This window comes from Esox lucius, chromosome 7 (assembly GCF_011004845.1).
Source record: "Esox lucius isolate fEsoLuc1 chromosome 7, fEsoLuc1.pri, whole genome shotgun sequence".
NCBI classification, from domain to species: Eukaryota; Metazoa; Chordata; class Actinopteri; order Esociformes; family Esocidae; genus Esox; species Esox lucius.
In genome coordinates this window covers 8,772,551-8,904,574 of record NC_047575.1, presented here as the reverse complement: position 1 = coordinate 8,904,574, position 132,024 = coordinate 8,772,551, and the positions used below count along the sequence as shown (strand labels likewise).

General features: G+C 41.6%; 2 protein-coding genes across 2 annotated transcripts; both read right to left on the bottom strand.

Annotated features, from left to right (window-relative positions):
• Positions 1 to 16,025: 16,025 nt before the first annotated feature.
• Positions 16,026 to 79,721, bottom strand: adamts2 (ADAM metallopeptidase with thrombospondin type 1 motif, 2). Its single transcript, XM_010895194.5, has 22 exons — positions 79,530 to 79,721; positions 78,133 to 78,554; positions 60,589 to 60,754; positions 43,825 to 44,033; positions 30,288 to 30,371; positions 29,060 to 29,216; positions 28,773 to 28,878; positions 28,421 to 28,567; positions 27,966 to 28,098; positions 26,303 to 26,416; positions 26,048 to 26,193; positions 25,748 to 25,923; positions 23,804 to 23,937; positions 22,550 to 22,673; positions 21,930 to 22,010; positions 21,397 to 21,560; positions 20,955 to 21,114; positions 20,508 to 20,640; positions 20,139 to 20,346; positions 19,889 to 20,018; positions 19,714 to 19,788; positions 16,026 to 17,695 (listed from the first exon to the last, which is right to left on the bottom strand). The coding sequence occupies exons 1-22, from the start codon at positions 79,612 to 79,614 to the stop codon at positions 16,599 to 16,601; spliced, it is 4,251 nt and encodes a 1,416-aa protein (XP_010893496.4). The 5' UTR covers positions 79,615 to 79,721; the 3' UTR covers positions 16,026 to 16,598.
• Positions 79,722 to 99,543: 19,822 nt separating this feature from the next.
• On the bottom strand, positions 99,544 to 121,070 carry LOC105024905 (CCR4-NOT transcription complex subunit 6). The gene is made up of 12 exons (XM_010895193.4): positions 120,962 to 121,070; positions 112,954 to 113,075; positions 112,483 to 112,669; positions 110,373 to 110,458; positions 110,016 to 110,117; positions 104,099 to 104,167; positions 103,613 to 103,770; positions 101,880 to 102,034; positions 101,612 to 101,766; positions 101,263 to 101,496; positions 100,977 to 101,179; positions 99,544 to 100,680 (listed from the first exon to the last, which is right to left on the bottom strand). The coding sequence occupies exons 2-12, from the start codon at positions 113,063 to 113,065 to the stop codon at positions 100,468 to 100,470; spliced, it is 1,674 nt and encodes a 557-aa protein (XP_010893495.1). The 5' UTR covers positions 113,066 to 113,075; positions 120,962 to 121,070; the 3' UTR covers positions 99,544 to 100,467.
• Between the last annotated feature and the right edge of the window lie 10,954 nt (positions 121,071 to 132,024).

Here is a 132,024-nt window from a genome sequence, read left to right as displayed (position 1 = left end):
ACCCCTCGCCAGACACTGTGGGCTATGTTCTTCACCCGGTTTGTTTTCACTTACCTACAGGCCGGGGAGCAAGAACGTCAGGGCCGACGCGCTGTCCCGTCAACATGACACGGAGGAGAGGCCAGTGGATGATGCTCCCGTGCTGCCGACGTTGTGCATCGTGGCGCCGGTGGTGTGGGAATTGGACGCGGACATCACTCGAGTGCAGTGTGACGATCCCTCTCCGCCCGGTTGTCCTGAGGGCTGCGCGTATATGCCGGCGTCTGTCTGTGACCGACTCATCTACTGGGCGCATACATCTCCCTCCTCCGGTCATCCTGGTATCGGGCCGACGGTGCGCGCCCTGGCCAGTTAGTACTGGTGGCCCACTTTAGCCAAGGGTGTACGTCTCTTCCTGCTCGGTGTGCGCCCAGAGTAAGGCACCCCTTACACATTCCACAACGACCATGGTCCCACCTTCCATCGACTTCCTTACCGAACTCACCCCTTCAGAGGGCCATACCACCATCCTGGTCGTTGTGGACCGTCCTGCTGCCTCTTACCTCTGCCCGGCCTTCCCACTGCCCTACAGACAGCAGAGGCCCTGTTTTCACACGTCTTCCTGCACTATGGGACATAGGCGCCGATTTATGTTTTCCTCCGTGGGTGCTCATAGGCGCACGCCATTTATATATATATATATATATATACACACACCTATATATACCTATATATACACACCTATATATACCTATATATACACCTATATATACATATATAAACGCACTACGCAGACCTATTCATTTACTTATTAATAAAGCCGTAAAGTAGATCTTTCAAAATTTACCACTTATCACAAATACAGGATTGGAGATGAAAAGTTTAACTGACACGTAGGCCTAACCGCGTTCGTGGGAAAATTAATGTTTTGCGCTATTATCTAAATATCGATAAAAACAAACGACACATATAGTTTCTGGGAGTTTCTCCCTAATTTCTGCTACAAGTTTTTGATAGTGGCATTTTTTTTTTAGGTTAGAATCCATTATTCCTATAGGCTAATTATTGTTTATTTTATGAATTTAATAAAGAACTCGTATTAGCATATGTCCAAACGATCCAGCTACCTTTATGTCCATTTGTTTTTCCTTTTTTAAACCGTAATTGAAAAATGAAAAATGAACGGTTGTTGTAGGCTATAACGCAAAGTTGAACACCAAAATTTGCAAATTTGAAAATATTCACAATTTAATATGGAAAACATGTTGATTTTACTGGTTTTCTAAGGCCAAATTAGAACCTGGATTTGATATTTTTCCCGCAGTGTTGAAGAGGGCTATAGGCCTATAGCCTGTGTCTCTGGAACCACAGCCCACAAGGTGAGGTGAGGTATAGGCTAATGAAAATAAATGTGTCGAATTTGTTTGTTTTAAATGGGCATTTCAAGCTTTAGCCTACATTAGACTACTACAGGCTATTTTGTTTCTGTTCTCACGCTCCAGTTCACAGAGATAATGAAAGCGCGTCTGATTGTTTTATTTTATTTTACAAAATAGCCTACGTTTTCTTGTTATTGTGAGTTTACACAAATAAAAGTAGTTGCAAATAATGTATTATTATTTTCTGTATAAGGTTGTTTCAGCACTTCGCGAATGGACAGCAACTCTGTCACACAGTAAAAGTTAGATTTGTTGACTCACCATTGCAGTTAATTCTTCAGGAGGAACGTGTCTCTGCGTACAACAGTGCGCTTGATGAAATTATCAGCGATGATGTCCAGGTCCTGCTGTCGAGCCACTTCTTTGTGAGAGTTCATTATGACGATGTGATTTAGTCGGGCTTGCCCCATTGTTGACCGTAGATACGTTTTCAGTCAGTGCATCCCAGAAAATGACCTCTCTGAGCAGCAAGATGTTACAGGGACAGTTAGAGCCAGTTTCAAAAGCTTTGTTACTTCTGGTAGTAACGTTCTCAAGTGCTCGCCTCCATCTCCTTTCATGAAATCATATATATCTTGAAAAGTTTTAAGATGAATACCTTTCTGTTTTGCCAAGTCCAAACACATGTCTCTATGCAATGTCAGCCTGCTTCCATCCATATCATCTTCATAGAACTGAATAATGTCTTTACAGTTTGCTTTCCCGGTTACAAAATCTTCAACATCTTGCATGTGTTTGAATACAGAAGGATTAAATCTACAGTTCAAAGATGCTGATGCTGTATCCATGAGCTCAAAGTACTGCTGTCGGTACATTGCCTCTGGTGTTTCAAAACTGTGCGCTGCACCTCCACTGTCCAATCGTCGGGGGATTCTTCTTAGTCTGGGCACATTTGGGCTATCCAAGTCAAGGACATGCGCTTCTGCTGTAGTATTTTTCCAGAATTCTTGGAATCCTTCACGAAGACACTTTGTCTTCTCTTAGTGTGTCAATCAACTGCCTAGCTTTCTGTAGGTGCAGCTGGCTGTTTTGAAGTGCAACATTGACTGTTTCCATGCGAGAGAAGATTTTCAGCATGAGTTTCAAGGAGAAAAATGTGCTAAATTTTAGCAGGTGCATTAGAAGACCGTTTGCTTTCCCTCCTGCCTCTCCCCTTTCTTTTTCACACCGGTACTCCAGGAATTCCAGCAGCACACTGTAGTTGGATGCAATAGAAAGTAACAAGGCCGTTTTCAAGGTCCATCTGGTAGGGCACAGAGGTCTAAGAGATGAACCAGGCCAGTCGCTTTGGTGAATTTCTGATGAGCGTGACCAGGTCACGTATATTTGTCAAAAAGTTGCGACATGCGGGTATGTTTTCAGAGACATCATGCACAACCAAATTCACAACATGTGCGGTGCAATGGATGTACTGTGCTCCAGCGCCTGCATGCGAGCCTGCAGACCTGTTCGAATACCGGACACATTTGATGTGCCGTCATAGCACTGTCCTCTGCATTTATTGACTGGCAGGGCGAATCTCATCAGAACGTCTTTTAAAAGCTGAAAAAGTGTGTCTGCTGTTGTTTTTGATGTCTCATAAAATCCTAAGAAATGTTCTTCTGGCTCCAGATTTTCAGTCACATAACGTAAGCAAACAGACACTTGTTCTTTGACCGTAATATCGGTTGTCTCATCCATAATTACAGAGAAAACCCAGGCAGACTGTTCTTCTCCAATTAGCTTTCTCAAGACATCATGAGCCATCATTTCAATCATCTCGTTTAGGATGTCATGAGAGAGCCACTTGCTCTCCTGACGAGCCACCCATGACTTTAATTCTGGGATATCTTTAGCACGCACATATAGCATCTGCATTAAATTGGACTCTTGGTAAATTTTTCCTCTAATGGCCACTCCCTGACAGGAAAGAAATTGGAGAGTTGAAAGAATAGCCAGCAAAGCGATTCTGGCATCAGCCATCTGCTTTTGTTTACCAGCAGAGAGTGAAGCAGCAACATTAACACCTGCATTAGTAGCTGCCATAATGCTAGCGGCAGTGCGATGCAAATAGCATTTTTCATGTGATCGAAATCGTTCGAGTGCTTTAGCCCAGCTCGAAAAACCATCTTGAGTGAAAGCTTTTAAAGATTCTTGGTCGTGGGTTGATGATGGAAGAGGGACATTCATGTGTTTAGCTGTAGTACAGATGTTACAAAACACTTTGTTTTTAATGGAGTCATAAGTTATCCATGAGAATGTTTCTTTCCAACTAGCCTGATATGTCCTTCCCTTATGCCATCGTCCATCTTCACTGCAACTCCTAGCCTCGCAAGTTTAATTTTAAATGAATGTAGCCTACTGGCGGACTGGCGGTCTGGCACACGTGGGTGCTCGTGCTCGGTATTTTCGTGGGTGCTCGCTATTTTCCGTGGGTGGTCGAGCCCCGGAGCACCCACGGTATCGGCGCCTATGCTATGGGGTGCCCGAGGACATTGTGTCTGACCGGGGTCCCCAGTTAACGTCTAGGGTTTGGAAGGCGTTCATGCAGCACCTGGGGGTCTTGGTCAGTCTGACCTCAGGCTACCAGGACCTCGGGCTATCAGTCTGACCTCGGGCGCGTTAATCAAGAAGTTGGCAGGTTCCTTCGGTCGTACTGCCAGGACCGGCCGGGGGAGTGGGTGGAGTTCCTGCCCTGGGCGGAATACGCCCTGAACTCCCTTCACCACTCCTCCACGGGGATTTAGCCGTTCCAGTGCGTACTGGGATACCAGCCGGTCCTGGCACCCTGGACCCCAAGCCAGACCGGTACCCCTGCAGTGGACGACTGGTTCCGGTGGGCGGTGGGCACGTGGGAGGCCATTAAGGCTCGCCTCTGGCTCGCTGTCCGCTGCCAGAAGAGGGGCAGGGGGGGTACTGTGACGACTGCGCCCTCTGCTGCCTCTCCTCCCCCTGCAGCAGGCAGGCTCCAGCGGTCGACGTCACCGGTCTTCTAACACCACCGCCCATCTTATCTATTCATCTCACCTGTTGTCTTGTTTAGCGCACCTGGTCCTCATTCTCATCATTCCCCCCAGTATATATGTTCCCTCTGCTTCCCCTGTCTTTGTGTGTTATTGTCTCGCCATTCGTGGGCGTATGTTAGTGCTTCCTAGTATTAAAGAATACAAAATGTTTTCCAAACGACTCCACGTCTCCTGCTCCTCGTCATTACGAAGCCCTGACAGTCAGGGCTGTGACCTACTCCCTTGTCGGGCGTCTCTCATTGAACACAGTGCACACACAGTGAACAGGGAGTATGGGAGGAGGCAGAGAACACATTCTACGACGGGCCCTAGAGTGTCAGTGCAGAAGGAGTCAAAAGGTCAAGGATCCAGTTGGGCAGGGCTGAGTCCTCCCCAAGGTCTCCCAGCTTGACGAGCTCATGTGAGGAAGGCAGCAGTATACTGGCCATTGTGTGAAGTGGGTTTAAAGGGACATTTCACTGCTGCTCAGTTTCCCTATGTACATATGTTCATTAATATGGTATTAACATATCATGTCTCATCAAAATTGAAAATGTCCTCACACAATGGATTTTTTATTTATTTAACCTTTTTATAACCAGGTTAGCCACATTGAGATTAACAAGCTCTTTTTCAAGAGGGACCTGGCCAAAAATAGCAGCACATAGAAGTACTTCAGATACAAGTGTTTCTGCATTATGCTGGTAGAAATGAGCAATCTACATTTTCTGGTTATTAGCAAATCACAATATCCAGAATTTATAATGAATTCCTAGAGATGTTCAATCATCAGATGACAAAAAAGAAATTGCAATAAGCTACCTAGCCCTGAATCAATTCTAGTGGTGGATTTTCCTCACTTTAACATGTGTGCTGGTGATTAGAATTACACACTGTTTAAAAAATAAATCATAAACATTCACTGTAATGCACCCTGTGATCTGGGAAAAAAAAACTGTGATTCTGAATTGAATAATGCTCACATAAAATCCATCTTGATTAATTATACTGTTAAGCAGATCAATGGGTCTTCAAAAACACATCCTATGACCTTTCCTTTTCAAACAGCCTAACCAACAAGTATGCCCCGGTTTTCCCATAAATGGGTCTTGATAACAACCAGTTATCTATCACCCAGAAAAAGCCACTGCTGGAGATCTTTCTGTGGAAATGTCACACATCTTTCAACAACATCAAAGGCAGTCTCCTCGGATTCTCTCTCACTACAACAAAAGCCAATGCGATGCACGTCAATACGGCATGCACCACAGCTGACATTTATATATAATTCTAAACCTAGTGGTTCAAATCCTGAATGCTGCCAATATTGCCAATAAACCATGGTTAAAAGCTGTTTGTTAGGCACAACACAGCACAGGGTGCCTATACATTGGCAATATATCACAAACCCCAGAGACATAATTAGGGCAGTAAAAATAAATCGGCCAATCAGCATTCAGGATTCAAACCCCCTGGTTTATAAGAGACTGTATACCAATGGTATGATATCACATCACTATTTACTGCACTAATTGCGTTGGTAACTGGTTTATAATATAAATAATGCATCTTGGGAGTTAGTGGTATATTGGCCATATACCACACCCCCTTGTACCTCATTGTTGAATTGCCTAATTGTACCTCATTGTATTGTTGAATACTTGTTGCTGATTGGCTGGTAGTTAGTATTAGAATGCACATTCATTTCTGATATACAGGACAGCTGGAGGTCTTCAGGGCAGAAATACGTGACACCTAATCATCCCATTAAAAGGCTACAAAACCCTTATATATTTACAAAGCGATAAAAGATTAATCAAATGAAGGACTGTCTCATCTATAGCAACCAAAACATGAGAAAGGATTTAAATTACTTGCAGCTGGAGTTGAGGATGAAGATGAGGTTTCAAGGTTCACCCAGCACAAGCAACAGTGTGGAACTGTGACGGTGGGAGGCTGTAAAGGTGAGGCAAAAAAGAAAGGAAAACCAAAACGAGGAATAACAATCAATAGTTCTATTACTTGTTTTCTTTAATAGCAATCCAACAGCACCTAACGGTGTCCTGCCATACAAACAATAGTCCGTGGGGTGCAGTGGTGAAACAAACACATACAAACACAACTGATTGGTGATTGGAAACGGGTGTGTCCTCTGGGAGCTGCCATCAGTCTCTAGCCAGTGGTTAGTACACCGGCGAGGTGGAACGTCAGAGAGGTGGGAGAGCTGCTGTGCCACGCAGTGCCGACGTTACAGGAACGCAAGGCTTTATGCACAAACTTCATTGTTCATTATTCAGAACTTACCAGTTTATACCAATGCACACAGGGATCTCCTTCCTGGGTGTGTTAACCAGATCCATTCAAAACAAAAGTAATGTACAGGTGCTGGTCATAAAATTTGAATATCATCAAAAAGTTTATTTATTTCAGTAATTCCATTCAAAAAGTGAAACTTGCATGATGTATACATTCATTCCACACAGACTGATATATTTCAAGTGTTTATTTCATTTAATTTTGATGATTATAACCGACAACTAATGAAAATCCCAAATTCAGTATCTCAGAAAATTTGAATATTACTTAAGACCAATACCTAAAAAATATTTTTAGAAATGTTGGCCAACTGAAAAGTATGAACATGAAAAGTATGAGCATGTACAGCACTCAATAGTTAGTTGGGGCTCCTTTTGTTTGAATTGCTGCAGCAATGCAGCATGGCATGGAGTCGATCAGTCTGTGGCACTGCTCAGGTGTTATGAGAGCCCAGGTTGCTCTGATAGTGGCCTTCAGCTCTTCTGCATTGTTGGGTCTGGTGTATCGCATCTTCCTCTTCACAATACCCCATAGATTTTCTATAGGGTTAAGGTCAGGCGAGTTTGCTGGCCAATTAAAAACAGGGATACCATGGTCCTTAAACCAGGTACTGGTAGCTTTGGCACTGTGTGCAGGTGCCAAGTCCTGTTGGAAAATGAAATCTGCATCTCCATAAAGTTGGTCATCAGCAGGAAGCATGAAGTGCTCTAAAACTTCCTGGTAGACGGCTGCGTTGACCTTGGACCTCAGAAAACACAGTGGACCAACACCAGCAGATGGCATAGCACCCAAAAACCATCACTGACTGTGGAAACTTTACACTGGACTTCAAGCAACGTGGATTCTGTGCCTCTCCTCTCTTCTTCCAGACTCTGGGACCTTGATTTCCAAAGGAAATGCAAAATTTACTTTCATCAGAAAACATAACTTTGGATCAGACCAGTCCTTTTTGTCTTTAGCCCAGGCAAGACGCTTCTGACGCTGTGTCTTGTTCAAGAGTGGCTTGACACAAGGAATCTCACAGCTGAAACCCATGTCTTGCATACGTTTGTGCGTGGTGGTTCTTGAAGCACTGACTCCAGTTGCAGTCCACTCTTTGTGAATCTCCCCCACATTTTTGAATGGGTTTTGTTTCACAATCCTCTCTAGGGTGCGGTTATCCCTATTGCTTGTACACTTTTGTCTACCACATCTTTTCTTTCCCTGTGCCTCTCTATTAATGTGCTTGGACACAGCTCTGTGAACAGCCAGCCTCTTTAGCAATGACCTTTTATGTCTTGCACTTCTTATGCAAGGTGTCAATGGTCGTCTTTTGGACAGCTGTCAAGTCAGCAGTCTTCCCCATGATTGTGTAGCCTATAGAACTAGACTGAGAGACCATTTAAAGGCCTTTGCAGTTGTTTTGAGTTAATTAGCTGATTAGAGTGTGGCACAAGGTGTCTTCAATATTGAACCTTTTCACAATATTAAAATTTTATGAGATACTGAATTTGGGGTTTTCATTAGTTGCCAGTTATAATCATCAAAATTAAAAGAAATGAACACTTGAAATATATCAGTCTGTGTGGAATGAATGTATACATTATGCAAGTTTCACTTTTTGAATGGAATTACTGAAATAAATCAACTTTTTGATGATATTCAAATTTTATGACCAGCACCTGTAAGTCTATAATAGCTAAAAGGGGTTTCTAATTATCAACATACCACATTTTATCTTTTTTCTGTTTTATAAGCTCCTTCTAACAGCCCTCTGCTACAAGCCCTCTGTGGAGAGCTGAAAGGTGTTGCTACCATATATATTTCTCATAAGTGTCTCTGAGTGTATGCGCAGGGCCATTTAGGGACTCTACCATTTAAAATAGTAATCTAGGTTCCTGGACTTTCAGCTTCATTAGCTGATACACTACTGTAGGCTGGTTATCCGTTATGTGATCCTGGCTCCAACCCCCATCATCAGCAGGAATCTGTCACTGAAGAAGGCAGTGAAGGTGAGAGTCACACACAGTGGACTACATTTAATTAATGGAAGATCTTAAGGTCAATGTCCTAGCTAAAAGGAACTTTTTGCTAATAGAGGTTACCTACCTATGGTAACATTGATGTGGTATGTAATCATGATTTCTTTTTTCTTTTTATCTCCAGCCTGGGCACAAAAGGTAAACAAAAAAATATCAAATGTGAAAAACATTTGCTCTGATTGGATAAAAAGATCTGATTTGATTACTGATGACAAGGCTGCCTCTGTAACCTTTCTAGTTATATGAACACAATGTAATGTGCATGTAAACACAATGACAAACTGTTGTGTCACCAGATGTCCGAAACATTCAGGGCTTTTCCCTGAAACCGAGGGCTGCGTGACTCACCGTGTATTGAATCCCAACCACTCTGTAGTCAAGCTCTGAGACTGGCTGTCGGTTGAATAGGCATGTAAACGCCTACATAGGCCTCAGTATTAACCAAGCCTCAGAATTTGCCCTGCCTGCTGTGGTAATGACTGCTTACAAAACAACCACGATGTGCCTCAACTCCAGTTCTATAACCCATTCATTTTTGCGTTCAATCATTATTTTTGTCTTTCATCGGGGAGGGACTAGTGACTGATGTAATATTGGTGGGGGTGTTGAGATGACACCGGTTTTGTTTTGGACGGACAAAACATGTTACATAAACCAGACAGTATGGAACTAGGGATGTTCTTCACTACACCCTGTTTCCCTGAAGCATTTGGCTGCTATTTTGTTGGACATTCTGTTGTGGTATCACTAATTCACATACCATTTTTGCTTAATGAAATGTCCCTGAGCAATTGCGTTTGTATAAAATATTAGACTAAACAGGATTATTAAAATATTACTGCATAAAATATAACTTATTGCTTATTTATAATATTTATTTTGCTCGCCATTATCAAAGCATCCAATAATGTTGGACATTACTAATTTAAAAAAATATACCATCCAATTCATTGTTAAATTATTGATCAGTTAGCTCTTAAAAACAACTCAAAACCATCAGTCTGAGGAGGAAGTCAAATAAATCATTAAGTTGCAGTACAGCTTTCTGGGCAAACTGGGCACACGAACTGAATAATTTAATTTATGACATAGTAGTTACAGTATGAATAGGGGGAGGCAAGAGAGTCTGGACAACCATTAACATCTCGTCTGAAAGATCGCCCCCTACGGCACATTATGTAAAGGGCCCCTATGCTAACTTTTAATTACCAAACAAGGTTTAGCTCACTATAAGATCAAGTCATTATGGTGACAACAAATAGTACTCCAAACATCACCCATATTCAGGAGTTGGGATCCTGGGAAGTAGAACACATCCAAGCATTTCACTTTATCATGAATGCATGTAGGTGGCCAACTCATTGAAGCAAGCAAGAAGTATAGTTCATGTCAAAAACATTTTCTGGTGGAGTCGAACTGCTGTTTGTGAACACTCCCTTAACCCAGAGAGAGAAATAAATAATGTGGTAGCAAATACACAAATGATTATAAAAACATGGACGAAACAACCCATTAAGAATATCCACGTAATGGCAAATAAAAAAGCTAATGCAAATTCAGAATGTTATTTTCATAAAAGGAAAATAACAATGTTGTGACCCGGGGTTCATAGCGATCTGTTTCCCTGGGTAGCCTTCTGTTGTCCTTGCTATTAACTGCAGGAAAATGTTGAAATATCTGTCTAATCAAACAGACAGGCTTTTAGCGCCCCCCTGTGGATGGCATTGCTCAGCATCATTAAGACCCTACTGGGAGAGCAGAGTGATTGGCTGTTGGGTCTGACATTGAATATCAATGGTTGTATTATAATCTAAAAAGTACTGTGAAGGACCTCAGTATTGTCTTAGATAATGTTCTCGCTTTTTAATTAACATATGAAAATTTCAAGAGCCGCTTTTCTTCAATGGATGTAACATTGAAATAATCCCAACAGTTTTGTCCAGAAACTATCCACAAAAACGTATTCACGCTTTTGTCACTGCAACATTAGACTATTGCAATGCTCTTCCCTATTGATACCTGGATAAGACACTAAAATACAGTTAAAAGACTCAGTCTTACCTCTTCAACTGGGGGCTAGGTTTGAGTGTTTTCTGGCCTGACATTGTGAAACCAGCCTTGCTTTGTGAAACCAGCCTGACAGTCTCAGGATACCCTCTATCCTATGCCTTTATGAGGGCTAAGTAACAAGTGTATTTGCATCTCCCCATGCAGTCGCTAAGAGGGTGCATATCGTATCAAGTTTTCCCAATTCTCTGTGTGAGATGACAAGATATTTCTGTCCCAACGCATCCTCAGAGGCTCGTGTGACGGGAGAACTCAATGAGCCTGGGTTCTCACACAATACAAACTAACAAATGTTGGGAGATCCTAGTGAGCACAGATGGATCAGTAGCTCTACCAAATATGAATATATCAGAGTGGAATATTTCAACAGCAAAATATTGACTTAAAAAAAATATCGTACAAATATTTACCAATATAGAACCAATGTTCAATTACGTTTCAATGTTTAAAAATAATATTAAGCAGAACAAATCTTAATGTTGCATCAGTAATTCAGTATTATAAGAGAATTGGTCAGGGGCCTGAATACTCTGGTAAGTTACCGTATGTTGAACGATGCGGACATGAAAACGAATGGACTCTTATAACAGCCACCTGGGATAGTCACTGACCTCTCCCCAGTGCCGGTGCTGTATTTTCAAGTATTTGGCTGTTTTTCGCTGCGTAACATTTTGTGGGTGAAAGTGATTGGTAAAGCATGTCTTTCTTTCTCTTGAGACAGCTTTGGTAATGTAAATGGGAGAGAGCCAGAGAACAGACGCAGGACAAGTGTTCAGGGGCCTGGAAAAATCGGCAAACAAAGCACTTTCCAGGGGTGTACTCTTGGTGGCGGTTTGAGGGGAACTTGTGCTCTGGTTTGGGGGGAACTTGGGATCTGGTTTGGGGGGAACTTGTGCTCTGGTTTGGGGGGAACTTATGCTCTGGTTTGAACTTGTGCTCTGTCCCTGGCTCCTGCATTGTTGAGGCAGAGCAGCATCCAGGGCTGCATGGCACGGTGCATCTTCTTTTGCCTCTAAACTTTGTGTTTAACTTCTCCCCCAAACTGCTCTACTTGGGTCTTAATGTACCCCCTGATGAGGTACCAGTGGGAGGCAGCCGTTCAGGGGTGTGGCTGGACCATCCGCCTGCCTACAGAACCCTCCAGCTTTCTCCCTTGGGGGCGTGGTTCAACGCTGATGCAGAAAGTGGTGGCGGAGATCACACCAGAGTAAACCTTTTTGGTTTTCAGGCATTTTCATGCATTGTTTCAAAGGAAAGTTGGTAATGATGAAAAAGCAGTGGGTCAGATTCTAACAAATGCTGGAGTACATGAGCACCTGAGACATACTGTAGGCTGAGGCTGTAGTGTAATGGAAGATTTTTTGGTGAAAGTCGGAGAAGTTGCAATGTTGTGTAGCACCTATACTCAGTTAGATTTCCTAATCACACACCAATGAGCCATTCGCTTCCTCAGAAAGGTGTACATACAAGGTATAGGGTCAAAGAAGCCCCACCGCTCAGACAAAACAGGCGTGAAGACAGACAAACCAACAATTTAGTATAATGACATTTGTCTGATTTAATTACACTGTTGTTTGATCTTTTAATGTGTCCCATAAAGGGGCGAACCCTCCAATATGTTTCAGTTTTGTACATGTTATGTATCATTTGTTACTAGTAAATGTTTGCTGGATGAAGAATTCAGGGCAACCAAATATCTAGTTTTGGATGCTGCTAATTCAGGGGTGTCCAAACAGCTCCACAGAGGGCCTAGTGTCTGCTGGTTTTTGCTCTCACCTTGTACTTGATTGACTAATTAGGTTACTAATTGGTTAGTTTCTACCCTCACCTGGTTGTTTAGGTGTGAACTGGGAACCAATTTATAGGAAGAACCAAAAACCTGCAGACACTCGGCCCTCCGTGGAACTGTTTGGACACCCCTGCACTAATTCAATACATGTAAATGTGTGAATGCCCTGAATGCTTCTAGGTTTCATTGTTGTAGCTGAGGTGAGGTGGTCCTATTTTTGAAGCAACAGGGAAGTTTGGAATTGATACAACGGTATTCCTAATTCATCTTCAGTTACTCCAGTGTCCATACCCTTGTTCTTAGATCTACAGATAATCACATACACATACATACAAGGCCCGGGACGCTGTGTAAAATGGAAATAAAAATGCAATGCAATTATGTGCAAATCATTGAAACCCAATACTCAATAGAAAATGATACCAAGATAACATATCAAATATTGAAACTGAACATTTGAATTGTTCTTTGAAAAGTATATGCCCACTTTATATTTGATGACAGCAAAATGTTTCAAAAAAGCTGGGACAGAGGCAACAATAGACTGAAAAAGTTGTGTAATACAAAAGAAAAACCTGGTGGAACATCTCACAACTAATTAGGTTAATTGATCAGGTCAGTAACATGACTGGGTATAAAAAGAGCATCCCAGAAAGGATGAGTCTTTCAGGAGATAAGATGGAGACGGGTACACTACTCTGTCAAAGACTGCACGGGCAAATAAGGCAACAATTTAAGAATAGTGTTTCTCAACGTAACAGTTTTGGGTTCTCTTTGGGGATCTCAATCTATGCTACATAATATCATTAAAATATTCAGAGAATCTGGAGAAATCTGTGTACTCGAGGGACAAGGCCAAAAACCAATATTGTATGGCTGTGATCATTGGGCCTTCAGACGGCACTGCATTAAAAACAGACACGATTCTGTAGTGGAAATCACTGGATGGGCTCAGGAACACTTCTGAAAACCAAAACCTCTCTGTGAACACAGCACGTCACTGCATCCACAAACGCAAATTAAAACTACCATGCCAAGAAGAAACCATATAGAAACAAGATCCAGAAACGCAGCTGCCTTCTCTGGACCCGAGCTCATTTAAGATGACTGAGGCAAAGTGGAAAACTGTCCTGTGGTCTGACAAATCAAAATGTGAAATAATGCATGAGTGACTTGCACATTTGTGAAGGCACCATTAATGCTGAACAATATAATATATACAATTTTAGAGCAACATATGCTGCCATCCAGACTACGTCTTTTTCAGGGAAGACCTTGCTTATTTCAGCATGACAATGCCAAACCACATTCTGCCCATATCAGCTCCGTACTAAAAGAGTCCAGGTGCTAAACTGGCATGCCTGCAGTCCAGACCTGTCACCCATTGAAAACATTTGGTGCATTATGAAACAAAAAATACAACAAAGGAGACCCCAAACTGTTGAGCAGCTGAAATCCCATATCAAGCAAGAATGGAAAAACATTTCACTTTCAAAACTACAGCAATTGGTCTCCTCAGTTCCCAAACGCTTACAGAGTATTATTGAAAGAAGAGGTGATGCAACTCAGGGGTAAACATGCCCCTGTCCCAACTTTTTTGTAATGTGTTACTGGCATCAAATTCAAAATGGGAATTCATTTTTCTACGAACAATAACATTTCTCTGGTTCAACATTTTATGTGTTGTCTTTGTATTCTTTTCAATTAAAAATATAGGGATTAAATGATTTGCACATCATTGCATTCTGTTGGCATTTGCATTTTACAAAGCATCTCAACTTTTTTGGATGTCTTGTAAATCTAAGAGATGGGACATGTCATCCCTGAGTTCTGGACTGCTACACAATCACATGACTTCTGCACTTCACTGATGAGAAGCACAATTCTGAGGCATTGCAGGCTCCAGGAACATACAGTCATTATAATTTATGGTTTGTGACATGAAGGCTTACAACCTTTACTAGTACCATCCTGCATATTATGGTCGCTTAAGCGAAAAAATGATGATACCTTTTCACACGTAAATCAAAGAGACCAGACCTGCATTGTCCTGGATTGCTACAAAATTGACTTTTATGCTTAGATGATGAGAAGCCATCTGTGAAGCATTATTTTAGGCCCCAGGAACACACTGTCATTGTATTGTACAGGTTGTGACATAATAGCTGTAGATACTTCTCGCTTATGATAATGAATGTATTCACAAACAATATGGAGTCAGATTAGAGATGATAAATTATCACAATAGTTAACATTTTCCTTCAGTTATTTCGTACCTGTCTCCTTATTAATGTTAAGTAGTAAACTCTTAGCTAGAAGGCCCTTGCCCACAATCATCACTAAGTATAACTATCGAAAAAGTATAGTAACATAAATGGAATTTCTGGCTATGACCATAACATAAAAATTATTATTATTTCTATGATATATACAACTCTAACATCTTGACATTTTACCTTTAGGCTACTACAATATTCTTAATATGTATGAAATAACTTCATTCAAATTAAAGCAGGATTCAGCCCCATGACTTGAAGTGGCCGAACTGCATCCCAATGGTATTTGGATAATCATGAAAATGTCAGTTTTAGAACGGATCTCTGACATAAATCATGTGAGCCTGATTTCTTTAGGTTACTGATTATTATAAAAACAGTCACCAATCTTAATGGATGGAAAAACATTGTTGATTGTAGGCTATTATTTTATCAGGTAGAAGATGGGCCTGAAGCATTATTCTTGTCTGCAGCTAAAGGTTGCGCCATCTCTGGACCGTCTTAAATCAGTCACAACAGGTTTTGTTTATAATAGATACATAGACCTATCAAAGGTATCAATCAATATTCAACAAGAGGCATATTCTGTCAAATAATAGGCCTACTGTAGTTATTTTGTCACAAACTGGCAACTATGCGCCCACAAAACTTTATAGAAGAATAAGAGATGGATTTGATCCACAAAAAAAACAAAAGGCATTTGGTAAAATACGTATTGATGCATCCAAGTGACAATCTAACATAATTCACTTCATTTGAGGTGGCAACTAATGCTTAGATCTTCTTACTAGTAACCAAAAGGTTGCTAGAACAATCTGTTGTGCCGTCCCCGAGCAAGGCTTATTTGTTGTTTATGTTTACAGTATAACAATATACTCTCAGTGAGAGCTATTGAAAATAAAGTAAATATTATGTTTCATGTCAATAATATACTTTTTTATCAGAATATCTAAAATGTACTTGAAATAGAACATTAACCATAACAATGTCTACTGCATGGCTTTCCTTTTATTGCAACTTGGTCAAAATGTTTTGTAGTGACTAGTTAAAGTGGTAAGGCATTCAGGTAAATACTTTAAATATGCAATACAAACAAAGTGTGAGAGTAGTATGTATACCTGACTTATGTAGAAAGACATGCTAAAAGTTTGAAATGTTTTCTAACCCAAATTTACTTTACAAATGTAGTATCAACCGCATTTAGCAGACCCTTTTAACCAAAGCGACTCACAGTCATGTGTGCATACATTCTTTAAGTATGAATGGTCCTGTGATACAAACTCATTATCCTCAATTTGTTAGCACCATGCTCTACCAATGGAGCTGCATAGCACCAAATTAAAACAATACATTCTAAACAAAATCAAATTATGTATTGACATCAAAGCAAAAAATAAAATGTCTCTTCATTACTAAGCAGCGAGTAAAAATGTGCAATTATCGCTCAAGAAAGTGGATAAACAGAAAAGTAATTGCAGAGTTTGGATAATCATTTCCCAATATTGTGTCTGTTTTGGACGTTTTCATCCATTTTTATACCATTTCCTGATTGGATAAAACAAAAAGCATGCCACATTCCAAAAGCCAAGCCTCACATAGCACATTTTCATTTTTACACAGATAAGTGGAAGGAGTGGTTTCTCCTAATCTCCTACAGAGCACAAACATCGGTTTAGAATGTGTTGAGGATGGATTATTGGAAACAGATATGAGATGAGTGACTGACATCAAGGTCCTGGTTTTCTTTTTGCCCGTTTGAGCAGTAATTCTTGCCTCCTTTTCTCTGCTAGGAGCTCTTGTATCCTTTTATTTCGTGTTGTTTCTCGGAACGGAGTACGTCTTCTGGGTACAAAGTGATTTTGAGAGACCTCATTATCTACACCGACGATCCTGTATGGCACGTCAACCAAATTGTTTTCGCTCCTTTCCTCTGTCCAGTGGGGGGCGATGGTGGGGGGTGACTGCGTGACACTGGGACGCCGCTGTGTCGTGACGTTTTTCCGGCGTTTCTCTCCTTTAGGTCTGGGGGTGGGAGGGTCCAAGGTTGTCCAGGACTTACGCATTTTAACATCAACCCAAGCTGTGGTGGGCGTGGTGAACTCGGGGACAGCTGTACCAGCAGTAGGTTCGGTGGTGGTGACGGCAGTTCTGGAAACTGTAGTTTCCCCGGTGGTGGTGGGTGGAGATGTGGGACTCCCTGATGTAAACGTGGGGTGTCTGGTGGTTAATACTGCAGTGGTGATGTACTTCCTGCTAGGACTAATCGTTGCCATGGTGCTGTGGACATCGGCCTTGGTTGTTTCCTCCTCATAATCGTCATAGTCAACATACGCAAAGTCAGTGGTATAGATCCCGGTGGTGGGTTCGGGTGCTACTGTTGCGATGATCACTGAGTCGGTGGTGTTGGCGGGGGTGGGAGTAGGTCCGGAGAGCGCAGTGGACCTCCATGGCCCTGTGGTGATGGTCTGCTGCGTAGTGGTGAAGTTCCTATCATGGCAAGACTTGCAGCACAACTGCCTGAAGCCAAAGTGAGAACAGTACCTCCTCAACACCTCAGTGCGACAGAGAGCCGACTTGTCTCCTTTACACTGCCCTGTAACCTGCTCCACATATGCACGATTGGTGGTAGAGCTCCCGGGGTTGGGTTTGTCGGTGAGGGCTGTTGGGGGGGGTCTGGTGTAGGTGGGGATGGTGGGGGTGGAATGGGCGGTGACGTTGCCATCACCGCAGGACATGCAGCATATCTGTCTGAAGGCTGGGTGAGAACAGTAGCTTCTCAACACCTCAGTTCGACAGAGGGCCGACCTGTCTCCTTTACACTGCCCTGAAACACAGAGCAACAGACATCTATGAAACAGAACCTCCTCAGGCTCACATGCAATGCCAGACATAATAAACTAGGAAACGTCCCTTGAAGAAAGGAAAAGGCGTAGGAAAGGCTACTGCCTACTGATTGGGCAAGGAGAAATAGAAAATGCTTTGTCATGCTGAATCAGATCTACGCAATTGATATTTGTTCAGCCGCTTTACGTCCATCCCACGAGGTGGATAATCCGTGAGACAAAAACTAGGATAGTTGTTTATTTTGTTTTATTTTGTTGGGTTTGGGCTGCACTGCTGAAATGTCTAAAAAACAAATCATTCTACACTCTCCCAGTCAAATATGTGGGTGTCTTGATTGAGTACATCAAACCAGAGGGTAGACAGTGAACAGATTGGTAAACACTTTGGTTAAGGACTGCATACACTGGTAAGACAAAACAAATTAACAATCACTGATATACCCACTGGTTGTTAGCGGAAACCATTCATAAATTGTTAAATATGTCTTGTGATAAGCATAAAACTCTCAATCGAGTATCTCTCATAAAAATATTTGTGTGTGTGTATGTGTGTGTGTGTATATATATATATATATATATATATATATATATATATATATATATATATATATATATATATATAATATAAATTAATATTATATTTATTTATATATATAATATTTAGGAACAACCACATACTTTCAGGCCTTACATGTTGGCTGTTGTAAGCACACAATTCATTTTTGTCACCAAGTTGAGAAATGTACAGTCATAAATGCTACTTAATACAGGCATCACGTTGACAAGTTGATATAGATACTCCCAGTAAATCACAGTTCAAGTCTTGTTGGCACAGGGTTTTCCACACGGCTGCCAGAGACAGCTTGCTACATTGCCACAATAATTACACAATGAAGTTAAATGACAACCTCCGTGTTTTCCACAAAGGTGCAGTGAGTAGAATTCATTTGGTAGTAAACATCAAGTACAGGTCCCTTTTCCTTCATCGGGAATTTGGCTAATCCTTGTAACAACAAGAAAAAGCCATCATTTCTGAAGATTTCTTAATAGCCTATTATAAGGCAAAGGTATTTTTCAGATGACAAAATTACTGACTAGATGAGGTATCAGACATTTTTGGAATAATGTTTCACAATGACACACAAACACACTAGCTTATTTTTGAGAAATGAGGTCTGTTTACAGAAATGCACACGTTTGGAGAGTAAAATGCCCATTATGTTTTGTGCAAGTAAGAATAAATCCCCCTCTCCACATTCTGGCTTCCTCACTCCATTGTCATAGTTCTTAATACTCATTAACCATTTTACTTCAATATTTAGGTAGAACATATACAAAAATGCACACACAGTAACAGTCAGATGGACAGGCAAAGTAACCCACAACTTATTTTTGTGGACTTATTTATGTTGATTGTTATGTACTGGTATAACTATATTGAGCATGAGTCTGCACCACCTATAGTATTAACAGTCAAGAAATGTCTCTCCCCCCAAAAAACTGTCCAGCTTATCAAATCCACTGCATAACTCCATATTCAACTGGAGTCCCAGGTTCAAACCTTATAAGAGGCAACCCGTGATTGACTCCAAATATAGCACGGAGGCTAAGCCGCTAGCATCCAGGCCTTAGTAAAGCCTAATCAAGGTGGGAGCTTCCATTTCTCTCTTCAGTGAGAGTTTGTGGCCGACTCTGTGGCCGATATTACAGCAAGATCCCTGAAGGAAAGTGTGTGCGTGTGAGAGAAAGAGCTGAAGAGCCAGAGACCACTGCCCAGGAGGCCAGCCTCCCTCAGCCAGACAAAGAAGCCGCAGGCAGGCAGGCAGGAGCCTTGAGAGCCGTCCTCCAGTGTAGAGGAGAGAGGGAGAACAGGAGAGAGCAGAGAACCTCTATCAGGGCAGCCTGCCACGCAGAGAAAGGCAGAGCGAGAAGGGCAGAGCCCAGGTGAGCAGAGGCATGCAGCGGACGCCGCGCTCCGCGCTATAGAGGGGACGTTTACTTGAGGAGATCTTTGGAGCGGGAAACTCCGGGTTGGCCCGTGACAACCACTGGATCAAGAAGTTCCTTCCGTCACCTGAGAAGAAAAAAAAACAATCAAGGATTGTTTGAAGATCCAATAATACTGTTTGATGTAAATGATGTAACAGCGTTCAACAGGTTCATTCTGGTGTCACCCGAGCAAGGGAACAGTTGGCAGCTCCGGAGCGTGGCAGGTTTAGCCTCCATGCAGAGTCCCACAGAGTTTTCGGACGAGCTACACAAAACCTGGCGTTCCTGGGTCCCGTTGCCACATGTCACCGAACACTAACACCAACACACACACACACACACCCGTCAATTCAACATTTCACGGAAACAGACGTTTTATTTACCGTCGTTAACCGGCGGACAACTATTTCTGTTTGGCGTTCGAGTGCCCCATACCTGGGACCAGGGCCCTGCCCTCCACTGGGTGGGACACTGCTGCCGGTTGCACGGGCGTTTTCCCTCCGGCCTGTCTTCGTTACAGAACTTGCTGTGGATGGAGCGCTGGCCGCCGCCGGAGAGGGGCTGGAGGCAGCGGACGGAGCGGATCTGGTAGCCAGTCTTCCCGCAGCTGGAACTGCATTCATCCCAATCTCCAGTGACCCAGCTGGAGAGTAATGGACACCCACGTCGGCACGGGTCGAGTGAGAACACACAACGTGCTGTTATCGTACCCGGAATATTCCTAGCTTTATTTCCGGAGACAGTATTACAGCGGTTGAATAGAAGGTTCACGTGTATTAAACACACAACCCTGGGTTCACTTACACTGGCTGGGAGCACTCTTTGTGGTTGCAGTCCTTGCTGATTGTTCTGGGCTTGTCGATATTCATGCAGAAGGTGCGATGGACCATTTTCCCATCAGACTTTCTCTTGCAGCCAAATCTTGTGTACTGTTTACCTACAAAGGGTACCGAGCAGATAAAATACCAGAGCTGCTTCATTTCTACTTCACCACAATTTCAAAATTTAAACTTGAAATTACAATTGGATAATAGAAGAAAATGACAGTAGTTTTCAATGATTTCTCAATAAACTAAAAATAGGTCTTTTTTTTTTCTCTAAACGTTGACACCTTTCCCATTCAAATCACTTCCTGAATTGACCTCCTTTAGTTAGAAATGACCCCCAGCCCTGCTCAGATGGCCTGTTTTCAACAACGCTGGTCCCCACCCGAGGCCATTTGGCTGTAAAAGATAGGCATTTGGCAGTTACCTCCTCCGCAGGGTTTCGAGCAGTGTGACCACTTCTTCAGAGCCCACTCAAAGTAGTTATTGTCCTCCTGCACCAGGTTACTCTCTATGGATGACTGCAGCTCCTCGTGAAGAATGTATTTGTAGGAAAGGGTCACTTTGGAGTCGCCATGGGAACGGATCTGTGGTAGGTGGAGGCAAGGCATGTGTCGTAATTGACAAATAGTATGTTACGGTTTTGGTGGAACCCAACAGTGGCAATTATGTGGTATGTGTTCTGTAACTGGTGCGCATTCTCTTCAACCAACTGTCTTTGAGAGGAACAAACGCTCCAAGGTTTTAGCCAGCAACATGGCTATCACACCCGATAAAGCATCAATTTAAAACATTCTGTGGCACAGATGATCCACTTACACAAGGTGGATCTCAGTTATTTCTACTTGTCAAGATGTATATGGACTCACCATGACCAGAGTGGCGTATCTGAGAGGTCCTACTGTCTGAACTGTCTCTGTGTCGTCATCGTTGTGGTATTCCCATTCCACCCCCTTCTCTATCACCGTGCGGGATTCTGGGAACTCATCCTCATCGTTCAGAAACAGATGATCCGTGGCCTGATTCTTCATCGCTGATACAGTGAGAACAGGAAATGCTTGTGTTTGGTTTCTTTTCCCCTTCAGAATAACATCTTGGGCTATACTATAATATTATTTTCATGAAATGTGGGTTCCTGATGGCAGAAACAACCCTGAGACATTTGGAAGGATTATGACGATCCGTGGTGGAGCTCTTCCGAGCGTTCCAGATGCACTCAGGGCTGCCAGCTAGAGTTTTCTGTACTCTCCAAACTCAATGCAGCCAAAACCTGACTGAAGCAGCAATTAATAAAAACCCTCCTTACCCAAGCTAGCCACAGAATACTGATTTACAGAGTCCTACATCCAGGAAATTAAAGTCCCACTCTAATATTTACAAAAAGCTTCCATGAAAAACATACCAAGGATATGCGGGGTACCCTTCAACTCCTGGATTAACAGATGCCTGGCCCCTTTAGGTATTTCAAGTATCTTGAGGAAACCTGAAACAAACCGCAAAGAGAATAAATGTGTGAATGACAAAGATTCTCATCTTGACATAAATCAAGATTCAGATACCAAGAGGAGCATATGTACACTCCCATTAAAAACAGAAAGTTAGCCAAAACAGTGTGGATGTTTACACTATGAATCCTGCCTGAGATGGTAAATATGTACAGTATGTATCTATAGTATGGATGTACAATATTTAGCCCTGCATGTATGCATTGTTCAGTGTATTCCAAGAGTGAAATTATCATCTAAACTGTTATTTATGTTTTTTTAATCAATTTATTCTCTCCAATTACATCTCTGCAACTCGGGACAGTCGATGTAGAGATATGTGTCTAACAAAGCTCATTTGAGGTTGTGTACTGGACAGGCTACTCAAGTAAACTGAACCCACTGACATGTGTGAGGAACCACTGTCAGACAATACGTGCTTTATCATAGAAGTGTCCATGCGTAAACAGTAGCCATGAATGGATTGCCTGCTCAGCAATAACGCCCAGTGATGCTGCAGAGTTCAAACTTCGCTCACCTTCTTTTTTAGCGCTTCTAGTGAAGTTCCCCTTGATGATCTTACAGCTAGAGTTGTCTCCCCCACAGATCCCACATTTGTCTTCCTCCATATCGGAGGCAATCTGGTTATCACAACCCACGTGCTGTAAGGCAGGCAAACTGAATCAGTGTTTGGGAGTATGGTGGGGGGTGGGGGTGGATGTTGATGGCTCATGCAAATGCATTTTTTCAGACAGAATGAATATCCTCATAGACAATCTCTTCAACATTCAAGAGTTGTACAGCAGTTTCCAGCTTCCATACATGCTTCTGTAACCAGGTGGACAAATCAGATTTTGTACATTATAAGTTCCAGAATATTCCTTGGAAGGGTAAAACATTTTCCATAGACTGGAAAAGACGCATGGTAGACTGAGAGAATGACAGAGTGCACCAGTAAATGTGGATGTGGCTGAAGAAGCTTCTCGTCTGTATGGATAAACAGTGAGTTTGGCAAACGTACGTGGATAAAGTGCCATAACTTTAAATCCGCCAGAACATAGGAAATACCCAGTGGCAGGATGGGAATTATGGGATTGAATAAGCCGTCCTAATGTTGTTGGTCATATTTCATGAGGCCATTTGTGCCTGCTATACGGCGATACTATACGGGGATACTATACAGCGATGCTATACAGCGATACTATACGGCGATGCTATACAGCGATACTATACGGCGATGCTATACAGCGATACTATACGGCGATGCTATACAGGCGATACTATACGGCGATGCTATACAGCGATACTATACGGCGATACTATACGGCGATACTATACGGCGGTGCTATACGGCGATGCTATACAGCGATACTATACAGCGATACTATACGGCGGTGCTATACGGCGATGCTATACAGCGATACTATACAGCGATACTATACGGCGATGCTATACGGCGATGCTATACGGCGATACTATACGGCGATACTATACACCGATGCTATACGGCGATGCTATGCGGCGATACTATACGGCGATACTATACGGCGATGCTATACAGCGATGCTATACGGCGATGCTATACGGCGATACTATACGGCGATACCAAAGGGCGATGCTATACGGCGATGCTATACGGCGATACTTTACGGCGATGCTATACGGCGATGCTATACGGCGATACTATACGGCGATGCTATACGGCAATGCTATACGGCGATGCTATACGGCGATGCTATACGGCGATATTATACGGCGATGCTATACGGTGATGCTATACAGCGATGCCTACCTCACAGTCTCCACGCACACAGACACTGTAGGGGTCTTTGTAGGAGCATCGCGTACCGTCCTGGACCATCCGGTTCATGGCCACCACATCTCCTGTCTCCTTGGACTGACAGTACAGCTGGCAACGCTCATCCGCTACAGTTCACAAAGGAGAACAGGATACAGGGGTTAATGAGGGGGGCTATAGTACTACATTACACGTCGTCAGCTGTCTTCAACCGTGGTGTAATTAATAATAATTAGCTAGACCATTAAGAACAGTGTTTCGTAAGACTCGCTTCTGGGAAACCAAGATGTTTGGCAATTATGTAGACTCTCCGACTGGCTCACCTGATTGACCAAGTCAAAAGGATCGATCATTGTTTGACAAGTTGAATCAGCTGTGCCATCTCTGGAATACACTGAGATATATTGAACGGATCTGGGTCCCCCAGGACAGTTTTGACAACCAATGATTTAGCTTATTCAAAGTCACTAACAGTCACACACGCATATCCTTTAACAGCGGGTGGTCTGTAACTTATTATGCGCAAAACCAATTGATTATTACTGACTTTATTACTGATTTTGGAATCATCGTCATCTGCCACGTAACCAAGGAGATAACTGTGCCTGTATTCTTCTGTTGTGGTCATGAGATGCATGAATGGCCATCACAACAGGATAATGAAAAATGGCACTGTCAGGTTGTGTAATGAAACCCGTTACTTATAAAGCTAATCTAATAACCCAATAACAAACTTCTACCGCAAAGGAAAGCAGTAGGAAGATTCCTGGGTAATGTAATTTCCTTGTGTGCTTATTCAAACACTCCACAAAATATGGAGAGGCGTGGCCAGTCTCTGAGGTCTGAGAGCCTCTCCAGTAAACCAAACCCCACTACAAACAATCGTTATGGTCCGCTGGTAACTTGACCCTCTGGGCAGTGAAGAAGTGTGAATATCAGAGCAACTAGACATCTGTCCCGTTTGTCCTGCTCCTCTCCCTTCTCCCCCCATTCTTACCGTCCACTAAGCGCTCAGATGTCCGTTTGTGTCATGAGCCAAAGGTATGTAATTCAAGAGTTGCATGACAGTTTGCCTGGAAATTCATTCTGGCCCCCCGATGGAAAAATGAGAGCACGTTTTTTCCTCTCTTTGCCTCAGTAGAACCGCAGAGCCAACTTTAAACTAAAAAAGCCATCTGGCCCTTGTGGTAACAGCTGCTGTGAGGGTATAATACAGTACACTTTCCATCCTTTCTGGCCCAATCTCCTGACAGTTCAGAAGTGGACATGCACAAGTACTAATCTATAAAGAAAGCTGTTAGCATAAAGAAACACTTTTTATATCAGCTTTTAGTGTTTCTTTGTGCAAAATATGGCAAATAGTTGTGGTTTTTGACACAGTGTCTATTTTCTGATGCCACATTTTATTCATAGTGTATGCGTAAATAACAACTGTCAAGACGGTGGTAGTAAAAAAAAAAATGTTGATCATATTCCTCCAATTATTTTTCTTTTCTCTTATGCACTTTGAGATTATTCTTCTATAATAAAAAGTGCTTTACAAATGCAATAAATTATTATTATTACCTGATCATCAATCTGAAATCCCCCACCTTGCATACAAATAACTGGTTAAGAAGACAAAATCGAGTGACATCTGATTCTATCCAATTAAAACCGAGCCAGCAATGCGTCCCCCTCCCCCGACAACCTGCTGCAAACACTGAACCTCATTTTAAAATGTAACTGTGATTTGTGGATACATGTCTAAGGAAGGGTGAGGTCACTTAAAGGGAACAAAATGAGATCCCCTTAAAAACTGTTTTTAGAAGAGCTTGGCAGTTGGAAAGGGCCCTTTAAGAATAGTGCTAAACCAAAACCAACATCAGAATGAACCCTACTGAGACCTCTCCCTTTTTCCAAAGCATTTCAACTCCCAGGCTTGATGGTTTGACTTACGGTCAGGATGCTCATAGGGCAGCCAGTGGTGCTTGGCGTTGTCATACTCAAAGTAGGGGTCCCACAACTTGCATTGCTCCTCCCTGAAGTCGGTCAAGGCCTTGGGACACTCGTCTAGGTTGCACAGCTGGAACTCGTAGCTGTTGCCGTAACACGTGCGTCCTCCGTTGGCAGGTCTGAGTTACGGCAAGGGAGGGAGACAGGTGGGGGTTCCTCACACTCAAAAGGCGTCAGATGTTTCCCTATTTTTGACGTGACTTGTGGGGCTGAGTACTCGTTGCCTTGTGGGGTTCTACTCACATTGGGTTGTCGCACTGACGCGTCCGGAATCGCACGCCGCCCCCACAGGTACGAGAGCAGGAACCGAAGGTGCTCCACGTTCCCCAGGCTCCGTCTTGCCTCAGAATATCTAGGGTCAGTTTGATACAGTAACCCTGAAAGCAGTGCTGAAAGAGTAGGAGAGAGAAAGAGAGAGAGTTTGAGAGGTAAGAGAGTTTGCGTTCCAACAAACTTTGCAGCAAAGCGTTTTAACGGGCAAAGAAGAACCTTTCTCACCTTCCCTGATGCACACTTAGTGCCGTCGATGGGCGGACCCTTCTTGGTTTTGCAGAAGAACGGGTTGTCTGGGTGACTGCACCAAAGCTGCTTACAGGGATCGTAGGTGCTGTACTAAAAGAAACAGATTCACGCTCTTTCACACATGAAGCTAATGAAAACATCCCATGGCCTTGACATGTCAACCAAGAAACAGTGACTGTAGTGTACATAAATGTCCATCACTGTCCATGATGGGAATTCGACTGCATCCTTTATATTGTGAATATATACGCTCACACACGATAAGGTTTACTTAGGGCAATAACCAAGGCCATATAACCAAGGCCATTAAACAGACATGGAACGTATGGTGAAATCATAGACAACACACGTGAAAAGACAGAGCCACACACGTCTTTCAACATGGCAGGCAATACAGTTGGATACTGTAGCAGGTGCGCCTTAGAGGTGTGACGTCTGAACTCCAAGGGGTCAGACAAAATCAGCCCATCTTTGCTCCGTTCTCCACCACCATCAAGAAAATGAACAACCTATGTGCAAACATACAGTACATGGAATTATCATGAAGGTGTGTGTGTGTGTGTGTGTGTGTGTACGCATGGGTGGGTTAGTCCTACTTTGTTGTGTGCGAACAGTGCAATAGTTGTATTTTTGGTGATTCTTTGTGCTGTACAGATCAAACCACTTGGGTGAACTGTTGAGAAAAAAAACTCACATTACTTCTACTTCTCAAAATATTGCACACTGTGTCGATATGATTGGCAATATTGCGATATTTATTTATGTGAATTAGGCTATTTTGCACCCCAACTGTGTAGGCGTGTGTGCACAAGGACAGCCCTGTCAAATTCCTGACCCCACATCGGAGAATCTGTCAGATTAAGGAAATGCTAGCCCTGACCAACACAATGCACATGGATGTCACGAAGGATGGACAGTGTCATGGTCGACCCACTTACAGACACCTGGTTGGTAGACAACATGAAACGAAGAAGTAACCACACATTCTTCTCTGACCTAGGCTGACTTACCTGCTTTGCTGAACGGGCCACCCTTTGCAGCTAAGGAAATAGTTTGACAAGAAAGTGAAGCAAAGCGTCCAATAGGCACTTTCTCTAACTTACTCCATGTGATCCAAAACCCTGCTGTTACAGCTGTTTTTGTTCTCTTCTTTTTATATCAAACATAAAGCCAGTACTCCAAATAGTTTAGCCTTCTTGAAACGAAACAATGAATAACATGTTTAGCATTGCTGACGATGAAATGTGGTTTTCCTCTATAAAGAGGGGCATTTATGTGCACTTGTTAGTCATTAAAATGTTTCACCCAAAGGCACCGAAACATATTGAGGTGACGTCAAAGTGGACCAGTACATCAAGTCAGCCTGCTTTGAACTCATTAGCAAATAAACAGTGTATTTTCTCCCCATGATGCTTTAACAGCTAAGATGGCGTCACCGTTTTATGATGGCCCCGCTGACCTTCCAGAGACCGTGATGTGGAACCAAATTTCCAGCGCGAAAGACCAGTAATGCCGTAGATGTGAATCTTTATACAGGATGCCTATTCAATTGAATTGGCTGTATCACTTGATGAAGGCACTGATATGGTGAATGGGCAGCTTGTTGGGCATATGGGTGAGGGGTTGATGAAGGACTCACCGCCGTACACATGGTGTAGCCGGCGCCAAAGTCGAAGCGACACTGTTCATCCATGGAGTAGTGGAGCCCTGGTAACTGTGGCAACGCCGGCCAGTCATGGTCAAAGGGATCGTCACGGAGACATTCATACGAGCTGTGGGAGGACAAGAAAGCATACAGAGTGAAGTTGAAGGTTTTCAATCTGTCAGTTGAATTCATTACTATGATCCAATACAAGACGAGTCACATGGCTACGAAACACACAGAAACCTCCCAAACGAACTTCATATCCGAAGCAACTAACAGTAGCAATTAGGGTCGACTGCCTTGTTCAAGGGCACAGGACCAGTTTTCACCGTGTAAGCTCAAGGATGTGAACCGTCAAACTTTCGGTTACCGGACCGGCTCTTTAACTGTTAGGGAATCCTTCACGCAGGTCATATGGACAGACTGCTGTTGGGGTGAGCTGGACTCACTTCAAGTACTTGCTGAGCTCCTCCTGACTGCATCGGGACCAGTGAAAACGGTGGAAGGCAGCCTGCACCAGAGGAGCCATGATGCTCCCCATCGGCACCTCGTCACCACATTCATTGCCAGGCGGTCCATCGTGCTCCATACCCAGCCTGCCAGGGAAAGATGCGACAGAGTCTAATAAAAACGAGTCACAATCCCATCACGTCCGCGAGCATACATTGCGTGTGCTGTGCATTTTGGTTTTTGACAAGATTTGACTGCTATCCTATTACTTCTAAAGGGTTGATTAGCAATGGGAGTGATTATTAGAGTGTGTACACTGCGTTTTGAACAGCATGACTAAGATTGCCTCACACGTGTCCTGTCTCATGAGCCACGACAAAGGCTGAGGAGAAGCCGTCCTCGTGGTTGAGAGTGCAGCTCCGCACTGGGTGGCACATGCCTGTCACTGGGGCGTAGCCTAAGCCAAGAGAGGGATGGAGAAGGAATGACAAAGAGAAAGGGAAAGAAAAAAAGGAAGACAAAGAAATAATGAGAGAAGGGAGATGGAGGAATGTATGTGTACTGTATTCAGGTGATGTGTATATTGTATAAGGGAGGACATGTCCAGCCTCGTACATAATACATGCTATGTCCAGCACCTTGCATGCCAGAGGGCCCAAATTCCTGCCGGGTGAGGAAGATGGCGTGGTCATGGTACTCCGCATCGTTCTTGTCCTCCTTCTGCTGCAGGAAGGCCCAGCGGCAGACGTTCTCCAGACTCTGAGATGGGTTGCCCAGCTCTATCAGACTCATAGACTGATGACAACAGAGGAAAATAAATACTGTCATACACCACAGTCCACTCACACAACAAGGCTCTGCTAGAAGGCTATCAGTTACTGATGGGGGCGACTATTCAGTATCTTGACAAACTATTTTATTTCACATGTCCTTTTATCTTTCCCAGTATGACTGCAGTAATTTGTTTGTCTGATTGGACTTCGTCTGAACAATTACAAATTAAGTCATAGCAAGTATCCAGTAAAATGTTTTTCCAAAAGTATTCCTGACATCATGTTGGCCAGCAGGTGGCAGTCTTGCAGTGACAAATTCAGAAGCGGACTTCCAATGCCATCTGGGCAAAATTAGGAATGAACATAAACTGACAGTCACAGACAATCAAAAAATACAAAGTATGTAAGTCCTCACAAATCAAATGCTGTTTGCGCAGAACTAGTCAAGAAACTCAAAAAGGCCCTATTGTTAAAGTCTGTGTACAAGTAAAATCTAGTACACCATTTTTCATGTTAAACTATAGTGACATTGGAGGAAAGATTCAGGTCAGCCTGTAGTGCCTCCTAAAGGTCAATGGTAGAAATGCTTTTTCCCAGTTGTAACGTTTTGGGTCATAGCATCCTTTGTGTTGGTTGTTCAAATGGCCCTAGATTATCTTCAAATATTTGTGTTGGTTTGAGTAACAGCCAATTCCTGTTTTATTGGGCAAAAAAATTTAAAGAAAAAAAAAGGATTCCCACAGTCTGTTCTGACAGAAATCAGACAAATTAGTCAATTTATTAGGCTTAAGCAAGCAGTATCCAGATTTGTTTTGGTTGCTAATGTGATTTTGAACATGCGAATACTGTTTGCTCTCATACTTCCTCAAATGGTGTTCACAAAAAAAACAATATCACTCTTGGACAGTGGAGGTCCTTAAGGATGTAGACCTCTGTTTGCCAGACTTCAACTTGCCTCGAGGAAAAACGGTGTGTGCAGCAATACTTGAAAAAAAGACGAAAACAAACCCACAGGCCAAAAAATGTCATCATAATACAGGAACACACTGTTGCGATTGGGAATACGAAGACTGCTTACTTAACTCTTTCTTACCTTGGCAGGACACAACATAATGATCCGAACCAGAACCACATTGATGTTGGCACCGAGCGTACGGTCCTGGTAAATCTCATTCACCTGCAGACAACCGCCAAATAGACAGACAGTCAAACAGAGAGAAAACCAAACAAACAGACTGTCAAACAGACAAGACAGTTGAACAGACAGATGCATGTGGCCTTAATAAACATGACAGGGTCATAATGCCGATCACTTGGCTGTGACTGATTGGGTTGTTGGATATTATATATACAGTATATAATGACTGGGAGGTTGGATATTATATATACAGTATATAATGACTGGGAAGTTTGATATTATATATACAGTATATAATGACTGGGAGGTTGGATATTATATATACAGTATATAATGACTGGGAAGTTTGATATTATAAATATATATATACAGTATATAATGACTGGGAGGTTGGATATTATATATACAGTATATAATGACTGGGAGGTTGGATATTATATATACAGTATATAATGACTGGGAGGTTTGATATTATAAATACAGTATATAATGACTGGGAAGTTTGATATTATATATATATATATATATATATATATATATATATATATATATATATATATACAGTATATAATGACTGTGAGGTTTGATATTATATATACAGTATATAATGACTGGGAGGTTGGATATTATAAATACAGTATATAATGACTGGGAAGTTTGATATTATAAATATATATACAGTATATAATGACTGGGAGGTTGGATATTATATATACAGTATATAATGACTGGGAGGTTGGATATTATAAATACAGTATATAATGACTGGGAAGTTTGATATTATAAATACAGTATATAATGACTGGGAGGTTGGATATTATAAATACAGTATATAATGACTGGGAAGTTTGATATTATAAATACAGTATATAATGACTGGGAAGTTTGATATTATATATATATATATATATATATATATATATATATATATATATATATATATATATATAGTATATAATGACTGGGAGGTTGGATATTATATATACAGTATATAATGACTGGGAAGTTTGATATTATAAATACAGTATATAATGACTGGGAAGTTTGATATTATAAATACAGTATATAATGACTGGGAAGTTTGATATTATATATATATATATATATATATATATATATATACAGTATATAATGACTGTGAGGTTGGATATTATATATACAGTATATAATGACTGGGAGGTTTGATATTATAAATACAGTATATAATGACTGGGAAGTTTGATATTATATATATATATATATATATATATATATATATATATATATATATATATATATATATATATATATATATATATATATATATATACAGTATATAATGACTGTGAGGTTTGATATTATATATACAGTATATAATGACTGGGAGGTTGAATATTATATATATACAGTATATAATGATTGGGAGGTTGGATATTATATATATAATGCAATATACAGCATTATACAGTATATAATGCTGTTGACAGCACCTATCATCATCTCACATTGGAATCTTCTTCATGTGCCACGAGCCCCTCTTTCCCAGAAAGGCGTCTCTTTCTAGGAACGCTCTTCCTGTAATACGGTGAAGATGTCTCTTTCTCTGGGAGGAGGTCCTATTAAAATGATGTCTCTTTCTCTGGGAGGAGGTCCTATTAAAATGTATACACCCATATTGTGTCTTGTCACAGTTCCACTTCCAGCTGTCAAAGATCAGTGAGTGAGGCAGGCCTTTTACAGCGCGTTAAAGTGATCCTCTGCCAGAGTGTGCTTGTCCCAGGGAGGAACGGTTTCCTCTTGTCCAGTCTGACCACGTTGTTCTGCCTGTCCGCCCTCCCACCTGCCAACATGCCATACCTGTCTGTCTGTCTTGTCTGTCTGCACACCCAAGGGTCCATTTCCCTGCATGCCTGTCAAACCCCAGTCAGCCACAGGCTTCATTCCTCATTTAGGTCACTCTGTTTAGGTGGTACATGTGTAGATGCTCCACAGATGGTCATAATAGAATTTTTTTTGGGGTATCTACCAATACTGAGTAACGATCCAACACTGCCAGTTGCATTTTGTTGATATCTGGTATGATTGTCATGATTCTAGTACACTTCTGAATTGTATGTCAAACACATTTTTCTTAACAACTTTCGCAATATATGAGATTTAAAATCACTGCAGTGAAAAAGGGGGATTTGAAAAACGGACAACTCTTCTTAAAGTTATACAGGCATTTTCTTATCGTATTTGGTTAAAATGATAAAATTCCATGTGAATTTGCATGTTTAGATTGTTGTCATCCAATTACAACTTGATCAAAGCAGCTCAAGATTAACTTTAGGCACTTTAGGAGTCTCAATTAATCAATTGAAGATGGAACTATAAGGAGAGGCTGTACAGCACCAGACATATAGGCTTGGTATTTAGTTCTATATCGTGAAGCTTTGCCCATAGGGGATTCACTCCTATTGGTTTACCCCTCTGCCAATAGGCAGGCACTGAAAATTTAAATATGCAAATCGCACCTCTCATGGCCATCTGCCACCATGGCTATAAAAGAGGTCGTCACACCCCAATCTGCCTCCCTTCTTTCTTCACGAGAAAGTGTAGTTTATGCATTTCGGTGATTTTCTACTAGCTAAGGATGGCTTCACCTACTTCAGCCGCTGGAGTGGCTTCTTCTGTGGCAGCACCCCGGCTTCTGACTTCCTTGTCAGCCTGCCGGTGTAGCGAGTTGGACCCAGCGGTGGACGCGCACACATTGTGCTGTGCATGTCTAGGACCGCTGCACGCCTGTGACGGTGCCACCAAGGAGCCCGTATGCACCGCCTGCGCCGTCCTCCCTTTACCGGTGAGGATGGAGTGGCTTGCGTACTTCGCCGAGGAGGACCCCCTCGCCGATGTCCTCTCTCTCCTCTCTGAGGAGGACTCCTTTCAGAAGTCAGGGTCGAAGGCTGAGGACACCAGCCCAGTTTTGGCTCCGCCCGCCTCGGGAACTGTTCTCCCCCGCTCGATTGAGCAGGTGCGGAGTCGTTCCAGCTCTTCCTCTTCGGGTTAGGAGGAGGCTGACGCAACCCCCAAGGACAGGGGTGTCGACCCCCCGGCAGTAAAGGAGGACTTCTTTGCTGCCATCACTGCCGCTGCCTGCAGGGAGCACTGGCGTCCTCCCTGGTTCCGGGCCTGAGTACCTGGTCCGACAAGCGCCCCGCCCTGCCATCGGTGAGGGACCGTGTCTCCGCCAGCCTGGCAGAGATGCAATACGCCCACTCTGTGCAGTCTCTCGCGGCCTACAACAATGTGGGCCTTCTGGCTGCAGTTGTGGCCGGCATGATGGAGGGTCGCACCTCTTTGTCCCCAGCTCAGGTGAGTGAGCACATGCTTCGGCGGCCATTTTGAAGCTCACCCAAACCAATTTCCTCTCGGCCGGTCGGGTGACGACGACGTCGGTAGTGCAGGTTCAGCACCTCTGGTTGGCGCTGACCTCCCTGGAGGAGCTGGAGAAGGTCCCCTTCTTGAACGCTCCACTTCAGGAGGACACACTATTCGGCGCTGCGGTCACCGAGGCCCTGGTGCGCCAAAAAGGGAGGAGCGTCTCCGTTTGGGTCGCCTATTGCTCCGTTTGCTCCGCAACATCACCACATCAAGGCGGCGGGTGCAGCTGAATCGGACGCAGTGCGCCCGACACAGCGTGAGGTGCGGGAACCTCGCCCCCAGAGGTCATCCCCTCCTTCTCCTCCCCGCCGACAGAACGATGGGGGTCGTAAGGCCCCACCGTTTAAGAAGCTGCGTACCTGACTCCTTGGGGGGGAGTCGCTTACGTGAACAGGCAGGGCGGGGTCAGGTCTCTGCCCCTCCACCTGTTGGTGTTGCAGATTTGGGAATGGGGCACATGCACCACAGGTCTCTGAGGGCCCTTCACATTCCTGGAGAACTCAATGTGGGCATGGACTTGGGTCCCGGGGAGGGCCCCGGGACGACGAGTGGCGTCTTCATCCCGACATTGTGGCCGAGAGCTGGAGACGCTTCGAGAAAGCGCAGGTGGATCTGTTCGTGTCCCGGGAGGACGTGCACTGCCCCCTGTGGTATTCTCTTAGAGCGCAAGACAGACCCTCGTTGGGCATGGACGCGTTGGCTTACCGGCCGTGGCCGAGAGTACTGTTGTACGAGTTTCCCCCTCTACAGTGCATTCTCCCTGTCATGTCTCGGGTGCGGTCAGAGGGGTTGTCGCTCATACTGATCGCCCCCTTTCACCCGGGTGCCCTGTGGTTTGCAGAGGCAGCCCAGATGGCAGTGGGGACGCCGTGGCCGATCCCTTACCGCCACAGGGCATTGTCACAGGCGAACGGCTCGATCGGGGCGTTCCCTGTGCTGGGTCAGCCACTGTGGGCCTGGCTCCTGAGAGGGCCAGGCTGCTGCGCCGGGGACTGACTGCGGAGGTGGTCGCGACCATTTCGGGTGCGAGGGCAGCCTCGACGTCTGCTAGCTATACTAGCCGTTGGGGTATCTTTGCCCGCTGGTGTGAGGACGCGGGGGTTGACCCCCTCTGTTGTGACGTAGGCAGTGTCCTGTCAAGTCTTTTTGAACAGCAAAGGTCCCCTGGCACGCTCAAGGTGTACACATGTGCAATCTCAGCGTGTCATGAGGGGTTCAATGGAGTGTCTGTGTTTAGTCACCCCTTGGTGAAACGGTTTCTGGCCGGGTCCTGCGTTCTCCGGCCGGTGGCCCGGCGGACGTTGTCTCAGTGGGATTTGGCTTTGGTTCTGGAGGCTCTGTGTGAACCGATTGATCAGATACCATTGAGGATGCTGTCCCTTAAAACTGCGCTTTTGTTGGCTCTGACCTCTGCTAAGAGGGTCAGTGACCTTTGTGCGATATCGACGCAGCCTGGCTGTCTCGTCATCAGCGGCGATGGCAGCAGAGCCGTGTTGCTCCCTAACCCGGCTTTTCTGCCCAAGGTGATCAAGGCGTTGTTTCGTTCCATGAAGATGGTATTGTAGGCGTTTTCTCCTCCTCCCCATGCGGGTGTGAGGGAGGAGAGGTTGCATCGTTTGTATCCGGTCCGCGCTTTGGCACAGTACGGGCACCCGGGCGAAAGGGGGCGATCAGTATGAGCGACAACCCCTCTGAAACATGACAGGGAGAATGCCCTGTAGAGGGGAAAACGCGTACAACAGTAATCTCGGCCAGCTCTTTGTGTGTCTCGGTGGCCCCAAGGTGGGCCAGCCGTTGTCGAAACAGCGTCTGTTTAACTGGTTGTGTGAGGCGATTGATCTTGTGGTTTCCAAGCCTGGGCCGTCCTGTTTGGCACTTATCTCTTTGGTGAGGTGGGTGACAGGCAGGGAGTATATCTTGGGCTTGCTCGCTTTGCCCACAACCAATAGGAGCGAAGCCCCTATGGGCAAAGCTTCACGATATAGAACGATGGTAACTTTCGTAACTCCAGTTCTATGAGTGGAGCGTCGCCCATAGGATTCATGCCCTGACCTGTCACTGACTGCTTTTCTCGTGAAGAAAGGTATGCCGGGAGGCAGATTGGGGTGTGACGACCACTTTTATAGCCATGGGGGCAGATGGGCATGAGAGGTGCGATTTGCATATTAACATTTTCAGTGCCTGCCTATTGGCAGAGGGATAAACCAATAGGAGCGAAGCCCCTATGGGCGACGCTCCACACATAGAACTGGGGTTACGAAAGTAACCATCGTTATGAATCTGAATGTATTTTGAGATTAGAAATCGCAGGCATTAGTAAACTTGGATTAGCTAGATAGCTATCTTAAGCATCTCTATGATAGCTAGCTTAAGCAACACATACGGAAATATGTGTTTGATGATTGTGTAGCTAAAATTAATTAATGAGTCAATGTAAAAGCAAAAAAGGATAATAAAACAATTCAAAAATATCAATATCAAGTAGAGCATGCTAGGAACATTTTCATTTTAAACTAAAAATTTCGTCAGAATTACATAGGTTTTAAGTGTTTAGGAACATTTCTTTAACTTTAAGTTACACATAGTAGAAATATTTGAGTAAAGAAATACATTAGGGTTTACAGTGTAGTAGCTGTTTAAAGTGTAAAGTAATTCCAGACTGCTTAGTCTGCCCGTCATCAACAACCTACATGTTTACAGGGATAGTTTGTCCAAAAGCATATTTCGGTGACAGTTGGTCCTTCAGGCACAACGCTAATTACTGCTTGTAATGCAGCTTTGCAATAGCAGTATGAAACGTTTCCATTCATGAATTTGAATGATGCTAATAACTCTAATTACAGACTGGGTCTGAACTGAATAATGGATTGTTTGAAAAAATTACTTTATGGGCCATCTGGATCATCTCTTTGTAAGTAAAATTTCACAAACATATGAATTTTGGATGAACTATCCCTTTAAGGCACATTGTTAGGAAAATCTGTCTTGTGGTACCTGATCCTGTACCTTTAGCCAATGCCGGACAAATTGCCCATGCTAGTATCGAATCGGTATCGAATCACCCCCAAAGAAGTTCATAAGCAACTGCTTACTAAGATTACAGTTAGGATTAGAATACAGGTTAGGATTAAGTTTAGGTTTCATAGACAGCTAAAATATTCCTGAGTCTTGACAAATATGTTTAAACTTAACTACTTGTACAGGTAGTCTATTTTTGTCTCTTTGTATTAATTTGTCCTGTTATTGACATAATGCGCGTCATTGACATAATGCGCATCATTGACAAAATGCGCATCATTGACAAAATGCGCATGCGCAACCAGACGTTCGAATAGAGGGGAGGGAATAGTCATTTTTGAGGAATTTTGACAGCCCTAATGTGCATCAGAAGACACACATCTCAACGGCAACTGTCTTGCTTTTATCACACAATTTGGAGAAAAAAGACAAAAATATAATATTTTTGGCTTAGGTTAAACATTGCTATTGGGGTTTGTGTTACAATTGGGGTTAATGGTTTTTAATTACTGTTTTGGGAGTTTAAGGTTAGAGTTAGGTTCAGAGGTTATGGAAAAAAATTTTTGTGGGAGGGTAAAGTGTTTGGGTTCCCCAAAAGGATACTAAAAATTTAAAAGTGTGTATGTGTTTGTGGAGGCAAGTATAGAAGGAGGACAGTGCCCTGTCACATATTCCAAGCTAATGAGGCCAGGGTAAAATAACAGAGAGTAGACTGAGAGCAGAGCACACACACAGACAGGACACACACAAACACACACACGTACATACTGACAAGACACACACAATGGAAATGGAAACAGTGGCAGCCTGAAAAACTGTGTAAATTTGAGTTGCATGAACAGCTTGGGAGCAAGAGACAGAGGTGCAGAGAAAACAGGGAGAGAGAGGGCGGGGTAATGTAAAAGGCCACTCCCATGGAAAATCTTTAACCGTATCAGGTCAAATTTCATCTATTACACATATGATAGCAATTTCATGATTTTACAATGGGCCATTAAAGGGTTTCAGGGAAAAGCCTAAAAGGACTATGTTACTGCATGTCTGCTGGAGTCCAGACAACTAATCCTTTCTGTATTATGGAATTGATTGCAGTTTAAATGGCACCAATACACAATACTTCTAACAAGCCTATGAGAGGATGACAGAGCCGTTAAGGACCAGTCCCCAGTAGGAAAACACTGCATGTCTCGCTCATGCTCTCTATCTCTCACTCCTCTTCTTCTTCTGCATAAGAGTTGCTAAGCAACCTTCAGAAGATGTCCTTGGTAGAATGGTAGTAACTTCCCTGGGGCCTGACTGGGCTCCTCCCCTCTGATGGGCGGGGCCTGTTGCACCTGAGCCCAGCTGGCCATGTCTGTCTGTCTGTCATCTTGATCTGTCTGCCAGGTCGGCCTGTCATCTTCATCGGTTTGTCTGTCATCTTACTCTGTCATGTCTGTCCTTCTGCCATCTTCATCTGTCTGTCTATCCATCTGCTATCTGTATTTCTGTCTGCTATCTGTCTTTCTGTCTGCTATCTGTCTTTCTGTCTGCCTATCTGTCTATCCATCTGCTATCTGTCTTTCTGTCTGCCTATCTGTCTTTCTGTCTGCTATCTGTCTTTCTGTTTGCTATCTGTCTGTCTGTCTTTCTGTCTGCCTATCTGTCTTTCTGTCTGCCTATCTGTCTTTCTGTCTGCCAATCTGTCTTTCTGACTGCCTATCTGTCTGCCTATCTGTCTGTCTGTCTGTCTGATCGTCTGTCTTTCTGACTGCCTATCTGTCTTTCTGTCTGCTATCTGTCTTTCTGTCTGCCTATCTGTCTTTCTGTCTGCCTATCTGTCTGCCTATCTGTCTTTCTGTCTGCTATCTGTCTTTCTGTCTGCCTATCTGTCTTTCTGTCTGCCTATCTGTCTTTCTGTCTGCCTATCTGTCTGTCTGTCTGATCATCTGTCTTTCTGTCTGCCTATCTGTCTTTCTGTCTGCTATCTGTCTTTCTATCTGTCTTTCTGTCTGCCTATCTGTCTTTCTGTCTGCTATCTGTCTGTCTGTCTTTCTGTCTGCCTATCTGTCTTTCTGACTGCCTATCTGTCTTTCTGTCTGCCAATCTGTCTTTCTGACTGCCTATCTGTCTGTCTGTCTGTCTGTCTGTCTGATCGTCTGTCTTTCTGTCTGCCTATCTGTCTTTCTGTTTGCTATCTGTCTGTCTGTCTTTCTGTCTGCCTATCTGTCTTTCTGTCTGCTATCTGTCTTTCTGTCTGCCTATCTGTCTTTCTGTCTGCCTATCTGTCTGTCTGTCTGATCGTCTGTCTTTCTGTCTGCCTATCTGTCTTTCTGTCTGCTATCTGTCTTTCTATCTGTCTTTCTGTCTGCCTATCTGTCTTTCTGTCTGCTATCTGTCTTTCTGTCTGCCTATCTGTCTTTCTGTCTGCCTATCTGTCTTTCTGTCTGCCTATCTGTCTTTCTGTCTGCTATCTGGCTTTCTGTCTGCTATCTGGCTTTCTGTCTGCCTGTCTGATCGTCTGTCTTTCTGTCTGCCTATCTGTCTTTCTGTCTGCTATCTGTCTTTCTGTCTGCTTTCTGTCTGCTATCTGGCTTTCTGTCTGCCTATCTGTCTGCCTGTCTGATCGTCTGTCTTTCTGTCTGCCTATCTGTCTTTTTGTCTGCCTATCTGTCTTTCTGTTTGCTATCTGTCTTTCTGTCTGCCTATCTGTCTTTTTGTCTGCCTATCTGTCTGTCTGTCTGATCGTCTGTCTTTATGTCTGCCTATCTGTCTTTCTGTCTGCTATCTGTCTTTCTGTCTGCTATGTGTCTTTCTGTCTACCTATTTGTCTTTCTGTCTGCTATCTGTCTTTCTGTCTGCTATCTGTCTTTCTGTCTGCTATCTGGCTTTCTGTCTGATATTTGGCTTTCTGTCTGCCTATCTGTCTTTCTGTCTGCCTATCTGTCTTTCTGTCTGCTTTCTGTCTGCCTATCTGTCTTTCTGTCTGCTATCTGGCTTTCTGTCTGCTATCTGGCTTTCTGTCTGCCTATCTGTCTGCTGTCTGATCATCTGTCTTTCTGTTTGCCTATCTGTCTTTCTGTCTGCTATCTGTCTTTCTGTCTGCTATCTGGCTTTCTGTCTGCTATCTGTCTTTCTGTCTGCCTATCTGTCTTTCTGTCTGCTTTCTGTCTGTCTGATCATCTGTCTATCTGATTGTCTACTGTGTAGATGTCACATGTCATGTCAAAAGAATTTTACTGCTCAGAACGAGACTGTTATTTTGTGCATTTGACAATAAAAATACTTTGATCTTTCTGCCTACCTGCTTATCAGTCTGTCTGTCTAAATGCTTGGCCTTTCTGTCTCCGCCTCTATTTGCCTGACTGTCTGCTTGCCTCATCATTTTTCAGTGGAACTGATTGGGGCCAGTGAATGGGTAAACTGACCCTCTTCACTAAACACGCAGTCAGGCAGAGTAACAAGAGTTCTGGGAGAATTGATTTTGTCAGATTAATCTTCTTCCTCTGCTTCAATGGATCAAATGTAATGGCTAAATGCCTCTTCTTTCTGAGGAATAACACAACTGTACCACTGTGTTTCCGGGATTGCGTATTTGATCTTGTTTTTCTTCTAAAATGTCACACAAAATATATCCAGAAAATAAGCTGTCATAAAGGCTTCCTACTCATGAATAGTATACTACTGAATAATTACCTTATCCTCTCTTGGCAAAGAAATAAAGAATATGATCAATATTTACTCCCATCACTCCCATCCCAAACGGATCCTCACTCTCACCCTCTCTCTTCAGCTCTCTCTTCAGGTTTATTCCTCCTCTCTGTCTCTCTTCCTGTTTCCACATCCTGCGCCCCACCTCATCCATAAGCCTGTGTCAATACCCCTGGCAGCAGGGCCCTCATTAGCAGTGGCCTCTGTCTTAACCCACCAGAGGGTACAGGCCTGAATTCTGTTAGCTCATATTCACTGGTCAGGTGTCTGGCTAATTGAAGTCAGAGGGGCCAGAGTGCCAGAAAAAATATTGGAATCACATGCTGCAAGGTTTCATTCAGGTGCTACTGTATTGGGTGGTGGAAAGAACAGGAATGAAAAATGGGAAAACAGCTGACAATGTGAAAGGAAAGCACATTAAACAGGTTAGAGTTCAGGTCTGAGAATTATTTTGTGGTAGAAAATCATCCTGGAGAGTGGTAACGGCTGCGTGATTGAAGGTTTAGTGAAGTGTACAGCTATGTAGTTTAGACTTTTGATTACATAGATATTTGCACGGCCCTGTTGAGGAAGCTTGCAAGTAATCATTTCTTTGCACCCTTTATAGCTGCTGTAACCTGGAAGTGATTGATGGACTTTGTGAAGCACACCATGGCGTAGTGTTGTGAAATGTAGTTTAGCTAGCTTTGTATAGTCTAGTGCAGCGGTTTCCAAACCTCTCCTGGGGCCCACCCAGCCATCTCACAGTTTAGTTTTTGCCCTGAATTAGCTCACCTGATTCAACAGGTAAGGGTTTGTTAATTAGTTAATAAGTTGATTCGGGTGTGCGAGCTCTGGAATGGATGTACCATACCAGTTTATTGTATTGTAGTTTAGCATGGAGTATGTGCGGGGGAGTGGTGTGTACCATTTTGAAGCAAAATGTTGGGAAGAATACAGTGATTAACTTAACAGTACACATTGTTTTGCAGCCCAAGCTGAGCACTACTGATTAAACTGGTTAGTTATTATGCCCTTACTGCATTGAATTGGGTATGCATGTATGGGTCTACAACAAAAATGGGCTGTTGAGGTTATTGGAGGGCCATCATTGGGAAATACTGGCATAGGGTAAAGCAATGTAATACAGGGTCATGTCATGTAGCTTTGTACGTTTTGTAGTGTGTTTTGTAGTGCTTTGTAAGTGGGAAAAATCGGCAGTGTATCAAAGACTTGTTCTCCCCACTGTATCTTACAGAATTTTGACATTCTTAGGGATCACCTCTTGGCTAAACAACTAGAGAACGCTTTGTAGTGTGTTTTGTAGTGTTGAGTTGCATTTTCAGTTGTGTAGTGTTAAAATGATTGGCAAAAACCCAATACAACTTTCGACCCAAAGAACAGCATGCCTAAGGGAAAGCACAATGGTGGCATTATCCTGATTTGGGGGTGTTTCTCTTCAGCAGGGACAGGAGTACAGGATAGAAGGGAAAATGGACACAGCAAAATAGCAACTTTTTCTTTAAGAGAACATACGGCCAGGGCCGGCCCTAGCCTTTTAGGGGCCCTAAGACGAATTTGATTTGGGGACCCCCTCTTCCCTATTGGTCCGGGGCTCACTAGTGGACTGAGGATCCCTAGAGGTCGGGGCCCCTAAGCGGCTGCCTATGTCGCTTATGCCTTGGGCTGGCCCTGTCTACAGCCCTCTGCCATGATGGGAAGATGGTTCATGTTTCAACATGACAATGACCCAAAGCACACCACTAAAACAAATACAGTGGCTGAAGGACAAGAAGGTAAATGTTCTTGACTTGCCAAGTCAGAGCCCTGACATCAAGAATCTGCGGAATTACTTGAAGAGTGTAGTCCCTAATTGTTCACTATGCAATTTCACTGAGCTTAAAAAAATTTGCAAGGAAGAATGGTCAAATATTGCACAGGATTGATGTATTCAAATAGACTCATAGCTGTAATTCAAGCAAAAGGGGGTTTCACCAAGTATTACCTCAGGGGGGTGTTCAGTTATCCAAATAGGGTATTTTACTCTTTTAATTAGAATTTTTTTTTTTATCACTTTGTATTTTTGTTACTGTGTGGTTTTGTGTTTTTATTTCAGGCAACTGAAGATGAACATTTATATACCCACTGTATATTTTCTTGATCATTTTTACAAAATGCTGTACTGCACGTCATTCTCAAACAGACTATGAACGTTTTTAAACGTGAAAATGACCACATCAGTTTAATCGTTTCTAAAAAAAAATTGAAAAGGACATTTGGACTATTCCTTGTAGTTCATTTCATTGTATTTTAATAATATTTCATGATGTTAAGAAATGCTGTCAGTATCACTTCAAGATAACAAGTTTGCACATTTCTCACTACCTCAGGCATTTAATTAACAAAAGACGGGCCCAAATGGGTCCAGTCTATAAATACATTTTAGTTGCACTTACGACACTTCCTAATTAAGTCAGACCCAAGCCAGATCAGGGAAAATATAAAATTTTGGACCAAGATCCACCAGAGTCCCCAGTTGGAGCTCAGAATTCTGGTCAGGTATGGTGAAGACTGGAATTGTGGAGTGAGCTTGCAGTAGCGTACATTTCTAACGCTGTTTCAGTCATATTTTGACCAGTGAAAATCACAGCACAAGGATGCTGTCTAATGATCTTCATTCAGCTTGGTAATATTGCAGTGTACATAAAAGTTGTAGCTACCTTTTAGACTGTGGAAAACATTCTTAAAAGTGTGGTGATTTTATTTATTTATTTATTTGGGGGGGGGGGGGCAGTTCAGCAGCACAACATTGCACATTTTAGAAAAGAGCCTGATTCCTATTATACTTTTGGGAAAGGCATGTTAGCACTATGTAGCATATTTCTACCTGAATGTTCACAAAAATCCTATTGAATGCAACTCACATTCATCCAACATTACTCCAACATAAGTACCATAAAACAAGGGAAGGATGGAATAAATGTAGCCAACAAAACCTCTTTTAAGCCCTTCTAAACAAATCCCACTGCCATCCATTCCTATACCTGATGCCCACACCCCAAATAAACACTGACCTGTGCCTCATGTTCTGGTGGGTATTACTATGTTATGTTAAGTTGGATATTGTTGTGTGATGTTCAGTTGTTCAGCATCGTGTTAGTAAGTTCAGTTGTGTAGTGTTGCGTTGTGTTAAGATGTGTAGCATAGAGTTATGTGCAGTAGTTTAGCATTGTGTTAGTTCATTTCAATTGGTTACTATTGTGCTATGTTTATTTGTATGGTGAAGTGTAATGTTCAGTTGTGGGTATAATGCAGTACAGATGTTGACCTGTGAAGGTCTTGTGAAAATGTGTCTCAGGAGGTAAAAGATGGGGAACACCTCATGTAAGGACAGGGTACTCACTATGTTCATCAGGGTCAGCAGGTACTTTTGGATGTGCTCTCTGCCATGGAAGTTGACCACAGAGGAGTCCACACCCAGCAAGACCTCAATGTTTAACAGCTCGTGTTCCTCCTGCGCCTGGCGTCGGGTTCGTTTGGTGCTGTTCTGATGCTGGTTTTGGAGTCTACTGGACAAGGCCTCCAGGTCCATCAGACCACCTAAAACTGATCCTGAACGACAGAAATATATATTGGGGAGTCGGCCATACTGATGAATCCCTCTATATCACTGTGCAGGAATGTTATTTATTAGATGCTTGCTCAAAATGGATTCTCCTCCCAAAACAGTTTGGATTTGTTTGTCTTTTTAGAAGTCCAGCATGTTGCAATTAAATTGCTTTTATGTGTTACTGTACTGAAAGTGTATAAACATCTATACTTAGTCACCAATAGCCATTTTAGGAACCTCTTCCTCTAGAATAATGAATAAACAATAAAACAATTTCTCCAATTTCAGGGTTCACAAAAACAAGTCACATGAGACGGGCTGAGAGGAGTGGCACTAATAAAACCTTTAATTTACGTAATAAATGAGATAAATGAGACAGGTGGGCTGGCGGAGGCCATTTCGCCATGTTTATAAGGATGCCTGATAAGTGTTGATCTGGCCGTAACACACAGTCATAAAGACTTATTAAAGGAAGGTGGATGGACGGATGAAAGCAGACCCCCTTTTTGGTCACGTGACATCTCTTCTGTCCAGGTATATAGCCTAACAACAACCAAAAACTATTTGAAGTTATGTGAGGTTGCTGTACACAGCATATCCTCTGAATTGATTTTAAGAAGCAATCATTCTTACCCCTGCCACAAAGCTAATTTCTTAATCTGAGATACAATCAACGACGTCTAAGCCAAAATTTGCTTTAATTAAGTATAGGCCAATGAAGAGTAACAGATTCTCCAATAAAGCCTTGGAGTAGCTTTTTACTGCTGTTACCAAATAACGGACACCTTCCACATACAGTTGTACTCAAAAGTTTGCATACCCTTGGAGAATTGGAAATATATGTATAATTTGTAAAGAAAACATGAGTGAGCAGTCAAAACACATCTTTTATTTCTTATAGGATTTACATTCAACTGTAGGTCATAACAGAATGGCACAATCATAAAACAAAATATGGCAACAAAGATTTTTTTTTACTGATAACTATTCAAAACTCTGCATACCCTTAGTTCTTAATACCGTGTATTGCCCCCTTTAAAGCTCTGTTTTGGTCTTGTCACTCCAAATTACATTGTGCCAGAAGCCATGAGGCGTGTCAAGGTGTTGTCAGGCATATTGTAACCAGGCTTTTTTGTGATATTGGCACAGTAAAGGCTACTTTCTGGCAACTTGAAGCATCGTCGTATTTTGTTCCTTGAAACAACCACACTGTCTTTTTCCAGAGCAGCCTGTATTTCTCCTGAGGTTACCTGTGGGTTTTTCTTTGTATCCCAAACAATTATTCTGGATTTTTTGTTGAAATCTTTCATGATCTACCTGACCTTGGCTTGGTATCAAGAGATCCCTGAATTTTCTACTTCTTAATAAGTGATTGAACAGTACTGACTGACATTTGCAAGGCTTTTGATATCTTTTTATATCCTTATCTTTATAAAGTTCCATTACCTTGTTACGCCGGTCTTTTGACAGTTATTTTCTGCTCCCCATGGCTCAGTATCTAGCCTGCTCAGTGCATCCAAGTGAGAGCTAACAAACCCATTGACAATTCATACACAGACAAAAATTGCAATTTAAAAAGCCACAGATTCACCTTTAATTGCAATTTTCATCTGTCTGTCACCTTGTGTGTATGTAACAAGGCCAAACATTCAAGGGTATGTAAACCTTTGATCTGGGCCATTTGGGTGATTTCTGTTATTATTATGATTTAAAAAGGAGCCAAACAACTCTGTGATAATAAATGGCTTTATATGATCACTATCCTTAAATAAAAGACATGATCAGTCATATTTTCAAAATCAATGCCAAGATTTCACAATTTCTGCCAGGGTATGCAAACTTATAAGCACAACTGTACATTCCAGCAACAAGCTACGACTCCAGATGGATCCCCAATGGACTTCAACTACAGACATTACAATTCACTTGTCAAATAATGCATTTGTGTTCCTAAATGACAGCATGATGGTTTCAAGTTTCCCAGAGTTATTGAGACAAGGCCCAGCCTACTAGCTTAACAAGTCAGGACATAGGCCCTGTTGAGTCAATGCTAACCCATCACACCTTTGGTATAGATGTAAACGTTGATGTGAACAATCTTGTTTAGAGTATTTCTTATGAAGTCAGCCTTTGTAACTGACCATCTCTACAAACCTCTCTGTTGATATTGCGTCTGGGATAATTCTCCACGTACATTCACAGATAGTAAATAAACCATTTTCATATTTAACATCTGTATCCTGAATGTTTCTTATGAATAGATTGAAACAATTTGGACATTCAGTTAAGGCAATTTACTTTATTGATTATTAGTTTTCAAGTATGTAAGTCAGTTGCATGTTTGGAGTTAAGAACAGAGGGTCTCATTAAACACAATTCTGGTGGTGCTCTGGAATTAACGTGTTAAGAACATGAATTAAATCAGTAAATAATATTAAATCACAATCATGATAAATGCAACCAAACTCTCCAACAATGTCTAATTAAAACCTTTTCAACAGTACCATGCTTTATATTTTTGTGGTAAAATAGGTTAATCTGACATCTTGTTAATAGTATAATCCTCTTGACTGTTTAAACGCACACACACACATACACACACACATCTTTGTCCTGTCAAAAAACGATTAGAAAATTATTCCAGGAGTCTATGAAACATTTTCAGCTTAGTTGAGGACAGCTTTTCTCCAGCCGTGTTTGATAAGAGATTCATTAGGACAATTGCAAAATCTCTGAGTTTGTGCCCTTGAGAATATCCTCTCTCTATCAGTTGAAGTGAAAAGTATTAAGACACCCTTCACTGCACATCTGCCTGAGACATATGTCTCTCTTGGTCTTAGTCAGATTCCCGTACAGGTATGCAACAAAAGAAACATGCCACTGAACTTTTCACATGGGCAAAATGTCAACAGGAACATCTCAATCTCTTACTCCTCGAGTTCTCTCCCATCTCCATAAATCCCATAGGATGAAGGAGCCAGAGGTCCCTCCCACCTCTCCAATGGCTGAAGAAAAACACACAGAAGCTGAGATTCATAGATGGAGTGGATCCAACAGCATTATGCTGGCTGCTGTTGGGATGATTCCAGCTGTGATAAATGACCTAAATTGTGCAGTGAATACTATGCTACACATAGCAAGAGGGTCTATTGTAGTTTGGCATCTAAGATGTTGTCTTTCAATGGATCAAACACCAAGTCGAAAATTTTATTTTCTTAGGCATAAATGTAAATAAATATATCTACAGTGGGGAGAACAAGTGTTTGATACACTGCCGATTTTGCAGATTTTGCAAACATTTAGCTTTTTGGTCTAAACTCCACTCGTTGTGTTTGGAGGAAGAAGAAGAATGAGTACAACCCCAAGAACGCCATCCCAACCGTGAAGCATGGAGGTGGAAACATCATTTTTGGGATGCTTTTCTGCAAAGGGGACAGGACGACTGCACCGTATTGAGGGGAGGATGGATGGGGCCATGTATCGCGAGATCTTGGCCAACAACCTCCTTCCCTCAGTAAGATCATTGAAGATGGGTCGTAGCTGGGTCTTCCAGCATGAAAACGACCCAAACCAGGGCAACTAAGGAGTGGCTCCGTAAGAAGCATCTCAAGGTCCTGGAGTGGCCCAGCCAGTCTCCAGACCTGAACCCAATAGAAAATCTTTGGAGGAAGCTGGATGTCCGTATTGCCCAGCGACAGCCCCGAAACCTGAAGGATCTGGAGAAAGTCTGTATGGAGGAGTGGACCAAAATCTCTGCTGCAGTGTGTTTGCAAACCTGGTCAAGAACTAGAGGAAACGTATGATCTCTGTAATTGCAGACAAAGATTTCTGTACCAAACATTGAGTTCTGCTTTTCTGATGTATCAAATACTTGTCATGCAATAAAATGCAAATTAATTACTTAAAAATCATACAATGTGATTTTTTTTTGTTTTAGATTCCTTCACTCACAATTGAAGAGTACCTATGATAAAAATTACAGACCTCTACATGCTTTGTAAGTGGGAAAACCTGCATAATCGGCAGTGTATCAAATACTTGTTCTCCCCACTGTATGTGTGGGGGAGTGGTGTGTCCCACTTTGAAGCAAAATGTTGGGAAGAATACAGTGATTACCTTAACAGTGTTTTGCAGCCCAAGCCGAGCACTACTGATTAAACTGGTTAGTTATTACTGCATTGAATTGGGTATGCATGTATGGGTCTACAACAAAAATGGGCTGTTGAGGTTATTGGAGGGCCATCATTGGGAAACACTGGCATAGGGTAAAGCAATGTAATACAGGGTCATGTCATGTAGCGTTGTACGTTTTGTAGTGCTTTGTAAGTGGGAAAACCTGCAAAATCGGCAGTGTATCAAATACTTTTTCTCCCCACTGTATCTTACAGAATTTGACATTCTTAGGGATCACCTCTTGGCTAAACAACTAGAGAACTAAGCCTTGAAATATGTAGGGTGTGTCTGGGATTAATATAGTCCTGCCCTGGGGAAAAGAGAGAGGAAAATATATGCCTGGCTTGTGTCTCAGCAAAATGCAACATTACTAGAACACCCAGACAAAGACACTCCAAATCCAATAGCAGACTTACACAATAGCAGACTTACACAATAGCAGACTTACACAATAGCAGACACATGCTACAGGTGACAATCTTCAGGCCTTGGCGTAGTGAAACTGCCAATACCAAAAGCATTTTCAACCTTGTCTGGGAAGAGTTTTGTTTTAGGTTTAACATGTTGTTTTGGTCATTAACCCTCTGTCCTGCTTAATAAACCCTCTCATTACAGGAATTTCGGCTGACTCACAGACCAACAGTTGTTTGGTTAGAGAACACAGAGAAGGTACATTGTTGATGTCTGGCCACAGAACATGACCATTAATAAATTGGTCTTCAACATTAGACACATTAGTACATTACTTCAAATTTACTAATCAAAATAGTTTCCCCCTCTGGCTAAATATTGATAATGTATCTAGAGTGTCTAAAAGATGATATCATGGACGGGTGAGGATAAAGAATAAGGGTCATCAATACCAGAAAAAATGTATTTCACAAATTGTCTTGGGAAGTGAGGCGTGGGGACAGGGGACAGAACACTCATAGCTCAGGTTACCTTGAGCTCACACCCGGGGCCCTGACTCTGTTCCAGCCTGTCAAAGGGATAACTCGGCATAGGCACCCTGTGCAAAAGTAGACCCAAGAGGTATCACAATGTCAGCTAACATGGACTTAAATAAATGTCATCATATTCCAAGGGTAAAGCCTTGGGAGCACAGCAGTGCCAATACATATAAATAGATTGATACAGAGCCGGGCAGGTTCCTGTGCCCTAGGTTTCTATACTGCTGAGGCTTCTCTGGACATTATTGTGTGTCACTGGGGATGGGCATTATGCTTATATTACAGACAGGTAAGAAGTGGGAATTGATTAAGGATGGTGACCAAATTACGTTTTTAACCGTGAAACGTATTAAACCACAGGCTTTTTTGTCTTATATTGCAGTGTCTGGGCTTCTTCGAGAGCCTCTACTTCAAGTATAAATAGCTTGGTGCCTAGTGCAGACCTAACACTGTTAGATCTAACCCCAGGTGGGACTATGGAGGTTGTGCCCTTGAGGCAGGTACTTTGCCTTAGGGGCTTCTGGAAACATTTCAGCTACAATGCAAAAGCTAAATCATAATAGACAAACCCCTAAAGTCAACTGGGACGAGGGTGATCTCTGGAGATCGGCGGGCTCAGCTGCTTTCAGTCTGAATGGAAACCGAAGGGAATCAGGTCCAAGGGGAAATCTTACTAAGATCACATGTGTCGACACAAAACAAAGTGATTGTTAATGTTGTTTTTCGCTGTGAGCAGATCTTAAAGCATGGCATCAGTCTGAGGTCACACTTTCCTCCCCGTTTCCCTTGGTGCCGGCAGCCAAACCCCGTCCAGATGTGCTTAGAATCCTAAACCTCGTCTGGGGTTACCTGAGGTCTCTTCTCTGTCACTCAACTGGCTTTCCATATCAGACCAGGAATAGCCGTCGCTCAGAAATGATAAGAATGTTTATACGGCTGCCAAATGAACACTATTAATCCTGTAGTAAAATAACATTTTACAGACAGGATGCGATACAAAAACCCTAATCCGGAAACAAGTTGTTGTCAGAACACGAAGACAGCACAGCACTTTGTACAGACAGGATCAGGGAGGACTGGAGTGTCTACAGTAGAGCATGTCAAAAACACATTCACTGTCCAACAGCCGTTAGTCAAAAAATGAATGTTGTTTTTTCAGGCAATGACTTTTAATGAAAAACATACGGCGGTAAGACGCAGATACAGAGACATACACAGGCAAGCATGCATATACACACAAACAAGTAACACAAGGTCTCTGCCACCTCCAGGTGAGTGTGAGGCATGACTATGTGTTTAGAGGGTCACAGGGTGTTAATGGTGACAAGGATATACAGCAGTAATTCTTCTGACCCATTTAAAAATCCCTGTAGCGTGGCTATTACAGGATTACATTACCAAACCCTTTAGCGTTTGTCCCCTGTGCTCTTGTCATGAATGACCTTGAGCAAGTCACTGTCTTACAGTTCCACATCCACTCGGTTGATGGACAGGCATCAAGGTGAAGTGAAACCGTATGAGGTCAGAAGGTTGAATCCTCTTAGCTGTCGACAGAGCAATGGTATGCAATTATAAAATCGATACAATTCAAGTATCAATTTTAAACATTTCCCCTGAACTCTGACATTACAGCTTGGATAGATGCGATAAGATGGTCAACGAAGTGAAGACCATGGGGATTAGGGGGCTGTCATTGGCATGCTGAAAACATCTGACCTGACAAACTGATTACTTCAAGTTCAATATTGATGTATTTAATTTTTCTAGCTGCTTTATATGTAAAAATTGTCCTATTAAGTCTCATAGTACAGCTGCTTCATTGTGGCCTGGTATTTAAATCCTGGTCGCGGCATACGGACAGTACCTGGTTGTTCGGGGGGGGGGGGGGGCAGAATAGTCTCAGCTCCGCCCAGGCTGGAGAGGTGGATTTTGGAAAGGGCTGCCCTGTCTTATCGGAGGCAAGATATTCCTGGGAGGACACAGGTTTCTTTCTCTCAGCTTTTTATTTGCAACGAGGCAAGGCCATGATCAACAAATTGGTTGGGGAGAAATATGTTTTGTAAAATCTTGAAAAGAAAGAAAAAAATAATTTGGCCTTTTCAGGTTTTGAATAAGTGACTGCTAAATGCTGTCCCCTGTTCCTTTAAGCTAGTAGCATAGCTAGCATAAACAAATTAGCGGTGGTAGTCAATCAGGTCTAATTCAGTTGATTGGTAGGAAGACATACAGTAAAACTATAGCATATTGGAGTCATCCACGTAAGCAACATACATCTATTATATCCCCCACAGAATGTTTCACTTAAGTGAACAGTCCATCAAGCAACTTTATTCTAGGTCACATTTTGCTTATTTTGATCATCGGAAAAAGTCATACTAGTTCATGGTGAATTCAGCACAAACCTCAAATGCTAGAGAGGATATCCTGTCAGCGGGTGATGGTGCGTTTTGTTGTGGTGTTTTGTGTAATGAAGCATTATGTTTAGTTAGCCATTGTGTTGCTAGCTGGCTATATGTCTTTGTCCCTTTTTTAAACTTGAACAATGTCCTCTTATTTTTGAAATTGCTCACTATTAAAGGTGCCTAATGTAGCATTTTCCATTTAAAATATCCAATAATAATCCTTACATACCTTACATCAGTTAACGTTACAAAACAGTCTCTGGCAGTGTGTCAGGACCGGCACTATCCCCACTGCCTTGGTTGTAACTAAAATGTAGAAGGTCGGGACATTCGTAGGTGTGTACTTCCTTGAAGGTGTGTGAGGTGAGGGCCAATGACAGGCTTTATTTGGGTTAATGTACACCAAACGCTGCAGGAACAAAAATATACAGAAGCAACGCAAGCATCGGACAAAGCATGGAGTAAAACAAGCTTAAAATTGGATTTGGCATTCATTATATGGCGAGAGTTGAAGTTTGTATGAACACTGATGCAGAGTTGGCTTCCTTTCTACATGACAAGTAAGGATTAGATACCTGTGACATGCGAGAATAGCAAATGTGTAATGGAGAGGCAAAAACAAAAGTAACAAAACAACACCGTCACAGAAGGATCACATTCTTTGACTTTATCAGAAGAAGGGAGCAGCACCACACGGTCACTTGCAACAAGGACACAATAACCCGTGAGGTGCGGGTGAAAATTAGAAACCTAAATAGACATCATATTTGCTAACTGAAAACAGGTGTGTGGGTGTCAAGTGTGCGCTGCTGCCATCTGCTCCAGCCGGCGGTTAGAGGACAGGCGAGGTGGAGCACCAGAAAGGGAGAGAGCACGCAGCGCCACGTGGAGCATCAGTCAGAATACCTTATTTAGCTAGTTCTCTTGATAGTCCACGAAAGCTATGTGGAAGTTACTAAATTGGTGATGATGGAGAAACTGTTATTCAACATATTTCATTTGTATGAGCGCAGATACGTTTTAGGGAGGTTTCTCCAAAGTCTTTGGTCGAGACAATAAGCTAACTTTAGCTAGCTTAGTTATGTGTCCGAGCAGTCACACCTTGATTCCATTTCCTGCTGGGAAATAGTGTTACAATCCTGTGTTATCTGCAAAAGATATAGAAAAATGAACATGCATTGTGGGTTCTTTGACCAAACCTAACGCAAAGCGACTACAGCTCGGAAGAAGCAATTACATTGCCTTTTAGCTAGATTAAGCCTTGTGTGTACTAGCCAAAATGCACATAATATTGTTGCAGCTAGTGCTAGCTAGCATGATTATGGTTTCATGTTCGCTAGCTAGCCATCAACAAGTTTCAGAAATATGGTAATGCATCTAATGGAATAAATGTTTATGTTTTGCTGTTTATTCTGTGTTCCATAGTTATGGAGTCCAATAACTTAAACTCCATCTAAAACAAAAGTCTGTGTTCATTGCTCCAGCATATACGGTCTGAGGTGACACTGCTTCAAACAGGTCAGTATGTTCATAGTTGGTAATGATAGTTTCAGATCCTAATGGAGTTATAGAACTGATATTAAACTCACTGCTGCTAGGATGTGTAAAAACTTGCATAGTGCACCTTTAATGTACTTAATAACAGATTGTTCATTTCTTTGTGATTATGTCCCTCTCATCATCCAGCTACACAATCACAGCTACAAAACACTATGAAAAGTTCCTTGCATGACCATTGCTTATTTGACAATTGATTGCTTATTTGAAATATTTGCACTTAAGAAAGGTTCAGTGTAGAGAACACACTTTCTTCATGATACTCAAAGAAATTAATGTACAGGAAGAGATTTCTTCACATATACCATTAAGTAAAACATTATTCTACAATAAAAGTTGGATTAGGGTTAGGTAAATATTAAAGGTTTTAGGTTAGGAATTCGAACTACAAAGGTATAATGTTCTTCAATTCAAAATGCATTTTAAGTCAACCAATGACATAGGTGACATGTCCGGTGAGTATGCTGGCCACGCAAGAACTGGGATGTTTTCAGCTTCCAGGAATTGTGTACAGATCCTTGCTACATGGGGCCGTGCATTATCATGCTGCAACATGAGGTGATGGTCAGGTATGAATGGGACAACAATGGGCCTCAGGATCTCATCACGGTATCTCTGTGCATTCAAAAGGCCATCAATAAAATGCACCTGTGTTCGTTGTCCATAACACACGCCTGCCCATACCATAACCCCACCGCCACCATGGGCCACTCGATCCACAACGTTGACATCAGCAAACCGCTCACCCGCACAACGCCGTCTGCCATCTGCCCTGTACAGTGAAAACCCGGGATTCATCCGTGAAGAGCACCTCTCCAAAGTGCCAGACGGCATCAAATGTAAGCATTTGCCCACTCAAGTCGGTTACGACAACAAACTGCAGTCAGGTCAAGACCCCGATGAGGACAGCAAGCATGCAGATGAGTTTCCCTGAGACGGTTTCTGACAGTTTGTGCAGAAATTCTTTGGTTATGCAAACCGATTGTTCCAGCAGCTGTCCGGGTGGCTGGTCTCAGATGATCTTGGAGGTGAAGATGCTGGATGTGGAGATCCTAGGCTGGTGTGGTTACACATGGTCTACGGCTGTGAGGCCGGTTGGATGTACTGCCAAATTCTCTGAAACACCTTTGGAGACGGCTTATGGTAGAGAAATGAACATTCAATTAATGGGCAACAGCTCTGGTGGACATTCCTGCAGTCAGCATGCCAATTGACCGCTCCCTCAAAACCTGCGACATCCGTGGCATTGTGCTGTGTGATGGAACTGCACATTTTAGAGTGGCCTTTTATTGTGGCCAGACTAAGGCACACCTGTGCAATAATCATGATGTCTAATCAGCATCTTGATATACCACACCTGTGAGGTGGATGGATTATCTCAACAAAGGGGAAGTGCTCACTAACACAGATTTAGACAGATTTGAGAAAATCTTTTGAGAGAAATAGGCCTTGTGTGTACAAAGAGAAAGTCTTAGATCTTTGAGTTCAGCTCATGATAAATAGGGGCAAAAACAAAAGTGTTGCATTTATAATTTTGTTCAGTGTATTTCACAAAAACCTGTGATACTGTGCTGGCATGACAGACCTAACCTGATCTCTTTCTAGTAAAGAAATGAAAAGAGAGTATGGGAGGAGTAGGCAGTTAGACCTTACAATTGTTTGACTGGTTAGGGCCAGCTTCACTGGCATAGTAACTGACACCAAATGAAAACAGGATTAATTCTGGTCTGATCAAAAGTTATCTGAACTGTTTATGACAACAGACATTCTGTGGACAGGGCAGCTTAGATTATGCCAGGAATCATCCATTAATTAACCCTTTACATAATTTAAATAAATCTCAGTTAACAGTACTATTAATGGCCCATTTACACTTTGTACATTGTGATAGTAGAATACATTTCCACATGACTGTACACCTATAGTTTGTAATGACTGCAATGCATCAGACAGGTATTGGGAGTTTATGAAAATTTCATAAATTTATCACATAATAATTGACTGGAGAAAAGAGGATATGCCTTGCTTTGAATAACAATTTTACCACAGACTCTTTTAACGTGTTCTACATATTTTGGTAGTGTAGAATAAGATAGAATAAAGAACACACAATAAATTTTTGCAGTGTGGTTACATGAATGAGCGGTTTTCAGATTAAAAGACTATCTAATTTTGCCTTCGCCATCTCGCTAGCCTTTGCACTAGTTAGTTAGTTAGTTCTTTGGTTACTAATTAGTTATTTAGTTCGCTCGCCTCCATCAATATTTGGTGTTAGGTTAAACACACAGAAGAAGAAGAATTGGTGGATTTAAAATGGATCTAAAGGCTATCTCTAACAGGTGTGTGTTAGGGTCTTCATTGGTTCTGAAACGTATACAGGTGCTGGTCATAAAATTAGAATATCATCAAAAAGTTGATTTATTTCAGTAATTCCATTCAAAAAGTGAAACTTGTATATTATAGTCATTCATTACACACAGACTGATATATTTCAAATCTTTATTTCTTTTATTTGTGATGATTATAACTGACAACTAATGAATATCCCAAATTCAGTATCTCAGAAAATTAGAATATTACTTAAGATCAATACAAAAAAAGTATTTTTAGAAATGTTGGCCAACTGAAAAGTATGAACATGAAAAGTATGAGCATGTACAGCACTCAATACTTAGTTGGGGCTCCTTTTGCATGAATTACTGCAGCAATGCTGCGTGGCATGGAGTCGATCAGTCTGTGGCACTGCTCAGATGTAAGGAGAGCCCAGGTTCCTCTGATAGTGGCCTTCAGCTCTTCTGCATTGTTGGGTCTGGCGTATCACATCTTCCTCTTCACAATTTTCTATAGGGTTAAGGTTAGGCGAGTTTGCTGGCCAATTAAGAACAGGGATAGCATGGTCCTTAAACCAGGTACTGGTAGCTTTGGCACTGTGTGCAGGTGCCAAGTCCTGTTGGAAAATGAAATCTGCATCTCCATAAAGATGGTCATCAGCAGGAAGCATGAAGTACTCTAAAACTTCCTGGTAGACAGCTGCGTTGACCTTGGACCTCAGAAAACACAGTGGACCAACACCAGCAGATGACATGGCACCCAAAAACCATCACTGACTGTGGAAACTTTACACTGGACTTCAAGCAACGTGGATTCTGTGCCTCTCCTCTCTTCCTCCAGACTCTGGGACCTTGATTTCCAAAGGAAATGCAAAATGTACTTTCATCAGAGAACATAACTCATCAGCAGTCCAGTCCTTTTTGTCTTTAGCCCAGGTGAGACTCTTCTGACTCTGTGTCTTGTTCAAGAGTGGCTTGACACATGGAATGCGACAGCTGAAACCCATGTCTTGCATACGTCTGTGCGTGGTGGTTCTTGAAGCACTGACTCCAGCTGCAGTCCACTCTTTGTAAATCTCCCCCACATTTTTGAATGGGTTTTGTTTCACAATCCTCTCCAGGGTGCGGTTATCCCTATTGCTTGTACTCTTTTTTCTACCACATCTTTTCCTTCCCTTCGCCTCTCTATTAATGTGCTTGGACACAGAGCTCTGTGAACAGCCAGCCTCTTTAGCTATGACCTTTTGTGTCCTGCCCTCATTGTGCAAGGTGTCAATGGTGGTCTTTTGGACAGCTGTCAAGTCAGCAGTCTTCCCCATGATTGTGTAGCCTATAGAACTAGACTGAGAGACCATTTAAAGGCCTTTGCAGGTGTTTTGGGTTAATTAGCTGATTGGAGTGTGGCACCAGGTGTCTTCAATATTGAACCTTTTCACAATATTCAAATTTTCTGAGATACTGAATTTGGGGTTTTCATTAGTTGTTAGTTCTATTAATCAAAATTTAAATAAACACTTGAAATATATCAGTCTGTGTGCAATGAATGTATACATTATACAAGTTTCACTTTTTGAATGGAATTACTGAAATAAATCAACTTTTTGATGATATTCTAATTTTATGACCAGCACCTGTATATCCGTGAAGACCTCTAATGTGCGTGCGTATTTGTCCGTGTGTTTAAAACCTATGTTATGGTGGACTGATGAAGACTATCCAGACCTAGACAGCACTGCTACGAAATGTTGACCATTACCTCTCTCTGCCATTGTGAATAACATCATGAACTAATGATCAGCAAGTGTCTATATGTTTAGGTAGTAGTGTAGTCCCCATGATATGCAGGTATGCCTGTGAGTATTTCCCGGGTGCCCAGTAAACCCAATAGCGTTTAGGTATACAGTGGATAGGCCTATACCTGGTCCTTCCCTCAACCAATGGGAGATGGGAAGAATTGAGGTGCATTGTTCAAGCTCTCTTTGCCCGATGTTAAAGCAAAAGGGAAAGTTGGTGAGTTATTCAAGCAATGTTTTTCTCCTTGGTGTGTCTTCCATTCTTTCGCCCTCCATCTCAACATAGAAAGGAAGTTGTTCGGGCTACACTATGGTTGTTCGGGCTACACTATGGCTTCTTCTGTGCTGGACTGTGGTGATATACTATAAATGCATGCTTCAGCTTCTGTTTTGAAAAGTCTTGACTCTATCTATTATGTCTATCATGCGGCTATGCGTTTTATCACTGATGCAGGCTTTTGTACACACCATTGTCTTTTATACACTACTGTGGGTTGGGACTCCTTTACCGTCTATGCCCCGCAATCCTGGAATGTTCTACAGGATGACCTTAGGTTGAAGGACCTTGTATCCATAAAACAGTTTAAACGTTGTTTGACTGCCCACTTTCCAGTGAATTGTACTTGCTATTTTGAATTGTTTTAATTTTATTTGTGCATGTTGTACATATGTTTTATATATTTCTTTTATGTTTTGTTTTTTTGTAATACAGGGCACCACTGTAAATGAGGTCCTGGTATCACTGGTTTTCCCTGTATAAATAAATAATTAAATAAATCCTCTCTTAGCACCCAGCTGGCAGTCTGCAGGAGCAAGTCTACCTAAAAGCATACTGTCAGCTGCCATAATTGAGTCTCTATTTGTCTCTGTACTCCTAGCTGAGGATCAATGGCAATTTATGAGTATCCTCTGTAACTGTAGACACATAGTTGGGTATAGGCCTACTTCATTAAGTTATTATTTTATAATGAATTCATTAACCATAGAACAAACTAACTAGTGTGAAGTGTAGTTAGATGGAGTAGGTAACATTAGTTATGTCTTTTTATTCTGAAAACCACTCTTTTACGTAGCCCCTCCTCTCCACATACACAGATTCTGTGTTCATCATCATACATTTTGGACAACATTTGAAAAATGAAATCAGACAGTGAAAATGATTATCAGTCTCTTAATTAGGATATAGTTTGAACAAATCAGACACAATTCGTAGTGTCATAGTAGCTGAAACTGTTCGAAAGCAAGAATCAAATTTGGAGTACTGAATTAGAAAGCACACTGTATGGGCCAACCCAACTGTTCATTAGTGACCTCAGCAGCTAGTTGTGCAACTATGAAATGTTGTCTTTGTTTTTGAGTCTCTACAAATGGATGTTAAATGTTTGAGTCATTTGAGGCACAACAAAATAATATTTTAGTTGGTAAATGACGCAAAAAGAAAGGCATTCCTCAAAAATCTAACTAAAATATCAAGGTAAACATGCTTTGACCAAGGTTCCTTCAGATAGCTAAGCTACAAAACGTAACGCCTCAAAGAGAATGCGCCTGTTTCCATTTATTTCATTAGGAACAAACGTCATTTTTACTCAGTGCATTTATCATTCTATTTACAGGGTCTATCCGGATTTTGCTCTAGATTTGCCATGCCTTCCTCCACTGGAGAAGTTTAGTTCACTGTGGGCGAGTATCCCAACAGCACTCAGCCTTGCCACGTAGAAGTTGGCTTGCCGCAGCTCATCTTGGCTGTGACCGAGTAGCCTCTGATGGATTCTGCAACTACATCTGAGCCCCTCCAAACTAATTAACCCATTCCAGCTGATGTTGCCAAAGTCATCCAGGCATTTCTTACCTCCTCAAGTTCCCCCCGTTAAAAACTTTATCGAATGTTTGTGTATGTATGTGTACTGGTGTTCCTCAAGTTGACATACATGTGTGAAAGCCTATGTGCATTTGTGTTGTGAGAACGTGTGTATTAGCAATCCCACTTGGCAGAATGCCCAGAATACATCTGCCTTTTAGTCTTTTTGAGTAGACAGTGGAGCTTCTCCGGGAAAAAAAACCCTACAAATATGAAGTGACTGAGAAGCAAGTCTTGCCTCACAATATCCTCAGGCTGAGCTCTGTGGTTTGAACTGAAGTGACATGTGAATCCCCTTTTCTAACTTTCTAACTTGTCTTCATCCACCCACACAGTGTACTATATTCCTGCTCTGTCACTGGGGTTTTGGGAAGTCTGACTCCTGAGAAGAGGTGGAATGGACAGGGTCAAATGGTAGTCATGTGGATGGAGGGGGAGAACAGTTGAGAAAGATAAGGTAGGTGTTCATCCCAGTTCACTTTTGCTAGCTTTGTAAAAAGAAGGGCGTCAAACTGTCCTCTAGTTTGATTATTTGTTTAGGCCTGCCAGAGAGGTCATACGTTTGTCTATTCATGCACATGGAGTAAATGCTTCTTTATGTAGACCCTGAATTAAACATTACATTGTCATACCATGAAGCACTCATAAATTACAACAAACAAATGTTGAATAAGATGGTTTCTTTGGATAGCATTCAAAGAGAGATAGATAGGTTTTCCCTCTGCAAAATGAAGCAGAGTTCACTGCCAGTTCAACAGAAATCCCAAGAGTGATGCAAATGGAATGTTGAGAAGACAGGTCGTTCGTAACAGTTTCCTATTTCAAAATGAAGGACAATGATCTGACAGAGCAGTTTATACATTAAACCCAGCGACCCCCAGGCTCAGCTGTGTTCGGCAGCCTATAGTTACAGATGAAGACCTATGAAGGGATGTCATCATGTCTCTGATAAACACTAAATGGCCAAGTCTACATTGTAAATATTTAGGAAAACCGAAATGAGGTATTTGGTCTTAATTTAAGGTTTTGGTTAGGCATAATCTTAGCAATGAGGTTAAAGCGGCAATCAGCAGTTTAAACAATTACAACATGTTCTCCCCAGCCCTTTTCGGAGAAAGCAGAGGGATGTGGCCGAGGGGATTTACAGACAGCCGTGGATGCAAGACTGACCCACCGTGATTTGTTGAAAGTATCAAGTGTTTGTTTGCATTTACTTTGTAACAAACAGTGGAAAGAAACAAGTCTACATTGTGGGATATGATGGGATAAGAAACTAAGTTCTTCAAGCATTAGTTGTATTATTCAAGAATCAATGGTTATTTATGTCCACAAATCACAAAGCAACTGCTGAAATCCCCCTTTAAATGTCAGAGTTAGGTTTTGAATCCACTTTAAAGAAGATGAATTGTACAACATAGTAGGTCTTCTGACTGCAACCTAGCCAGATATAGTCAGGAACAGCCTGGAGAGGTTTGTCTGAAGTTCCTGTCTTACCTCTGGGATGATAGTCTCCCGTTTGACTGACAGAAGGCCTCTTAATGGCTGAGGAGCGATAGACAATGTGATGTCGTCCATCTCCACTCTCCTCCTCCACCTGGCCCTGTCCACTCTCCAGGGGCTCGATGAAGAACTCTTCCTGACCGGTGCGGATCATTCCTGCCTAAGATAGAGACGGTGATGAGATGGGAACACTTAGAAGCTTCTGACAGAAAGAAAAAAGAAACGGCTAAATAACTGTTTTAGGAGACCTTTGTGAATGGAGAATACACAATAATCCATTGCTCAACTACTATGAACATCAGTCAGAAGAGGGGACCGCATTAAGAAGTAGAACTGACATTGGCGTGAAAGAAATACATTTTTGACTACTACTACAGATATTTCTGTTTAATGCGGACAACCTAAGTGTGGCGTGACAACTCAAACCAAAGGGAAAGAAGTGGATGTGAAATGGTCAGGGTCTGGTCGATAAGCCACCCACCTCCCTTCAGACCGCAGACCTTGATATGACCCGCTAAGGCTGCCGCTTAGCAAAAAGCCTCCTGGGAAATATTACACAAGGAGATGTCACATCCTCCCCGAGGTTTAATTACCAAAGAATGGACACTGCATAAATCGACACCAGCTAATCCGCCTCAGTCAGCCAGCTCTCCGAGCCACTGTGAAGTGAAACATAACCTAACTTACAACACTGCATGCTTACATTCACACATATTGTCTGCTCAGAAAAGGCAGTTGACCGCCTCACCTCAAACTCTGGAATTCTAACAGCTGATTAAAGTCCTGCTGGGGAATAACAGGAAATATTCCACTCTGGGCCAGAAGCACATACCACACTGGACAGAAGAAAATAGAGCTCTTGAAAGCAAGAATTTCCATTCTCCCACGTAACAGGGAGTATTGCAGCAACTTGGAAAAACGAATAAAGTATGTAAATTGATTTTTGTCTAGTTCTTTCTATATAAAAACTGGAGTTCTGCAGACTTTGTCTTTTCTGTTGGTTCCACTGTGACTGACATTCACACTCAAAATCTGAAATCAAATCCAGATGAGAAATTCTCACTTACCAATGGATTCTGATCATTTGGGCAAATATATATATTTTTATATTCACAGACATCAGCTTTACTGTAAAGTCACAACTGAATCACTGCCTGTCAAATAGCTTAACGGTTGAATCAGTGGGCCATGAATAAGCAATCTCAAACCCACAGTGTTAAGCCCAGATTCACCTTTGCCTGTTAAATGGCATACAAACAGTCAACCCTGATAGGAGCAATGCCGGATGACTCAGCATATACTGTGCTGAATGAAGTACAGAATCTTACTGAAGATGGGATCCAGCTCCCACTTTAATAGTAAGACTCTCATTTTTCTGTAATGCTGAGAGGTTCCAGAGCCTGTCTGGCCTGCCAAGAGTGAAATGGGAGACGTTAGCCTCAGAGAGCCTCTCGCAGCCCCATCCTGTCTGGTTTTCCAGCTCAGAGAGTTAAGACCTGGCAGTTTGTCTGAGGATGAGGGTTCTGATGGAGAGAGCAGTACTGTGCCGCTGTTTGAACGGGTGGATCTGTCCAGGAGAGTCAGCCAGCCGGCTTCCAAAAGACTGGTCGTCCAGGAGACCTGCTGTTCCCAAGGCTCTAATGAGGATGCCACAGCAACAGCAGTTCTCAGAGATCAGCTCCTGTCACCTAGGCAGTCACGCTGTGCATACCATTAGTAAAGAGTTTTGTGTTTGGTGTTCAGTGTTTTTAGTCTGCATGCCTGCATACGCATTTTCAGGGACTGCGAAAAACCATGCCACAGTATAAGACTAAAAGCATAATACATTTCCAGTAAGATAATCAATGTATCTTCCAAACAGGGGAAATCATATTTTGTTCTTGATGCTTCAGTCAAAAATAATAAAAATCAAATAGTCAAGAGCTGAACCCAATGCTGTTTTATTTAAAAAGACAGGTTTGAATCTCTTTTCAAACCAGCAAAAACAACCGTGAAGTCAGGAGAGAGAGGAAGGGAGTGGGGTCAAGAAGATACATTTATCCAGAGGAAGCCGCGTCTGTAGGGAAAACAGGGAGCCCGGAGCCAGCTTGACATCTTCCAAATGAGAGGCAGGTAGAGCAGAGCAAGGTTCCCACACAGGACCACTTTGGTCTGCTGCCTTGCTATTAGGAACCAGACAGCTGTCTGTTTGTCTGTCAGACTGACTGACTGAGCAGCGCCTCAGCTCTCACACTGGACAGATCATTGGAATGTGACTGACACTGTAAACGGCAACTCTTTGGAGGTAATGGCATGTTGTATGGGGATGACAATGGTAATTTTGTCAATTTGATATGTATAGCCCTTCAAGACGGGGCAAGTAATAGTTGCTGTAACTCCACACTTTCACTGCTGAATTCTAACTGAAAGGCCAATGAAAAGGATTAAATACAGTGTTTGCATTGGACATGAAGTGATAGGTGTCATTAAGTGAGTAGTTTAGAGACTTTTCCGATGAACTGTAGGTTTGTCAGACTAAATGGGGATACATCCATATGAAACATATTCATACTCTCTCTACCCATAACTATTATCCAGGACATTGCTGAAAAACAGAATGTATTCTGAATGTGTTCTCAGTCAAGCTGCTGGTCAAATTAAGGGTTAAATCAAAAATTATTTCCATGGCACAAAAAAGCATGACTTGGTTTTCTGCAGTAGTTTCCATTCACAATTGGTTATTTTAAAAGCTTTTACTGTGTTGACTCACTGTACTCATTGTTGGAGTAGTTGTCATTGGAAATGTTTTCGGGTTTATATGCATCTCACTCACACTTCCTCAAACTTCTTTTCAACATTTACTTGAATCAGTTACTGGGCTCATTTTCAGCTTTTGGAAGTGAATTGTGCTAGTTTCTATTGTGAACCGACACCCTAACTGTTCCAAGGTGATAATATGGGATTCAAAGATTACTGAATCCTGGATCAAATTCAATCTCTCAAAATATTTTCTAATAACATCAGCCAGAGTCATTTTAAGCCTGGTGCCATAATCTGTAAGCTAAACCTACTTGTGATTTGCATTGTTGATGTTTATTCCATGAATCCTTTTTACTTCTCTTCAAAAGTCTGAAAGCAGAAATGTAAGGCATCAATAGATAGAAGATGAAAGTCTTTCTAGGCTGCCTTCATTTGGCATTACAAGCTGTCAGTCAAACTCACAGCAGGTCAGCCCTGCTAACAGGTGTCTGGAATCAACACAACTACTGTACCTCAATTTTAACAGACTTAGCCCCAATAAAAATGACTTTAAAGCGCAATAAAAGGATATGTACATAAGCACACTCTAACTCACACATTCTCTCCTCACCTCTCAGACACATGTCCCCCCCCCCACCCCCCACTAACTCATCCTTTACCACTGGGTCAGATCTCACACGTATTGTCTCCCTCATATATTCTGTTGACTAACATCGACGGCTCACAGCTGTCAGGCTTTAAGAGACCGCAACTCCAGCTGGGATTGTCCAAGCCAGATGACTAAAATCATTTCTCATTCTGTATCTAAATACAGACTAACGGGAACCAACCAGCCCCAATCTCCTCGTTTACCTTCTGGACAATCCCTTTTCACATTGCATTTAGACAGTAACACTGAAACCCATTTGTCAAAGTGAGCTCTCACAAAGTGACATATTCCAAATATTTTCCTCTGAAACACCAATGCATCTTGACAAGGTATGTTCCTACACTCGATGGAATACACACGTTAATGTTACAGAATATTATTGTTTGCATTTGAATAATTCAGCCAACACTCATCCTCATTATCTTACATTAAGTGGTGAGTCAATACATTTTAGTACTGGCATCCCGTGAGAATCAAACCCACAATTCTGGCATTCCATTTTCTTCAACTGTGAAACTGGACTGAGTCTCACGACACTGAAAGGAAGCTGACATAACCAAACCATAATATGACAAGACATTCGTGGCTTCCACGTTTGTAATGAGAGAGTGGCTGTTTGTAATGAGAGAGTGGTCGGCTGTATTTACTAGTGATTATATGAGCTTATGGGATATGATCAGTGAATATATCCTATACATGAATTTAGAGTAACAGTATTTTTGCATTTTTCTAGAACCTAAATCTTCAACCCTCTTCTGAGGGACCCACAAACATTTCCCAATTTTTTGAAGCCCTGAATAGGCACACCCGATTCACAGAGATGAGGGAGAATTTGAGTAACTAGTTGGGTGCTGTTGTAGGCATTGTCTAGTTAGTCTCTGAGGAACAGATGGCAGGTGGCTCAGGGCCACATCAAGGGGAAATCAACGATTCAGGAAACTTTTTGGTCCTGACTGACCTGCACTGCCTGCCAACCCTCCACCTGCCAAGAGATCACTGTTGGAACAGCGGATGACTGGAGTTGGAGGGGTCAGCACTGGCCTTACCTAAACACTTTCTTGCTAAATGCTTATTCTTGTCATTTAGGACTTCAATGGAGGGGAATTGTGACCCTTTCTATGGACCGTACAATATGTTGCAGTGGCAGGCGCAAACCCCAAACCAGACGGTGATGGAGGAGGATGGCACGCAGGATTGGAGTGTAGTGCCGGGTCAGGACAAGCAGTACATCTGCTGTTGTTTCTTGGTGTTGGCTGTGATGAGGTCCTCCCAGCTGAGAGTGAAGGAGCTTATGGGTTTGAAGCATTTGAATGAATTTGTTGAATGAACAGCAGAGCCATTCAGCTCAAAGGGAAAATAGGAGTTGTTTGTGGAAGTTAACCTCCCCCTTGACGTCGGTGCTGAGTTCCCAGGCCACCAGCTGGTCATACCTTCCATGGTTCAGTGAGTCATTAGAGCCAGTGATGATCTTGACCAGAGTGGTATCATCTGCAGACTTCACGGACGCACTGTTCAAAGTACAGTCGTCTGTATAGACCAGGGTTCTGCCTCATCTGTGAGGGTTTTCTCATGTCTTCTTTGAAAATGACACTGCACACCCAAGGTCTGAAGAACTACGAATTCAAATCTAAAATCTTTGTTCCAACTAGCAATACATGAAAATATAATTTCACCACTGAACTTGAAAAAATAATAAACAAGTCTTGCCAGGTGCTAGCAATGTGAAAGCTTGACAGCACAGTTTAGTTTTGAATTTAGCAGGAACGAAAGAGGGCAGTTTGAGAAGAACCGATTGCAGCAACATCATAAAAGCTCAATTCAACATTAAAATGTTGTGGTAATGACAACTTTGCACTGAAAACCAATGCCATTTCAATCATCTTCTCTAGTTTTTCAAGAAATTCATACTATTAATTGTAAAAAAAAGTATACAAAGCTTTGGCATGCAAAGGCAAATACCCGGGAGAGTGGCATACATTCCTCTGATTGTTGACCTCTGGTACAGAGGGAGTAGAGGAAGGGCCCAAATAATTAAGAGCATCCTATAGGCCTGGAAGTCAGCCTGGGAAAATATGTCTTATAGTATTTATAGTAGTATGTGTTGACTGCAGAGCTAAGGTCTACAGACAGTCTCCTTGCATTTGCCTTTGGGTTGTCGAGAAGCTGGAGATTGATAGCGTCGTCCACAGACCTGTTCCAACTACAGGTAAACGGCTGCGGGTCAAGGGTCAATGTTTTCATGTTAAGTGAGGTGAGTGCTAAAGGTCTGTGGTCGTTCAGGCAAAATGCCTTCTGTTCTTTGGGAAGTGTAGCAATTGCTTTAACATTTGAAAGTTTAACCCTAACCCTAACCCTAACCAGGTAACAATGCAGAACCAATTTACATTTTCAATGACGATTTAAAAAAGGCAGGAATGATGCAATGTTTTAGTGATATGTTCAATATGCTCTTGTGATATGTTAAGAAAAAACTGGGGAGATTGAATCAGCAAAGTGTTTATACGTGGCCAGAGAAACTTGGCAAACCTTTATTAAATTCTGTTTATAACGAGCCTGTTGATCTCCCTCGTTGTGATGACAAGTGTCAGGGAAAGGGGCTAAAGCTACAGTTGGCATTGTTGACTCTATGAATTTCTTCCACTTCTCTGCAAAACACTGAAGGCAGAAATATAGGGCGTCAATAGGTAGAAGTTGAAAAACCCTCCAGGGCTGCCTTCATTCTGCATTACAAGCTGTCAGGCAAATGCACAGTAGGACAGCTCTGCTAACAGGTGTCAAGAATAACACAATTAGGTCTGTTTTAATATCAATAGACAACATAGAAGCCAAAAACTTTTTGATTCCACTTTAAGTAATTTACCAGATGCTCTAGAGATTTTTTTTTTCCAATCCTGGAATCCTGAGGTAATCAGATGCATAACCCTGGTGTTGCAAGCGCAATGCTCTAACTGAGCTACATGAAACCCGCAAGCACACTCTGACTCACACAATCTCGGTCAGACAAATGCACGCCCCCAGTATGCAAACACACTTTTACTCATCCTGGGTCATTGGGTCAGATCTCAGACGTATTGTCTCCCTCCTATATTTTCTTGACAAAAATATATGGCACACATCTGTCTAGCTTTGAGAAATCACATCTCCAGCTGGGACTAGCCAAGCCAAGTGACTTGACTGAAATCACTTCTCATACTACTGAGAACCATCAAGACTCAATCTCTTCCTTTTCCTTCTGGAAAGTCAGTTTTACATTGCATTTAGACAGTAACAATGAAACCCAATTGTCCAAGTGAGCTCTAAGAGGCTTTTACTTAGAAATATTTTTGCATGCGCTTTCTTTTAATTGACCCAGTACTTAATGATTTAGCTTTTTTACATTCACGTCATTCAGCCAACTCTAATCCACAGCAAGTAGTAACAGCATTTTAGTACTGGCCCCCCTTGTAAACAAAACCAGAAGAGACCTGGTGTTGGAAGTGCCATACTTTATCAACAGAGCTACTCCGGAGCTACCCTCTTCCTGATCTTCCATATATTTGAAACCAAAACATGACAAGACATTTATGGCCTTCCATATTTGTGATGTGTGGTTGTCCTCTACGAAGGTCATCTGTATTTATGTGTGTCAGACCAGTACTCTACATCTGAGGCCGGGTTTCTTCCGGTTCAGAGATCCTCTTTACACTCCATCTGGGCCTGTTCTCTCAACTATAAATCCTGACAAGAGTGTCAATATGTCACTTTAAAAACGGTAATGTAACACGCAGCCTGCTGGACTGGGCCTTCAGCCAGATGGAGAGCGGGATGGAGAAATAAAAGGAGGGTGCTAGACAGACAGACTGAAAGACAGACAGAAACAGACAGACACAGACACAAACGGACTAATGTGGTAGACAGACAGAGTGAAAGACAGACAGAAACAGACAGACACAGACACAAACGGACTAATGTGGTAGACAGACAGAGTGAAAGACAGACAGAAACAGACAGACAGACACAAACGGACTTATGTGGTAGACAGACAGAGTGAAACACAGACAGAAACAGACAGACACAGACACAAACGGACTAATGTGGTAGACAGACAGAGTGAAAGACAGACAGAAACAGACAGACATAGACACAAACGGACTTATGTGGTAGACAGACAGAGTGAAAGACAGACAGAAACAGACAGACACAGACACAAACGGACTAATGTGGTAGACAGACAGAGTGAAAGACAGACAGAAACAGACAGACACAGACACAAACGGACTAATGTGCTAGACAGACCAACAGACCAGCCTCTGTGTGGTGGAGGAAGAAAAACAACAGCAGAAGAATCCTTGTATCCTACAATTAGGACTGAGGTTTCCGTCCACACACACAAAGACATAGCAGCTCTGTTCAAGCTCATAGCAACGATGACTGTGTCTTGGGGAATGTTATTGGGTTCGTCAAAGGCCACGTGCACACTATCGAGACCCAATCTTGGTGATTCGGGATTGGCCACACTTGACAAGTCTCCAATGCCTGCTCATTCCCACAAGGGTTTTTACCTGCTGCCTGAAACAGTGAGCCCTGATCCAGTGAGCCCTGATCCAGTGAGCCCTGATCCAGTGAGCCCTGATCCAGTGAGCCCTGATCCAGTGAGCCCTGATCCAGTGAGCCCTGATCCAGTGAGCCAAGCTCAGCCGCCAGGGTCCTTCCAGGGTGGCGGCACAATTATTATGCAATAGCAAGATATTATTATTATTTTTTTTTTATGAACAAGCGTGACATAACATCCAATGCTTTTGTTAGATGTTGAGATTAAAATTTCAGATTTTGAGATTAACATCTAACACTTTTGTTAATGAGATTAAAGGCCACTGGGAAGAGACACAGTGGACACATTGCCTTTCCGTTACTAGGTTATACACAGTGTCAAAGAGCCATTGTGAAGGAAAATCGTAAAAAGCATCCAGAAATGCTTGCAAGCCTTTGTATGGGTTATTGGTTTTTGGTGTGTTGACTGTAGGATAATGCAATCTGTTCTAATTAGATTATAGTATGTATGCAGCAGATTCATTTAGACAACTTTCTAAAACAATTTTATGAATAGTTTGACCTAGATTCATTTTTGGGTGACATTCCACTTATCCAAAGATGTTCTTGAAGGGCCATGTTCCATAACAAACCATTATTCACCTCTGTCCCAGCCTGGAATGATCATTATTAGCATTGTCCACCAGAGCTTCATTGCAAGCGAAAACCTCCAAAACACTTCAGACTAAGACTAGTGGTGTAGCTCACCTCAAATAGAGCCTGCCAACGTTTTTTTCCAGGAAGGGGAAGTGTCAACGTCACATTTTAAACAACCACGCCAACCCTGATGACATCAACTGGCAAATAATAGAGGCTGTGTGTGGTGGCTACAGAAAATAGTACTACAGTGCCAGTTAGTAGTCACCAAACTCCTGTTTCGTCAGTTTTCGTCAGTATGCAGTAAAAAAATGTATGCTAGCAGACTCCTGAATTCAGTGCTTTTTTCAAATTTCAGTTCATGAATTTGGACAATGCTAATAACGCCAATTCCAGGCTGGGTCAGAGGTGAATAATAGCTTGTTGTGGAAAATGACTGCATGGTTCTTCAAGACCATATCATGGTAAGCAGAATTTCACCCAAATGGAAATCTAGGTTGAACTATCACTTTAAAGGTTTTTTAACCCAACCCCTCTTGGGGCAAGATGCTACCCCAATTATGGTCAACTGCCTGGCTCAAAGCAGAAACAAAGATTTTTCACCTTGCCGGCTGGGATGTTTGATGTAGTAACCTTTTGGTTACTGTTTAGATCCACTAACTGCTGGGCTACCCGCAGGACCTACTGTATAAGTTACAATAAACAAGAGATATTACACAAGTTACAAATCATCAACCAAATGCATCTCTGGAGCAAGGTCATTCGGAACACTGAGTGGAGAGGGGGAAAAAAACTATAGATATCATGCACGAATGCACACACACATAAACACACACGCATAGACTAAGCTGACAAGCTGACCCCTAGGGACAAATTGCATAAGAGGGCGGTTTCCATGACAACTGTCTGCAGCATAGGCCACAACAGATTTGCTCGGGCCACCCAATCTAACCCGAGCGGAAGTACTCACCAAGAATACCGTACAGGAATCGTCTGTTGGTATTGCCTAGTTCCGAATTTAGTTTCCTGCAGATACTGTGTCAATGGCGACAGCTTGTTTCTCTGCTGGATGTCTGAGGCGGACCCTTGTCGTGCACCTCCTGCTCACTTCTCACTTAGCAGGGGTCTGGGGCTGGCATGCGTGCACCTGCCCCTTCTCAGACTAGTGGCCTGCTCTATAGAGCCATGACAGTGCCTGCTAAAGACCTACAAAGCCAATAGTCATGAAGGGATGAGCGCAGAACACTGGGCTAATAATGAGAAGACCTAGGGGCATTAACCAATCTCCTGAATATAAATGTGCACCTATACAGGATAGGATGGACCGTCAATTATGTGCTCTGGTTCAGGTATATACATTTTGTGTCAAGAGACTGTTGGTGCTGGCGACGTTGAATGCACACAGAAGGTAGTGCTGCAAATACTCCAGTGTGTTTAAGGTTAGGTGTAAGCAGTGCCGGTTCTAGCCTTTTGGGGGCCCTAAGCAAAATTTGATTTGGGGCCTCCTCTCCCCCAGAGGCTCACTAGGGGTCGGAGGCCCATTAAAGCACCATCATAGACTCTCAGAATCAGTCAACAGTGATGGAAAACCATTCAGGAGGGGTATAGTTAGTGTATATCTTGGAGGTGCAACTCATCTGGAAAATCTAAATATGCATATTGCACATGTCAGCCCATTTTTATATCTGCAAGGTAAAATCATTTTGCTGCAGCAATTATGAAAGTTTGCCTGGCAATAATCAATGATTTTTAAAAACAATTTGTTACAAATATGCGCTGACCAGGAAAGATGTTTTTTGGCGTTTTAAATGGTTCAGTAAATGTGCAGTGACTTGTTGAAATTGCCTAAAGCAGTCTTTTTGTGCAGTGGTGATGGGTCATTTTTATACAATAATAATGCAATTAATTCACAGTTTTATGCAGAAAATTTGCAGTAATCTGTAAAATATGCAAGCCCACACATAATACAATGGGGAATAAATGATTTTGCAAAGAATTCTGTGATCAAAGAACCATGGTTTCTACATGAAGGCAGGAACAATGTGTATCTACAACCCTATTTCCAGAAAAGATGGGATGCTGCGTAAAATGCTAATAAAAACAGAATGCAATGATGTGCAAATCATTTATCAATATATTTAATTGAAAATAGTACAAAGACAACATATCAAATGTTGAAACTAAGAAATGTCCACGTTTCAAAAAAGTTGGGACAGGGGCATGGTTACCACTATGTTGCATTACTTCTTCTTTTAACAATGCTTATACATGTAAGCGTCTGGGAACTGAGGAGACCAACTTCTGTAGTTTTGTTGCATGATATAGGATTTCAGCTGCTCAACAGTTAAGGGTCTTTGTCGTATTTTTCGTTTCATGAAGCGCCAAAAGTTTTCAATAGGAGACAGGTCTGGACTGCAGGCAGGCCAGTTTAGCACCAGTTTTTACTACGGAGCCATGCTGTTGTGCAACCTGGTTTCAGGTGAATACATAGACTAATTTACATAAATATTTGACAGCCAAATTCGTAATACATATTACGTTAGGTGAAGTAACGTTAAAGTAATAATACAGAAAAGAAATTGCAATTCGCAGACTGTGTTTCAAACCCAGGCCCTTTTACTCTGCAGATGGATGCACTACCCACTGCTCCAAATAGGAACTTGCTGATACAGACAGTGAGTAGGGGTGTTACAAGGTCAATATGTTACAAATTATTTTCTTTCTTACCCTAACCCAAATCTTAACCCTAACCTTAACTCCAGTGCTGTGATACCTGACCCCAACCAAACCTTAACCCCAGTGCTGTGATACCTGACCCCAACCAAACCTTAACCCCAGTGCTGTGATACCTGGCAAAACCAAATCTTAACCAAACCTTTTTTGTTTTCCAACTTTACCCCAAACCTTAACCCCAACCTGAACCCCAGTGCTGTGATACCTAACCTTGACCCTAGTGCTGTGATACATAACGTAAACCTAACTGTAACATTAAAATGGACCATTACTCATCCCTCCAAATCCATAATCCCTGTGTGGTGCACATTTTATATGTTTTTGTGATACATTAGTCTGGCGTTCGTAACATATGATACGTTTTAATAGCGTTCGTAACATACAGTATCTCACAAAAATGAGTACACCCCTCACATTTTAGCAAATATTTGATTAGATCTTTTCATGAGACAACAATGAAGAAATTACACTTTGCTACAATGTAAAGTAGTGAGTGTACAGCTTGTATAACAGTGTACATTTGCTGTCCCTTCAAAATAACTCAACACACAGCCATTAATGTCTAAACCGCTGGCAACAAAAGTGAGTACACCCCTATGTGAAAATGTCCAAATTGGGCCCAATTAGCCATTTTCCCTCCCCAGTGTCATGTGACTCATTAGTGTTAAAAGGTCTCAGGTGTGAATGGGGAGCAGGTGTGTAAAATTTGGTGTTATCGCTCTCACACTCCCTCATACTGGTCACTGGAATTTCAACATGGCACCTCATGGCAAAGAACGCTCTGAGGATCTGAAAAAAAGAATTATTGCTCTACATAAAGATGGCCTAGGCTATAAGAAGATTGCCAAGAACCTGTAACTGAGCTGCAGCAGGGTGGCCTAGACCATACAGCGGTTTAACAAGACAGGTTCCACTCAGAACAGGCCTCACCATGGTCGACCAAAGAAGAAGAGAAGAAGAGTGCACATACTCAGCATCATATCCAGAGGTTGTCTTTGGGAAATAGATGTTTGAGTGCTGCCAGCATTGCTGCAGAGGTTAAAGGGTTGGGGGGTCAGCCTGTCAGTGCTCAGACCATACGCTGCACACTGCGTCAAATTGGTCTGCATGGCTGTCGTCCCAGATGACCCCTGCCTTGCTAAAGAAGCTGAGGTTAAAGGTAATGGACTAGCCAAGCATATCTCCAGACCTAAACCCTATTGAGCATCTGTGGGGCATTCTCAAACAAAAGGTGGAGGAGCGCAAGGTCTCTAACATCCACCAGCTCTGTGATGTCGTCATGAAGGAGTGAAAGAGGACTCCAGTGGTAACCTGTGAAGCTCTGGTGAACTCCATGCCCAAGAGGGTTAAGGCAGTGCTGGAAAATAATGGTGGCCACACAAAACATTTTCACTTAGGGGTGTACTAAATTTTTTTGCGGGGAGAGCAAATTTACCCTGTTATACAAGCTGTACACTCTTTACATACTTTACATTGTAGCAAAGTGTCATTTCTTCAGTGTTGTCACATGAAAAGATATAATCAAATATTTACAAAACTGTGAGGGGTGTACTCACTTTTGTGAGATACTGTAGCAAGCAAGCATGCAAGATTATTTATATAGCACAATTCATGCATGAAGCAATTCAATGTGCTTTACAATAAAATAAATAAATAAATGCAATAGAATTAAAACAATCAGATGTTACAATTCTCTAACTCAGCTGTCTCCTGGGGGACTGTACATGATCTAAGAAAAAGAGACATGAAATACATCATAAAATAACAGCATAGTAATTAAACAGAAGAAGAAAATAGAAATAAAATAAAAACATGATAAAAACATAGGAAGCTATAAAAGCTATAAGGCTAAAAAGTGTGGTTAAGTTTAAGCACTCAGTCATTGGCATGTGAAAAGAGAAGTGTTTTTAACCTGGATTAAAAACATTGATACATTTGGGGTACTTCTAAGATCTTCTAGTAGTTTATTCCAGTTATGTGCAGCATAACTGCTAAACGCTGATTGATCATGTTTAGTTCCGACTCTGGGCTCTACTAGCTAACCTGAGTTCATGGATCTAAGAGCCCTGCTTGGTTTATATTCTTCAAACATATCAGAAATGTATTCTGGGCCTAAAACATTTAGTGATTTATACACTAAAACCACCACTTTAAAATCGATTCTGTAACTGACTGGAAGCCAGTGCAAAGATTTATGAACCGGAGTGATGTGCTCTGTTCTCTTGGTCCTGGTTAACATTCTAGCAGCAGCATTCTGAATGAGCTGCGGCTGTTTTACAGTCTTTTTGGGGAGTCCAGTTAAGAGGCCATTACAGTAGTCAACCCTACTAGAGATAAAAACATGGATGAGCTGCTCTTGGTCTTTTTGGGACACCAAGCCCTTGATTCTGGCTATATTTTTAAGATGGTAGAATGCTGTTTTGGTGACTGCTTTGATATGACTGTTAAATGTCTGAGTCTATCAGAACACCAAGATTACATACTTGGTCCCTGGTTTTTTGGGGCCGGAGAATCCAGCTCTTAACTAATACTTGTTCTTTTATTTTTTTTGCCAAACACAATAATCTCTGTTTTTTCTTGGTTTATCTTGGCTATACCAGAATGATGAGAATAAAAAAATATGGAGAACGCTTGGAACGGTTCATGATCCAAAGCATACCACATCATCTGTAAAACACGGTGGAGGCAGTGTGATTACATGGGCATGCATGGCTTCCAATGGCACTGGGTCACTAATGTGACAGAAGACAAAAGCAGCCAGATGAATTCTGAAGTGTATAGGGATATATTGTCTGCTCAGAATCATTTGTCCAATCATATTTGAGCCCCTGAAATAAGGGGGCCGTGTATGAAAATGGTTGCAATTCCTTAACGTTTCATACCAAGTTTTTGTTCAACCCCTTGAATTAAACCTGGAAGTCTGCACTTCAACTGCATGCCAGTTGTGTAATTTCAAATTCATTGTGGTGGCGTCCAGAGCCAAAATTATGAAAATTGTGTGTTAATAATATGAAATAATTAAATAATATTTCCAAATATTTCCAGACCTAACTGTATGTTGCTCCAAAACCTGTATATATTGTTCAATATTAATGTTTCCTTCACAGAAGTCACCCATGCCATGTGCACTAATACACCCCCATATCGTCACAGATGCTGGCTTTCGAAATGTGCGCTGATAACAAGCCGGATGGTCCCTTTCCTTTTTAGCCGTGAGGATGTGTCCATGATTCCCAAAAATAATTTCACATTTTGATTTGTCAGACCACAGGACAGTTTTCCACTTTGCCTCAGTCCATCTTGCCTCAGTAACCTTGAGGCCCAGAGAAGACGGCAGTGGTTCTGGATTTTGTTTATGTATGATTTCTTCTTTGCATGGTAGAGTTTTAACTTGCATTTGGATGCAGCAACGTACTGTGTTCCCAGACAATAGTTTTTGGATGTGTTCCTGAGCCCATGCAGTGATCTGCACTACAGGATCATGTCTGTTTTTAATGCAGTACCGCTTGAAGGCCCCGAAGATCATGGACATCCAATTTTGGTTTTTGGCCTTGTCCATGCATACAGAGATTTCTCCCCATCCTCACTTCTGACAGACCCATCCTCTCTGAAATTAACTTTTAATATCCAATCATGTTACTCACCTGTTGCAAATTGACCTAATTAGTTCTGTAATGTTCCACCAGGCCTAGTTTTTTAGCACTACACAAATGCTCCAGTGTTCTATTGCCTCTGTCACAGCTTTTTTGAAATAGGTTGCAGGCATCAAATTCAAAGTGGGCATATCTTCTTCTAGAAAGAATAAAATGCCTCAGTTTCAACATTTGATAGGTTGTCTTTGTAGTATGTTCTACTGAATATAGGCTTTAAATGATTTGCACATCATTGCATTCTGTTTTTATTTACATTTTACACAGCGTCTCAACTTTTCATATAGAATTTAACCTTGCTACAGTATGTACTGCCGAAAAGTATTTTCACAGTTAAGTGAAAAAGTAAGAACACACCAGAAAAGTTATATTTTATATTACGTATTTGGATACATGAATGTTTCAGCTAAATCCCTCCACATTCATTCATGAAGGTAACCCAATCTGAGACTTATCTGAGGCACCCATGTCCATGGGTCTGGGGGCGTTACAAAGCTATTTCCAAGAAATTCAAAGTACATCATTCCACTGTACAACAGATTATCTACGAAGTCCAGACCACTGGTAATCAACATAGGACAGGTTGTCTACCAAATTCAACCCAAGAGCTGACCGAACAATGGTCACAGAAGTCTCTAAAATCCCCATCCTAACATCAAGGGATCTACCGGCTTCTCATACCACAATCAATTTCGAGTGCATGGGTCAAAAAAGCAACAGCCCAAACCTGGCCTACATGGGAGGTCAGGAAGGAAGGAGCTCTGTTCTCTAGAACGACACGACTGATGTTTGACAGAAAACACCAAAAGTACTGGAGTAATGTGCCCTGGACATTTAAAGGTAGAGTTGTTTGACTGTAATGCCAGACATCATGTATGACGAAAACAAAACAAAGCCTCATAACAAACTTAAAGAATGGAGGTGTTTGCATTATGGTTTGGGGCTGCTTTCCTGACAAATAATCCATAAAGCAACAACAGAATGTCTCACAAATGGAGAAATGGAGGGTTATTGAAAGGTCAAGTCAAATCCCAGATCTCAATCCTATCAAATGCAGTGGGGCTACTTGAAGCAGGTCATGCATTCAAGGAAGCCATTGAACACGACACAGTTGAAGGAGTCTTTTGAAGAAGAGTGGGCAAAAATTCCAAAAGTCAATGTAAGAGACTGATAGATACTTACAAGAAATGGCTACATTAAGTTATTTAATTACACCAGCTACTGAAGCTAGGGGTCTACTATTTGTTTCTGCCCAATGAAATTGCATTTCTGTAGATTTTTTATTTAAAAATTACTGGAAAGTATGATCTTTCAGTTTCATTTGTTAAATTAGGTTACCATCATCTGTCAGTAGTGTTGAAGCAAAGATTACACATCCATTTGTCCAAATATGTTTCCAGGGGGGTGGACTTACTTTTTAAAATAACTATAACATGGAAATCCTCTGGTCACAGCACAGACAGGACTGTGTCTTGACACGCTCAGGTGCTATGTGCTCTAAAGAACTGCAACTCTCCTTGTAGAGAAGAAGGAGCAATACATGTATCTCCCAGACAGACAGACAGACATGCTCACAAATTCGACTGTCCATGTTTGAAAACTGGCTTTCCTCTTGGTGGTTGTTTTCTGACACTGTAATCTAGACTTGTTAATTGGACAGGTCTGTTCAAAACACTGTGAGTGGGATTTGTACAGATGACATTGAAAAACCATGGTGTGGGGGGGACTGGGTAGCGAGCGAAAAAAAACAGCAGTGTCTTTTTTTAACAAATAGCTGACTTTATCGCTAATTCAAATATGCAGACTTCTCTGAAACCCAGCTTGGAAGAGGCGCACTCATCAAGGAGCGGTCTGTCATTGTATGTGTCTCTGAAGCAGCATTTTCATCTAGACAGAAGGGGGGTTTGGCTAAACCATTTCATGTGATCATTAAGAAGATGTGATTTTATCCAAGCTGGGTGGGAGGGAGAGAGGATGGAGCAGCTGTCTGAGATGAAACGTTAGCCTCCAGGGACTTACAGCTCCGCTGGGCCTCCAACCCACCCTCCCTCAGTGCAAAGACCTGCATACCGAACACAACCACCTTGCTTGCCTGAGAGGCAGACCAGCAGGGAAAAATAAGTTTGTTTTATAATGAGATTACGTGCTGCTTTTGTTTTTCACAATCCTCTGTTCTGTTGTGTATCTATTTTCAGGCAACTTCACGCTTTATTTGACAGAGACTGTGGGGAAAGATGGAGTAGAGTTTTTGCTGAAATGACATTGGGCTGGATTTGAACCCATGTTGCAGTAGTACATGCACGGGAGGCAGTGGCATAGAGTGCAGGACCACCCAAGGCCAAACATTTTCCAGCTCAAATTCAGACAAAAAAAAAACAAAAACATTTGCAACATAGAAAATAGTGTTATGTCCCTCTGTGCAGAGATACCACAACATAGAATTAAAGTCTCCATGCTCTTCAAACTTTTGATCAACTGCAGCCAGCTTAGCAACAATGAAATAGCCCACTGTGTGTGAACTGCACCTACAGCCCATACAGGTGATCAAATAGTGTAGTAACCACAAATGAGCGAAACATTTCTCAATATTGCAGCACTTACCAGGCCATCGCAGTTGCTGATTGCGACAGATGTGTCCCTGATGTTGGCAACCTCTCCTACATAGAAGCAGTCACTGTCCCGTAGTGGCTCGAAGCGGGTCCGGTTGTCCTCCTCATGCCACTCCACCCTGGCTCCAGGGGCCACCAGCCTGGAGTTGAGGTGCAGGCGCAGGTGGAGCTCCTGGCCAAACACAGTGACATTGTAGAAGAGCGTCTCCCTATGCCTGGATGGGCCTTCTTCCTCCTCCAGGTCTCCATCGCTGGGGTCTGAAGTGAAGGCAGCCTCTCTTCTCCTGCGTCGGCCCTGCTGATGCCTGATGTCCAGCTGAGGTGCAGAGACAGCAGCTGAGAGGAACTGGCCTGCTGCGTCAGTGCTAACAGGCGTCACCACCCCATACTCCCTCAGGGCATGCTGCAGAGACTCTAAATGAATGCAGGGAGAAGACAGAGTCACACGCTGATCAATAACCTACACCATTAAGATGCACAGGAACAATTGCACGTGCGTGCACGCACCCACGCGCACGCACCTAAATCTCGGATTGTATGGGTCTGAGTTTTTGCATTACATCATAGAAGGTGAATCTGTGAATATATTGAAAACACATTTTACAACCGCACATGACTGGGATAAATTCCCTGACCTATTAAGTAAACCACGAGCAAAAAGCGTAGACTAGGCCTGTCGTTAAACGTCGTGTTCGCGCCCGTTCGCGCGTGCAGATGAGAACGGTCATTGAAATAACAAACACGTCCAAGTTCACAGAAGACACAGCAAACTACAAGCATGACTGCATCCCTCACTCTGTCTACTTGTGACTTGGGTTTTGGTTGGAAGCAATGAACCCACCCAACACGCAAGCATGCACATGCCAAGGAGAGCTTTCAGCTGTCAACTGTTGACGTCGATTTGAAATCAGGTAATTTCAAGTGTAGAATTAAATTGAAGCCTCGAATTTAATTTCATTAGAACCATTTATTCTACAAGTCAAACTGGAATTGAATGGTCGTACTTAGGCTAAACTTAGTCTAAAGCAAAACATTTCAGCAATCCGCTTTCAAATTTACACGCTTATTTTAATAAGTAAGTACATAATGAATCTGTTCCAATAGGCTGTTCTTCAACTAGACTCGAGCGCACTGTTTGAAAACAAAAGAAATGTGGAAAAAGTTGGTGTCATGCAAAAGAAAGGGAAACGTACAAACTGCAGTTACAAAGTACCACGCGTACTCAGGGATATGTTTGTTTCTGGAGCCTGTAAGGTTATTGAACTTGTATGTGCAACAAAATAACCTCTGAAATGGATGTGCAAAAAAGATCGAATCGTGAACATATTCGCAGTATACATAGATTATAAGATTCACACCGCGCGTATTATCATCATAAATTACACATACCTATGCTATTGGAGATATAAAGTCCATTCACGTGAATTAGATCCAGTAAAATAATAAAGAATGCAAATCCGGGCGTAACATCCATTGCAGGTCCGAATAAAAATACCGCACAGTAGAGAGGCAGACTTTGAGATTCAAGATAAGCGATCTACCAGCCCCGAACCTCTTTCAGAACAGATCGCAAAGTGCTATGTCTCTCTCTCTCTTCCTCTCCCTCCATTCAAATGGCTATAAACACATTCTCTCGCTCTCTCTTTCTCTATATTTTAAGGGGCTATAAACAATCAGAAAAGAAAAACATCACACCCACCTAAGTTTAAATGTAATGCAAACATTTCTAATGTTTTATTATTGCCTAGGTTATTTACAATGTTTCCAACTAATGTGCAAATAGATAAGGTAGGAAATGGAAAATAAATAGACAAAGAGATTTAATTTAATTTACAATTCGTGTTTCTGTACCACTGCCCGTTTTAATATGGCAACAAGTCAGGTCACAAAGATGTTTGCTGATTTTATGACATGTGGGTTATATCACCTAATGGGTACAAGAGTTTATAACATGTTCATTTGTTTTCCAAGTGGGTTTGTGTAATCTGAGGGAAATATGCGTCTCTAATATGGTCATACATTTGTCGGAAGGCTAGGAAGCGCTGCTCAGTTTTCACCTAATTCTGTGGGCATTGGGCCATTTGCCTTCTCTCAGGAGCCAAGTCTGCCTAAGGCGGCCTTTCTGAGCTGTAGTTATGCTCATTGAGTCTGTACATGCAATTGTGTTTTGTGTGTACATTATTTACACAACTTAATCAAGTAATTTGATGTCTAATGTTAGACTTTTCCTCCTTGATTACCTACGTAGAGCAACAACCCAGCAGAGCCAGCAGTGAACATTATCCACTTTCAAAATGTCATCTCAGATCATCACTGAAATGGAATAATGACAACAAATAACAGTGTAAATGCTCAAATAATTGGCCTTTTTAAATCTTTATATTGCTAAGAAACATTTCAAATGACCACAAGTATAATCAGTGTAGGAACCAGCACTGTTCATCAGTCTGTGGCCTTGCATTTCCCATGGTCTGTGGAGCACAACATCTAGCCCCCAGTATATGGGTGTGAGGACCACACAGGATAACATGGATCTCCAGAATCCTCCAAACCCATTAAAGATGCACTCCAGCATCTTAAGCACACCAAATGTATCTCATATTTCATGTATTAGAATGTATGTATGTACAGTCCCTGACAAAAGTCTTGTCGCTTGTGTACAAATTGACCTGAAGTGCTGCTGAAATATATTTCTAATCAAGATGTTTTTACAAGAAATGGCTCATTTTAATCCCAACAGCTTTTGTAATAATGTTTCAGTGCAAAACGAAACTGTCAAAAAGTATTCTAATATTCACAGCTTGGTAAAGCCCATTGAGTCAATTTTTGCAATGACATAAGTGTTGTCGCCTTGTCAAATGAGCTTCACCTGTGACTAATAATGGATCAATTAGGTCTCAGGTGTGTAAAAAAACAACCCCAGTACACTAGACCTTCACATCAACTGCAACTAGACCTCTGCAAACATGCCTAAGAGTCACCCTGAGACCAAAGTTTTGATTATCAAGAGGCTGAAGATCAGATCCACTGCTGATGTGGCAGACACCTTCAATGTGTCTCAGCGTCAAGTACAGAGGATAAAAAAAACATTTGAAGACACTGGAGACGTTTTTGACAAGCCCAGGTCAGGCAGATCCCACAAGACAACTGCTCAAGAGGACCGTTTGTTGGCTCGAAAATCCAAGGCCAGCCCTTTTTCCACTGCAGCAGAGCTCCACGAGACCTGGTCACCTGAAGTCCCTGTGTCAACCAGAACAGTTTGTCGGATTCTGTCTCGAAATGGCCTCCATGGTGGAATCAGTGCCCAGAAGCCAGCACTAAACAAAAGACAATTGAAAAACCGTGTGGCATTTGCCAAGGCCCACAGCCTGCTAAAAGGATGGATGCTGGAAAAGTGGAAGAAGGTGGATTTTTCAGATGAATCTTCTGTTGAATTACACCACAGTCGCCGCAAATATTGCAGGAGACCTACTGGAGCTCGCATGAATCCGAGATTCACCCAGAAAACAGTGAAGTTTGGTGGCGGAAAAATCATGGTCTGGGGTTACATCCAGTATGGGGGTGTGCGAGAGATCTGCAGGGTGGAAGGCAACATCAATAGTCTAAAATACCAAGAAATCTTAGCTACTTCTTATATTCCCAACCATAAAAGAGGCCAAATTCTGCAGCAGGATGGTGCTCCATCGCATACTTCCATCTCCACATCAAAGTTCTTCAAGGTGAAGAAGATCAAGATGCTCCAGGATTGGCCAGCCCAGTCACCAGACATGAACATCATTGAGCATATGTGGGGTAGGATGAAAGAGGAAGCATGGAAGACGAAACCAAAGAATATTGATGAACTCTGGGAGGCATGCAAGACTGCTTTCTTTGCTATTCCTGATGACTTCAGCAATAAATTGTATGAATCCTTGCCAAACCGCATGGATGCAGTCCTTCAAGCTCATGGAAGTCATACAAGATATTACATTTGGATCTCACAGCACCACTACTTAATTTGCTGACATATTTTTGTATTTGCAGTAAATTTGTTCAATTTCTGTATAGGCGACAAAACTTTTGTCTTGGCAAAATTTGACCTTTCTGTCTTGATTAAATTATAAATCTTTTTTCAGTGAAACTAATTTATTTCAGTGCATTAAACATCATTTGGGAGGGTTTTAGCTTTTCATATGAGCTATTTCTAACACCAATTGATTAATTAAAAGTCAGGTTAATAGCAGGTGTTTCTACAAAATAGATAAGCTACAAGACTTTTGTCAGGGACTGTATATATGTTGTTGTTTTGTTGGTATAACATAGTAAACAATTGAAAGATTGTAAACAATAAATTGATCCACTTAGACTCATTAGCACTACTTTAATAGCTTCTGGCCAAACTTAGACCAAAACTGCACAGAGCATCTTTAATTTAACTTTCCCCTCCTCACAGGCTCCATCCACATAGCCAGGGCAGGGTGGCTAGATCTCCCTCTCCATCATCCTGTCCAGCCCTTACCCCTGAGACTCAGCCTGGCTGTCCGCAAGTTTTATTACCTGCGATTTGGGCACTAGAGCTTTAAACTCTCCTGGCCACAGAAGCATTGTGTTGGCTAGAATCACAAATAATTCAATTACCCTTTTGCTGTTTGAGGCTTAATCACAGGTGCTTTGATACTGTATGCAGTTATCCTGCTGTCTACTGAGTTTAAATTATTCACTCATGGTATGTAAGGTCAAGTATGGAAACAACTGAGTTTAAAATAGCTTTCACTGGCATTACATTGTTATGGTGAGTCTGTTTTCTCTTTGAATCTGAAGGACTTAAATTACTCAGTGACAGTAATTAACATAGAACTATTACAGTGCCACAACAATATGCCAATTAAAATGGGGGAAAAAAATTAAATGCCGCTCTTCTGCTGCCCTCACCTCCTGCGGCTATTTTCGGTAGGGCTTCTAGAATTTACTTAGCCTTTGAGTCCGGCAGCTGTCGAAACATGTATTCAAAACATTACCCAGATCCCTCAACCACGCTTAAGAAATAGAACGTTGCACTAAAGCACAGAACCTGTCTCTTCCTATAACATGGCATGTGAAGATGTGGCCACTGCAGACTTTAAAATATGTTTTTCATGCCTTTACGGTCTTCACTGTATTATGTGCATGGTCAGATATGACTGCGTGCTTTGTTTAACCTTGTTAATAAGCAATTTATTTGACTCTGCATATTACTTACCCCTTGTAAGTTGATTTATGATAAGGACATATTCACACAGATGGCAGGGCATGTTCAATTGTCTTCCACCCTAGATCATATTCTATTGGCCCTGGATAATAATTATATTGAAACATGCTCAGACCAAGGTCATGGAATGAAAAGATACATTACTTCAAGGCTTTGGCCATTGGATGGAAGGAAAGTGTTTTGAATTATAATTCAAAAGCTACACCACTGTTCTAAATGAGGTGGACTGAACACCATTTACCTGTAAGCGCATCTTCATGTCCACTGAATTCAATTTGTGCTCTGAAAGTGAAATCACTTTCATTTTTTTAACCTCACAAAATTATAGAAATAAGTGAACAACCGGTCATCTAGGTGAAACAACTGTGTTATCCTACTGAGCTGAAGCATTGGCCTTCTCCTTCGGGAGTTGACATAACATTTCCAGGTCCAGGTTTCAAACACCAATAACACTAGTTGGGTTCTTCCAACAACACCATTAGTCAATGGTGAGTTACAACCAACAAGGACAACCTGGCTTTTAGCCTCCATGTGAAGTGCAGGACCATATCTCATCCTGCCACTAGAGTGCCTGGTGTCTGTCTGTCTTAAGTGTATATTCTGCATGTCACTGTGCAGTATGATATATCGCTCTACTGTATTAGCTCGCTAAAGTAAAAAAGTACATCATATACACATCTTTATATTCAACAAAATAACCTTTGTTTACAGATATAAGCTTTGGGATTAATATTTGCCCTAGCAACTAATCATCAAGGTGTGTGACTTCTTGGGTAGACACAAACCAGCGTCCCCCTTTGGGTCACCAGGAACAGAATTGGGAAACATTGTTTTATAATATTAGAGGAATCCTCAGTACTACTGAAAAGTCCACTGGTACAAGCAGATGGTCATGTATATTAATCATTGTCATGATACCCCAGAGGAATATTCCCATATGTAGGAATATTTTAACCCTTTAGCCTCTATTGCACTTTACAGTATAGTTCTAGCTAGTCCAAAATGAGTGTGCCTTATTACTTTTTTTTTTACACAAATTTACACATAATATAAAAAAATCCTTATTTTGTGACTCTTCAAATTCTACCACATCAAAATACATAAAAACAATTGTATTATTTTGCAGCACATGCTCATGTACAACTGTTTCCAAAAAAGTTGGGACGCTGGATAAAATACAAATAAAAACAGAATGGAATGATGTGCAAATCATTTATCCCTATATTTAATTGAAAATAGTGTAAAGACAAATATCAAATGCTAAATCTGAGAAATCTGAAAAATACATGCCCATTTTGAATTTGATTCCAGCAACACCTTTCAAGGTGTTACAAATAAGGTGTTGCTCCAGATAGAATCTGTGCCTCCCCAATTTTGTTTCCTCATAAACACTGCAGATGTTATATGAATTAGGTATAAAACATAGATATAAAAATGTAGAATTTATTTAAAAAATCCCCCTTTTTCATTTCATCCTACAGCCAGGTGTGCTCTGTAAGCGTTTGGGATCTGAAGAGATCAATTGCTGTAGTTTTGTAAGTGAAATGTTTTCCCATTCCTGCATTACATAGGATGTACCTGGTCAACAGTTAAGGGTCTTCTTTGTCATATTTTTTGTTTCATAAGGCACTAAATGTTTTCACTGCAAGACAGGACTGGACTGCAGGCACGCCAGTTTAGCACCTTTTAGTACGAAGCCATGCTGTTGTGATACGTGCAGAATGTGGTTTGGCATTGTCTTGTGGAAATAAGCCAGGCCTTCCCTGAAAAAAACATGTTTGCTCCATAACCTGTATATATTGTTCAGCATTAATGATGCCTTCACATATGTGCCAGTCATCCGCCGTGTCCACTAAGGCACCCCCATACCATCACAGATGATCTGTGCGCTGATAAGAAGCCGGATGGTCTCTCTCCTCTTTAGCCTTGAGGACGTGGCTTCCACGATTTCCCAAAATAATTTTAGGTTTTGATTTGTCAGTCCAATGGACAGTTTTCAAGTTCACCTCAGTCCTTACTAAATGAGCTTGGGCCCAGAGAAGGCAGCAGCATTTCTTGATATTGTTTATATCTGGTTTCTTCTTTGTATGTTCGAGTTTTAACTTGCATTTGTGGATGCAGCGGCATCCTGTGTTCACAGACAATGGTTTTCAGAATTGTTCCTGAGCCCATGCAGTGATTTCTACTACAGACGTTTGTCTGTTTTTAATGCAGTGCCGTCTGAGGGCCCAAAGATCACGGCCATCCAATATTGGTTTTTGGCCTTGTCCCATGCATACAGAGATTTCTCTGGAGTCTCTGAATCTTTTAATGATGCTACGTACCGTAGATGAAGAATTCCCCCAAATCTTTGAAACGTAATGCTGAGAAATTTTATTTTTAAATTGTTGCACTATTTGCCCACGCAGTCTTTCACAGAGTGGTGAACCCCTCCCCATCCTCATTTCTGACAGACTCATCCTCTTTGGAATGATCTTTTAATACCCAATCATGTTACTGACCTGTTGTCAATTGACCTAATTAGTTGTGTGATATTCTACCAAGTTTATTTTTTTAACATTACACATCTTCTCTAGTCTGCTGTTGCCTCTGTCTTGACCTTTTTGAAACTTACTTCTGGATTCAAATTCAAAGTGGGCATATCTTTTTCAAGAAACAATAAATTGTCTCAGTTTCAACATTTGATACGTTGTCTTTGTACTATTTTCTATTGAATATGGGATTTACATGATTTGCACATCATTGCATTCTGTTTTTATTTACATTTCACACAGCGTCCCAACTTTTTTGGAAACAGGGTTGTATGAAAACCACTAAACAAATGATTTCCGCATTGCAATGATCATATAAACAGCAAGATTCCTATTGTGATTTAATGGCTATGCCGTTACTTCACTAAATTGATAGAGTATCATTTATATGACTTCACTGGAGTTGTTTAAAAATGTATGTAATGTAGCAGCAGCTTTCAGTCATAGCATTTTAAAGTACTCTTTATGGTTCATGGTAGAAACATTTCTACCAGTACAAACATGCTTCAGGAGAGTGCATTCTCAGGCCGACAACCACTCCGTAGCTTATAGAGACCTTACGTAGGACAAGGAGTCAGAGCTTGTCATGGCAACCCTGTCCAACATCCTACCCGTTCACCCTGAGCTGTAATGACTCTGCGGGACCCCTCTGCACTGCTGGCAGACACAACCAGGATTTAATCTCCTGTCGGCAACGATGCAGCTATGTTCTCTGCGAGGTACCCCACACCGTCACCCGGGAGCTGTGCCCATCCATATTTCTCCTTGATTGACCACCATGCACTGGACTTGAATCTATCTGGGGGATGGATTTATCGGTAACTACGGAGAGAGAGCTCTTTATTAAAGGGACTGCTCTTAATTAAGTGGCGTCACTGCTGCTGGCCCACAACTGGAGTGCGGCCTAGTCGGAGTGTCCCGTCAGGCTATGTGTTTCCTATTTGCTCCCCTCTGTCTCTCCATCTCTGTTTTCCTGCTCCACCAGAGGACAGCAGCTGCGTCTGGTTCATATACGTGGGCGGCCCGGCGGCCCGACAGACAGACACATGGCATACAGAACGCTAGAGCGTACGCCCACACGTACGACTGTATAGAATGTATACTTGGTTCAAATAAGTGCACTCCACTTGCTATATCCATGATGATCCATTAGTGTGGTGTGGCTGCATTTCTTTTCTGGTGTGGGGGGGGGGGGGGCATTTTGTACATAAAATGACAAGAAAAGGCAAAGCTAACACACTCTAGATTTCTGTAAGAAAGCATTCAACCTCAAGCGTTCTTCAGCCCTTTCACCCCTGTCTCACGTCAGATGATGTCATTTCGCGTGCGGAAGCAGTCCCAGAACCGCTTTTGTGCATTGTGGCATAAGACAATGGCCTTTATTATTTTGTTAAATTTTTTTTACAAGTTATTAATGTTGCACAGCTCACTGGTAGGAAATTACATTTGAAGACTTGCATCATCAGTGGAGCTCTGCTGACAGGTAGGAATCCTCTCTGTTGGAGGTGATGTGTCTTTTACAAGGCTGGAAGGGAACCCAAGAACCAGTGAAAAGATCACATTGGTATCCTTGTGAAATGTTCAGCTCACCGTTCATAGCCTGTGATTTATAATGCCCCTTACTAAATACCACAGTAAAAAAGCATAGCACAGGCCGGATTGGCATTACACCATACACTAACACCTAGCAAACGTAATCCCGACCGAGTTCAGGCAGACTTCTCTGTCTGCTCACTAGCCTGACTGGCAAACTTCCAGGAAGCAGATCGTCCGCTGCAGCACGCGATTGGACCCGAAGGCCCACACGGCTCTCCTGGCGTCTGTTGTGCCTCCATGCTTGGCTAGTTAATTAGTCTTTGTGCAGATAGAAAACAACATCACAGAGCGTGAGACGACCGCCCGTCCAGTAAAGGAGGATATGGCTTTGACAACAGTGACTAGCGGTCTTGTGAAAGCAGTTTCCCCTCTGCCCGGATCCGAAGAAGAAGCTGCGGACGGAGTCAAAGAGGTGTGGGCGACCTCATACGGTGACCTCATACCTCAATCATAAGACGGATGACCTCAGTAGCACAGGAACGTTGAGGCAAAACTCTCTGCTGAGTGATTTATTTTCTGGTTCCATCTTGGCAAACTCATGTAATGATCCTTCCTTTACTGATCAGAGAAATTCAAGTCTTTTAATCTGTGAGACACAGGGCTTTTCCAGCCTGCTGCTACAGCCTCCCCTCCTCCCCCCACTCTCTCACCATTTTCTCCTTATAGAAGATGTAATGAATTGGAGTGAGAGAGATTGGTCCTGTGATAGTCTGAGAGCTAAGCAGAAACAGCCTGTGATCCTTGTTGGAATAGTGTGCCACATACTGCCTCCAATTGCAAGATCAAAGCAGTTGAAATGTTGGACAGGAATGAAGTGGAAATGGAGAGAACGTTCCAGAAAAAAAAGAGTTGAACAATCCCCAGGATTTACCAGAGCAGTATGTTTTCACAGCTAGTTTTTTACACCAGAGCAGACATCTAAGGCTAGCATTTTTCACTTTTTTGTAAATAACAAAAACACTGAATTAATAAATTACTATGATACACAGCAACTCTGATCCAGTATCCCATTCCTTAGAAGCTTTTGCAACCGACAGAAAGCTTCATAGACAAAACCATCAAATAATAACTCCAAAACTCTAGTTCATCATGCTGCTAGCATTCAGCATTAGCAGCTGCTTATCTAAACATAAACCACTTCCACTGGCCGTGTCACTTTCCGTTGAAATCTACAAGAATGATTTTCTCATTCAGTTGGCAATTAATTTAGGGTTGATGTCGAACTTGCATTGAAACTGACATCAGTGAATGACTAAGTGAAAACAATAGATTTGCTACATACATTTCTGGACTAAAGAATGCTTCACAAGCTTAGCTCAACAGTTTGACCTCAACAGAAACCAAAATATAAGCTTGTTTACTGCACTCTTTGTAACCTAGGCCATTTGAAACCTACACTGCCTTAGTACATTGTTACATTTTTTTTACCATAACCTCTTAGACCTTGCATCCAAAAACATCTCTATACGTTTGAGAAAGGAAACTGCACCCCTCATATTTGTTTACCCCAAAACTATGGTGGCCTGAACACATTGCTTAAATAAAAGACTGCCCCTTTAAATTGAAGTTAGGATTCCCTTCTTGGACTGTGCTGTGCTTCTGCTCCACATTCTCGGCTGTGTGTGCTGAAGTTGTCCTCTGCTGTCACAGCAGGTACATTGACCCAGTGTCACACTGCATACTCTTAACACTACAACCTTTCCCTCCGGTTGTCCTTGTCTGGCCTACTCTGACTGCTGTTTCCGTTTATGTGGCCCCAATATCCTGGAGGGTCCCGCTTAAATGGTTGAATTCAACTCAAGTGAGACAAAAAACAGAAACTTCAGTAATTTTGAAACCCTAACTGATTTGGCTCACTTGAATATTACAGCCGCTCTGCCGTGGTGGGGATTAATGTCAAAGGGAATCGGTGGTGACAAAAAACAGGAGCAAAACAGAGGCGAGCATAACCTAATCAATCTTCTACCTAAAAGGCAGCGCTCTTCCTAAAATGAGTTTCGGGTGACATTGAGAGAAGCGTAAGACTGATTACAGTACAGTGGATGCAAGGAGAAGCAGGCGGAGCTGTCTATGGCTGTTTACATCAAAATGTATCTCGACTGCAGTTACCCCCGCCAGGATCCAACTGTGACTCGAGGTGTGTGAGAGAGAGAGGGACTGTTGACTTTCATGGAAAATAAACCCCTCATAAGTTTCTAGTGCCGGCTGTCCTGGTAACATAACACACAAGGAATTGCTCAAGTAGCCGTAATGGCCCCATCCAATAGCCCAAAGCAACTGAATCATGTGATTAGTATGGATAATCTGACATTTTAAGACAAAGGTCTTTTTTTTTATTGAAGCTTTGGAGTTGAGACTTTGTTTTTATCCATATTGCATGCTGAAACGCCACGTGCTTCCCATTAAGGTCAGCTTGCATAGCACTGAAGTTTGGTTCTTGCACACAAAAGACGCACCAGATGGTTCAATTTCCAGTCCAGTGGTTAGTTTCCTGCGTGCGCTCTCCTTGCCTCCTTCAGGGCAGGCCAACACACAGAAAAGGCTGTATTGATCACTGATGATATCCCATCAAATTCACATGGCTTCTAAATGACATTGATCAAGAATTCCTAAAAAAAAATCCCAAGTTTTCCAAGAATCCCAGTTGGAAGATTCCTGGAACCAATTGGAATAGGCAAGAAATTCAGGAACCTTCCACTAGCATTTCTTTTATAACCTGGGAATTATGGAAAATGTACCAGTACTGTGTGACCTTGGTTGTAAAGACGACAATGGGTTCTTATTGGCTCTTGTTTTCCACTGGAATCGTTGACCTAGAAGGATGAGGATTGAGGATTTACATCCAGTTCACTAGTTTAAAAGAACACATCTGTTACTGCTAGTGGGGCTTGATTCGTCAGGGGTTTTGACTTGACTTTTAATAAGTTAGATGCCCCTGTTTTCCATACTTTTCATGGACAACAACATAAGAAAAGCATGAGGCATTCGACTACAAAAATATGGATATGTATTATAATCCCGTCCAACTCAAACGCATCTCCCCAAAGGGCAGTGTGTACAGCGAAAGGAATGTTACCATGGCAGTTAACGTAAGCTGCCCAAATTGGGCCTCTATGATGTATGTCATGGCAGAGTAAGAATTACTGTGGAAAAGAGAGCTACTGCATCAGGTCTAGACAAGCGAGGACACGGCTAATACTGATGGACTCCGTAGAAAATAAAACAGATGATTTACTACAAGCGGGGCGATACCGCGGCAGCCGAGTACCGTTACGGAGGAATTCTCAGCCTGTGCTCTTTAGCGCGAACGACAACCAACACCCCACGCCTATTCATCAGTCTGACATGGAATGGCCTTGGAGGACATTTCCAAGAACATCTCAATCCGCCAGCCATGCTTTGGGGTTGGGAGGGGCAGAGGGACACACAGGCCCGAGGCGGTGTAAGAGAAGGGCCTGTCTGTTGGTGCCGGATTGTGCTGTCCTCAGGCGTTAATGTCGGCCTTGTTTCGCACCTCCACAAAGCCCTCTGAAGTCCTTACCCCTTGTCAAGGCTTTGTGCCGTTGCCTGGCAACATGGGGCCTGCGTCTCTCTATGCTCCTGCGTGTCCCTGCTCAAGGCATTCTAGTCATGTGGTGAACAGAGCTCGGGGTAGTAGGTGATACCTGCAAATCGTAGGTTGGTTCACAGCAAATAGCAAACTCGATTTATGGCAAATACAGTATGTGTAGGTTCAGTGACAGCTTTTTGACTGAACATTTTGCACATTCCCAGTCTAGGCTGTGTGTTGTGCATAAATAGGACAATGTAGTGGCTGTCTGGAAGGTTTCCCTGTTGTAGGACTACCTTCTGTTTTGTATCATCAAATATGGCAATTGCAAGTTGAAATTCAAGTCATCTGTGCACAGAAGGAATGTCTGCTAAACTTGCACATATGGATTTTGTTAACCTCTTATTATTTAACAATCAAACATCTTATTCCATCAACTAGAACGCTAAACAAGGATCCATTAAAGAAATATTTCAAATAAATATTTCGGAATGCATTTTAGGATACATGTGAAACAAAAAATATTTGCCTATTGTTGTTTTATTTTAATATTTTGAAATGTATTTTAATGTGTGACATACGTTTCCTTCAAATTTAAAAATGTTGGGGCAATTATTGCATTTTTTTCATTATAAATTCAAAGATCAAAGGAGAGGTCTCAAATGCAGTATGTTCATGGGCTGTTTTGGTCTTCTCTGTGAACCATAATCTCTCAATAAACTAAATTAAGCCATGTCATTTGAGTGGAAGCTTAACAACAGTGACATTATGCTTTAGGGAGAGTGCTTTCTGGGAAAAATACAAATGTGCAATCCAGTGTTCCAAGCAAATCCTCTTTTAACCAACCTTGGCTCAAGGTGTTGATGTTTCCAGCTGAATGCACCTACAGTTCAGGCCAGGGAGGTTGAGGGAGAAAACGGACAGATGGTTCTCATGGCTTCTACTGACAGCTCTTACAGAGCACCTTGCAACAGTGGCATTTGTATCAAATCATGCCGTGCTACTGTTTGCGTTGAGATTCAAACTTTATTTTCCACTTCATAGATTTAGAAACTTGTTGTTTAGGTGTAAATTTTTTTCCCTAAAGCATTTTTCAATAACAGGATGACATGTCCTGGGAGTATTAGCAATGAATAAAGCGTAGTGTTACTTTACCAGCCATGTACAGCTCTGCCAGCAGCAATGTCTTTTCTGCAGGCCTGTGCTCTGATGAGAATGTTCCTGGGCTTTGCTCATCTGGGTCTGTCCTCATCAAGATTTATGGCAGTTTTGATGAAGTACACTGAGCTGGACTCTAACTGTTGTTGCATTGCATGACTTAAATCATTTTAGCCACCAGTTTTAGGCGTGCTCACAGATATTGAAATACACTCACCTAAAGGATTATTAGGAACACCATACTAATTTTGTTTGACCCCCTTTCGCCTTCAGAACTGCCTTAATTCTACGTGGCATTGATTCAACAAGGTGCAGAAAGCATTCTTTAGAAATGTTGGCCCATATTGATAGGATAGCATCTTGCAGTTGATGGAGATTTGTGGGATGCACATCCAGGGCACGAAGCTCCCGTTCCACCACATCCCAAAGATGCTCTATTGGGTTGAGATCTGGTGACTGTGGGGGCCATTTCAGTACAGTGAACTCATTGTCATGTTCAAGAAATCAATTTGAAATGATTCGAGCTTTGTGACATGGTGCATTATCCTGCTGGAAGTAGCCATCAGAGGATGGGTACATGGTGGTCATAAAGGGATGGACATGGTCAAATTCTGACTCTACCATCTGAATGTCTCAACAGAAATCGAGACTCATCAGACCAGGCAACATTCTTCCAGTCTTCAACTGTCCAATTTTGATGAGCTTGTGCAAATTGTAGCCTCTTTTTCCTATTTGTAGTGGATATGAGTGGTACCCGGTGGGGTCTTCTGCTGTTGTAGCCCATCCGCCTCAAGGTTGTGCATGTTGTGGCTTCACAAATGCTTTGCTGCATACCTCGGTTGTAAAGAGTGGCTATTTCAGTCAAAGTTGCTCTTCTATCAGCTTGAATCAGTCGGCCCATTCTCCTCTGACCTCTAGCATCAACAAGGCATTTTTGCCCACAGGACTGCCGCATACTGGATGTTTTTCCCTTTTCACACAATTCTTTGTAAACCCTAGAAATGGTTGTGTGTGAAAATCCCAGTAACTGAGCAGATTGTGAAATACTCAGACCGGCCCGTCTGGCACCATCAACTATGCCACGCTCAAAATTGCTTAAATCACCTTTCTTTCCCATTCTGACATTCAGTTTGGACCAGGACCACAGCCCTAAATGCATTGAAGCAACTGCCATGTGATTGGTTGATTAGATAATTTCATTAATGAGAAATTGAACAGGTGTTCCTAATAATCCTTTAGGTGAGTGTATATACCTACAGTTAGGTCCAGAGATATTGGGACATTGACACAATTTACATAGTTTTGGCTTTGTACGCCACCACAATGGTTTGGACTTTCAGCTTTAATTCAAGGGGTTGAAAAAAACACATTGTATGAAACATTTAGGAATTGCAACACTTTTCATACACAGTCCCCTTATTACAGGGGATCAAATGTAATTGGACAAATTAACACAATCATAAATAAAATGTAAATTTGTAATACATTGTCGAGAAACCTTTGCAGGCAATGACTGCTTGAAGTCTGGAACATCAACATTTCCTCCTTTGTAATGCTTTGCCAGGCCTTTACTGCAGCTGTCATCAGTTGTTTGTTTGTGGGACTTTCTGCCTTAAGTTTTTTCTTCAGCAAGTGAAATGCATGCTCGATCGGGTTGAGATCAGGTGATTGACTCGGCCATTGCAGTATATTCCACTTCTTTGCCTTAAAAAACTCCTGGGTTGCTTTTGCAGTATTTTTTGGGTCATTATCCATCTGTAAAGTGAAGCACTGTCCAATCAACTTCACTGAATATGACTGAATCGGAGCGGACAATATATCCCTATACACTTCAGAATTCATCCAGCTGCTTCTGTCTTCTGTCACATCATCAATAAGCACTAGTGACCCAGTGCCATTGGAAGCCATACATGTCCATGCCATCACACTGCCTCCACCGTGTTTTACAGATGATGTGGTATGCTTTGGATCATGAGCCGTTCCAAGCCTTCTCCATATTTTTCTTCCCATCATTCTGGTACAGGTTGATCTTAGTTCATCTGTCCAAAGGATGTTGTTCCAGAACTGGGCTGGCTTTTTATATATGTTTTTTGGTCTAATCTGGCCTTTCTATTCTTGAGACTTATGAATGGTTTGCACCGTGTGTTGAACCCTCTGTATTTGCTTTTGTGAAGTCTCCTCTTTATGGTAGACTTGGATAATGATTTGTCTCCTGGAGAGTGTTCTTCACTTGGCTAGATGTTGTGAAGGGGTTTTTCTTTACCATGGAAAGTATTCACACACACACACACACACACACACACACAGTTAGTACAATAAATTATTGTTCCTAAAATCCTGGAGTGCTTCTTTAAATTCTGTTTGGCAATATTTGGGGTTCCAGAGAGATGTCACAATCTAGTGTTGGTCTAATATTATAAATCCAAGTAGTACTATGCATAGCCTTTCTCCCTCTTTTTCTGCATCCGTCTCGCTCTCTGTTTTTCTCTGCTACCCTCCCTTTTTCTGTCTCTCTCTCTGAGACACTCACAGATCCTTTTCAGCCTATCCTCATATCAATCTGGCTAGTGGATCAGAAGGCAGTTTCCCAGCTTGAGCACTGACAACAGTACCTGCTCTGATGACACTGTGACATGCCAGAGACAAGGCAAGTGAGAGTGTGGAGAGTGCTAATTGTGAGGACGCGCTAATGGATGGATATCAAGCTGTCTGCGGGCTTCATTTTGTATATAGAGCAATTTTACACAGGACTGAGAGGAGGGTCTTCCAAGTATAGAACTCTGCATGATCGGGTACATTGGAAAGACAGACCAAATGAGGACATGATAAAATGGATCTAAAGATGTTAAGAGAAAATAACCATAAGGTGCAATGAACATAGCCCATTTGAAGACGGTAAATTGACCTGAATACTTTAAATATCAATGAGGAGGCCCGCAGTGACACCTCCTCAGAATGACCCATGAATGTTCCTCCGTGTCTCAGAATGTCGCTCACAAAAGCACCACCTTTTCATTCAGCTCTATTGTGACAGCAAGTTCGCATTTGTTGGTCCCTCCCAGTTTGCTTCGTCATCCATGGCAACAGGTGCTGCACAGACAGAAGACGATGCTGTCGCAGCAACTATGCAGTCAGTCAGTAATTTGTCTTGCCAGGCTCAGGTAAATAAAGTGGCTATGTGCGGAGACAAACAAGCTACTGCTGGTTTCATATTCGGAACACCAGAAAGGCTATGTATTAAACCGTGGTCACACATTTTCATTTAATTCACATTTTCATGTGATTATTGGAAATCACAGCATTCATAACACCCACAAAATTGTTGAAGTGTTCTAATGGATAGTACATGGACACCATCTGCTGGCTGCACTTCGCAGTCACAGACCATCTGATTGAAGAAATCCAGAGTAATTGGAGAAAAAAAAAATCAGTCCATGCAAACCTCCTGTGCTGTGTGTTCCTGAATGTAATGTCAAAGAACCAGGAATAAATGTTGACATTAACCTTGGAAAGGAGTATTTTGCACATAACATGGCATTCCTTATATGCATATGAACCAGACAGTCATTGATACACACGTGCATTTTAGGACTCTGCAGATGCAAATCGCTTTTTTGTTTAAAACCTGATTTTCCAAAACCCGTAACACAATGGTAACACATAATCCACCAAGCTGGAAATAACATTTTTATACTTACGTGTCCCCACCAGGTCACACTGCTTGTCCTTGCTGAATTTCTGGTCCCCATCAGATTAAGAAATCAAACACAAACATACACACAACACAAGCAATGAAACAGATATATCATTTTATTGTCAACCATAAGTAGGAAAAATACAGAGTTGTAATGGAAACAAGCTGACCCTGTTTAAAACCAACTACAAGAATACTCAGAAGAGAACAACAAAATAAACACCTGTTTTACCACCAGGTGGCTGTAAATGTCCTAATTTTACATTAAAAACAGCTGCCATTATATATTTTTGTATATATATTTTTCAAATATGTAACATTCTATTTCAGACATTGTGCAGGTGAGTTGCTGGTATTCCATAGACATTTAACAAGAGATGGTCCAGTGCATGACTAGTGAAACATTACCTCAGTACATGTATTAACTTTCAGCTGGCCACAAGCCTTACCATAGCATTCCTACTTTTACTTACAAAGAGATAGAAACAAATTAAGAAAAATTAAAAGGGCACTCAAATGACAGACAGGTAATTGTATTATCTTCAATACATTTTTGTAAAAGCATAAGAAACTGAAAATTAAAGTAAAAAAGTTGAATTTAGTTTTTTAAGCATTATTATTACCAAATATGGGTTAACAAACACCCATGAGGGATGCACATTTTCTATGGCAGCTCCATTTTATCAGATCTTTTTATTTTGGTGGCCACACATGCACCAGTTATCAAATGTCTGTAGTGAAGAGCTAGTGTGCCAGGGATTCAAGTTGTCTCCAAAATCCACAGTGACTAGCACCTGCCAAACATCCTCCTTCCCAATCTCTAAGGCAGAAGTAAACAATTTCCATCCTGGATTGCTAAAACCTAGTTAATTGTAATCACCTGGTGTCCCAAACCAGAATCAGTCCCTGTTTAAGAGAGAATGGCCAAGACCTTCCAAGACCAGAAGACCAGTACCCCATTACAACCTTGAAATCAGGGAGTGATTTAGACCCAGGACACCAGGCGGGTGAAATCCATGAAAACAGATCAGGTACAACAGAAAACAATCAGGATCCAGAAAGTAAGGGTTGAATAACTTTGCATGTGGGTCTGCATCCAGATCAATTGGCAGCAGAAACAGTGTTCAGATTTAAATATTTTAATAAATGTTAGTTAAACCATTGGAATCCTAGAATGCTGCCAATCTACAAGCAAATAGCCTTTTAAACAAGCCATCTCAATGTCAGCTACTACCAATGCAGCCGCATCCGATAATATGGCTCAACAAAGCAAAGGGTAAACTTTTGAGATTCTAACTGGGTGACAATGACAAACCTTTATTTATATGTGCCTTTATTATATCTAGATTCTTGTCAGATATTTAAAAGATGCTGTTCAAATCAAGTAATCTTGAATTAAAAGTTAGCAACCATATAAATCTATAATTCAGTGTGCCAACATTTTTACAAAAAAATACATTTGGTTTGAGAATCAAAAAACAAACCAATCACAAAACAAACCAATCACTCTACGATAACATCTGTCATCATACGGTAACAATGTATTTCAAAATAGGAAACATGATACATTATTAATTCACAACTTACACAAAAACAAATTGTCGCTACAACATCAGCAATCCAATATAACTAACTACATACATTGCTTTTTCTTGAAAACATCTGAAACAAAAAAGGGTGGCAAAGTTCAAAAGGGACAACAGAAATGGAACAATCTTTTCTACTTGGTAAATTATTTTTAAAATATGCTTTTGCAAAACAGCAAAAGTATCATTTAAAAAAAGCCAAGAATAGCTGCACTAGTGGTCTACAGTAAGTGCTTGTCAATCCACTGAATAAAAATTACATTTTGGAAAGCAAAACAAAGCACGCAAGATGGCCTTGTAGTAAATTATCAAAACCTTAAAAACAGACTGCATCTGTCCGATCTTACAACAGTTTGGAAACAAGCTGGACTGCACCATAACTCCTGTTAACAAGCTCACTGAGCAATATTTAAGCATTTTCAGCACTGTATCTTCTTCCCCCACCTAGTGTCATCTGTACAGTATACAGTATGTGGTGAGTGGACTTAACGATTAGCTTTGAAGTAGAATAAATCAAATGGCACAAGAGACAATGGAGGATTACCTGTGGTCCAGCAGTAGACATAAGAGAACACATTGAAATAAAACACGTTTCAAAAGGATCGCCTGAGTTGTGGAGTCAGTGGCTCTAGATATATACAGCCATTTTACACTGGACTGTGGGGGGGTTCCAAATAAAAACTCTGCATGATCAGGTAAATTATAAAGACAGACCAAATTACGACATTATAAAATTGATCTAGTTAAGGGACAAGAGCGGTTTATAGTTAAAGGTGCAAAAAAATAAACATAGCCCATTTCAAAACAGTAAATTGACCTGATTACTCTAAATATCAATGAAGTTAGATAAGGAAATATAAATAATAGTACAAAAACAACTACTACTAAAGGTTTTTTTTTTTAATTGAGAAAAACAGGAGGCCATTCAGGTGGTTACTGCATTTTTGGGAACAGAATCAGTGAGGCACAATGTTTCATGTTTAAGCGCAAATGCCAAATATGAGAGATATGACAACATTGCAAGAAACCTGACTCTGAAATGCATTCAATAAAATAAAAAAAGTGGTTCATCGGGTAAATGTAACCTGGTCGAGTGCAAATATCAGAGAAAACCTGTATAAGAAACTATTGTTTAGTCTTTTGTACATACCGGTCTTTTACATTTTCTTCAACATTTATAATAAAATGTTTGCCTAAATTTACAATACAATCCTTTTATCCGAATCTGACCATACATACATGTACGAAACTATGTAATGTATTAGGACTACTTCAGTTCATAGACAATCACGTTAAGTCCAAGGTTTTTAATCAAACAAATAGCTAAGCTATTAGAAACATAACTGGTTTATTGAAGGAATAACCCTGGATTTAATAGTGGATGAACTTTGTAAGGGAAAGGTTGCTACCGGCATTTAAGACCAAGTGCCAACCATCTAACTATTGGAATAGGTTTTGGGTGGCAATAACCAGTTTTTCTTTTTTCTCAAACCATAGGTGATTTGAAACAAGTTTGCCGCTGGTCAAAAATACATATAGCCACAAATAGGCCACAAAGGACCTGTGGCGCAAAACAAGATGGGAAGCTGCCATGTCAGACTGGCCTTCAACATCTTACCTTTCTCAATAGAAAGCCCTATTGCTAAGGACCACTTAAGGTCATCCCCAGCAATCACCTTTGGTTGTTGTCATAACCTTTTCAAAGCTGATGCTCAATTCTAAAGATGGCTCTTCATGGTGTGAATAGAAGGTACATTTTAATTGCAGTTTTTAAAAAGTGGTCCCTTAAATTTTGCTCCATCGTTAAGATGGGACTACGCTATAAAATACCCAAAAAGGTCTTTGTTGGTGACCCTGCAAGTCAAGATAGCTTGCACGTATTATCACCCTAGCATTGTATGCTGAAATAGACATTTAACAGTAGTCTTTCAAAGAGATTTGGAAATGCTGTTGTGCTTTAGGTGCACAGAGCAACTGCCCAACTCCTTGCAAAATGGAACCTCTGAGCTAGAGGACCAGTTTTTAGCACCTGGAAAGGTGATCTCAGCACCAGCGAGTGCAACATTTGGCCTGCTCTCTCTAACATCCCCAAACTCTGCTATTCAACTTCATAGGACGATATGGCAAGGTGGGGGAATGGATTTGGAGTTGTAGTGGCTGACACTGACTGTGGATAATGCTGCTATATTGGCCTTGTTGATTTTTGTAGTTGATTGGTTACTGGACTGTGGTGAAAGGACCTACATATCTCACAGATGGGAGGTGGAAAACTACTGGCAATTCCATGATAAACAGTGTGACAGCCTCCCTTGAAAATAGTAACAAAACCTTTTTTATTTTTTTACTTTAGAATGTACGTCCAACAAAACCCAAGACTGTCAAGTCAAACAAACCACACCACTACTAAATGTAGTGAAATAACCCTGCCGGTGCAAAGTTTGGCAAACAGGAGTCTTGTGCCCTCATTCTGTTACCACAACCAAACTTTGCATCTGTGCCGTTTTGGAAAGTACATTTTGGCACAATCTTGAGTGGAAACTTGTTAAAAGTGGTACTTGTGCATATAGTTGAGTGGTTTGTTTAATGTTCCAGTCACTGGGTTTTGTTCTGAATGCAATTTATAAGTAAAAACTGGAGTCTCAGTGTCACTCAGTTTCTGTGGAATTGACCAATCTCCCAGGTGTATGCACTACCTGTGAATCTTATGGTTACTGCCACACAATACAATAAAAAAAAAGGATCTGTAGGTTACCTAAATAAACAAAACATCTTGGACCTCAAACTGGATTCTAGTGTGAAAAGCAGTGGTAAAGACTTAACGTCGAGATTGCTGTGAGCTGTCGCTTGGGTTAAAATCCATGTAAAACTTTGGCCATTCCCTGCTGTACTTTTGTGTTTCACATCATTATAGTGTTTCTTTATGGACATTATGGGGTGGAGTTAGAACCGGTTTCGGAGTGACAGCTCCCTATTGTGGTTCGAGGACTACCTGCGCCCTGCCAGGTGTATTCCGTTGACTGAGGATGGGCAGGAAAGGAGCAGCTCTAATTGAGCAAACAGGGAGAAGTGGTCAGAGGGGATGTGGGGATGTGGACAGCCGTTGATATTGTTTTCATGGAGCCATTGAGGATCCAGGGGTCCTAGGACTCCCAATACATTGAGTGTGGGCTGAGAGTAGAAGATGTAGTCAATGATGCCCTGCACAGAGAGAAGCAGCAGGTTAGGCATGATAGGTTCCCTGCGATACATTCCTGGCCCCAGACCTTAAGAAAACCATTCTCCGGTAGGAGCAGGAGCGTCTGTAACAGCCATCGTCTTTCAGAACGGTTGAAGCGCAGAAGCTCCTTTGAAATGCTAGAGCACCGAGTTAAGTTTTATCTGTTGTGTGTACGTACGGTGACCACTGTCTAACGAAATGCTTACTCGCCTCTTTCCATCCCAACAATTAGAAGAGTTCAACTAGTAGAGCGATGCACAAACGAAGGAGGTCTCACCTTGAAGTCGAAGGTATAGTTGGTGTACGGCATCAGGCCGTTTTCATAGGCACTCTTGAGCTTGAAGCCGTGGCTGATCCTTCCGCTGGATGTGCCGTTCTTGCCGTTGCAGTTGAAGTTGGTCAGGCTGTCGATGTAGCGCAGCTCCTTGAAGTCCTTGTGGGTGCTATCCAAACCGCCCGAGCTGAGATACTCCACCACGCCTGCAAGCAGAAACACACAGAGGTTGGTGAGCGCACTACAGTCAAGTTCACATGCTCACAGTTTGACTTTTCACTGCCCTCACCAGATTCGGGCAGGGAGTTGAGGTCGGCACACAAGACAAGCGGGACGGCGTTGGTCTCTCCGGATAAGGAGGAGAGCTTAAGGCTGCGCGTGGCCTTGTCCACAATGTTCTTCACCTCGGATAAGAACATAACGGTCTGGACCACCTTGACGTCGGAGTACTCTGGGTCCCAATGCATGTGGGCGTTGGCCACCAGGAGGAGCTGTTTCTCCATTCTGTGCAGAGACTTCCCAACTGGAATAAGACAAAGGACAATGCTAGTGTTTCGACACTGGAAACATTGAAGTCCAGTGGAATTCAGGCTATTTCGCTGGGTTGTGTATGGGTGATGCATAACCAAAGGACTCACCAGACTGCTCAATCGTCTCTCTGCGCACCTCTAGAAGTGTGGCAACGCCAATGTTGTCCTTGGTCATGACTCTGTTGAGCATTGCCTCAGAGCCATCAGAGTTGGCCATAGCCAGCTGGTTGAATTCCACCGTGTGTTTCTGCACCAGGCTAAACCTAGACCAGACAGATGACAGAAGAGGCAGAGCAGAGTGGTGAATCCTCCTGGGGTGTACGGAAAAGGCTTTTCAGATTTGCACAAGGATGCCAGGTTTCGACTTCAAACTCACTTCTCGGTTTTGTAAAATATAGCACAGCCGTCCACGTGTTTGCGGTCGCACTCTGACATGGTCCTGGCTCGGGACTTGGGGCTGAAGAAGCCCTCGTAACCCTGCTCCTTTAGCTCTGGTAGGAAGTAGTTGTAGTACTGCTCTGTTTCCACTTCCTGTTCATGAAACGCCACAATAATCCCGGTTAATCAAAATTTTTAGTATGCATTATTCAAAGGATATGACTTGTGGTAAAGGAAAGGGCATACTTCTATCTAAATACTAGACTTGAACCAGGTGGGGGAGGGCCTTGCTGTGATTATATATAGGTGCAGCAACAAAAAAAAAAGAATATTGTGGAAGATTTCCTTTTTTCTGTAATTCAAATAAATGACACCTTCATATATTCTAGACTCATTACACAGAGTAAAACATTTCAAGCCTTTTTTGTTTCCATCTTGATGATTACAGCTTACAGCCCATGGAAATCCAAAATCCAGTATCTCAAAATATTAGAATAAAGAAAAATGTCAACCAAATTAGCTAATTAATTCCCTGTGCCTTCAATCTCTCAGTCTGGTTCAGTAAACACAACCACAATCATGGAGAAGACTCCTGACTTGACAGTTGTCCAGAAGACACTCATTGACACCCTCCACGAGGAGGTTAAGCCACAGAAGGTCATTGTTGAAAGGGCTGGCTTTTCACAGAGTGCTGTATCAAAACATATTCATGGGCAGTTGACTGAAAGGGAAAAGTGTGGTAGAAAAAGGTGCACAAGCAACAGGGATGACCGCAGCCTTGAGAGAGTTGACAAGCAAAGCCGATTCAAGAATTTGGGTGAGATTCACAAGGAGTGTACTGAGGCTGGAGTCAGTGCATCAAGAGCCGCCATGCTCAGAAGTGTCCAGGAAATGGGCTACAAGTGTTGCATTCCCAGTGTCCAGCCGCTCCTGAACCAGAGACAACATCAGAAGCCTCTTACCTGGTTGAAGGAGAAAAAGAACTGGACCGTTGCTCAGCATCTAAGTTGCTTGAAGTCCAGTGTGACGTTTCTACAGTCAGTGATGATTTGGGGTGCCATGTCATCTGCTGGTGTTGGTCCACTGTGTTTTATCAAGTCCAGAGTCAATGCAGCCATCTACCAGGAGATTTTAGAGCACTTCATGCTTCCATCTGCTGACAAGCTTTATGGAGATGCTGATTTCCTTTTCCAGTAGGACTTGGCACCTGCCCACAGTGCCAAAACGATTGGTAACTGGTTTGCAGACCCAACAACACAGATGAGCTGAAGGCAACCTGGGCTTCCATAACACCTCAGCAGTGCCAAAAGCTTATTGCCTCCTTGGCTTGGAATGTTTCACTTTGTGTAATGCATCTAGAATATATGAAGGTGTCACTTCTTAATTTGAATTATGGAAAAAAATGAACTTTTCCACGATATTCACATTTATGGAGATGCACCTGTATTACCAAAGCCAAAAAAAGTTATGGATGTACCTGTGGTAAATGGTCAACTATAAACTTGGTGGTTTGAATCCTGAATGTTGATTGGCTGCAATCTGTTGTTTAGGAGACCTTATACTATGAGTATCATAAAAAGATGGCGCCGTATACAGGAACTTTGCGCTAGGTCGGCTTAAGAAAGTCCCTTAGATGTGGTATATTGGCTATATACCACAACCCCTGTCCATGCTTAACTATTCACCCTGTTTAAAATTAGTCACAACTTTTGTCATCAAACACTTGCCCACCTGTAGGCTGATGATGTCAGCATTACAGTTTATGATCTCCTGCATGATGGACTTCTTCCTGTACTCCCACTTCAGGGCCCAGGAAGGGCAGTAGCCGTAGAGCTGGCGTGTGGCATACTTATCACAGAGCACGTTGTAGCACATCACGGAGAACAGGACTAGCGCCGGGATAGGGGGACACGGACAGAAGATAACCCGCAGTCACTAAATGTGATCAATTACACTAACATTTATTTCGTTTTTGGGGTCAAAATAAGTAGCTGAATATTTAAACGTATTTGAAATTACAAAAGTACTCATATACACCCAGAAATTGGAACATAGTGTTAGAAATAAGTGTTTAGTCTGTCAAGTAGTTAATGAGCAATATTTTAACAATAATAAATATGCAAATAACACATGTACATTAACCATATCTTGTCCTTTGTCATGATGGCTGTGGCTTTGAATCCTGAAAAGTGAATAGTAAGGGTGGATGACAGTTACCTGCTGTTCGTGTCCGGTCAGGTTCGGCAAGGGCAATCCATGATCTTGATGGGGGTTGATCCGAGTTCACTGGGAATGATAGGGGGGGGGACAAAGTCAACCTTTAATGAACACTTACGAGCATAGCTTCATATAGCTTCATATTGACCACAGTCGGAGTCTAGTCGTTCCATTCACCTGTTTCCAAAATAAACTTCTCCTTCCATAAAATCTGTTAAAGCGGTCCGCCTAAATGTTTATTTATCTGAACAAGCTTTTGCCAAGTTGTTCCTTGAGCTGTCTAAGCCACTTTCCAGTCTCAGACTTATTTTTGTGATGTTCCAACATTAATGGCTTAAACAATTACTAGTCCAAATACTTTTCTAGGCAGAAACCACATCATCTTTTTTTTTTATACGAGACATGATGGAAGGTAGAGAATGAGTGCCTTGTTAACTTTATAAGTCTATGTTTGTTAACATCTATAATAATAAATCAGGATAGTAGCCAGGTGCCAAATGATCACATTCCAAGCTGCCAATCTAGCTCTCAATCTCCACAGTAATGGCTTGAACATAGACTGTATATATAATGGACGACGCCCTTTCGCTCTTTTCCATTGGTGAAAAATGAAGCCACCAGTGTCCTGATACGGCGCTGACATCTTGGACTTGCGTCTGCGCAGATAGCGATCTTGGGACCAGTTCTGCGCAGTAGTTATGCGCAGTAGCGAGAAGGAAGTAAAGCCCTAAAGCCGCGAAATCAACGGCCCAACCCCTGTGCATACCGTAATCAATCGCAAGTCCAAGTACAGTACAACCTTTGCTTGTTAAACCTAGACGATATGTTATAGCCTAACTTACATCATGTTTAACCTTAATTTAGAATAGGCATAATACAAAAATAATTGGTAACTTCTAGCTAACGATCACCTGCTAGCTATTAACATGGCTATTAACGAGGCTTTTTGTCTTTTAGCTAACGTTAGCTAGCCCATTACATTTATTTACTAATTAAATAGCTTATAAATTTAACTTACCGAAAAAAATTCAAAGATCGATTGGAAATGCCAGATCGGTTAGCACAATGTACTGCAGAACAACCCATTATGTCCGTGTGAAATTATAGAAATTTAGAGATTAAATGTAAAGTTCCAATCTCCTCAGTCCTCCGAAGATTCAGTGGCTCCTCGGCTCAGATAGCTGTCAATCACAGCTGTGAATCACGACCTCACACCACCGTTTTTAGAGCATTAAATAACTAACTAAAAACTAACTTATTTTAAAAACAAACTCTTGAATTTACATTAGGGTGATACAAACTACAGTAAATGACAGAAACCAGCTTCGGGAAAAATATATTTGAAGGGTAATTTAATTGTTTAGTTGGTCTTGCGTCCCATTGAATAACATGGGGAGGGCGGGGTTTATGACCTATACTGGGACCACTCACCAGGGGGCGATCGAGACGTTTTGGCTTCACTTTTCAGGGCTTGTGCGGCACGCTTGGGCTTGAATAAGTCCAAGGGGTTTTCAAGACAGAGAACATGCCTGCTTAGACCTGGAAGCTAGCATTCAGACCAGGTTATTTTCACTATTTAAGAGTAGCCTTTTGGACTTACTATAAGGGTATGCTACTCTGGTTAAACATTCAAGGATGAATATCACCTGATCAATCCATTCCATATTTTACACTTTAAAATGGCTTGACATTACAGCTGTTTAGAATAGGGATGGGCACGGATATTCGAATATCCGAAATGTATTTAGTATTCGAATACTTGTGTGTATTCAAATAACCCCAATTTTTTTTTACAATCTAACATTTTTACATACGACATAACATTTTTATAAAGTATAACGTTTTAAGTAGTTTTTATAACATGCGCTCCTTCACACGTTTGTTGTTTACGTTCCTCAATCAAGGTGGTAGTAGTGTGGTCGGGCCCAGTCAGTCAGAATGACGCAATATATACTTCTTAGCCTACTGTTAGTAAGTGGATGAAAGTCAACTAAATCAAGGGAAGATGGAATATATTTACAGAATGAATGTTACCTCCGGAAAAAATATTTGGCCACAAATGCTATGTAAAGTTCAGCTGTGGAATCGAAAGGCGGTTGCAGTGCAGAAAACGGTGAGTTAAGCAAATATCAAATAGCTGGCTAGCTTAGCTAACTATAGCTTCTCTAGTCTCTTCCATCCAATGATCTCAATGTTTATATTGATTAATATTGTCTTCTAGTTTAGTTTTTTTGCGTGTGAAACACACGGCTTCCTCCATACACGCAGTCAGTTTTTTGTCACACGAAATGTCATTGAGCCGATGTTACATGAGAACAACACCCTTCGCCCGTTATGGAGTAGCGCTCATGCCGTGTTATCGGTCGTTTTTAAAAACATGTATTTCGATTATCAGACCCTTTCTGATAATCAGACCACTGATGGATATTTATAAAATATCCAAAACAATGTGTTGTAATTTTGCTACCGGGCTAAAACACTGGATGTGAGCAATAACTGTCAAGTAATGGGACTCGTAACATTTGCTTTAAAATCACAAACTTTTCATTCAGGAATTCTAGTAAAAGTTATTAAGATACGGAGGGTTCTTTAAATTTGTAAATTCTGCGGGGTTACGGGTTGATGGTGCCTATCGCCACTTCCCTTGCCTGGCCCCGACAGGCGTTTATGTTAAAACAGAAAAAGAAACAGTAATGTACTTTTGCAGGAGAAGGTAAGCACAGCCGGCCAAGAAAAGTGAATGTCTCTTACTGACTGACTACCCTTTGTTAAGTAGCATAATGGTTAGAGACGTGCAAACAGCAGGTACCGCGATCGAATCTCGTCAGTCAAAACCAAGCGTGCCGCACAAGCCCTGAAAAGTGAAGCCAAAACGTCTCGATCGCCCCCTGGTGAGTGGTCCCAGTATAGGTCATAAACCCCGCCCTCCCCATGTTATTCAATGGGACGCGAGACCAACTAAACAATTAAATAACCCTTCAAATATCTTTTTTCCGAAGCTGGTTTCTGTCATTTACTGTAGTTTGTATCACGCTAATGTAAATTCAAGAGTTTGTTGGTTTTTAGTTAGTTATTTAATGCTCTAAAAACGGTGGTGTGAGGTCGTGATTGACAGCTATCTGAGCCGAGGAGCAACTGAAGCGCCAACAGGCTTTTTTCGCGATCTTCGGAGGACTAAGGAGATTGGAGCTTTAAATTTAATCTCTAAATTTCTATAATTGATATAATTTCACACGGACATAATGGGTTGTTCTGCAGTAGATTGTGCTAACCGATCTGGCATTTCAAATCGATCTTTGAATTTTGTTCGGTAAGTTAAATTTATAAGCTATTTAATTAGTAAATAAATGTAATGGGCTAGGTAACGTTAGCTAAAAGACAACAAGCCTCGTTAATAGCCATGTTAATAGCTAGCAGGTGATCGTTAGCTAGAAGTTACCATTTATTTTTGTATTAGGCCTATTCTAAATTAAGGTTAAACATTATGTAAGTTAGGCTATAACATATCGTATTTTAATGAGGTTGAAGTGGAACGGAGCAGACAGAGTTCACAGGAGCAGGACTCCACTTCCAAAACAGTGCAGAGTGTGCTTGCGATTGATTACGGTATGCGCATTCTGCGAGGGAGAGTGAGGGCGGGGCACAGGGGCGGGGCCGTTGATTTTGGCTTTACTTCCTGCTCGCTACTGTGCATAACTACTGCGCAGAACTGGTCCCAAGATCGCTATCTGCGCAGACGCAAGTCCAAGATGTCAGCGCCATATCGGGACACTGGCGGCTTCAGTTTTCACCAATGGAAAAGAGCGAAGGGGCGTCGTCCATTTTTTTATGGTCAATGGTCAAAACAAATTATGCATTAGGATTTGTACCTGACAGACAAAACTTTGCTGGATACAACCTTCAGTAGCTAAGTTATGGTAAGCCTAAAATAAAACTGTTTACGTTTATATTGTGACTATTTCTTGTGGAATTTCGAGGTATGCATCTGTGCATGCTTTTTGGGGTAATATAGGCAAGATTAAAATTCCTTGGGCTGTGAAAGAGTAGGGGTTTCCACGATTCTCTCTTCACTTGACGAAAAAGTCAGTTATCGTCACCTATATTAATAGTTATCAATGTCATTCACAAATGAAAGAAAAACGAATGTTTTTGTGCCATGAAATGAAACAGCTGGCATTGTATAGTTAGCTAGCAATTGCTCAATTCTTATGACTATTCCAGGTAGCAAGTTATTAGAAACCAGTAAGCTTATTACTGGCTAAATGGCCAGTGTCAAAAGCTATACATTTTATAAATGCTATTTGTGGTGGTGGTAAACTTAATAAGAAACATTAGTCGGTTTAACACCATGCTCAATGGTGTTTAGCGAAATATTCAACCTGGCGTGATATTAACATGCAACAAAGTTATCTAATGTCTAGATGACGACAAGCATATGTGTGGTGTACTGGTTAAGTACACACACTCTCGCGAGGGAGACCAAGGTTCCAGGCAAATAAGGTTAACAACAGTTATCACTTAATTGTTGGCAGGCTGAACTAGGCTTGCCTAGTCCCTTTTCTGGTTTCATTAACCAAATTATTATTATTATTATTAGCAATTATGGTGTGTTCTTTAGCCAATATTTTTGTGACCACTTAGTGATTTACATCAACAATCTGTGCATTAGCCACCACTCATCTGGAAAAGGCTTTCCACAACATTTTGTGGGAGTGTCTGTCGGAATTTGTGCCCATTCTGCCCAAAGAGCATTTGTGAGGTCAGGCACTGATGTTGAACAAGAAGGCTTGCAATTGTAATCCTGGCATCCGACACCCAGATTCGTCTATCAGATAGTGAAACATGATTCATCACTCCAGAGAACACGTTTTCCACCTCTCCAGAGTCCATTGGCATCATGCTTTAAAACACTTCAGCTGACACTTGGCATTGCGCATGTTAATGTGAAGCTTGTATAAAGCTGCTCGGCCAAGGAAACCCATTTTGTGAAGCTCCTGACACACAGTCCTTGTGCTGATGTTGCTTCCAGAGGCAGTTTGGAACTCTGTGGTGATTAATGCAACAGATAATAGGTGATTATTTTTGTGCTACACGCTTCAGCACTCAGCAGCCCTGTTCTGTGAGTTTGTGTGGTCTACTACTTTGTGGCTGGGCTGTTGTTGCTCCTAGATGCTTCCACTTCACAACTATAGCACTTACATTTGGACAGGGGCAAATCTAAAAGGGTAGAATTGTCATGAACTGACTTGTGGCAAAAGTGGCATATGCTATGACACTGCCACGTTTAAAATCACAGAACTCTTCAATATTACCCATTGTACTGCCAATGTTGGTCTATGGAGATTTTATGGCTCTGTGCTGTATTTTATTCTACTGTGAGCAATGGGTGTGGCTGCAACACAATAAGCATATGGGGTGTCCACATACTTTTGGCCATATAGTGTAGTTATACCAGTGTATAATTTCTACTATCCATACCGCCCCCTCTAGAATTAAGATCAACCAAACTAGCTGCTGTCAGAAATTTAGTGCAGAACACTGATCTAGTCGCTGTCAGAAAGTTAGTGCAGAACACTGATCTAGTCACTGTCAGAAAGTTAGTGCAGAACACTGATCTAGTCGCTGTCAGAAAGTTAGTGCAGAACACTGATCTAGTCACTGTCAGAAAGTTAGTGCAGAACACTGATCTAGTCGCTGTCAGAAAGTTAGTGCAGAACACTGATCTAGTCGCTGTCAGAAAGTTAGTGCAGAACACTGATCTAGTCGCTGTCAGAAAGTTAGTGCAGAACACTGATCTAGTCACTGTCAGAAAGTTAGTGCAGAACACTGATCTAGTCGCTGTCAGAAAGTTAGTGCAGAACACTGATCTAGTCACTGCCAACACATTTAAAAAACCTTTGACTGTGTTTGGACTCACCTCGTTTGGTCCCTGCCAGATGGTCCAGAAGGTAGTTGAGCAGTTTCCTTGTGCCATCGTGCTCCTGGTAGAGACTCAATATTTCTTGTGCAAGTGGGTTGCCTAAGGAGGATACAGCAAAAAATGAAAACCCAATGAAAACCTGAAGCCAATTTAAATGAAACTGAATACATTGCTGCAAATATTTCTCCCTAAACTCAATTCTAGAAATCAATTCTATGAGCAACTAGAGGCAGACAAAATATTATATTAAGGTTTAAAATACACACACACAATCATCAGATTACCTGCCTGAAAGCATTAAATATTCCATCAACTGCACCACAACTAAGCAAACCATAATGAGGCAAATATTACCTTTTAATCCAAGTGTTTGTAACTGAAACAGTTTCCCGAGCTCAAACGGTAAAACACGCAACTGGTTGTTGTTTAAAAGAAGTTCCCTGTGGAATACATGAGGTAAAAATACCAGTCAAGAATCAGAAGATGACATCCAGATATTAAGAAGGATTTTTCCTCTGGTCCCCTGTGCTGTAGAAAGCCCTTGGTAAAGCAAATGTTCATGTGTAAATTGGTATGTATTAAGGTAATTTCCATGTCTGCTTGGACGGTTATTGAACAATGTTTCATTGGGTCACATGTGCAGGAGAGGAGATTCATCACTGATACAAATAACAATAAGCAGGTGTTCCCATACGCTGGTTAGCAACCCACCAAAATGGCTGGTAAGATTGACAGATCAGCACTAGCAAAATGCACCTGCATTTGGTGGGTGTTTATTTCATTTCCTGATGTAATCGCTTTTTTAAATCCTTGGAAAGGGAGTATACGTTGTGTACAAAGAGGGGCAGAACTAATAACACAGTAGTTAACAAAGGCGCAACTGCATATCTTTTAATTTGAAATTATAACTATATAAAACATTTGTGACTAATAGGAGCAGGCCTAATCATAGTCCTTCACTATAGAATGACACATACACCATATTTTTCTTAGCTCTAGTAAACAAAGTTTTTAGGGAGACAAACTGATACTGCAGGTGTGGGGAAACAGGATACTAACCACCTCTCTGTATTGTTCTCCTGCATCAGGTCAATAGTCCATTTACCAGAGACACGAGGTATGGAGCGATGGCAGACCAGTGTGGTGCAATAAAAGTTTAAATAAAACGTTGTTTTGACATTGCAATGTCATAGCCATTGATAATGCCGGTCTAACATCGTTTACAGATGATTATGTTGTCCCATCACCCAGTCCTATGTCTACTAATTTCAGATTCACCTATGTTTGGTAATGTTATGCCAATCCACGTTTTCTGGTCATGGACATGGTTAGTTATGAAGAATTGGGAACTATCCATCAATCCATCCATCAAGACCAAATTAGCTCATGAAAACTTGGACAGGATATTCAAACCGCATGTGATAGTCAAGAGTTGACTGAGGTGGAGGAAAACAAAACCAAGCCTTCAGTTTATTCAGCTAAATATATTTTATATAGGCTACCTTATGTTATCGGCACAATGGACTGACAGCCCTCTCTGGGATTAGCAGGCATTATAGCCTATGCCAACGTAAACTGAAACAATATATAAACAATTATATAAAAATATGGCACATTTGCTTTGTTCTACTATTAGACTTACTCTCTTCCTCAGTCTAATAAGGTTTTATGTACAGGTATGCCTTTTGTATACCAGTGTGTAAGTGGTAAATTGTATACCAGTGTGTAAGGGGTAATGGATTAGGGAAGTGTTAATGGATTTACAAGCAAAACAGCAAGGAAAAATTCAAACAGACTAAACACCACCATTTTGTTTTACTGGATCAGTGAAATGGCAGGGAAATTGACATGGTGGCTTTGATCTTTTTCCGTTTTCTCCCAAGACCCCTTTCAGATTTTAGATAAAGCTGCTATAGCAACAATAATCCAGATTTATTGCAAATGACGTACAATATTTTGTTACTACACAAAAAAATGTCAGTGCATAAGAAAACAATTTACAGTAAATTGAAAAAAAAAAAACACTGATTTACCACCAACATGCTTGACCTCCTTTTTCATGCCATGACAATGTATCACGGGCAATAACTTCTTCAGTATTTGATTACAAAAAATATTCTAAAATGTTGTAATTTCTTTACAGACCAAGGAATTGTCCAATCAGCAGACTTCAAAATTCCCGAGAAGGTAAACCACAATGTGTCCTTACAGATAAAAAAAATATATATATCAGATATACAATGTCATAGTACTGTCAAGTTGCCACTGTCCATATATGTGAAAAGGAATTTCCCCTGGACATTTTTAACTGACAGTACATGCCACTATGGATGTATAGGATTAGGAGGCTCAGTCATTACATTCTGGTATATATAATTTACAACGAGGAAGATAAACCAATGCTAATTTACATCTCTGAACTACAGCAAAACAATCTTTACTACAGTTTCTGACTAGGACTGACCTGAGAGACACCATGTTGCCAAGCTCGGCAGGCAGGCTCCTGATTTTGTTGGATGAGAGGTCCAGGTACACCAGGTTTTGAAGTTTGGCAATATCAGGAGGGATACGAGAGAGGGAATTATCGCCGATATGAAGAGCAGTGAGGTGAGTCAACGTCCATAACGAGGTGCTCAGACTTCTTACTTTACCTGCCGAGACAAGCAAGGGATTCACAGGACAACAGAGTGGGTCAGTGACAACAGACACCGAAAACAGCACAGAAATTGTTATTTAAAAATGGAAACAAGTGACACATAAGCCTGCCATGTGGAAGTCATCCAATAATAACAACTAGGTCTATAATCCAATACAAGAGCTCTCACAAAGTATTCAGTGTTTCTTAACTTGGTGCCCTAAAGTCATTCATTCGTTTAAGTGCAAGAGCAAACAGAACTAGGAGCAGGACATTAGAATATGTGATGCTAGTGCTCACCGCTAATTTCAAGCTCAGCCCAGTACGACTTCTTCCCATTCGCTGCCTCCTCAGTGGACATTATTGTGTACATCCGCCTCGGGTCGGGCGGATCATATTTTTCCTTGGGCATCCCTGTAGTACTGAAAAAGACGAAAACACAGTTCGTGATCAACATTTTTCAAACACATCCAAACATATCTATGGCACTTCTTTAAACTACTTCCAGTGCAGTCCCCCAGATTAACACAGGCGGTGCTGAGTCTTTCAGTTGGTGGCACCAGCAGACGATTTGGTAATAAGCACCATGATTTTATTCAGCAATTAGGTTATAAGTCTGTTTGTTATTTGTTAAGAAAGCAATTATGACTACAACTTTTACAGTCATTTTACCAGTTAAGTGTGCAAAGAACACTCAAAGCAAGGAATGGGAGAAGGTCATGTGGTCTGATGAGACAAAAATAGAGCTTTTTGGTCTAAACTCCACTCGCCATGTTTGGAGGAAGAAGAAGGATGAGTACAACCCCCAAGAACACCATCCCAACTGTGAAGCATGGAGATGGAAACATTATTCTTTGGGGATGCATTTCTGCAAAGGGGACAGGACGACTGCACTGTATTGAGGGGAGGAAGGAGGGGGCCATGTATCGTGAGATCGTGGCCAACAACCTCCTTCCCTCAGTAAGAGCATTGAAGATGGGTCGTGGCTGGGTCTTCCAGCATGACAACGACCCGAAACACACAGCCAGGGCAACTAAGCATATCAAGGTCCTGGAGTGGCCTAGCCAGTCTCCAGCCCTGAACCCAATAGAACATCTTTGGAGGGAGCTGAAAGTCCATATTGCCCAGCGACAGCCCCAAAACCTGAAGGATCTGGAGATGGTCTGTATGGAGGAGTGGGCCAAAATCCCTGCTGCAGTGTATGCAAACCTGGTCAAGAACTACAGGAAACGTATGATCTCTGCAATTGCAAGCATAGGTTTCTGTATCAAATATTAAGTTCTGCTTTTCAGATGTATCAAATACTTATGTCATGCAATAAAATGCTAATTAATTAATAAAAAATCATACAATGTGATTTTCTGGATTTTTGTTTTAGATTCCGTCACTCACAGTTGAAGAGTACCTATGATAAAAATTGCAGACTTCTAAATTCTAAACCTGCACAATCGGCAATGTATCAAATACTTGTTCTCCCCACTGTATTTACTAGTGACTCAAGTATTAGCCAAAAATGACAGGTTAGAGATAATTATTAAGGATATTCGTGTGTCCATCTGTGAAGTAGTAGCACATGTGCAAATCTTTGGAATTACCCCAACAGTTAATGTTATATTAAAAATATAGTGCACCTGAGATGAATGGAGCCACCTTAACCAACAAGCATGGATCTAGCTCATTAGGACCAGACAATTTCTTAGTGTTTATAGAGATCAGAGCATCAAGCCCTCACATTTTCTGTGAATATTCTCAGGGAAAAGCCTTGACAAGTGTCGTATTTTCAGCACAAATACCTGGTTAACATCCTGTTTATTTCCTTGACTACCAAGCCTGGTGACAGTAAAATGATTTTCAAAGTTGCCAGCTGTAATAAAGTGGCTGTTAAAAGCATTAACAATGGTATTCCTGTCAGTAATAGAACCAATCTCCAAAACTAACTGCGTTGGTAAGGTAGGATATGAGGTGTGTTTAAATGATTTCACTGTTTTCCAGAATTTTGCTGGATTCCCATTTCAATTGAGTTTTTACAATTTGCTGCAAGTGTTTTGCAGTTGCCTAAATCTGAGCCAATCAGAACTTAGATCTGTTTTTCTAGACTTGGCTCACGCCTTATTTTGATTATAAATGGCCTCAAATAAGTCAGCAGTAAACCAGGGTCTTGAGCAATTCCGTATTTGTGCTTTCTGAATGGGGTGCACTTATCAGCAATGGAATTAAACATACTAGTAAAATGCTCTAAGGCCAGCTCAGCATTAGTAAAAGCACAAATGCAATCCAAGTTAATATGTTCAAAATCTTGTAAAAAGCTTGTTCATCAAAATTTTTATAAATTCAAAACTGAAGCGAGGTAAGGCCCGCTGGATTCTATCATCTCTGATATACACTCACTTAAAGGATTATTAGGAACACCTGTTCAATTTCTCATTAATGCAATTATCTAATCAACCTATCACATCGCAGTTGCTTCAATGCATTTAGGGGTGTGGTCCTGGTCAAGACAATCTCCTGAACTCCAAACTGAATGTCAGAATGGGAAAGAAAGGTGATTTAAGCAATTTTGAGCGTGGCATGGTTGTTGGTGCCAGACGAAACGGTCTGAGTATTTCACAATCTGCTCAGTTACTGGGATTTTCACGCACAACCATTTCTAGGGTTTACAAAAAATGGTGTGAAAAGGGAAAAACATCCAGTATGTGGCAGTCCTGTGGGCGAAAATGCCTTGTTGATGCTAGAGGTCAGAGGAGCATGGGCCGACTGATTCAAGCTGATAGAAGAGCAACTTTGACTGAAATAATCACTTGTTACAACCGAGGTATGCAGCAAAGCATTTGTGAATCCACAACACGCACAACCTTGAGGCGGATGGGCTACAACAGCAGAAGACCCCACTGGGTACCACTCATCTCCAATACAAATAGGAAAAAGAGGCTACAATTTGCACAAGCTGGACAGTTGAAGACTGGAAGAATGTTGCCTGGTCTGAGGAGTCTCGATTTCTGTTGAGACATTCAGATGGTAGAGTCAGAATTTGCCGTAAACAGAATGAGAACATGGATCCATCATGCCTTGTTACCACTGTGCAGGCTGGTGGCGGTGGTGTAATGGTGTGAGGGATGTTTTCTTGGCACACTTTAGGCCCCTTAGTGCCAATTGGGCATCATTTAAATGCCACGGCCTACCTGAGCATTGTTTCTGACCATGTCCATCCCTTTATGACCACCATGTACCCATCCTCTGATGGCTACTTCCAGCAGGATAATGCACCATGTCAAAAAGCTCGAATCATTTCAAATTGGTTTCTTGAACATGACAATGAGTTCACTGTACTGAAATGGCCCCCACAGTCACCAGATCTCAACCCAATAGAGCATCTTTGGGATGTAGTGGAACGGGAGCTTCATGCCCTGGATGTGCATCCCACAAATCTCCATCAGCTGCAAGATGCTATCCTATCAATATGGGCCAACATTTCTAAAGAATGCTTTCAGCACCTTGTTGAATCAATGCCACGTAGAATTAAGGCAGTTCTGAAGGCGAAAGGGGGTCAAACACAGTATTAGTATGGTGTTCCTAATAATCCTTTAGGTGAGTGTATACTGCAGTGGTCACTAATATCTAGTGGAAAGATGCCCCTAGCCAGATTTGTCTGGTACATTTGTAAAAATGTTATCAATTAGCACAGACTTCGTAGGAACCTTAAGGTTAGACCTTGTGGGATTGTTGTTTAGCTGTGTAAGGTACAGCTTGTTACAGAACTCTTTTAGGCCATCTGAGTCCTGTGTTTGCCAGTCCAGATTAAAATCTCCCATGATAACAACCTAAGAAGATATAAAAGTTGGCTAGCAACTCAGTTAACAGTTTGAGCATATTTTTAATAGATTATAGCTGAGAGGTAATTTTTTGTGTAAGTCGCTACACCTCCACCCTTACTCAGTCATTCTACTCTGAATACATTGTATCCATCCAAAGCTATCTGCATCATTGATGCTCTTAGTTAACCATGTTTCAGATTAAATCAGATCATCTGGATTTGCCTGATGTAGTAGAATCTTAATGAAGTCCAACTTAATAAACGTCTTACATTTACACTAATAATAAGGCCATTGACAGGTTTCCCTTTAACTTGCAATCCGAGTATCTTATGTTTGTTTGAAATCATGTAGGGGGACGAGGCAACTTGATCCGCTGCAGATTATTATTTAATGTTCTCAGCTATCATGCCAATAAACTAAGTGCATACTGTTTTTAGCATAGGTTGGATTGATAGTGATCGTATTTCTTTATTTTAGAAAAATCTCTGATTTGAACGGCATATTGAATGTCACTATACGCTCTCAGATTTATCATGCACTTGGTTTACTCTATTGTTCTGCCTCTTTCAACACTTAATTTTGAAAATTCCTGTTGCACAGGGCAGTGGGTGCCTACCTGTTCCATATGCTAACATGGAAGCTGTTGTCTCAGTAACTCTCTGGTCACTAGGAGGGGTGAGTGAAAGGGATAGATGGCTGACATACACAACTCGCAAACCAGATACAGTTCAGGATATCAGGACAAAAATGTCACCTTTTGACAAAATCACAAAACATGGAGTTCTATTTTTAAGGTTGGGCTGATGCACACAATTCACATTTGAATTAAAATGGCCAATAAAAAGGGTTGCAAAATGATGGAGCCAGTAACCATGCAAATGATTCAGGAGAGTTGAAGAGTGGGGAAACCTCATAGGTATTCGGGCCAAGTGATTTCACACATATGTTCCAACCAAGTTAAGTGGGTCAATGCACAAGCCACCTTGGGGAGTCTCTAGGGTGTGATGAAATCAGGAAATCCCTGCTGACAATGCTAGACAATTTGCATTGCCTATGGTACCACTAAACCACTTATCAGCAAGTTGTGCAGACAAAGTTCAAACTCGCATTACTAATTATACTTCCTCTGATTACATTTAGGTTACTCCAGATATCAAGTCTAGGTTAACTGTATCTATTGTACTGTATATTCTATGTTGTATCCTTGTTATCATCCATTAACATGGGCTGCCACTTAGTTGTGTGTGTGTGTGTAATATTAGCAGATAACAATAATTTAAAAAAAAAGGAATTCTGGAAAATATTAAACCGATTTTCTTTTTTTAAACATAGAGGAGATTTTATAACACCCCCTTTAGAGCAGTTTATTAAGACTTATTTAGCTGGGTATTTTGACAGAAAACAATATAAATACTTTCTGTCGTACAATAAGGATCTGTACTTCACAACAATTTAATGTGGTACTCAATTTTATTTATATGGAACCAGATTTTTCATTTTAATAGCATGTGTTCCTTTTGAAAAATGCCAGCATACAGCCCTGAGTCAAACCCAAATTGGAGGTATTTGCAAACATTCTTGATGAAAACCTATTTCTCTCATTCTGAGACTACTGGGGTTTCAGACACTACACTAAAACCAAGCTGTAGGCGGCTTCTCCAAACTGACATAAATTCAGTGCAACAAATTGAGATCTGTCTTGTGGCTAACGAAAGAGCCCATAAAACAAGCGGCTGTTATGTGAGCCCTCTTAGGAGAGACATAGAAAACCTCTTGGATATTTAGTACATACTGTATATCATGGGTAGGCAACTAGACTTAGTGGCTGGACAATTATTTGGAGAGATAGTTGGAATACAATTCTTAAAAGTAATTTGTTTTTCAAGGCCACAGAGACTCCATTTAAAATTTGAACTCAAATAGCCAAGAAAAAAGGTTGCAAAATTCTGAGGTCTGGAGCCCTGCCATAAATTCAGAATTAAAGAGTGGGACAAGCCTTCCTCCTTAGATTTATCAACCCTTTAAACCCCATAAAGGAAGGTTAGTGATTTGGAAACTGCCCCAGCTGCTTGCCAAAGCGAATTAGCAAGCTAACTTCCGGTTTGTCTGTCAGGCTAACTAGAAATGTTGTATGGCTGCAAATGTATGCTACACTAGCAGTGGAGGTAGTATTACAACAGCATGGCACACAATGCTGTCACTTGGTGTTTGTGTTGATGTGCTGAATCTGCCAAAAAAATCGGCCACAAACGTTCACTTATCTATAAAAAGTAATGTATTGAGAATTGTGTTCCCACAGGTCACATTCACTTTTAAAAAAAGTTTCAACTTTCAAAACGCCGACCCTCTGTGTTCTAATTTAACAAACATGGTGAGCTCATTGCTCTAGAATGTAGGAAAAAATAGGCTTACAGAATGCTGAGAGAACATTTCTTTATGGTTTTATGAATCACAGGTTAAAGTAAATCTGAATATTATAGTGAATACTCAATGTAGAATACTCAATTGAAAGAATTGATGAAATACTTTTATATGCTGTTATAGCATGTTAGAAAAAAATTCTACCTCTGGACACACACAGATCCTCATTCATTGAATGCTTTACTTGAACAGGATTTCCTTTTTGATATCAATCATTGTGCATGACACTAATAATCAAACTCTGGATTTAATTTGATGCAAATCATTGTCACAGAATCTTGAATTGAGATAATTCCTAATGAAGAGGAGTACCTCCCTGCGAAACCAGCCCATGTTTCACTGAGTTATTAACAAAATGCTTTTTAGAGTGGCCTCAGTCAAATGATAAAACTATGAAGTATTTATTTCAGTTAAAGTGTAGTGTTTACTTGTTTAATGTTTCAAACATGCGTAATTTAACCCAAGTAATGGCTAAATGAAAGCACACGTTTAAAATATCATGCTTCAAGCTACAGGAGAGACAAAGAGGGTTGAAAGTAACACAATGTTAACTAATGATATGGACACATAACCTAGCAATAAAAATGCAGCTCACAGCTTCTCCTGCCACAGTCCCTACACAGGGCTGCCAGATTTTACTGACATATACCACCCAATTACCTGCAGACTCTACAATATTTTTTTTTACTATACAACCCTATATGTAAATAGACCTGCCCAAGCCCATTTTTGCCTGCACATTGTCATAAAAAAATAGTCAAATTGCAGGGGAAAGTATATGTATCAGTGACATTTTAAATGCTTATTAGGGTTAATAGTCTGCATGGGTTACGGTATTAATCATGTCTTGAACATTAAATATGGCCGAATGGTGTAGGGCAGCTTACAAGCACAAATAAGTATGCAAGAGCTCAATACTGTGCATAGTTTACATGAACGCAGTGTCAAATTGAAGAAGAGTGCACTCTTTAAACCAAGGTAAACTCATAACCATAATTTTTCTTGGTTTTTATACTATTTATGTTTTTTGATATTAGCAGATTCTCAGTATCCCAGCAGCATTCTAGAACTCAATTGGTTAAATTAAAACAGCGAATACTTTTTGGTGATTTGTGTTTAATTTTGCTGTGGTAAAAAAACATTTGTCAGCATGTTTATTTTCATAACTCTAAGCTTCATTTTAACCAATTTGAAAACCCAATGTCATTGACAATGTAGACCTGTGGTCAAAAACACTGCTGTAATAGGTTTGCACGACTGTTTAGGTAAAAAAATTAAGGCAACTATAGGTCATAATCTCTGGTATGCCACCATCTCTAGTATAAGGCTATACCCAGTAATAGTACGCACAATTTGAATAACATGTCATCATGTTTAAGACTAGTACTTTACCAACACAGAATTGAGTTATGAGTACCAAACCTATATTTTTTTTGTCTAACGTTCTTTTTAATACATCTTGTTTTGTACTGCCTACAACATAAAACAGTTTATTCCTGTTGTTAAATGAGGTCCAGAATCATCGTTAGCTACTGCATTGTGTAGAAGTTGGATTGCTAACATTACAACATAGCATGTACATCTAGCTGGTTATTCGAAGACTGTCTACTGACTATACATGAGATAGTTAATATTAACTATCTCTGTAGTTATACCTTACCTAAATAACGTCACGTTGGACAGTGAATGTAAACGTTACTGGTCATTGGGCATCACTGTACTGTACTACTAGTGCGTTGACATCAACGTCCAGTTAGTTTGCTAACAGTAATAGTACAATAGTTTATAGGTAGCAAAGAACTAATGCCTTTTACATGATTAGTAGATCTGTTTTGCTGCAAACTACAGTAGTAACTGCGCGTAGTTACACATTAACAGCAAACGTTAGCTTTCTATTTTCATGTAAACATTTCCAATTTTACTTAGTTACCTAGCATTCGTTTGTTATGTAGCTAGATACTGTAACAGCTAACTTGGTTAACTGATTGATAAGGAATACGATAGAACGCTAGCTACATCTCACGTACACACCTAAAACACAGTTTTATATGTATGTTAGATTTTGCTGGGTTTACCTGTATAACCATACCAGTGCGAGTAGCTACGTGTTTCCTTTGTTTCTAATTCACTTTGTGTCAGCTGTTAACCACTGAAAGAAAACAAGAATCATGGCGTCCGTCAGAGTTTTGGTCTGAGATAACAACATTCGTCGTAATTGGCTATTTCAGAAACGACGAAGGCCATTGGGCCAGTGGCTCGCACATCGCCTCCAAACGGTTGACGCTGACACAGAAAACATATGCAACACATTTTTCTAGAGTGTTATTAGGTTTTTGCAGCAATACAATGTAAAGGTTTACATGGTACAATACAGGTATTATAATTTAGCAGGCGTTAAAAAAAAATCTGAAAATAGAAACTGGACCAAATGAGCAGAAGAATGTGGTTGGATATTGAAAATCCAATTGGATTAGTCAAAATAAGGTTTAAGTTAACACAACGGCTCAGTGTACTACGTTTTAGCCTCTTGGATAGGGAGCATCAACGACTCAAATAATATTGCTAGACCTTTGGCAACACTGTTGTATGCCAAACACAACTAAATTCCTGTTGTACACTACAGCAGTGCAGTGTTTTCCAGTACCATTGGGGAGCAGCAGATAACAGCATTAGAATCGGCTGCCAATTTTGAAGCGTACCATCAGCAGGGGTTTTCAAAGTCGGGGTTGCGATCCTGGGAAAGTTGTTGTGGGGTCAACCCAAAATACTTTGATTAAAAAGTATCAATATTTTTTTTGTCACAGGAAATTAAACAATTCCTTATTACATGTATGGAACTATAAGTCTTGCTCAGAAAGATTGGATAAACGTTCATACCATAAAAATAAAGTGTCTAACTAAATAGATTAACTTTCACATAGTCCTAAGGCCTTTTCACTCTGCATTGTTATTTCCCTGGCTATCTTAGTCCCAGGCTAAGACTGGCCTATGGCCAGTTTACACAATAGTTTGTTTACCCTGGGCAATGGTTTAACCCTTGGCTAAGGATTCACACTTGTATTCTTAAAAACTGGGCTGACGCACAATGAGACCATACTCTATCTCTGACAAAATACAAAGGTTACATTCTCTCTGGCACGCTAATGTTACATTGTACATCACTGACAGGTATTGTTTATTCTGTCATGATTCAACTTTATGACATCGGCTGATCATGTCTGTTGTAAAAAGGGCTTTATAAATAAATGTGATTGATTGATTGATTAATTCAAACATCACGTCTCGATGAACAAAATATATTAAAGATCAAAATATTTACTGTACACTGTGTACTTCGTTGAGAACAAAATGAAGTAACAACGGTCAAAGGAAACCAAAATCACAAACCGATTGAGGGCTGGATTCAAACTAACACTGAAAATCAAAGAAAACAATTGAAATCACAGGCTGTTCCAACTGGCGTGAATTTCATCACGGCAACTCATAATGTGACTCTGTAGTGTGTATGGCCCCCGCGTGCCTGTATGCACTCCCAACAACATCTGGGCATGCTCCTGATGAGACAGTGGATGCTGTCCTGAGGGATCTCCTCCCAGTCCTGAATCAGGGCATCTTGGACAGTCTGTGACACTACTTTTTGGAGTCAAATGCACCGATACATAACATCCGAGAGGTTCTCAACTTATTTTCCAAACGTCAGGGTTTGTATGTTTTTGGGTGTCTTCTTCTACAACAGACACAGGAGTTAATGCATGTTTAATAAAAAATCCTTAAAGGGATAGTTCGTCCAAAAATCATATTTCAGTGACAGTCCCCTTACCCCGATTAAGACCTTCAGGCACATAGAGTAATTTTTTAAAACCATCCATTATTCAGTTCTGTCTCAGTCAGTAATTAGCGTTATTAGCATCGTTCAAATTCATGAATGGAAACCATACATACTATTGCAAGCGGAAAACTATTCTAAAACAGTGCAAACTAAGACAAGTGGTTTTGTTTACCTCAAAGAACATGACAATGTTGTATTCCTCAAAATAAAGTTCACATTTTCTAATTTCAAATTAACGGGTGCTTCCTGTGATTACTTTTTGTTTACAATTGTATCAATCCACGTGTTTGTTCGGGAAGAGTAAGTGTATACACACAGCCTTTTGGGGGCCCTACGCAAAATTAGATTTTTTGCCCCCTCTCCCCTATTGGTCGGAGGCACCCTAGCAGTCAGGGGCCCCCCTAGCAGTCGGGGGCCCTAAGCGACTGCTTGTGTTGCTTATGCCTGGAGCTGGCCCTGTATATACAGTAAATGAAAGTTAGTATTCGGTGTCTAGATATCTCAAAAGCAAGTTTTCTGATTAGTCTTTGATATTCACCTCGAACACCTTGTTTACTTGAGAGAGAAAGGAAAATACATAATATTATATTATGTCTGAATCTGAATACGAGCAGGAAGAATATTTTTCAGGATATAGCCTTACATGTTCTAACCATAATAAACAGATGATGAACTGACCGAATAGAAGCTTGGAGAGCAGCAAAAAGGGGGTGATGGTGAACACATTAAAGGGATAGTTAGTCTAAAAATCATATTTATCCAAAAAATCACTTACCAAGTTAGTCCAGAATGGACATAGAGCCACTTTTTCCAACCATCCATTATTCAGCTCTGTCCCCGGCTGTAATTAGCATTTTTAGCATCGTCCAAATTCATGAATGGAAACTGTGCATCCCACTACAGCAAAGCTGCATTGCAAGCGAAAACTACCCAAAAACACCAGGTGTGGTGCTGGCGCTGTCACTCCTGTCACTCCTAGCTGTTTGTCTTTCTGGTATCGCCTCAGCTAACTCTATTCACTGACATGTAACGTTATAATCAAGAGACCTATCACTAGCAACCGCTAGCAACACAGAGTAGCATACCGGTAGCATTTAGCCTAGATTCTTAGCCTTTGCTAATTTGATAATTTCGCGCTAGGTGGGCATTGTTTCAGCAACTTCAGCTGCACACACACCCCAACTCTTTGTCCGGTTTTGGTTATGGGGACTTTGGTTATGGGCGATGGCCATCTCAGCCAAAAATTCAAAACAGGTCTTCAGACACCTATGCGTGACGTCATGGTTACTACGTACATCTTTTTTTTTTACAGTCTATGACTGGGACAAAGCTAAATAATGGATTATTTGAAAAATTACTGTGTATTCAGGAATATCATTTGGCAAGTGGACTTTGAAAAAAATATTAATTTTGGACAAACTATCCCTTGTCTGGCATCTATATCTGTTTGAATTAGCTAGTCGCCAATGCTGGTCTGGGCTAGAGATTATTACTAACCACTCTATCTGGGCCATAGTTAGTTTGGCTAATGTCAATCTGGGGCATTCACGTGGGAAGGTGAAGATTGCTGTTGGATAGAGTGGTGAATTAATCCATTGTTTGCAAGGTAACACTAGCGTGCTCTGGCAAACATGAGAGGCACATTTGACTCTTGATTCCAAACATTTGCAAAGAGGCTGGTTTGATAAATTGATTATAATTTAGGTGAAATTATCGGTTTTCTTGAATATTACTCAGAAACAGTTCAGTCTGCCCACAGTTCTATAAACTAACAGTGTGTCTGTTAGTTAATTCAGGCCTAATCGATTCCGGGGCTGCCGGTAACTTTATTGATGCTTAGCTGGCCGCCCAACTGGGTGTTGATTTAATTCCTCAAAAGCCACCATTACATGTTAACATACTAGACGGACAACCACTAGGCATGGGCCAAGTATCTCACCAAACCACCACCATTAATATGCAAATCGGAGCACTGCACCATGAAGGAATCCAGTTGATGGTACTATCCTTTCCCCAAGGATCCTTTGGTGCTTGGGCATCCCTGGCTGCGCCTGCATCTGCTGGCGACAAGGAGAACTGACGCCTTGGAGTTTTTTTTCTTCACTGTATAACTACATAGTTTACTTCCTGGAGTGTCACCACCCAAGGACCGCATTTACCCCTTGTCTGTACCAGAGACTGAAGCCATGGACCGATGTCGATGAGACATTAAAACGGGGCTTTATTTGTGCCTCCATTTCTCCTGTGTCTTCATTTTAGAGGGGAAAAAAGGTGGGGGTCTCCAACCTTGTATTGATTACCGTGGTCTGAATGAATTAACCATAAAAAAATCGGTTTCCACTACCACTCCAGCAGCCTTGGAACAAGTTGGAAATGCTACTATTTACACTAGGTTAGACCTACGCAATGCATACAATCTCATCGGAATCCATGAGGGGGATAAGTGGAAGATGGCCTTCATAACTAACCGAGGGCACTATGAATATCTAGTCATGCCTTACGGCCTAACCAATGCACCCGCTATATTCCCAGCCTTTATGAATGATATCTTTCAAGACATGATAAACTTGTTCCTCACAGTATACATCGATGACATCCTGGTTTACTCCATGTCATTCCGAACATATTCTGCACGTCAAACAGTTTCTTCTGTGCCTCCGAGACCACTCCCTCTACGTGAAGGCAGAGAAAAGTGAGTTCCATGTTACAACTGTTACCTTCCTTGGTTTTGTTCTGACTCCCAGAGGAGCATGCATGGATGACAACAAGGTTACAGCTGTACCTCACTGTCCCAAACCTCAAACTAAGAAGGTACTCTAACGATTTTTGGGATTTGCCAATTTCTACAGGAGATTCATGAGAAACTTCAGTACAGTTGCCGCTCCGTTCACAGCCCTTACTTGTCAGGAAACAAATACCTTTCTATGGACCGCCTCTGCTCAGGCTGCCTTTGAAATCCTGAAGAAACACATCACCACTGCTCCCATTCTCAAACAACCGGATCCCTCTCCCATATGTCATTGAGGTTGACTCCTCTGAAATTGGAGTAGGAGCTGTCTTGTCCCAGAGATAAGGTAACCCATCTAAGCACTTTCCTTGTGCCTTCTTTTTCTGCAAGTTGAATCCTGCAGAATGCAACTGCGATGTGGGTAACAGGGAATTGTTGGCTATCAAGTTAGCCCTTGAAGAGTGGAGACACTGGTTGGAGGGGGCGAGACATCCCTTTTTAGTACTCACTGATCATTGCAATATGAAGTACATACAATGGACCCATCTTCAATGCTCTTACTGAGGGAAGGAGGTTGTTGGCCAAAATCTCACGATACATGTCCCCATCCATCCTCCCCTCAATACGGTGCAGTCGTCCTGTCCCCTTTGCAGAAAAGCATCCCCAAAGAATGATGTTTCCACCTCCATGCTTCACGGTTGGGATAGTGTTCTTGGGGTTGTACTCATTCTTCTTCTTCCTCCAAACATGGCGAGTGGAGTTTAGACCAAAAAGCTCTATTTTTTTCTCATCAGACCACATGACCTTCTCCCATTCCTCCTCTGGATCATCCAGATGGCCATTGGCAAACTTCAGACAGGCCTGGACATGTGCTGGCTTGAGCAGGGGGACCTTGCGTGCGCTGCAGGGTTTTAATCCATGACGGCGTAGTGTGTTACTAATGGGTTTCTTTGAGATTGTGGTCCCAGCTGTCTTCAGGTCATTGACCAGGTCCTGCCGTGTAGTTCTGGGCTGATCCCTCACCTTCCTCATGATCATTGATGCCCCACGAGGGAGCCCCAGACCGAGGGAGATTGACCTTCATCTTGAACTTCTTCCATTTTCTAATAATTGCGCCAACAGTTGTTGCCTTCTCACCAAGCTGCTTGTCTATTGTCCTGTAGCCCATCCCAGCCTTGTGCAGGTCTACAATTGTATCCCTCATGTCCTTACACAGCTCTCTGGTCTTGGCCATTATGGAGAGGTTGGAGCCTGTTTGATTGAGTGTGTGGACAGGTGTCTTTAATACAGGTAACAAGTTCAAACAGGTGCAGTTAATACAGGTAATGAGTGGAGAACAGGAGGGCTTTTTAAAGAAAAATTAACAGGTCTGTGAGAGATGGAATTTTTACTGGTTGGTAGGTGATCAAATACTTATGTCATGCAATAAAATAGAATGTGATTTTCTGGATTTTTGTTTTAGATTCCGCCACTCACAGTTGAAGAGTACCTATGATTAAAATTTCAGACCTCTACATGTTTGTAAGTAGGAAAACCTGCAAAATCGGCAGGTTATCAACTAATTGTTCTCCCCACTGTTTGGTGGACCATTTAAGATTGTATTACAGGGTACAGGGTTAATAAGGCGTATTAACCCTGTCACGTATCTTCTGCAGCTTCCCTGTCAGTATTGGATATCCCTTACTTTCCATGTCTCCCTTCTCAAGCCTGTCCACTACAGTCCTCTGCGCCACCCATCTCTGTCCTCCAGCAGAGCCAGATTAGATTTTACTACAAATAATAGGGCTTAACTCAAATATCAACTGAAGGTAAATACATCTTAATGGAAAATGTATAAGAAAAGGTATCATGTTTGTAACACAGTACTAATGGCAAAATATTTTCATGGCAAAAGCCACTTGTTTAAGTGCAGTGGGTATAAAAATTCACTATACCATACTGTCCAAATGTTCACATTTTGTTGCCTTACAGCTAGAAATGAAAACACATAAAATCAAACTTTTTCCAGCTTTTTTGACACAGTATTTTTTTTATTATAAAGAAAATAAAACAGTAAAGTACCCTATTTGGATGACTGAAACACCCCTGCTTGCAATTGGAAACTTACTTGCTGAGGTATAAATAACCACCTTCCAGATCACAAATCAATCTACACTACAAATGAACTAATTAACAGAATTAACTCATTTATTTGCCACTTTAGTCTTGTTAAACTGCTGTAGTCCAAATGTGATTAGTAAATACATTCTTGAATCTGTATTTGAATGTGTTTTACCAGGCAACAGCTACCACTTTCAAATGCGTTGTACAGGAGCCCACTCCGATTCAAATATGTATAATTCAATATATCAATGAAAGATCCATTTGAAAAAAATATTCCTTCAAATCATGATGACAAGCGCTTGTGCTGCTTTTTGCTAAGTTAGCTAGCTAGCAGTATCCAGTCTACCGCGGATTGTTTTAAAGAACCTGGTGAAGAGAAGGGGGAGGGAATTAATAGATCAGAAAGCAATGGCTTTAGAGTTGTAGTCTTATAGAAAGGGGAACAATGTTTTCACCTTGTACATTTATCGATATTTCTGCTGATAGGGACATTGCAGAAAGAAATCAAGGAAAACCATGACAATGTATAAAATTTACTTGTAGCTCGATTGGTACAACATGGAGCGAAATGAAACAAAACATGACTATATTCATTTTTCATACCTAATTCGATCTTCAATAAACACTGATGTAATACTGCATGTTTTTGGTGCGCAAAAAATAAACCTTGCTCCTCCTCACCGATTATGTGTGAAACAAAACTCACTACCCGAGAAATCTCTTATAATCTCTTGCCCCTTTAAGATTCTTACAGTATTTAGAAAGTCGCAAGTGGAAACATAACCAACACTGTTACGTTCAGTGAAGTCTGCCACCGCAAAGGTAGTGAGTGATTTAGACCGAAATAAATAAACAGCCATCTAATACATTGTTATGGTGTGATTTTTTTTTACCTTTACAATTTTGCAGTGTGCAACACTGCCTGTGTTGGAGTATTAGGCCCACACAACTGCTCCTCTAATTCCTCAGGGAATAACCGCCCAACCCCTCTCTCCCTCTGTTTGTGTGTGTGTTTGTGGAGTAGTGTCAAGTCTATCTGTTTCTGGGTTCTCTGCAATATCATCCCACAGCAGCATACATTGCCCGCAGAGCGGGATGCAAAAGCCTCAAAATCTTCTTGACTCACTGTTTGTGACAGCATTTACTTTTCACTTTGCTCATCTCCAGGCCCCCTCTGTCCCACAGTAAGCCTCTGATCCTCCAGGGATTCTTCTGTTAGATGTGGATAAAAAGTGAGAATATGTAGGCTCCTCTCGTCTCTCTCAACTCTCTCAGACATTCACAGACTTTTTTCAAATGAAACAAGGTTACAGTTTTTTTTTTGGTAGATTATTTTTAAAGGTTTGCTACAGTACATAGCCACAATATCCAATACATAATGGTTTCGCTTGACAGTGGTGACAGTCCTGGCTTCACAAACATGCTGCTCCCCACCAGTGACCAGAATTCAATATTGCCACGACTGTGTCTACAGTAAGCCAAAAAAAGGGCAACCAGGTAATGAGGGTGGGGTCAGAGAGGCCACCATTTTAACTCTGAATGGGCTTACAGAAGTCCACAGCCAGGACAGAATCCTGTCCATGTATTAACTATTACCGGAATACCCCACAATGCTAGTGTGTGTTGAAAGAGTTATGCTGAAGAAGACATTACTGGAAAAAACATCACATTCAGTCCTTCCTGGACTTTGCTGTGGGAAACACAGCAAAGATGTGGCAAGAGTTTCTCTGGTCAACTTTGTCCAAAACTGAGCCTAAATGCCAAATGTCATGGTTAAGTTCATCTGGGAAATGGTTAAGTAATTCCTGGAGCAATAATAATAATACAAGGGACTTACACAGGACGCAGAATGGCTTTAAACACATGCTGCAAGACAATGATCCTAATCACACAGTCAAGTCTACTCTATAGTGGTTTAGAAACATGAAACTGAATGTCAGTTTAGAATGACCCAGTCCAGACCTAGACCTCAACCCAGTTGAGGATTTTAGACTTATTGTTAAGCAATGGTGCCAACTTGAGAGGGCTTGAGCACATTTGCCAAGACAAACGGGCAAAAAAATTGCAAGAATCAGATGTGCAAAGTGAATACTTAATGCCTTAATTTCTGGCAAAGGTTGTTGTACCAAGTATTTTAGAGGGATGAATGTGTCCCACAACACATTTCAGTTTCGATGTATAATGATCCTTTTTCACATTAAAACATTTTGCACCTTCAAAGTGTTGTGTGTGGTGTTAATCAAAGAGAGACAATCCCACCTGAATTCATTTTCTTTCCAGATTCTAACACATTTAAATATGAAACAGTCCATGGGGGTTAAACACTTATCCACTAATCCACTCTAACTTGTGATTTGATGGTTTTGGGAGTACATCTGTAAATGAAAGAAAGTTTGATTATAAAATAAAATATGATCAATAATAGTCTACAAATCTTAAGCTTGAAGATCATAAACAATCACAAAGCAACCTTAAGCCAGAGTAGGAGGAAAGTCATTTATTCCTCCAGAAGAGACACTCCCAAGATTGTATATAATTGGATGTTTTAAATCCTTTCAAGCAATGGTTCCTGAATCTCTCTTTAGACCCTTATTATGTTTCAAAATGTTCTTGTTGCTCTGACTGACCCTGCTTGACTGAATAATCAGAAGGTTGAAAAGTGTGCTAGCTTAGGAATATATCAAATACATACACTCACCTAAAGCATTATTAGGAACACCATACTAACACTGTGTTTGACCCCCTTTCGCCTTCAGAACTGCCTTAATTCTATGTGGCATTATTTCAACAAGGTGCTGAAAGCATTCTTTAGAAATGTTGGCCCATATTGATAGGATAGCATCTTGCAGTTGATGGAGATTTGTGGGATGCACATCCAGGGCACGAAGCTCCCATTCCTCCACATCCCAAAGATGCTCTATTGGGTTGAGATCTGGTGACTGTGGGGGCCATTTCAGTACAGTGAACTCATTGTCATGTTCAAGAAACCAATTTGAAATTATTTGAGCTTTGTGACATGGTGCATTATCCTGCTGGAAGTAGCCATCAGAGGATGGGTACATGGTGGTCATAATGGGATGGACATGGTCAGAAACAATGCTCAGGTAGGCCGTGGCATTTAAACAAAGCCCAATTGGCACTAAGGGGCCTAAAGTGTGCCAAGAAAACATCCCCCACACCATTACACCACCGCCACCAGGCTGCACAGTGGTAACAAGGCATGATGGATCCATGTTCTCATTCTGTTTACGGCAAATTCTGACTCTACCATCTGAATGTCTCAACAGAAATCGAGACTCATCAGACCAGGCAACATTCTTCCAGTCTTCAACTGTCCAATTTTGGTGAGCTTGTGCAAATTGTAGCCTCTTTTTCCTATTTGTAGTGGAGATGAGTGGTACCCGGTGGGGTCTTCTGCTGTTGTAGCCCATCCGCCTCAAGGTTGTGCGTGTTGTGGCTTCACAAATGCTTTGCTGCATACCTCGGTTGTAACGAGTGGTTATTTCAGTCAAAGTTGCTCTTCTTGAATCAGTCGGACCATTCTCCTCTGACCTCTAGCATCAACAAGGCATTTTCGCCCACAGGACTGCTGCATACTGGATGTTTATCCCTTTTCACATCATTCGTTGTAAACCCTAGAAATGGTCGTGCGTGAAAATCCCAGTAACTGAGCAGATTGTGAAATACTTAGACCGGCCCGTCTGGCACCAACAACCATGCCACGCTCAAAACCTTTCTTTCCCAAACTGACATTCAGTTTGGAGTTCAGGAGATTGTCTTGACCAGGACCACACCCCTAAATGCATTGAAGCAACTGCCATGTGATTGGTTGATTAGATAATTGCATTAATGAGAAATGGAACAGGTGTTCCTAATAATCCTTTAGGTGAGTGTAGAACATTTGGAATGAGACAATAGAGCGGAAACTTCAAGGTGAATAGAATTCTTTGCAACATCTGACATGTGTTTGCAGAGAACAGTGAAGTTGTACCCACTCTAAGTTACAGCGTTAGAGAGTAGTGCCTTGCTTTAAGGCACAACAACAGATATTTTACATGTTGCTACTACTGCTACAATCACTGCTACTGCAAGGTTTCCCAGTCCACTAATAGAAGACTGGCAAGTATTTCCCATATCTACTGTAACCCTAAACTGGCACAATAAGTGAACTATCACCAAGCCCATTCAATTTGTTGCTATAACAAACATGTGAAACCTTAAATGGTCACAGATACCCATTCCACAGAAAAAATGCTGTATTTTTTTTCGTTTTCTTTCATGAATGAAATCGGCAATGGTTTATACAGTAGTCATTCATAAATAGAAATGTTTACCAGTGTTGGCGGCATGGGCAATTTACACATATTCTGTGGTAGACAGAATTTTAAGAGGGGATTAGTCGGACTGATGAGATCACCTTCCGGTGTGACATTTTCTGCAGAGACGAAGACGAGGACCAAGCTTTGATTTTATGAAGT

Bases quoted from the DNA above. Each gene is read 5' to 3' on its own strand.
- LOC105024905 (XM_010895193.4), bottom strand. From the start codon at position 113,065: ATGCCCAAGGAAAAATATGATCCGCCCGACCCGAGGCGGATGTACACA. The intron at 103,771-104,098 runs GTAACTGTCATC...TCCCGGCGCTAG, and splicing joins TGACCGGACACGAACAGCAG to TCCTGTTCTCCGTGATGTGC. The intron at 101,767-101,879 runs GTGAGTTTGAAG...TGTCTGGTCTAG, and splicing joins ATATTTTACAAAACCGAGAA to GTTTAGCCTGGTGCAGAAAC.
- adamts2 (XM_010895194.5), bottom strand. From the start codon at position 79,614: ATGGATGTTACGCCCGGATTTGCATTCTTTATTATTTTACTGGATCTA. The intron at 28,879-29,059 runs GTGCTGGACATA...CTCTTGGCTTAG, and splicing joins TGGGCCCTCTGGCATGCAAG to GCTACGCCCCAGTGACAGGC. The intron at 25,924-26,047 runs GTGAGTAGAACC...GCCGTAACTCAG, and splicing joins CGTCAGTGCGACAACCCAAT to ACCTGCCAACGGAGGACGCA.